The 132,151-nt window shown below is 36.8% G+C and overlaps 4 protein-coding genes, 2 long non-coding RNA genes and 1 pseudogene across 8 annotated transcripts; 3 read left to right on the top strand and 4 right to left on the bottom strand.

Moving 5' to 3' along the window:
• The first annotated feature begins 31,948 nt into the window (after positions 1-31,948).
• On the top strand, positions 31,949-42,488 carry LOC132268596 (uncharacterized). The gene is made up of 3 exons (XR_009469311.1): positions 31,949-32,429; positions 32,591-32,655; positions 42,191-42,488. It is a non-coding gene; the product is annotated as an uncharacterized LOC132268596 (long non-coding RNA).
• A 1,041-nt stretch (positions 42,489-43,529) lies between these two features.
• Positions 43,530-50,692, bottom strand: LOC132271297 (cellulose synthase-like protein B4). 2 transcript variants are annotated; one of them, XM_059772635.1, is made up of 9 exons: positions 50,106-50,692; positions 49,487-49,817; positions 49,278-49,403; positions 48,015-48,131; positions 47,642-47,854; positions 47,381-47,492; positions 47,102-47,289; positions 45,527-45,877; positions 43,530-44,498 (listed from the first exon to the last, which is right to left on the bottom strand). In XM_059772635.1, exons 1-9 carry the CDS (start codon positions 50,363-50,365, stop codon positions 43,938-43,940), a joined length of 2,259 nt encoding a protein of 752 aa, XP_059628618.1. In that variant the 5' UTR covers positions 50,366-50,692; the 3' UTR covers positions 43,530-43,937. The 2 variants fall into 2 exon arrangements, with proteins under 2 accessions (XP_059628618.1, XP_059628619.1); XM_059772636.1 differs by lacking the exon at positions 47,642-47,854 and having other exon boundaries at positions 50,106-50,690.
• A 3,923-nt stretch (positions 50,693-54,615) lies between these two features.
• LOC132270050 (cellulose synthase-like protein H2) lies at positions 54,616-58,025 on the bottom strand (annotated as a pseudogene).
• Positions 58,026-62,723: 4,698 nt separating this feature from the next.
• LOC132271296 (acyl carrier protein 2, mitochondrial-like) lies at positions 62,724-69,475 on the bottom strand. Its single transcript, XM_059772634.1, has 2 exons — positions 69,138-69,475; positions 62,724-63,175 (listed from the first exon to the last, which is right to left on the bottom strand). The coding sequence occupies exons 1-2, from the start codon at positions 69,342-69,344 to the stop codon at positions 62,999-63,001; spliced, it is 384 nt and encodes a 127-aa protein (XP_059628617.1). The 5' UTR covers positions 69,345-69,475; the 3' UTR covers positions 62,724-62,998.
• Positions 69,476-70,888: 1,413 nt separating this feature from the next.
• Positions 70,889-82,757, bottom strand: LOC132271295 (peptide chain release factor PrfB1, chloroplastic). Of its 2 annotated transcripts, none has more exons than XM_059772633.1 (7): positions 82,406-82,757; positions 81,539-81,610; positions 80,083-80,303; positions 75,316-75,519; positions 74,872-75,087; positions 72,677-72,863; positions 70,889-71,434 (listed from the first exon to the last, which is right to left on the bottom strand). In XM_059772633.1, the coding sequence occupies exons 1-7, from the start codon at positions 82,635-82,637 to the stop codon at positions 71,130-71,132; spliced, it is 1,437 nt and encodes a 478-aa protein (XP_059628616.1). In that variant the 5' UTR covers positions 82,638-82,757; the 3' UTR covers positions 70,889-71,129. The 2 variants fall into 2 exon arrangements, with proteins under 2 accessions (XP_059628616.1, XP_059628615.1); XM_059772632.1 differs by having other exon boundaries at positions 81,539-81,619; positions 82,406-82,756.
• A 2,645-nt stretch (positions 82,758-85,402) lies between these two features.
• Positions 85,403-86,185, top strand: LOC132271294 (uncharacterized). The gene is made up of 2 exons (XR_009469692.1): positions 85,403-85,776; positions 85,857-86,185. It is a non-coding gene; the product is annotated as an uncharacterized LOC132271294 (long non-coding RNA).
• An 11,836-nt stretch (positions 86,186-98,021) lies between these two features.
• LOC132271293 (phospholipase A(1) LCAT3) lies at positions 98,022-115,038 on the top strand. The gene is made up of 11 exons (XM_059772631.1): positions 98,022-98,334; positions 99,874-99,965; positions 101,326-101,453; positions 101,640-101,775; positions 101,897-101,948; positions 108,045-108,145; positions 108,439-108,618; positions 111,214-111,371; positions 112,760-112,814; positions 113,154-113,207; positions 114,671-115,038. Exons 1-11 carry the CDS (start codon positions 98,124-98,126, stop codon positions 114,845-114,847), a joined length of 1,344 nt encoding a protein of 447 aa, XP_059628614.1. The 5' UTR covers positions 98,022-98,123; the 3' UTR covers positions 114,848-115,038.
• The last annotated feature ends 17,113 nt before the right edge of the window (positions 115,039-132,151 follow it).

Below are 132,151 nucleotides of genomic sequence, written 5' to 3'. Positions count from 1 at the left end.
TATCAGACTTCTTCCCCCTCATCCTTAGTTGCTGGTTTATCTAATTAAGGATGTGTTTGCTAGGGTTGATTTGGAGACACGGGTTGAGAAAAATAAAAGAAAGGATATGGTGGGAGTATGTTTAGGTGGATTAAGTAGAGAGAATAAGGAAGGACCATTTGGTTTCTCTCCCAAGTTGAGAAGATAGGAAGAGAAATGATAGTAGAGTAAGTGATTAATTAGTAATACCAAAAGTACCCTCCAACAATTCATATATAGAAAAGTTATTTCATTTATGTCCCAAATAAGAATAACTATCATTTCTTTTCTGAAAGGTTAGGACAGTAATTTAGTCACTATTATTTCTATTCTTTTTTCTCCTCTATCTTATCTAAACAAAAATAATTATTATTTCTTTTCTTTTTTCCCCTATCTATCTAAACACAAATAGAAATTATTATTATCCATTTTTTTCTTTTCTCTCTTAACTAATACTATCCATTCTTTTCTTTTCTCCTCCTATCTATCCAAACACACCCTAGCTGAGAGTATCTCAACAGTTAGGAATGGGAAGCGGCGGGTCGAGTTGGCTAAATTTTATTTCACTCTTTTAAAAAATTTGTCACGTGTAAAATTATCATTCCTATCAATAGTGCGTTAAAAGATTAAGGGCAGAGTGGGGTGGAAACCCGCCAAGTTGGAGGAAATTTTCATCCCTATCAACAGTGTGTTAAAAGATTATTTATTTATTTATTTATAAAATATGCAAAATATGTAAAAAATATTTTTTATCTTCATCAATATGTTAAGATACATTGTCACATCACCAGTATGTAAAATTGTTATGTATTTTGCACAGCCCTTTTACACATCCACATTAGTATATTTTCTCTCTCCTCCCTCTTTCTCATTCCATTAACGAATTAATCCTATGTTAAGTAAGTTTGTAAAAGTTATATAGTTCTTGAGCATGACACGTGATTACTTATTATTAACAGATATATTTTTACACAAAATTTATAAAACAATGGCTATAGCTAAAAATAATTAGTTCAATTTTTTTTGTATAAATCTATTACGACACATTAGATTTCTAAAAATATATATATATAGACAACCATTGGAGATGCTATCTACCTATTGTCAAACTTTCAATGTGATAATTAGAGAGATTTAAGTGAGTACATTGTCGTCCAACTTAAATTCACTTTATATATATATAGAGAGAAATGATAGGTCTTCTGATTTCAATTGTTAACTCATCCTCCGAATATAACGTGGTTGAATCACGTTAGAACACTTAAAATAAAATCCCGTAAACATCTCTTTCTTTTTGACTCATTCCCAACCACGTTATATTCGAAAAATGAGTTGGCAATTGAGATCGCAAGACCAATCACTACTCATATATATATATATATATATATATATATATATATATATTTATATATTTCTCCATTAATTGCTGCCTGGTTCACTATTTCAAAACATTTAGTTTAAAATTTTTATTACGATTTATAATAAAATTCATCTATGTAAATTTAAAATATAAAATAATATTGTTTCAACAATTGAGTAAGGTGATATGTTATGCACAGTGAAATTCCAGACTTTGAGGTTTGAAAGGTAGTTTCAATAGTGGGCAGCAACAAAAGAGAGTGATTAATTTGAAAGGTTGTTTCAACGTTACCTTTGACGGGCAACAATGGTATACTTCATGACATTTATTGATAGAATACCTGACGTTCATATTAAATTTAAAATGGATATAATAAAATTCATCTATGTAAATTTAAAATATAAAATAATATTGTTTCAACAATTGAGTAAGGTGATATGTTATGCACAATAAAATTCCAGACTTTGAGGTTTGAAAGGTAGTTTCAATAGTGGGCAGCAACAAAAGAGAGTGATTAATTTGAAAGGTTGTTTCAACATTACCTTTGACGGGCAACAATGGTATACTTCATGACATTTATTGATAGAATACCTGACGTTCATATTAAATTTTAAATGGATTGAATTAGACTAATACTGGATTCGATTATGACCGGCCTAATATTTTTTGAAATCCTAACCAAATATGAGATTTAAAATTTTAAGAAGTCACGTAAATACAAATTTTAAAGCTGAATTGAAGAGCCTAGACGACTATCTAGGCGGCCCTGCACAAATATCTTAACTAGCTTTTAGAAAGTTCTAAAATAACCAACAGGCCTGCTGCCTAGTGGTACAAGGCTCCTACATTTTAAAGGGAAGTTAGAGGTTCGAACCTTAGTGGAGGCAGTGTAACGCCCCAAAAGGATACCAAAATAATAATTAAAAATAAAATAAAATTTCGGCATGACCTCCGTAGAAAAAGTTCCTCTACAACTTGTTGAAATACAAAAATAAATGCAATGGCCTCACCGGGCCTTAAATTTAACCTATCATGTCCCAACGCACAATATGATATTATATTACATTCCCAAAATGATTTTAAAAGTCCATAGCTTATAACATTATACTAATTAAACTAAAGTTTCACAAGATAGTTAATATTACATTTACAAATAGTAGAGTCTAATACAAAAGATAACAAAATAGAATGTCTCTTCAAGCTCGTCTAAACCTGTGGTGGACCGTCGTCCGCCACCTCTTTTCCATATCCTGAAAAATGTTAAAAAAATAAGGGGGTGAGCATAAACTCAGTAGGAAGTGTCTAAGACACACTTCTTATATCCCCGTGAATCCATACAATGAATAGATAAAAAGTGAACGGGATCATGCCATCGGGAAACACACATTCTCAACCACAATAACAAGTATATAACAAATATCAACCAATCACAAATTTACCACGATGTCATGAAGTACAATGTTATACAAATGTCACTCCCCATTTCCGAAACAATTCTGTTTCAACAACCAAACCATTAGTGTAGTCCGACCCAAGGCACCTCCATGGCGTCACGAAAGGAAGGTTGGTTAACTATCCACGACCACAAGGCACCTCCAAGGCGTCGCATCCGGCCTAGTTAACTCAACTACATTCCCTTCTAGACTACACCAACATCACGGACCACTAGGCACCTCCTAGGCGTCCGGTTTTCGCAACACTTTTAGAAAATATTTTCCCCCAAACAATTTTATTTGTTCTAACAAATATTTTTCCCCCTTTTTCTTTCCCAATGAATGCATGAATGCTTCATACTTCAAATCATCAATTTAACTATATGATTTCACACATTTTTATTTATATCATCATCACAATTTAATGAAAATTTCTAAACATTCATTTACTTTATTTATTTATAACAATATCACCCATTTTTTTTTTTCAAGATAATAAATAAATAAATAAATAATCATGAAACATACAACACATCAAACACTAAGCATGCTTATTTACCATAATGAAAATAGATATGTATATGAACTCAAATAACACGTGAAACACAATTATCATTTTAATTACACATAACTACAACAACAACAAGCTAAGTAATTAAAATTTAGCATGCTTAGGATAACAATTAAAGGGGAAAAATTCACCAAAGGCCAAGAAATTATAGATTAGAACACCCTTACCTCAAATTGATGAAAACCCCCAATTTGAGCCCAAGAACCCTAGAATTTTGAACTCCCTAGAGTGCACCAAATGATGATTGGCTCTTATCAAATTGATGGCCTCGACGAGCTCAACAACTTTGCTTCACAATGTTCTACCAAATTCCCAAAGGAAAAAGCTAGATCAAGGTTTGAAGTTGCAAAAAGAAAAAAAAATTGGAAACCGCCGAGAGCAGACTGGTTGCAGCAAGAGAGAGTGAGAATAGTGGATTCGTGTAATGGCCTTATGGCCTTTTGTGTGTTTATAACATGGGTGGGGCCCACTTGCTTTATTTCTTTTAACATTATATATATATATATATCTCGCAAACATTACATTCTCTCTAACTTTAAAAGATTTCGTCCCCGAAATCAAGCCATACCTGAGGAAGAAAACAACTCTGGATACTTGGAGCGTACCTCCTGTTCGAGCTCCCAAGTAGCCTCCTCAACTCCATGATGCCTCCAAAGAATCTTTACCAACGGTATCGTCTTTTTCCTCAACACCTTCTGTTATGTGTCAAGGATCTGAATTGATCCCTCCTCGTAGGAAACATCTTCATCAATGTCCACATCAACCCAACTCAAAATGTGAGACGGATCCGGCTCGTACTTTCGTATCATCGATATGTGGAAAACATTATGGACCCTGTCCATCTGCGGTGGTAATGCTAGTCTGTAGGCAACCTCTCCTACATGGTCCAAGATCTCAAAAGATCTAATGAATCATGGCGACAACTTGCCACTCTTCTCGAACCACAACAACCTTTTCCGTGGAAAAACCCGAAGAAAAACATGGTCTCCCACCTCAAAGGATAGCGGTTGTCTCCCCCTATCTGCATAACTTTTCTGTCGGCTCTGAGCTGTAAGCAATCTCTGCCTGATCAGCTTAATCTTTTCGGTAGTCTCGAGTACAATGTCGGGTCCTAAGGCGGCTGTCTCACCCACCTCAGTCCAACAGACAGGTGACCTATAAGGTCTACCACACAACGCCTCAAATGAAGCCATCTGAATACTTGCCTAATAACTGTTGTTGTAAGCAAACTCAATAAGTGGAAGGTGATCCTCCTAACTACCACCCAAGTCAAGTACACAGGCCCAAAGCATATCCTCCAAGATCTGGATGGTACGCTCCGACTGGCCATCTGTCTGCGGATAGAATGTCGTAAGGTGCAACGATGAACCAAACGCTGCTTAAAGTCCTTCCCAGAACTTCGAAGTGAACTTGGCATCCCTATCTGAAATAATAGCCACTGGAACTCCGTGCAATCTTACAATCTCTTTCGCATAAAGCACACAAACCGCCTCTGCATCATCTGTTGCCTTAATGGGCAAGAAGTGAGCTGTCTTGGTCAATCTATCAATAATGACCCATACGGCTTCATTTCCCCTCCGTGACCTAGGAAGACCTGTCACAAAATCCATTGCAATCTCCTCCCATTTCCACTGCGCTACCGGCAATGGCTACAATAAACCAGCTAGTCTCTGGTGTTCGGCCTTCACCTGCTGACAGGTAAGGCACTTAGCTACAAACTGTGCAACATCCTTCTTCATTCCATTCCACCAATACTGACGTCTCAGATTGTGATGCATTTTGGTACCACCCGGATGAACTGCAAAGCGAGAAGTGTGAAACTCCCGTAAGACGTCCTCACGACAAATTGTGGGAACAACCAATAAACCCCTGAACCGTAGACCTCCATCTGCATGTAAGGTCCAATCCTTCAAGGTCTCGCCACTGGAGATCAAAGTGTAAATGGCATCCAAATCTGAATCCTGTCTCTGTGACTCAATCACCCGTCTAACAAGAGTGGGTTGAGTCACGAGACTAAACAAGAATGCTGACTCACTGCCATCATCATCATCATCAAAGCAATACAATCCCATTTCAGCCAAATCTTCAAGCATCTTCCATTTCTGAATGGCTAAACTAGCCAAAGTCCCACAAGATTTCCGGCTTAAAGTATTAGCTACCACATTTGCCTTGCCAGGATGATACTGCAAATAAAAGTTGTAGTCTTCTAAGAATTCAACCCATCGCATCTGTCTATTGTTCAAGTCCTTTTAGGAGAAAAGGTACTTAAGACTCTTGTGGTCCGAGAACAGCTCAAATCTCTCACCATACAAATAATGTCTCCAATACTTCAAGGCAAAAATGACTACCGCTAGCTCCAAGTCATGAGTAGGGTAATTAAGCTCGTGAGTCTTAAACTGTCGAGACCCATAAGCCACTACTCTACCATCCTGCAACAGTACACAACCCAAACCATCACGTGAGGCGTCACAATAGATCACATAACCCAAGCCACGCTCAGGTATCACCAACACTGGAGCTGTAATCAACCTTGTTTTCAACTCTTGAAAGGATGACTCACATGCCTCATTCCATGTAAACTTGATCCCTTTCCGGGTCAATCTGGTCATAGGAGCTGCCAAACGGGAAAAATCTTTCACAAATCTCCGATAATAACCCGCTAGGCCAAGGAAACTCTGAATCTCAAAGACATTCTTGGGTTACTCCCAACTCAAAACTACCTCTATCTTTGAAGGATCAACTGAAACCCCACCTTGCGAGACAACATGTCCCAAAAATTTCACCGCTTGTAGCCAAAACTCACACTTTTCATACTTGGCGTACAAACAATGCTCCCGTAGAATCTGCAACACTATACTCATATGGACCTCGTGCTCCTCCCGAGTCCGTGAATACACAAGAATATCATCCACGAAAACTACCATAAACTGATCAAAGTAATCGTGGAAGACACGGTTTATGAAATCCATAAATGCCGCCGGCACATTAGTTAAACCAAAAGGCATAACAAGAAACTCATAGTGTCCATACTGCATACGGAAGGTAGTCTTTGGAATATCCTTCTCTCTAACCCGCAACTGATAATAACCTGACCTCAAGTCAATCTTCGAAAAACAATTGGCTCCCCTCAACTGATCAAATAAATCATCTATCATTGGCAAAGGATACTTGTTCTTGATAGTGACATGATTCAACTTCCGGTAATTAATGCACAACCTCAAAGAACCATCTTTCTTCTTAGCGAACAAGACCGGTGCAACCTACGGTGACACACTCGGTCGTATGAAGCCTTTTACTCTCAAATCGTCAAGTTGCTTCTTCAATTCTTCTAATTCAATTGGTGCCATACGATACCGTGCCATAGAGATTGGCGTAGTACCAGGCATCAAATTAGTAGTAAATTCTAACTTCTCGGTGTGGAGGCAACTCAGTCAAGTCCTCCGGAAACACATCCAACAATCGCTGGATAATCAACCCCATAAAACTCAACGTCATCATAGGCGAAAAGGCTAGCTAAGAAGAACGTTTGCCGATCCCGACTCCTAACACCATAGAATGAATGAGTGAGAGGATCACACCGATCTTCCACAAAACAGAAACAATCCCCATCTAGGGTACACACTGAAACTCTGCCCCTAAAGCAATCAATGACAGATCTGAAGGACGACAACCAGTCCATCCCAAGAATGACATTAAATCTTGTCATCTCGAGAAGGATGAGATCGAACTCAAGAACACGTCCGGCAATCGTGATGGAACAACTCCTACAAACTCTACTAAGAGCAACTAAACCCCCGATAGACGTGTCAACACAAAGCGGTCTGTCTAACTGACTGACCTTCAACCCCAATGCCTGTGCAAATGATGAAGCAACGAATGAATAGGAAGCACCAGAATCAAACAATACACGAGCCCAAGAATGGGACACAAGAAACATACCCCAGACAACTGAAAGACTGGATGGTGACTCGGCTGGAGTGAGTGCAAACACGCTGTGATACCCCTTGATTCTAGAGCCACGGGTGATCAAGTCCGGGCACAGATCCGAAGGATACCAGACAATCAATACATAAACAAGCAGGAATAAAACTGAATTCAGAATAAAATAATGATATGCTGAAAAGAATTCTAATTGTAAAACCTCCTCCAAAAATAAAAGTTTTAATATAAACTAACTTTCCAATCCGTACAACTCGGGAATCCAACTAGTGGACCCCTAATAATCTCAACTGATAAAACTTTACAGAACAAAATCCAAAACTAAAACCAGAAAGAAAAATCCTATTTAGTCGGAAGAGTGAGTGACTGTATCTGCATCACCTCGATCAAACCCTAAGCCTGGTACTCACGAACACCTGAAAAATAAAGGTGGGTCAGGCCCACATGCAAGTTCCATCCTACTACAATCCGTACATAAACCCGATACGCAAATACATCCTAGATAGCTCAACAATAGCTACAATAGGATGCTCACTAGCCTATAACATAGATATATAAATACACATAGATATACACACTATAACATAGCCTATAACATAGCTACATAGATATATAAATACACATTATAGGATGCTGACTAGCCTATAACATAGTTCAGCCTGGGTAGAAGGCGACCTATAAAACACGCTTTTCAGCGGCCAAGTACCTAGACCTACCAGGGAACATTTGCTATATCTAGCTACTCAACCTTTGCGATATACGCACCCTAACCGTGATCAGGAGACTCAAGCTCATATCACAGTACCATAAATATATATATAAATTCCTTCCTAATGCCGAAAGATAAAACAAGCATCCATTATGTCGTTCAACTGTTTTAGTTGACAGGACATGTATCCATGTAGGAGTTAACTATTTTAGTTAATCCATTCCGTATGTAAGAAGGGGTAGGACTTAGCTTTTTGATCTAATCCATCCCTGATATGTCACCGTCCCATACCGATACATATAATGCAAATGATCCATAAACGATGCACATTCATTAGAACATCAAATAAATTCAGAAACTAGCATAATAGAGAACCGATATTATTAAGATCCTATTATGCATCCAGTATATGATTATAATCATAGATCCTCCTTTTAAATTGTTAAAGTACTGATAAACAATTTAAGCCATCTATTTTCATATAATTGACAGAACAGAAATTATGACAGTTCAGCAATTATCATCCATAACATAATATAATGAAAAACAGAATTATAAACTGCACATTATACTAGAATTCCCAACCAATACATCCATACTAGTTCATTTACATTATTAAAACGAAGACTAGCATATAAATCCTCCTCAATCCTTGTCGGCATGTAAATTAATATTTAATTCTCATGGCGACTATTTAATCCCCAACTATAAGTCCGAACCATGATTTAATGATACTCAGATATAAAAACTGAACACATTTTATTTGAATGCCAAAACCACCTCCATGCTAGTCCATTTAGTTTTCTAAAGCAAGACCAGCAATTACAACTTCCACTGCTCCTGACAGCATATAATTTAGTATCTAAATTTCATGATGTCTATAACTGTAGTAGAAACCAACATTCCTGGGACCCATACATTATATATTTCATTTATATAACCTCACAAAAACAACTTTTATTTTAGTCCGTTTAATTTACTAGTACCACGCTAGAAATTAACCCTTCCACCCTCCTTAACTGCATGCTTAATTAATAATTAAAAGTCATGACATCCACTCCCATAGCCTCAACCAATAATTCTAGGTCTTTTAATAAATTAAATACATCATTTTAAAATCTCTCCATTAAATTTGCTTAAACATCACGACAAGCAATTTAATTTCTTCCAAGCCGTAAACCGCATGTGAATTTAATTTTAAATCCCAAGTTGATCAAGTTCCTAACATGAATTAATTATTCATGGGTAGAATTAATCATTCTTGGGTATAATCCTATTTAATTACATCATTCAAATCCATTAAACCAAGTTTAAACACACACTGGAGCCCTGAAATCACAAAATTCACGTACTGGGCACTTTATAAAATTGGAGCCCCCTCCAATTTTAAGTTGAGCCGGCTCCAATTTTAAGTTGAGCCGGCTCCAATTTTAAGTTGAGCCGCCTCAACTCTTTGTGGAGCCGGCTCCACTTCAATGGAGCCGCCTCCACTTCCCCAGCCTCCGTTTTTCCTTCTCTGCTTCCTCTGTGTTGCCTTCTTCGTGTCCGGCAAAGCCTCCGCCCTCTGTCCCACCTTTTGTTAAAGATTTCTAAGGTTCAGATTAAGTCCTAACAAGCCTAGAAACTTCTTTAATTCCAGCATGAATTACCTAGCAAAAGCTTAAACCATGAACGCAACAGTTTATGTTTTCTCCGTTTATCTTCTTCGCGTTCGGCGAAGTTCAACCCTCCGTTCTAGAATTTTTCTTATATTCCTAGGGTTCAATTCAAGTTCATTAAATCCTAGAGACTCCTCAAATTCTCTTGTGAAATTAATGACAAAAATTTAAAACAAAAACACAACAGTTCGTAGTTTCAAAAGCGAACAGGGGTTTAAAATTGTACAGAGATTCTATCACGCATAAACATCCGTTTTAATAATTAAATTAGATTCCTGGAGACTATAGAGAATGCACAGAACACAAGTTTATAGGAAGGAGATAGAATGAAACTTGCCTTTAGGTTTCGGTTCGAAACCTTTCAACGCCGTTGCTAAATTCTCCAAGACTGTTCCCTCCTCTCATCACTGTTCTCTACCTTTGTTATGTCTTGGTTCAACCCACGCACAATCCCCTTAATTCACCTCTCAAGACCCTTACTGTGTATCTCTCTTCACATTCCAGAGCCTCTGTTTTTTTCCTTTTCAAGATATTACAAGAATAGGGTTGCAGACATAAAAGAATATATATATATATATATATATTGCCGTCCCCAATCCTAAGTCTGCTTATAACTTTATATATATATAGCCTTCTATGAAGCCCTAATCCTAGATCCAGCCTAATGATATGTCGGCTACTATATGAAATAAAACCCTAACCCTAAACTATAAATACAACACACATAATTTTATAAGCTACTCAAAATTAAATTAAAACAATAATCAAATATTTAAATTAACCAAAAATTAAATTAAAACAATTACAATCAATTTAAACAAACACAATTACCAATTAAGCAAATAAAACAATTAAGCTAAACAAATAACAAATAAGTCCAATTATTAAAATAAAAAAAAATGAAATACAAATCAAAATAGAAAATTAAATTCCCATTCCCATTTTATCATTTTGAAAACTAGGGGTATTACATTCTCCCCCCCTAACAAAAGGAATTCCGTCCTCGGAATTCACAAAAATCTGAATTAATGACTTTGCAAAATTCATTTTCGTTTTCGTGTGGCACAGCCCCTTTAGATGAGCGCCACCCAAATTCCAACACATCCAACCATATACAAGATTCCTATGTTTAAGAAATAGCATAAATGTGCAACTCCTAGATTGTATCTAACAACAATCCAATCTTACCCAATATTTAATGAAGTGTAACCATCCCTCGTCCTTCCAATTCCATAAAACTAACACATAAAAGTCCTATGCATCCAGCTCTTAACAAGTTGGTAACGCTAAACAATAGGCTACTGCCGAAACCAATAACCAAAACCCGTGAAGAGTCAGTGCGATACAGAAAACTGACTTTCCTTCAAAACACATTGCTTCTGATATGGAAAACCGCTCAAACAACCCTTCCCTGATAGAAAACTCCCATGTACGAGTTTAACTAGCTACAAAATCCCACTGTCGCCTCCAAACCGTGAGCACTCAGTACCAAAAGAGAGCATGGTTCTCCAATGTATCCTTACATAAAGTCAAGGTCTTATCAGATAACCTCGCTTCCATGTCGGACCAACCATTAAGAGATCGACACAACCCGACTATCTAAAATCCCAAACATTGTCGCACGAACCTCCGTGTGCCAACAATAACACAGATAATATCTGAAATGGTAAGTAACACTTTCAATTACCCATGCCAACCTAGGATACATATCCTAAGCATATTTGCCATGATTAAATAGAATATCGCGGTCCAATTTCCGGTCTAGAGATGCAAAGCATAGTTGTTGCTCCAATACCTTCAGAAAGCTCATTTGACATAGCACCAGTTATCTTCCATATTGAATAACCACATGCTATACCTCCATTATCAGCGTAATGTACAACTGATAAAAAAAGCCAAATATTCTAAGTTGACCACTTCCATTTCCCTGGTAACAGCAGGTGTTATAATTTCCACATGTTAAACCACAACGGTTTGCGCAATAACCACCGAAGGTTCAATTGCCATACCGATTAATAAGATCATCCTCTGCCCTATCACTTCCACCAGACATTGCTTAAAGCAAAGTGTGAATCACCACATCTATCCATCTAAGCCATCTCGTGATCCGCACTATTCGTAGGAACTGATATCTTACTAGTTCCCAAAATAGACAAAATGAAACTGATTTAAGTTTATTAGTCAACGATCTCCCAACCAGAATCCTGACCCTTGTGTAGAATCAGTAATCTCTCATCTAAATCCGTGGAAACTACGCTGTCAATCCCGCTCTAGCATGAGAAGTGGCCGCAAGGATCTAATGATCTCTGACGGTCCATCTAGATTATGTACCAGATATCAGACTTTGAGACGGATATTAGATGTTTGGTCTCATCCTCAAGTCTTTGACATCTTACCTTTCTAACATAAATAAGTGGCTATTAGACATCCCGTCTAACTGCAACTGCATATGGAAATCTTTTCATCCTTCAAATAGTCAAAAATTCCCGAGCAACAACTACTTGTTGCGAACGGTAACCTAAAAAAAAATTTCCATATTATTTGTGCAAATGAGTGACTCTGCCTCCTCCTTGATATGCATCGCCAGCACCTCCTCCTAACGACACCCCCCTGATGAGAAAAATTCTTGATTAAGAATTTACTGATGACTAGTAAATTCGTCTACTAACCTCAGTCGGTGTCATTCCAACAAGTACTTAAACCAGTACCTAAATCCTCTTACTGACTTAGGAACACCTGTTTAAAATTTTCCTAGAAGATATTCAGCCAAGTCAGTTCCTTCGATAAACCAGCATGACGTTACAGCTTATCCACTGAATCTATATCATTTGACTCAAAACTGCTGGTTTTTTCCTTATCCCATCCTGAACACATACTACAACTACGCATGTCTAGGTTCATTTGATTGACTAAAGTTAGATATACTAACCAAATCCTATGATCACATGCCTACAATCCTAGCATAATTAACGTTATTCCTCCAAAACGGTAATTAACTGATACTTGACGAAAAAGAAACACATAAAGCACACACAATAAAACACAATAAACTCCTACGTAAAACATCGTTCCTCCTAGCAAAGAAAATTTCTTTTAGAAATCAACTTTACCCGATTAGTTCACAATCTCCTTTCTACAATTTCGGAGGTAATCACCCAACCTCGAAACATAGCTCAACTCATAGCTTATAACAACATCCATTTGCTTCAGCAAATTCCAAAGGCTTAACCTTCATCCTCCTTATATACGAAATGCAACAATCTAATGTAGCTTTAAGAAAACAGCTTAGACCATTACAACCTAATTCTCACACTTCCCGGAACGTGATATAAAATCATTGCCTCGTTCTGAGAAGAACTCCATCCGATTCCTGAACCCCTGAAGAGTTCCTTTATCTACCTCCTTTAAAGGTAACCCAAAAGGTTAACTATCCACACCAACCCTATAAGTATCGTTCACTATTTTATTAGCGAACAACATCACCCTCTCGCGATCCTTTATTGACAAGATTCAATACCCTCTTTCTGGGGTATGTTACAATTTTCTCCACTAGAATCCTCTTGGGACTCCTATTCCCCGTTTGTCTCCTTTATGAGAACAACTGCAATCGTGTTGGTCCCTTCATGCGGTGACCTCAACACACTCCTAAATTCTTCCTTGGCCTATACCTCTAAAAGTAATGCCAACCTAAACTAAACCTTTGATCCCGAGTTCTGCTTCTGATAAAGAACTTGATAACATACTCCTTTACTCCTTTGGGTCTGAATCGCTGTTGCTGCGGACCCCATCCTCCTTCTAGTGTCAACCATTCTATACTTATAGAATATAATTGACATCAGCTGCTCCTCCTAACGAACCGTAAAAGAGTACAATGAATCCTAAAATAGCTCTAAGTTTTAAGAGACGCAACACGGAAGACTTCTAACGAAAGACACTCCTAAGGACACTAGAACCTGGAGTGCTCTGATACCAACTGTGATACCCCTTGATTCTAGAGCCACGGGTGATCAAGTCCGGGCACAGATCCGAAGGATACCAAACAATCAATACATAAACAAGCAGGAATAAAACTGAATTCAGAATAAAATAATGATATGCTGAAAAGAATTCTAATTGTAAAACCTCCTCCAAAAATAAAAGTTTTAATATAAACTAACTTTCCAATCCGTACAACTCGGGAATCCAACTAGTGGACCCCTAATAATCTCAACTGATAAAACTTTACAGAACAAAATCCAAAACTAAAACCAGAAAGAAAAATCCTATTTAGTCGGAAGAGTGAGTGACTGTATCTGCATCACCTCGATCAAACCCTAAGCCTGGTACTCACGAACACCTGAAAAATAAAGGTGGGTCAGGCCCACATGCAAGTTCCATCCTACTACAATCTGTACATAAACCCGATACGCAAATACATCCTAGATAGCTCAACAATAGCTACAATAGTGCATAGATATATAAATACACACTATAGGATGCTCACTAGCCTATAACATAGTTCAGCCTGGGTAGAAAGTGACCTATAAAACACGCTTTTCAGCGGCCAAGTACCTAGACCTACCAGGGAACATTTGCTATATCTAGCTACTCAACCTTTGCGATATACGCACCCTAACCGTGATCAGGAGACTCAAGCTCGTATCACAGTACCATAAATATATATATAAATTCCTTCCTAATGCCGAAAGATAAAACAAGCATCCATTATGTCGTTCAACTGTTTTAGTTGACAGGACATGTATCCATGTAGGAGTTAACTATTTTAGTTAATCCATTCCATATGTAAGAAGGGGTAGGACTTAGCTTTTTGATCTAATCCATCCCTGATATGTCACCGTCCCATACCGATACATATAATGCAAATAATCCATAAACGATGCACATTCATTAGAACATCAAATAAATTCAGAAACTAGCATAATAGAGAACCGATATTATTAAGATCCTATTATGCATCCAGTATATGATTATAAGCATAGATCCTCCTTTTAAATTGTTAAAGTACTGATAAACAATTTAAGCCATCTATTTTCATATAATTGACAGAACAGAAATTATGACAGTTCAGCAATTATCATCCATAACATAATATAATGAAAAACAGAATTATAAACTGCACATTATACTAGAATTCCCAACCAATACATCCATACTAGTTCATTTACATTATTAAAACGAAGACTAGCATATAAATCCTCCTCAATCCTTGTCGGCATGTAAATTAATATTTAATTCTCATGGCGACTATTTAATCCCCAACTATAAGTCCGAACCATGATCTAATGATACTCAGATATAAAAACTGAACACATTTTATTTGAATGCCAAAACCACCTCCATGCTAGTCCATTTAGTTTTCTAAAGCAAGACCAGCAATTACAACTTCCACTGCTCCTGACAGCATATAATTTAGTATCTAAATTTCATGATGTCTATAACTGTAGTAGAAACCAACATTCCTGGGACCCATACATTATATATTTCATTTATATAACCTCACAAAAACAACTTTTATTTTAGTCCGTTTAATTTACTAGTACCACGCTAGAAATTAACCCTTCCACCCTCCTTAACTGCATGCTTAATTAATAATTAAAAGTCATGACATCCACTCCCATAGCCTCAACCAATAATTCTAGGTCTTCTAATAAATTAAATACATCATTTTAAAACCTCTCCATTAAATTTGCTTAAACATCACGACAAGCAATTTAATTTCTTCCAAGCCGTAAACCGCATGTGAATTTAATTTTAAATCCCAAGTTGATCAAGTTCCTAACATGAATTAATTATTCATGGGTAGAATTAATCATTCTTAGGTATAATCCTATTTAATTACATCATTCAAATCCATTAAACCAAGTTTAAACACACACTGGAGCCCTAAAATCACAAAATTCACGTACTGGGCACTTTATAAAATTGGAGCCCCCTCCAATTTTAAGTTGAGCCGGCTCCAATTTTAAGTTGAGACGCCTCAACTCTTTATGGAGCCGGCTCCACTTAAATGGAGCCGCCTCCACTTCCCCAGCCTCCGTTTTTCCTTCTCTGCTTTCTCTGTGTTGCCTTCTTCGTGTCCGGCAAAGCCTCCGCCCTCTGTCCCACCTTTTGTTAAAGATTTCTAAGGTTCAGATTAAGTCCTAACAAGCCTAGAAACTTCTTTAATTCCAGCATGAATTACCTAGCAAAAGCTTAAACCATGAACGCAACAGTTTATGTTTTCTCCGTTTATCTTCTTCGCGTTCGGCGAAGTTCAACCCTCCGTTCTAGAATTTTTCTTATATTCCTAGGGTTCAATTCAAGTTCATTAAATCCTAGAAACTCCTCAAATTCTCTTGTGAAATTAATGACAAAAATTTAAAACAAAAACACAACAGTTCGTAGTTTCAAAAGCGAACAGGGGTTTAAAATTGTACAGAGACTCTATCACGCATAAACATCCGTTTTAATAATTAAATTAGATTCCTGGAGACTATAGAGAATGCACAGAACACAAGTTTATAGGAAGGAGATAGAATGAAACTTGCCTTTAGGTTTCGATTCGAAACCTTTCAACGCCGTTGCTAAATTCTCCAAGACTGTTCCCTCCTCTCATCACTGTTCTCTACCTTTGTTATGTCTTGGTTCAACCCACGCACAATCCCCTTAATTCACCTCTCAAGACCCTTACTGTGTATCTCTCTTCACATTCCAGAGCCTCTGTTTTTTTCCTTTTCAAGATATTACAAGAATAGGGTTGCAGACATAAAAGAATATATATATATATATATATATATATATATATATATATATATATATATTGTTGTCCCCAATCCTAAGTCTGCTTATAACTTTATATATATATAGCCTTCTATGAAGCCCTAATCCTAGATCCAGCCTAATGATATGTCGGCTACTATATGAAATAAAACCCTAACCCTAAACTATAAATACAACACACATAATTTTATAAGCTACCCAAAATTAAATTAAAACAATAATCAAATATTTAAATTAACCAAAAATTAAATTAAAACAATTACAATCAATTTAAACAAACACAATTACCAATTAATCAAATAAAACAATTAAGCTAAACAAATAACAAATAAGTCCAATTATTAAAATAAAAAAAAATGAAATACAAATCAAAATTGAAAATTAAATTCCCATTCCCATTTTATCCTTTTGAAAACTAGGGGTATTACACATGCGACCCTGGGTCCTCTGCCCCTGAGAACTGCCTGCCTGATAGCTAGACTGCTGAGTGGGTGCACTCGAATAAGCTCTCCTACCAGGTCGAGAACTCTGGGCTGACACAGCTGGCTGAGACGGCTGAGGTGGTGGTGGCGGTCGAAACCCTGACTGAACTGTGGCAGACTGCATTTGCCTCTGCTGTGAACCTCCACCTCTGCCCAGACCACTGTCCCGATGTGGAAAATCTTTCACCCTATGGCCCTGCTGGCCACACCCGAAACATCCACAAGACGCCACCTGAATCTGAGTACACTGGGACTTGTGATTCCCTAGCTGCCCACACTTGAAACAAATCACCTGAGTTACCTGAGTCTGAGTGCATTGGGACTTATAATGTCCCAATTGCCCACATCTGAAACAAATAACATTCGGTCTAGAAGACCCCATGGACACTGAAGCTGTGGGTGCGGATCTGACTGGCTGTTATCCCCTAAACCCTGACTGCTCATATTTCTGCTTCTTACTTGATTGACCCTCGGAGAAAGTACTCATTCCCTGTTGTACTTGTAGAACTCCCTGATAACCTTGTTGTCATTGCTCTTAGCCTCAACCACTAAAGCCTTTCACACTGCTTTTGCATACTCTGTCGGTTCTGAAACAGCTACAATTGGCCTAATGGTGAGATCAAGGCCATCAATAAATTTCCCTATCTTTCCTTCTTCATCATTAGCAATCCCCGGTGCAAACCTCAAAAGCGATGTAAACTTGTTCTCATACTCTGTAACTGTCATGTTTCCTTACTTCAACCAATCAAACTCCTTCTTTAGTTCCCTTTGCTTAGGCGCCGGAAAGTACTTCTCATAGTACAATTTCTTAAAAGTATCATATGTCATTGTATCCAGATTATGGGTGCGAGAAACGGTCTTCCACCAAATCTCAGCATCACCCACAAAATTGTAAGTAGCCAATGTAATCTTCAACTTGTCCGTTGCCAAATTCATGGCATTAATATGCTTCTCCACCCTATCCATGAAACTATCCTTAACAAGCGAATCTGGACCGCCCTCGAACAAAGTTGGCATCAATTTCACAAACTTTGCAATGTGATAAAGAGTATCATCTAACTCATTTTTCTTTGGAGGTGGTGATGGTGGCGGCGGTGCCGGTGGTGGCACAAACTGTAACGATGACGCACCTGCCGGTCGAAATGCTTTGAAAAGAGCTGCCTCAACAGCCAACTACAACTGTTCCTCATTTATTTGAAAAGGTAGATCAACGGTCCCCCTCGCTTGTCCCCCTCTTGGTGGGACCAAATCACGCAACAAGATATCCTCCTCAACTTGCTCCTGATCCCTTTCCACGGGATTAGAGCTAGAACTTTCCTCGGGATCCCTTTGTGGTGGTATGATGCTATAAGAAAAAGGAAACAGATCAAAAATGATGGTACTAAACACGTTCGAAACTGAGTCCTCACATGAATGACTTGACAAGAATGGAAACACAAAAACACCTTCCATACTCCCAGAATACCCAACTAATGATAAACATAATCATAATAATATACAACAACATTAACCACTTAACACGTAATGATATAAGCATTTAAACAATTAAGCATGCCTTTCAAATAATTAAACACCTTAACACATAAACATATAAGCATGCAATCACGAAAGCAATTAAGCAAGTAAATAAATAACTCAACTCCCCATGCAATCCTAGGTAGGCCTCTACCCGTCGTCCTAATGTTATTCGAACCATCGCTCTGATACCAAATTTGTAATGCCTCAAAAGTATACCAAAATAATAATTAAAAAATAAATAAAATAAAATTCGGCATGATCTCCGCAGAAAAAGTCATTCTACAACCTGTTTAAATACAAAAACAAATGCAATGGCCTCACCGAGCCTTAAATTTAACCTATCATGTCCCAACGCACAATATAAATATTATATTACATTCCCAAAATGGCTACATACATACAGAAGTCCCGTTCCTTCATCTTATCCAAACAAAGGATACACTTTAGTTACATCAATTTACAGCCCAAAATGTAGTAAGAATTTAAAAGTCCATAGCTTATAACATTATACTAATTAAACTAAAGTTTCACAAAGTAGTTAATATTACATTTACAAAATACTAGAGTCTAATAGAAAAGATAACAAAATAGAATGGCTCTTCAAGCTCGTCTAAACCTGTGGTGGACCGTCGTCCGCCACCTATTTTCCATATCCTGAAAAATGTTAAAAAATAAGGGGATGAGCATAATGTCACGGACTTGAACCTTTCCAAGCTCTCGTGCGGCTTTAGACACTTTCAAGCCCCCTTGAAGCGCTAAGTCAGCCTACCTGAGTGTGCTAGCTTAGTGAAGACTAAGGCTAGACAAGTGTTTTGCTGACTTGGGTGTGTAGGAAGAGGTTAGGCAAGTGAGCAAGAGAGTTTGGAAATGTATAGAACTTGTATTGCTTGAGAGGAGAGATTACAACTTGGTTGTTTGGTGAGAAGCAAATGAACTCCCACCACCTATTTATAGGCCTTTGGCCTTACAAGAACATTCTAGATGTGTACAAATGTGTGGCCTAGATTTAGTGTCTAGAATCCTCCAAAGAAATATCTACACAATTCTAGAACTATGTACAATGTACAAGACAAGTCTAGAGAATTCTATACAACTCTAGACAAGTTTAGAAAAGGCTAGACAACTCCACACTAATCTAGAGAATTCTGAAAAGTTCCATACTTATGTAGAGAAGTCTAGAAAGGTCCGGTCCATGCAGGCTCCATGTCATCGTCTGCTGGGCGTTTGCATGGCGCCTGCGTGGCGTAGCCTCTTGGTTGCGGGGCGTGACATTCTCCCCCACCTAAGCTCGCAACGCCCTCGTCGCGTCTTCTTGCTTGAACCGCTGGATATGCTCCACGAACTGCCAAAGTGTATCCTCGTGCTCCCAGCTCGCTTTGCTATCTGGCAGGTTCTTCCATTTTACTAAGTACTTTGTATACTTGGGCACACCTCTCCTGCTCATCACACGATCCGCAATGATGCAATCAACTTCCTTATCAAAGGATGTGACAATGGCCGTGGGTGCCCTATGCGATATGCCCCGAGTAAGGTCTTCCGTGTCTTTATGATAAGGCTTGAGCATGCTGACATGGAAAACTGGATGTATCTTCAGCTTCGGTGGAAGCTCCACCATGTAGGAGACCTTGCCCAGCCGCTTGACAATGGGGAACGGGCCCTCGTACCTCCTTACTAGCCCCTTATGCACGCTCCGGAAGGACTTAAACTGTTGGGGTAGTAGCTTAACCATCACTTGGTCTCCCACTATGTACTCCACCCGCCTTCCCTTGGTGTTGGCCCACTTCTTCATCTTCTTTGCCGCCTTGTCAAGGTATACCCTAGCCAAGTCGGACTGCTCATGCCACCTCTTGGCAAATTTGTAAGCCGCCGGACTCTTACAGTCACAAGTCGAAGCAATGGCATTGGGTGTCATAGGCTGCCATCCGGTAACAACCTCAAATGGACTGTGATTGGTAGCCTCACTCCGCTGCAAGTTGTAAGAAAATTGTGCCACCCCAAGGAGTTTGGCCCAATCTCGCTGGTTGGCACTCATATAGTGCCTTAAATAAAGCTCCAGGAGAGCGTTGATGCGCTCCGTCTGCCCATCTGATTGGGGGTGGAAACTCGTAGAGAAGTTGAGATCCGTCCCCATCTTCTTAAAGAGCCCCGTCCAAAATCTACCCGTAAAGCGCGGGTCTCTGTCACTGACAATGTTTTGCGGAACTCCCCAAAACTTGACCACATGGTCAACAAACAACTTCGCTGCCCTCGCTACTGTGCAGTCTGCTGGTGTGGGTATGAAGGTGGCATACTTGCTGAACCGATCTACCACCACTATAATGCTCCCGCAACCCTCTGACTTGGGCAAGCAAGTGATGAAATCCATAGAGACACTCTCCCATGGTCTCTCTGGAATAGGCAGTGGCTCTAGTAGGCTTGCAGGATGCTGTTACTCAATCTTATCTTGTTGGCACACAAGACAAGTCCTCACATATGTCTCCACGTCATCACACATCTGAGGCCAATAGTAAGAATTTTCTAGGAGTGCTAGTGTGCGCCGCATACCTGGGTAACCAGCCCATTTGGTGTCATAGCACTCCCGTATTAGCTCCTTTCGCAAGTTGCCCCATCTGGGCATAAATAGTCGGTCCCCTGTAGTGAGAAGTAAATCATCCCTTAGCCAAAAGCGCCAAGTCTTCCTTTCCTTAGCTAGCTGAATAAGGCTTTTGGCTAAAAGGTCATGCTGTAACCCCTCTTAAATCCGCTCCACAAGAGAGTGCTGGGGCCGACTGATAGCTGCGAGCTCGGCCTTATGACTAAGCGCATCTGTCACAACATTGGCCTTGCCCGGCTTGTATTCAAAACGATAAGTGAACTCCGCTAGGAAATCCTGCCAACGAGCTTGCTTGGGGCTGAGCTTCTTCTGGGTCTAGAAGTAGCTGGTGGTAACATTATCCGTCTTGATCACAAATTGTGCCCTGAGCAAGTAGTGCCTCCAAGTACGTAGGCAATGGATAACAGCCGTCATCTCTTTCTCTTGCACCTTATAGCGTTGCTCGGTGTCATTAAGCTTGCGGCTCTCGTAAGCTATGGGGTGTCCTTCCTGCATCAACACGCCCCTAATAGCAAAGTCTGATGCATCCGTGTGCACCTCATATGGCTTTGAGTGGTCGGGCAAGCTAAGTACCGACTCCTCTGTAACTGCCCTCTTCAAGTCATCAAATGCCCCCTGGCATGACTCTGTCCAACTCCAAGCACGCGCCTTTTTGAGAAGGTTTGTTAATGGGGCTGCTCTCGCCGAGTAACCCTTAATAAAGCGGCGGCAGTAATTAACAAGCCCAAGAAATAAGCGTAGCTCTGTCACCTTAGTGGGCGGCTCCCACTCTTGAATTGCCCTCACCTTTGCCTCATCCATCATCAGCTTGCCATCCCGTATCTTATGCCCTAGGAACAACACTTCCTCTTGGGCAAAGGAGCATTTCTTAGTCTTCACATATAGGTCGTTCTCCCGTAGGACTTGGAAGACCGCCCTCAAGTGTTGCACGTGCTCCTCTAGAGTGGTGCTATACACAACAATATCATCCAAGTACACCGCCACAAAGCGATCCAAGTAGGAATGGAAGAGCTTGTTCATCAAAGTACAGAAAGTAGCAGGTGCATTAGTGAGGCCAAACGGCATAATAAGAAACTTATAAGAGCCATACCTCGTCACACATGTAGTCTTAGGCTCATCCCCGTCCGCTATCCGCACCTGATAGTATCCCGAGCGTAAGTCTAGCTTAATGAAGTAGCGTGCTCCACCAAGCTGATCAAAAAGATCGGTAATAAGAGGAATGGGGTACTTGTTTTTAATAGTCACCTTATTGAGCGCCCGGTAGTCGATACACATGCGCAGGGACCCATCCTTCTTCCTCTGAAACAACACCGGTGCGCCATATGGGGACTTCGAGGGTCGAATGTAGCCCGCATCTAATAGCTCCTTGAGTTGCCTCTGCAACTCCTCTAACGCTGGGGGTGCCATCCGGTAAGGCACCAAAGCAGGGGGTTTGGAACCCAGTTCCAGCTCGATCTTATGATCCACCTCCCTCTTAGGTGGAAGCTTCTTAGGCAGCTCCTTAGGCATCACGTCCATGTATTCGTCTAGAACGGCTCGTATCTCATTAGGCACCTCTTCTTGTGGGGAAATGACTAGCTCATCATCGGGCGTCTCCAGTAACGTAGCAAGGTCGCTAGTCTCTCTCTTCTTGAAGCCCTTCTTGAACTGCATAGCTGACAAAGCTTGGGCTTCCAACTTGGCGCCTCATTCCACCGGCACCATGCATGTTGTGTTGTCTTCCATAATACATATAGTGTTAGCAAAAAGAATGGGGAAGGCTCTCACCTTGTCTAAGAACTCCAACCCAAGGACTAGTTTGAAGTTGTCCATAGGTACCACCGATAGGTCTATGTGGCTACCCCACTCGTCAATGCATGCTCTGACGCCGTGTGCCATGCTATGTATAGCCTTTGCCGCTGAGTTAACTGCCTTCATGGAGCCCCCTTCTTTGTTATACTTGAGGCCCAACCTCTTGGCCTCATCAAGGCTCACAAAGTTGTGGGATGCACCCGTGTCTACCAAAGCATATGCGGGTGTCCCATTGATGCTCGCCTCCACGAACATTAGCCCCTTAGCCGCTGCCTTAGGGACTTTAGTTTTAGCCTTGATGGCATTAAGGATTTGCAGTGAACCCATCTGCACCTCCTCCTGTTGTTGTTCTTCGTAGCGGCTCGTTATGGCATTGAGGGTCTTCCGCTTTGGGCAATCTCTTACCCAATGGGGTCCATCACATATGAAGCAAGAACCCTTAGGCTTGGGTGCTCCTTCCTTGTTCTCCCTTCCCTCTTTGCCTCCATGGCCACCACCTGGCTTACTGGACCAATCCTTGTGGGGTGCAACGCCCTTGTCTCCCCCACCTTTGCCGGCATACCTCCCTTTGTCCTTTTCTTTGTCTTTTGGCTTGGAAGAGGGTTCCTTCTTGGAGCTGAAATCAATGAAGGACTCTGCTTCTGCAATAGCCGTGGCAAAGTCTTGCACGTTGCACCGCCTCAACTCCGTCTTGGCCCACAACTATAAACCATCCATGAAGAAGAAAAAAGAGTCCTTGTCGGATAGATCCGGGATCTCAAGAGTCAAGTTAGTGAATTCTTTCACATAGTCCCGAATCAACCCAACTTGTTTTAGCCTTCGGAGTCTGTCCCTCGCTTCATCCTCGGCATTCTCAGGATAGAAATGTTTCTTAATTTCTTTTGTGAAATCAGCCCAAGTATCAATAGAGACCGTACATTTGCCCATGTCACCATACTTCTTCCTCCACCATAATATAGCATGGTCTGTGAGGTAATGAGTCGCCGTGCGTATCTTGATGGTCTCATCTGTCATGCCTGTAGCCTCAAAGTATTGCTCCATGCTAAAGAGGAAGTTCTCCAACTCCCTCGCTACCCAGTTCCCACCATAACACTTAAGCTTAGGAATATCAACACGGGGTGCTACTACCCTCGTAGTAGCTGTGCCGGACGCCACCGCCCATTTACACAATGCCCAATCCGCTCGCATTTCCTCCATTTGCTCACGGAAAGTGCCAAGCTCCTAATCAACATAGCCACGTAGGGTGGCAAACTCGCCTAACATAAGTTCTCGAAGTGCTTGGAGCTCCTGCCGAAAGTCACCACTTAGGGCACTGAGTGACCCTTTGACAGCATTCTGGACCTCAGCGTCCTCCGACTCCAGCCCATCCATGCGCTGGTGAGCATCCTCAAGCTGTTCCAACACGTTGGCCATGTGTGATACCCCTCGATTCTAGGACCACGGGTGATCAAGTCCAGGCACAGATCCGAGAGATACCAAACAATCAATATATAAACAAGCAGGAATAAAACTGAATTAAGAATAAAATAATGATATGCTGAAAAGAATTCTAATTGTAAAACCTCAAAAAATAAAAGTTTTAATATAAATTAACTTTCCAATCCGTACAACTCGGGAATCCATCTAGTGGACCCCTAATATTTCTAACTGGTAAAACATTTACAGAATTAAAATCCAAAACCAAAATAAGAAAGAAAATCCTATGTAGTTGGAAGAGTAAGTGACTGTATCTGCATCACCACGATCAAACCCTAAGCCTGGTACTCACGAACACCTGAAAAATAAAGGTGGGTCAGGCCCACATGCAAGTTCCATCCTACTACAATCCGTACATAAACCCGATACGCAGATACATCCTAGATAGCTCGGCAATATCTACAATAGTCCATAGATATATAAATACACACTATAGGATGCTCACTAGCCTATAACATAGTTCAGCCTGGGTAGAAGGTGACATATAAAACACGTTTTTCAACGGCCAAGTACCTAGACCTACTAGGGAACATTAGCTATATCTAGCTACTCAACCTTTGCAATATACGCACCCTAACCGTGATCAGGAGACTCAAGTTCGTATCACGGTACCATAAATATATATATAAATTATTTCCTAATGCAGAAAAATAAAACAAACATCCGTTATATCGTTCAACTGTTTTAGTTGACAGGACATGCATCCATGTAGGATTTAACTATTTTAGTTAATCCATTATGTATGTATGAAAGGGGTAGGACTTAGCTTTTTGATCTAATCCATCCCTGATATGTCACCGTCTCATATCGGTACATATAATGCATATGATCCACACATGATGCACACTCAAAATGAACATCAAGTATATCCAGAACCAACATAATAGAAATCAGATATAGATAAACTCCTATCATGCATCCAGTATATGATTATATTCATAGAACCTCATTTTAAATTGTTAAAATAAGAATAAACAATTTAAACCATCTATTTCCATGTAATTGACAGAACAGAAATTAAGACAGTTCAGCAATTATCCTTTATAACATAATATAATGAATATCAAAATTTTAAACTGCACATTATACTAGAATTCCAAAACAACACATCCATACTAGTTCGTTTAAAATGTTAAAATGATGACTAGCATTTAAATCCTCCCATATCCTTTACGGCATGCAAATTTATAATTAAATCTCATGGCATCTATGTAATTCCCCATTATAAATTCTGTGTTGGATATGATGATACTCCAAAGTTTAAGTACATCATATGAAACTTCAAAAAGTATTTTATATGAGTTCCGTTTAATTTGCTAACACAAAACTAGCAACTAATCTTCCACTACTCCCGACAATATGCAGCTTATTAGATAAGGGTACATGACGTCATAACCAACATTCCTGGAACTGAACTATGCTAAATATATCATTGATATAAATTCTAACAATAATTACAATGTCAGTCCAAATTAAGTTGTCAAAACAACTTAGCAAAACAAGCATTCCTCATTCCTTGACAGTAGGCCTATTATAAGCTTATGTTTTATGACATGTATTTAGGTTTAGCACCTTAGCATAAACCAACTATTTGAAGGCTTTAACAAGTTAATTTTAATCATTTAAAACCCCCCATCACTTTCCAGTAATTACCTTTAAGCCCCTGAACTTCAAAAAAATTGCAGAAAACACCCATAGGGGTTTTTTTCCCATGGGAGCCGGCTCCCCTTTATTGGAGCCGGCTCCGAGGCTTCTAGAGCAGGCTCTCCCTCATGGAGAGCTGGCTCTCTCTTCATAGGAGCCGGCTCCCACCATTTAGGAGCGGGCTCTCACCCCTGAGAGCCCCTCTCTGCTTTGTCGTTGCTTCCGGCAGAAGTTCCAACTGTCTGTCCTAAGTTTCTTAAGGATTTTAAGAGTTCAATTTAAGCCCTAATACTCCTAGAAACTCCTTTGATTTCCCTAAGAACAGTTTGGCAAAAATCTAATTTGAAGACAAAAACAGTTTATGCAAACAACCAATTCAGTTCTTCTTCGCTTCCGGCGAAGTCCAGTGTCATATCCCAAACTTTTGTAGCATTCTTTGGATTCTATTTAAGTTCTTATAGTCCTAGAACCTCTCATACTCCAGTGTAAATCAAACGACAGAAATTAAACTCACAACAGAATAGTTTAAGCAACAACGGGTTTAAACTTTAAAAACACAGAACAGATTTCAGAAATCATCTAGCAATGCATAAAATCTGTTTTTAATAGTTTAATTAAGTTCTTGGAGTCTATATAAGATGCACAGAACACAAGTTTATAGGGAAAGAGATAGTCTGAAACTTGCCTTTAGGTTTCGGTCTGAAACCTTTCAACGCCGTTGCTAAATTCTCCGACGAACTGTAGACTACCGGCAACTCTCCTACTGCTCCAGTTCTATCTCAGCATCAACCTCTTCCTTCCTCTATGGTACACCTTTAGTCCATAGCTGAAAGCTCTGATACCAACTGTCACGAACTTGAACCTTTCCAAGCTCCCGTGCGGCCTTAGATACTTTCAAGCCCCCTTGAAGCGCTAAGTCAGCCTACCCGAGTGTGCTAGCTTAGTGAAGACTAAAGCTAGACAAATGTTTTGCTTACTTGGGTGTGTAAGAAAAGGTTAGGCAAGTGAGCAAGAAAGTTTGGGAATGTATAGAACTTGTATTGCTTGAGAGGAGAGATTACAACTTGGTTGCTTGGTGAGGAGCAAATGAACTCCCACCTCCTATTTATAGGCTTTTGGCCTTACAAGAACATTCTAGATGTGTACAAATGTATGGCCTATATTTTGTGTCAAGAATCCTCCAAAGAAATATCTACACAATTCTAGAACTATGTACAATGTACAAAACAAGTCTAGAGAATTCTAGAGAATTCTATACAACTCTAGACAAATCTAGAAAAGGCTAGACAACTCCACACTAATCTAAAGAATTCTGGAAAGTTCCATACTTGTGTAGAGAAGTCTAGAAAGTTCCGGTCCATGCAGGCTCCATGTCATCGTCTGCTGGGCATCTGCGTGGCGTAGCCTCTTGGTTGCGGGGCGTGACAATAAGCTCAGGAGGAAGTGTCTAAGACACACTTCTTATGTCCCTATGAATCCATACAATGAATAGATAAAAAGTGAACGGGATCATGCCATCGGGAAACACACATTATCAACTACAATAAGAAGTATATAACAAATATCAACCAATCATAAATTTACCACGATGTCATGAAATGCAATGTTATGCAAATGTCACTCCCCATTTCCGAAACAATTCCGTTTCAACAACCAAACCGTTAGTGTAGTCCGACCCAAGGCACCTCCATGGCGTCCCGAAAGGAAGGTTGGTTACTATCCACGACCACAAGGCACCTCCAAGGCGTCGCATCCGGCCTAGTTAACTCAACTACATTCCCTTCTAGACTACACCAACATCACGGACCACTAGGCGCCTCCTAGGCGTCTGGTTTTCGCAACACTTTTAGAGAATATTTTCCCCAAAACAATTTTATTTGTTCTAACAAATATTTTTCCCCCTTTCTCTTTCCCAATGGATGCATGAATGCTTCATGCTTCAAATCATCAATTAACTATATGATTTCACACATTTCCATTTACATTATCATCACAATTTAATGAAAATTTCTAAACATTCATTTACTCTATTTATTTATTTATTTATAACTATAGCACCCATTTTTTTTTTCTTCAAGATAATAAATAAATAAATAAATAATCATGGAGCATACAACACATCAAACACTAAGCATGCTTATTTACCGTAATGAAAATAGATATGTATATGAACTCAAATAATACATGGAACACAATTATCATTTTAATTACACATAACTACAACAATAACAAGCTAAGTAATTAAAATTTAGCATGCTTAAGATCAAATTTAAGGGAAAAAATTCACCAAAGGCCAAGAAATTGTAGATTAGAACACCCCTACCTCAAATTGATGAAAACCTCCAATTTGAGCCCCAGAACCCTAGAATTTTGAACTCCCTAGAGTGCACCAAATGATAATTGGCTCTTATCAAATTGACGACCTCGACGAGCTCAACAACTTTGCTTCACAATGTTCTACCAAATTCCCAAAGGAAAAAGTTAGATCAAGGTTTGAAGTTGCAAAAAGAAAAAAAAAAATTGGAAACTGCCAAGAGCAGACTGGTTGCAGCAAGAGAGAGAGAGAGAGAGAGAATAGTGGATTCGTGTAATGGCCTTATGGCCTTTTGTGTGTTTATAACATGGGTGGGGCCCACTTGCTTTATTTCTTTCAATATTATATATATATATATATATATATATATATATATATATATATCTCACAAACGTCACAGGCAGTGTGTGTGAGTCCCAATTAGAAAAAAATAAATAAATAAAATAAAATAAAAATAAAAGTTCTAAAATACTCCTATTATTATTATTATTATTATTACAACAATATTCTAAATTTATAAAATGTTGGAAATTATCCCATTTGGCAGCCAAACATTGAAAATTTAATTTTACGTGACATATGAACAGAATATTTTGATAAAAATATCATTATACATACAACAAACACCCCTTTAACTTTCTAATTATAAAATTAGATAAATAAATATATGTAAGGATATTTTGTCAAACCATCAACCCACATATCTATGTGTGCCCAAACTCCGTCACAGGATAATTGTTAACTTTTGATTAGTTAAATGTATTTGTTAAAAAACCTTTAAAATATAGGGGGAAAAATAAAATAGATGTTAATTCTCTCCTATATTCTAAATTCATAATGAACGCATGTTATTCTATTGTTTGTGCTACATCAATGTTGAGAAGACAAGGTTCATTATCATTTATATAGACAACATCTTCATGAATCGACAACTAAAATGCATAACAATTATTAATTAAAAATCTACTCTATGGAATTTTCCATCTAACTATCAAATATTTACATTCTCTACAAATCTCTCTACTTTTTAGAATATTATATAATTTACAAATTCATGCACTCTCTTTAATATTCTAGAATCCACCACTCTAGAACATTCCACAATTCTTTACACAAATGTGATCGATTATATATCCATTTTTCTCTTATATCGCATAGACCCCACAACGCCCGTGTGTTGCCTGCCAACCTCCTTGCATATTGACTGAACATGATATTATGAAATTAAAGGTTTAGTATTGCTTAATGGGATTCAAAGAATTCCAATTTTGTTAATGGTGAATTTCGGTACTCAATTTATTTTATTTATTTATTTTGTTTATGAAAAAATAATGCATTTCTAATTTAAATTTTTTTAAAATAAATATTACATAAATGAATCTATACCTAAATGAACAGTGATACACTCTCAAAGTTGCTGCCAAATTGGTTAAATTAAAGGATTCTCTTGAAGTTCTTATATCCCAAGTCCTAAGAACCTAACCCATTGAAGTCCATTTGCAGAATTGCACAAACAATAAAGCCAAGCCAACGCTCCTGACTTATATACGGTGGATGAGGGAATCCCAAATTTTCTTTTCCCAAACAGCCCCTTAAGAAATGGCCAGAAGCAGAGCACCATACACAGGCTACCTGTGAACTCAGCTAATGCCATCAAGTGCACCAACAAAACAATGGTGCCCGGGATGAAAATCGGGGACTCATCGAATGTATACCTTCCAACATTGGCATTGACATTGTCATCACCATCGCCACTACTTGTTTGCTCTTTTTGTGTAACCTGAAACACCGTCTCTGATAGACCTAAGATCTTCAGTATAACACTTAACATTCCAAACAACCATATACCGACATCGCGGTCACTCTCCACATTCTCTGGTTGTTCCACTATGCGCGGATTGACAGGCCAATTTGAAGGTACTCTGATAGGGTGTAAAGGTTGTAGATAACGAATATTGAAACCGGTATCAATAAGGCCGGTTCTTGAACTTGCACGAACAAATCAAACTTATTGTGTTGTTCAAATTTTAAATTTTAAATGTATTTTATTGTCTAAAGGTCGGGTTGTAATCTAGTGGTTCTTTCTACTTTTATTATATAAAATGTCCAGAATTTAAGTCCATGACAGAAAATGAGCATGTGTCTACACAAAAGAAAAACAAAAACTTATTTACCAAATAAATAAATAAAAAACATCACTAATAATTCAAAAAGTGTGAGTTGGTGAGGATAAAAAACGCGGACAGGTCCAATAAATAATTTCTCCAAATGAATAATGATTAGGGATGGAGGGTTGTGGTTGGTGCTTACCAAAATTAGAATTGTGGATAAATGGCCTACTGAAAGATGCATGCCCATGAGAATGATACGTGATGTTGATGAATCTAGGCACAGGCCGATTCCTTATGGTTCAACTTTTATAAGGCAGTCTTCAATTTGTCAACACAATAAACAACAATAGGGCAACTATTAATCATGAATCTGCACTTATTGGGGTTCACATATAGTTTATTGGGCTTCACGGTCTCTAGAACTTGCCTCAAGTCTGATGCATGACTTATCAACACCATAGACACCAATACGATTAAACTATTAATCCTGAAAGTGCACTTATTGAGGTTGACATATAGTTTATTGGTAAGGCCTATAGATGAGGATATCATTAAAGTTGACGAGCTTCAACTTTACAATTAATGGTTGAATGGTTTGATTCATCACATAGGTAGAACTGCGTGGTTCCCTGTTTTAACCAAATGACATGATTAACCACTCATACAGACCTTCATGCATCCTTAAGGTACTTGTCTATTTTGTGGTTCACAGAGCCATAGTTCCGCTAATTGGCACAATTTGAGTAAAGGGGCTCACGAGACAATGAAACTCGAGTGCAGTGGTAAGAGGGAGAAACGGTCTACTCTCTTTTCCTTGTCTGGAATTTGGTCAAGTTTGCCAGGTAGGTAGATGAGTTCATGGAGAGATGAGGGGTGGCTCTGTTAGCCAGAGCATGAGAGGTTTTGGCAGGCTGCTATTTTGTGCCTTCAGTACTCGGTAGTGCATTTTGTAAGGAATGTAACATGCCCTTAGAAGGGGCAGAACTGTCTATGTTGAATTTAAAGCATTTGTTGCTGAGTTTCGGGTAAAATTATCTTTTTCCTGTGATATTTTTGGGAGACAAGGTTTTGTTTTAAAAGAAGAAGTTTTGGGTTTGCCTAGTTCAAACCGAGAGCCAAGAGTTATATTTATATACAAGAATAGGGTACAAAGAAAGAAAACTAAATCAAAGAAAAACAGAAAATATGTCAAAATTTATGTGATTTCATGATTACGAAAATTTTATCTATGTGATCGCATGATAATAGGGATTTTACATAAAACACCTAATAAAAAGACCGAAAACAGCTAATAAAAATAAAAAGATAATAATAATAAAGATATTTCAACCGATTTGTTATAGTTTTCTTCCCTTACATGGATTTTATTTCTTTAAGCTTTAATGTATTGCTTTATCTATGAAACTGGAGACGTTAAATTTTCTGAAAATTCTTTATTGAACAAAAATTCCTTTTTGTATTCTTCTTTTGTACAAAGCAGACCATTGGAGAAGTTTCTGAAAACTTCACGCAATTTGGATGGACAAAAAGCATGGAAGCTTTTTCGTCAAATCATGGAAGGCCTGGCTAAAGTCCATGTGGCTGGTGTTGCACGCCTGGATCTATCTTCATCTAATGTTTTATTAGATGCAGAGGATAATATACGCATATCTGATTTTGGCTTTGGGTAGGTGTCAACTCAAGTCAACAAAGCCTTTTCCTAATTTTTTATTTTATTTTTTCTATTTATGTATCTTTTTAATTTTTTATTCAGTAAATAAGTGCGGTAAATTTGTACAATGCAGCTCGACTATATGACCACCAAACGAAAGTTGACACCGTGGATGATATATTCAGCCTTGGTCTCATTTTTGCTGAGATTTATAAACATTTGCTCACAGAGCATGAGAGGTCTGAGCTTTTACAAAATCTGGGGGAGAAGAGAGATTTTCCAGAAATCTGGATTAATGAAGAACACAAGCAGTTAATGCAAAAAGTATCATCTCTTCTTGCTGGTTAGAGCTCATCTCCAAGTGGAATGCGGCAGCAACAGCAACAGGTTTCTTCTAGTTCAGTAAGCGCACTGCTTGTGATTGGTTGAATTTATAATTTGATTGCTTCAAATTTTTATAAATTCATCATTAAAGTCGAGCAAGATTCTCTGGATCTTGTAAGATCCAACCCTTTCTCATCTTTCAAAAATTATATTTTGCTAATTTATTAACTATTTGACAGGATAAACAAGAAATACAAACTCTTGGTGACAGTGAGGGTAAAGAGCCTGATGTGAAGAAAATGAGGTAATGTACATTTACTGTTCTAAAGTTCAATAGGTTGATTCATACATGGTTTTAATTAATGGCATGTATTGTGTTGATTAAGTGAAAAGTAGCGCAAAGTTGTTGTTCAAGTCACTTTAAGAGAATCCAAAACGGTCCTAACTTGCTTCTAGTTGTACTATTTGGTATTGTGAGAAATAGCTTTGCATAAGCAGCTTGGGATTTTTCATTTCTTTTACTGGTTTTCCATAGTTACTAATGCATGCTGATTGCTGCAATAACTTCCAAATAAGGTATTAATGACTTGGAATTTTGAGAATGATTTAGGATAACATTAGGAGCACCCAGTTTAACTTATAATATCAACTATATACGGTTGCAAGTTGCAACATGCTTCCAATGCCTTCCATTATCATCTGGCTCTATTGATTGACTGGGTTTAGGTTGATGGTAGTTTATTGTTCAGATCTAGTTGGTGATTTCATACCCATCTGAGCGATAACGGTTTCGATTTGGGGTCTCTGTTATTATAGGTACTCACTTGGGCCGTAACAGGCTAGTGGTTTTTATGCATTAAGAATAACAAATAAGTTAAAAAGAGAAAAATTGTAGAATAGTTATTATGCATTAAGAATAACAAATAAGTTAAAAGAGAAAAGTTGTAGAATAGTTATTGTGTTGAATGAGTTTTTCCTGAATATTTTCTTTATTTCCTTTGTTCAAACTTATTGGCAACTACTAAAGTGTTCTTTTGATTTGAAAAAGAAAACAGCATTCCTCAATGGTAATCTTATGTAATAGTGTGTTTGGAGAAGATTAGAGATAGAGCTAACTTTTAATATTAATTTACCAAGTGGCTACTCACAATGAGTGTCCTTACAGCTGTTTAGCCCGAACATTTCATCATCGCACCAAGCAATGGCCCCTCACCATGATTTCACTAATTCATGATACTTTTATTATATTACAATTATATTTTCTCTGAATTTGTGGGGACATAGGTTTTCATAGCATTACTTTAGATGGCAAAGTTCTTTATTGAAGAATAAAATTGGTAAATTATTTTATTTAGTGTTAAGTGGTCATTAGATATGCTAAATATAAATTCTATATATTATTTTTAGTATTTTTTATAAAAAAAATTGGAATTAGGATCTCTGATTGCAATTGAATTAGTGTAGCATGTTTTATGGCAGGAACAAGTATTGCCTTATCTTTTCTAAATAATAGTATTTTTTGTGATATTGTTGTATATTACAATATAAATATAAAAGAGAAGGTGGATTGATCTAAATTGGGAATCCTCATCATCTTACCTTTATTTCATATAAACAGAGTCTGCCACATTAATTCTCTTTTTCTATTAAATTTTAAACTAGTTTCTAATTACTTAAATCTTGTGTTAATTTTGGTTAGTCATTTTTTTTTTTCACTATTATGCCCCACTATTTTTGTCATTTTGATATATATACTTATGAAATATTACCATCGCCCTCCTGAAATTATTTAAAAAAATCCCCCCCACATGAGTTTCTAGGTTCGTCCCTATTAAATGTCATCCTTAATTTCTCCCTTATGCATTGGTTATCAACTCTATATCTTCTAGTAGCTCCTATTATTCATTTCAACATTCTCATCTAAGTTCCATGAATGTATGCTGGTTATTTTAATGCCTAGCACTCAGTTCCATAAAATGGTTATTTTGAGTAATCTTTGGTCCTTGGATCATTACCAATGTATTGTAATCCTATCTGAATTTATTAAATTAATATTCCATATAATCTTTTTTAGTTAAACAAGTTTTTAAGCATTTTCCCTCTAAGTTATTTTTTAATGTTTTTAATTTTCTAAAGTTCTTCCATAGACTTGCCGATGCCCATAGAAGGGGTAATCATATTGGGGGGATTCGGGTGGAAGGGGAGACGTTGTGTAAGGTGGAGGAGTTTTGCAGGGTAATTACTGATTTCTATAAGAAGTTGTTCATAGAAACCTCTAGTTGGAGATCTTTTCTTGGGGGGCTTCTATTTGACTCAATTTCTGGTGATGAGTGCTCTTGTTTGGAGGAGCCTTTTTTGAAGAGGAAGTTTTGAAAACTGTAGAAACTAAAGAGAGAGAGAGAGAGAGAGAAAACAATGGAGGCGTAGTCCCTCTTTTTCCTTCTATTGTCAATCTCATAAGCCCTAATACATAAGGGGCTTATATACAAGAGGAAGTGTTACCTATTTACACACTAATCTCACATATTATAGAGAATTACATAATACCCCCAACTATATATATAATTACATTCTAACACTAAGAGAATATATATCATATAATCCTAGCTTGGTACAAATGATCTTCAATATGTGATGACCTAGAGCTTTAGAAAACACATCAGCTAGTTGGTCTTCAGACTTCACAAATGGAGTAATGATATTCCCAGTCAGTATCTTCTCTCGAATGAAGTGACAATCAACTTCAATATGTTTGGTCCTCTCATAGAACACATGATTGGATGCAATGTGAATGGCTGCTTGGTTATCACGAACAATGGAATAGCAGATTTGATTGTCAACCCAAGTTCCTCCAGGAAATTTTGTATTCATGTCAACTCACTAGTGGTATGAGCCATTGCCCTGTACTCAGCTTTAGCACTAGACCGAGCTACCATTGTTTGTTTCTTACATCTCCATGTAACAAGATTCCCTCCTACAAATGTGTAAAAACTTGTAGTAGACCTCCTATCTGAGGGGGATCCAGCCCAGTCAGCGTCTGTAAAACCTTCGACACTGAGACGACCATTCGATTTGTATAGCAACCCAAATCCTGGAGCTTGCTTGAGGTATCGAATAATTCGTAGGACAACGTTCCAATGTGGTACTTTAGGAGCTCCCATGAATTGACTTACGACACTAACTGCATATGAAATGTCGGGTCAGGTGATAGTGAGATAAATTAATTTCCCTACTAAACGTCGATATCTAACATGCTCGTCAAATATATCACCCTCATCAAACAAGAGTTTTGTATTTGGATCCATAGGAGTATCAGCGGGACGACCACCCAACATACTTGTTTCTTCTAATAAGTCCAACACATATTTTCTTTGAGACAAACTTATACCTTTCTTGGATCTAACAACTTCAATACCAAAGAAATATCTAAGTTTACCCAAGTCCTTAGTGTGAAACCGATTTTGCAGAAACAATTTCAACTTAACATTGCCTTTAGAATCATTGCCTGTAATCACAATATCGTCCACATACACCATAAGAAGAATGAAGCCAGCATTGGTGTGTTGGTGAAATACCGAGTGATCTATCTGGCATCTGTTAAGACCAAATGCTAATGCAACCTCAGAGAATTTTCTGAACTAAGCCCTTGGAGATTGTTTCAATCCATATAGGGCCTTCCTAGGATGACAAATAGTATGACGATACTCCTCCTGAGCAACAAACCCAGGTGGTTGCTCCATATAAACTTCTTCAGTTAAGTCACCATGTAAAAAGGCATTTTTCACATCTAATTGAAATAACGACTAGTTACAATTGACAGCAATAGAGATGAGGACTCGGATAGAAGAAATCTTAGCAACAGGAGAAAATGTCTCATCATAATCAATACCACAGGTCTGAGTGTACCCTTTTGCCACAAGACGAGCCTTACCCATCATGATGGTATTTGACAGTGTAGACCCACTTACAACCAACAGTTTTGGAGCTCGGAGGTAAGGAAACAAGATCCCATGTCCGATTACGGTGAAGGGCATCCATTTCATCTACTATAGCTTGGCGCCATTCGGAATTAGAGAGAGCAGTTTGCAAAGTCTTGGGAGCAAAAGTAGCTGACACTTTGGATAAAAAAAACATAAGAAAGAGGATGAAACATTACTGTAAGAGACAAAGTTAGAAATGGGATGTGCTGTAACACATAACCGGGGAGCCTTACAGAGAGCAATAGGCAAATCATCAGGTATAGTAGGTGGTGTCGGATCCAATGACTCCGAAAAACATGGAAGGAGCGAAGTAGGTAGTCGGGGGTGCCGAGTATAAACTTGCAATGGGACAACAGAGTGTGAAGGGTCGGGAGTAGGGAAAATGTGGCAAAGGTGGCTCAGGAGTAATAGCAAGAGGATGACAAGAATCAGAAAAATATAGGGTAGACTCAGAAAAAGTGACATCTGCACTAGTGAAATATTGGTGAAAATGAGAACTGTAGCAACGATAACCCTTATGAGTGAGAGAATACCCAAGAAAAACACATTTAGTAGCACGAAAGTCGAGTTTGTCAAGACCGGGTCTAACGTTGTGGACATAACAAACACACTCAAAGACCTGAGGAGGAAGATTAAACGATGCTAAATCGGGAAATAAGACAGAATAAAGAGATTTCCCTTGTAACACCAACGAGGGCATCCGATTAATAAGATGACAAGTCGTAACAACAGCATCACTCCAAAATCGTTTGGGAACATGATATGGAATAAAAGGGCACGACACACTTCCAAGAGATGATGATTTTTACGTTCAGTGACTTCGTTTTGTTGAGGAGTATAAGTGCAAGATGATTGATGAATGATGCCTTTAGCTTGAAAATAAGTCGTAAAAGGGTCCAAGAAATATTCTTTGGCCTTGTCAGAACGTAAAACTTTAATGGAACATCCAATTTGAGTTCTTATTTCTCTCTGAAATATTTAAAAAATAGAGAATAACTCAGAACAATTTTTCATTAAAAACAATGAAGTCATACGAGAATTATCATCCACAAATGTCACAAAATAACAAAATCCATTAATAGAAATATGATTGATTGGTCCCCATACATCTGAATGAACCAATTGAAAAGGAATAGCAACACGATTATGAACTCTAGGTTTGAAGGACACACGACAATGCTTACTAAGCTGACATGCTTCACAAGACAATGACTCAACACGACTAAGACCGGGGACTTGCTACTGCAAAACGGATAATGATGGGTGACCAAGACGACAGTGCCACTGGAAAGAAGACAATGATGACTGAAGAGCCGTGGGAGATGGGTCAAAATCAAGGTAATACAAGCCACCAACTTCATGTCCCGTACTAATCTTCTTCTTCGTCGTGAGATCCTGAAAAATACAACATGTGGGATAAAATGTAACGAAACAATGAAGAGATTTAGTAATTTTACTAATAAACATCAAATTAAAAGGAAATTGAGGAACATATAAAGACAGAGAAGAGAGACAAAGAAGTTGTGAGATGAGTGGTTCCTAAACCCAAAATTTTATTAGACGAGCCATTAGTAAGAGTAACATTTTGAGATGAAGGAGCAGAATGAAAATCAGATAAGAGATGATAGCTACCAGTCATGTGATTAGATGCTCCAGAGTGAAGAATCCAGGGATTCGAACGAGAGGACAAGAGATAGGTAGGCGCACTACCGAATTGGGCAAATAAAACCATGGAAGATGGGGTAGAAGTCTGTTGTTGAGACATAAGCTGAGCATACGCATCGCGGGGAATCGTGACCATGGAAGGCTCAACAGCCAAGTGTGAAGCAGTTGGTGTCGCAGAGAAAGAAGAATCCCCTTCAGTAGAGGTCACTTGATGTGCAAAGGTAGAAGGTGACGGTTTCCCATGAAGAGCCCAACAATAATTAGCGGTGTGATTAGTAAGACCACAGTGAGTTCAGATTCTAGAGTCTTTACCTTTGCCACGACCACAGCCATGGCCACAACTACGGGTAAAACGACCACCACCTCCATGAAAAGATTGAAAGCCACTCTCAGAGACAACCAAAGCAGAACGTTCATTGCTAGGAGGAGCAGAATCGCTTGAAGTACCCCCTGAAGCTCCACTAGATAAAGTAGCACGCTGAAGTCTGGAAAACATACTAAGAAGAGAGGGAAGTGTAGAACTACCCAAAATCTGTGCCCAAAGGGGTTCATACTCTTGTGACAGCCCTGTGAGAACACGGACAACATTAAAATGCTCACGTTGTTATTGCACACTCTTTACATCAGAGATGATGGGCTGATACAAACTAAAGAGAAAGAGATTAAGAGAGAGAGAAAAAAATGGAGGCGTAATCCCTCTTTTTCCTTCAATTGTCAATCTCATAAGCCCTAATACATAAGGGGCTTATATACAAGAGGAAGTGTTACTTATTTACACACTAACCTCACATATTATAGAGAATTACATAACACCCCCAACTATATATATAATTACATTCTAATAAAAACATAGCCCCAGGTTTCAGTGGCTTCTCCATGAGATTCCTTTTGAGAGTTGGGAGGTGGTTAAGGGGGAGGTGATGGGTACCTTTCACGCATTTCATGCTCATAGTTGTTTTGAGAAGAGTTTGAATGCTACTTTTATTGTTTTTATTCCAAAGAAGGGGGAGGGGGGCATTGGATGTTCGGGATTTTTGACCTATCAGTTTGGTGGGAAGCATTTACAAGTTAATTGCCAAAGTCCTTGCTTTTAAATTAAGGAGAGTCTTGGACGGGGTCATTTCCGACTCTCAAAATCCCTTTGTTGAGGCTGTCAGATTTTGGATTCAGCCCTTATCGCTAGTAAATGTGTGGGTTCCAGATTGTGTAGTGGGGTTTCTAGTGTTCTTTGCAAATTGGACATTGAGAAGGTGTATAATCACGTGAGTTGGAGCTTGAGAGGATGGGGTTTGGTGAAAGATGGAGGAGATGGATACAGTTTTTCATTTCTAGTGCTCATTTTTCCGTTATAGTGAATGGAGCTCCGAGACAGGGGGATCCGCTCTTTCCTTTTTTGATACTTATTGTGATGGAGGCCCTTGTAGATTGATGAGGAGGGCTGTTGACTTGGGTTTTTTGAGAGGCTTTAAGGTGGCTAGGGATTCAACTAGTCAGTTGGAGATCTCTCACTTGATGTCTGCGGATGACACTTTAGTGTTTTATGAGAGGTTTTATGGTGGAGATCGCGACATTAGCATATATTCTTAGGTACAACATTGGTTTGTTTCCCATCTTTTATTTGGGTTTACCCCCTGGGTCATCCTCGAGGAATATGGGTAACTGGGATCCTGTGGTAGAGAGATTTAAGAGGAGCTTGGCGGGATGGAAATCTTTCTAAGGGTGGAAGGGTCACTCTGATGAAGAGCACCCTTTCAAGCCTCCTTACATATTTCCTGTCTTTGTTTCAAATTCCCTTTTTCGTGGCTGAGACGATTAAGAGGTTGCGGTGGAATTTTCTTTGGGGGGCTTGGGAGAGGAGTTCAAGTTCCATTTGGTTCATTGGGAACATATATGTAGTCCGATTTGGGTCAGAGGCTTGGGAATTAGAAGATTGGCGTCTTTCAATAAGACTCTCCTTGGGAAGTGGCTTTGGAGATTTTGGTTGAAAGGCATGGGCTATGGAGGATAGTGGTTGCGAGTAGATTTGGGGAGGGGATAAGAGGTTGGAGCTCCCTTGAGGTGCGTATTCTAGGGGGTGCTGGGGCTTGAAAGTCCATTCGGAAAGGAAGGGATGATTTTTCTTAACACATCATTTTTCGGCTCAGGGATGGTAGGAGGATCCGTTTCTGGGAGGACGTTTGGTGTGGTGATCACTCTTTCACTCTCTCCTTCCCTCGCCTCTTTAGGATTGCCATGGATAGGCAAACTATGGTGGTTGACTATTTTCAGCTTTATAGCGGGAGATCATCTTGGGATGTTCGTTTCACGAGGCACTTTTAGGATTGGGAAATTGAAGATGCCATTAGTTTTTTGGAGTTACTATATTGCCATGAGATCATGGGTGGAGTTTCTGATGGCTGGGTGTGGGTCCCTGCTTCTCAAGGTCATTTTGATGTTCGGTCCTTCTATAGATGTCTCATAGAGGGGTCTGGGTTCCTTTCCTGTGGAAGGCTGTTTGGCTCTCCAAAGCCTCCCTCAAGGTGGTTTTCTTCACTTGGACATCTGTTTTGGGGAAGATCTTAACCCAGGATAATTTGAAGAGAAAGAATCAGGTTGTGGTCAATCGTTGTTACATGTGCCTTCGAGATGAGGAGATGGTGGATCGCCTTTGGCATTGCACCATAGCTAGGGAGGGATTTGATGCTTGATTTGTTTGGGTTTCAATGGGTCATGCCCAAGTCCTCCATGAGGCTTGAAAAGGTTGTATAGTGGGGGGTCGAGTCCGGGATGTTTAGAGGGTTACGCCTTTGTGTGTCTGGTGGTGTCTTTGGCTCGAAAGAAACGGGAGATTCTTTGAAGGGAAGGAGAATCCTATTTCCATACTTAAGTTCTATTATTACCACTCTTTTTTGTTGGGAGTTAGGGAGGAATTATAGATCTTTAGAGGAGATTGTAGATTTTTTGGACACTTTGAAAGCTTAAGTTCCCTATTTGGCCTTGTGTAGTTCCCTTAGGATGCGCTCCGCTTTTGAACTCTTTTTATAAACTTCTAAAACAAATTAAAAAATTATTGCTGGGGATTTCTTAGCAACCCCATTGTAGGGAGGATCTTCATTCTAGGTTCTAATAGATCAATGCTAAATCCCTACTAAAACTGAATGGGGTGAATAGATCCTGTGAAAACCTAACTAGCATGAAATGATTTTAAAATTTTGATAATATGTAATTAAATAAACCTAGTAAACACATATTTGTGGAATAAAAATAGAACAGAATACAAAATAGAGATCATTCACACCTAAGACCAAAATTATGGGGAAAAAACCATGCCCCAAGCTAGGCAGATCAAAGTGTACCATGGATAAAGGTATTACAATCCTAGATATCAGACTATAGGTCCCATGGAACCACCTAAATAACCTCAGATTCATACTTAGATTGAATGTTCTACCCCAAATTCCATTTCTCTCGATCTATGGATTTGTTCACCGAAGCAATTTGCTTTTCTTACTACATGATTGAGCTCTACATCTAGCAAATTAACTATCTTGTTTATGTTTATGTTTATGTTGAATTCTCTGATATTGTTCACAGCGATAGATTCAATACTTTGAATAGCCCACTCACCATCCAATGCAGAATGATTTATGATAAAAAGAAATTTGAATGCTCTCCATATGTATCTTTGTGATGAAAAGAAAAATATGTGCTCTTGATATGTATCTTTGCTTACATAGAGTTTCTGTCTAAAAGATTGCCGAGTTCAATCCATCAAACTCTAATAGCGAACAAAGATACTTATCGAGAGCATGTATTAAACCATCAAGAAGTCTTTCTTCCATCCCCTATGATATGTTTAATGTGGTTCCTAGCAGTGTATCTCAATCTCATGATCTTTCTCCAATACCAAGACCATTCACTATTGATTTTGAATTTCCTAATGTTCTTTCTTTCAAAATATAGGTCTGCACTCGCTATATCCATAGAGAAGGGTTCTTACCATCTGTTATAAGCATTTTTTGTTTTTTCTCTCTTAATTATCTGTTATAAGCATTTTCTTAGTTTAGTTTCATTTTTTTTTTTTAATTTTCTTAGTTCAGTTTCATTTACCATATTCAGTTTAGTTTCATTTACCATATTCTTAGTTCCATTTTATAAATTTTCAGTGGCAAAAAAAAGTCTGACTGTAGTTTATATTTGGTTTTTGTTTTGCAGGTTATAGTGTTATAGCAAGTGTACTGTGTAAATAACAGGGGGACTATTCTTGGTTGAGCTTAAGATCCTCCTTTAGAATAGAATTTGTTTGAAACTGTTTTTGACTGTATATGACAATGCAATTGTATATAGAATAAGGTTGGAGGACTGCTCAAAATATTACCCTTAGTCAAAGAGATGAATTTGTGAAGATATTCTTAGTTACCATACCCAATAATGACCATAAAGTTGGAAAAAGATAAAAGCTTCTATCTTCTATTTCTGTTCACTTCTTTGGAGCTTTGGCTGCTTCCAGATTCTATTATATTTTACTAATGGCTCAGTTTATTGTTAAAAGTGTTTTTTTTTTTGGGTTTTTAGGCTGTGGCTCAGTGGCTGTAGTGTTGCTCGTTTTCTTTCCTTCGTATTTAGTTGGCCTTGCCCAGGCCTTGATGTTTCTTCTAATAAATTTATAATTTACCAGGAAAAAATGTAATTAACATTAATTCATAGTCTATCTAAAGAAATGTAATTAACATTAATTCATAGTCCATCTCAATCACCCTAGCTCTTTAGCAAGTTATTTGCATCCGGATCCGGATCCTGAAGAGGATTGACGTTTTGAAGGATAATTGGCAGTCACTTAAAACTAGTTTAGGTATCATTTCTTTTAAATATTCTGTTTTGTTTTTAAAATATTAATTTCATTCCCTTTCTCGGCAAGCACCACAGCCACCGAGCACCATCCCTCGAACTAAACCAACGTGATGACAATTAATTGAAAAAATTTAGAAGGACTTTAAACAGATCGCTTCTTAAACTATCTTATTTTGTTTCAGCATACCTCCAATGACTTACTATATTTCATTAAATGATCATAATGTCCCTTTTTATTGAATTACATTTAATATATTTTTCTTATCTAAATAAATTATGAAAAAATTTATACTAATTTGATGATATATTTTTCATTAAATTTGAATAAATTTGCGTTTAATTTTTTTAATGAATTATTTAAATAAAATTTTTTAGTAGATTTTTTTTAATTAATTATTTTTTTAATTTTTAATGAATATATTACATGAAAAGAAGGTATTTTTTTAGAAAGTATTTTATTATTTTTTCATCAATCTATTGTACGAAAAAGATCGTATTTTTTTACGATAAAAATGTTTAAATTGGTTATAATATTTTTAAGTATAAATAATAAAGTTTTAATAATAAGTTAATCAATTTAGAAAATGGTAGTTACAAATCTATTTATATATATATTTTTTCATTTCTATGATAAATTGATGCTAAAAATAAAATTAAGGTAAATAGTATAATTAATATTTACGTAAGAGAAAATATAATAAAAATAATTTAATAATATATAAAAATTTTAATGAGAAAGGGTAAAATAGTCTTTTGTGATGAATTTGTCCTTAATTGCAACAAATCAATAGTTCAGGGGGTTATTTGCAAAAGGGCAATAATTTAGAGTTTTTTTTTTTTTTTTTTTTTTTTTTTTTTTTTTTTTTTTTTTGTACGTATCCCTTAATTAAACTACTCGATCAACAACTTTTAATATGTGATCCAATTTTGTTCCATGACATCTAATATTCAATCAACGAGCTAGAGAAGTCTAACAAGGATATAATTTCTTGCTCCAAAAAAATAAAGTTATTCCATTTCTTTTCTAAAATCAAATTTCATATTATTTCAAAACTAAATTCTTATCAAAACACAATAACAAATTTTATAGTTTTATATATACCCCAAAGTCCTAACCCATTGAAGTCCATTTGCAAAACTGCACAAACAATAAAGCCAATGCCCCGGACTTATATATGGTGGATAAGGGAATCCCATATTTTCCTTTCCCAAACAGCCCCTTAAGATATGGCCAGAAACAGAGCACCACATACATGCTACCTATGAACTCCCCTATCCCACACCCATTCCCATCATTATGAACTCGTCGAAACCCTAATAGTCCAGTGGCTAATGCCATCAAGTGCACCAACAAAACAGTGGTGCCCGGGATGAAAATCCAAGACTCATTGAATGTGTACCTTCCAGCATTGGCATCGACATTGTCATCATCATCTCCACTACTTGTTTGCTCTTTTTGTGTAACCTCAAACACCGTCTCTGATAAACCTAAGTGCTTCAGCATAACACTTAACATTCCAAATAACCATGCAGTCATCGCGATCACTGTCCACATTCTTTGGTTATTCCACCATGCGCGAATTGACAGGCCAATTCGAAGATACTCTGATAGGGTGTAAAGGTTGAAGATGACAAATATCGAAACCGGTATCAATATGGCCGATTCTTGAACCTACAGGAACCAATCAAACTTATTGTGTTATTTGAATTTTATACGTATTTTATGTCTAAAGGGTTTGTAGTATAGTGGTACTTTTTACCTGTCCAAAATTTAAGTTCATAAGACAAAGTGAGTGTATGTCTCAACAAAGAAAAAAAAAAGAAAAAGAAAAACAAACTTGACAAAAAGACATATTATGTTACCTTCAGTTTTGTGAAAATAGTTGAGAAAATTGAGAAGAAAATAATCTCTTTTTTTTTTCAAATAATTAAAATACAGTTTTTGAAACCAAATTTATTTTTTTGTTTTAATTGAATTTTAGAAAACAGTATTTACAAACTATTGACCAAATAAATTTTTATGCAATTTTCTAATCTGGTTTTTTGATAAATAAAAAGTTATTCTAAGAAAACTAAACCAAAGAAACCTCATTTTGTTGTAGCATTAGTTAAACTCTATATGCTCGCATGGACGGAGCTATTCATAGTCATTGCCCCCACTGATTTTTTTTTTATAAATATTATTCCCTTGTAAATTTTTTATTTTGAAACATATAACTATGAAAATTAACATTTGCCCCCACTAATTTTAACATATACATATGAAAATTAACATTTGCCCCCACTAATTTTAACATATACATATAAAAATTAACATTTGCCCCCACTAATTTTTTTAAAAAAATTTGCACTATTGCCCCCACACATCCACAATGTTGGGAATCTTTAAAGAGAATTTATTTATTTTTTCTAAGGTTGCCCCCTCGCATAAATTTCTGAATCCGTCCCAATATGCTTGGATAATAAATTGATCTAGTGGACAGATCCAATGAATAATTTATCTATGTTTGGCTTTATTGAATAGAAACCTTAGAATTGGAATTGATAAAATTAAAGAAAAATTTAGTTCAAAGTAAAAATAAAATTAAATTAAATTAAACTAATTTTTTTTTTTTTTCTAATTCTAATCCCAATGCTCCAACTCCGAATATAGCCTAAATAAATATCGATTAGGGATGAATGGCTGTGGTTGGTTCTTACCTTGGGCAAGAAGCGTGAGTTGGTGAGGATAGAAAACGCGGGCAAAGCAGCATAACACAGCTCTGGAATTGAACGCAGGGCCCAAACTTGAATACACATGTATGCTATGCATTGCTTCAACTGGAGCTTACCAGTGAGCGTAGCAATCAATGGGCTTCTTGGGCTGATTAGGATTTCTAGAAGCCCAGTGGCCCATCTCTTCTGCTGGATCATAGACGTAGGCCCAGTCGAAGGTACACACCCTAAAAATGCATCTGGGTCAGGATTACAGTAGGCGGATCTCCAACCCTTCCTATGAATGGCAAGTCCAGTAAGCATGTCTTCTGCTGTAGATCCATATAGCCAACCAACCTGAAATGTTGTCATCAAATCACCACTCATAACAACTATCATATGCAGTGACGGACTCAGGAATTTTTTTGAAGGGAGCGCGAATAAAAAATATTGAAGATAATTTTTTTAAAAATAAAATAATAAATATAAGAATTTGATTTTTTGTGGCTTGTCCGACTCAGATTGTTTGATATTTTAGTTGTGTCCGTACTTCCTAAATTACCATGGATGCGGTGAAGAAAGAAAGCCGATTGATTTTACTTTCTTTTTGATCTAAAAATATTAGTGAGTATTTTTAAAAATTAACTTGGAATATCAAAATGTGTGAGAGAGAATCATGAATGTGGCGGGGCAGTAGAGAGTGAAAAAGAGATGATTATCTTTTGGATAAAAAAAAAAAAAAAAAAAAAACAGAATGGGGGCAAGAATTTGAAGTGGGTAGTTTTACAAATTGAGAGGGTGGCATTTTTTAAATTTTAACAAAAAAATATAAGTAATAATGCAAATAGAAAAAAATCCAATGGGCACTGGTCCTAACCAGGTCCATGCCTGATTCATATGTTAACACATGCCCCATTGGGTATCTACTCTCATTTTAAAGTGAAAGGCAGAGAGGATTAGTGTTGCAGTGGGAAACTCGGCTCACATCAAATCCGGATAGCAAGTGAAATGGCTATAAAAGCGTTAGAAATGGGTTAGATATTAACCATACATAATAGTTTAATCGTTTGAGTTGGATCCAATTGCGTATCTAGGGGAGGGACCTCCAAAAAAAAAAAAAAAAATTATTACTATGGGTAATTTTTAACCCAGCCAAAATATATATATATATATATATATATATATATATATATATATAGTATTAGCCCACCCAAGCCCAAGTCAGTTAAGGCACAATATTAAAATAAAAACCAAGCCAAACAAGCCCAAGCCAAACAAGCCCTAATAAAAAAGTTTGCTTAAGAAATTGTGTTATTAAATTTATGTTTAATTTTAGTTCACCTCATTGATAATTTCTGAATCCACCCTTGATTGGATCGCGAAGCACTCAACTCGTTAAGGTTGTATTGTAAGAGTTCTTTGTCAGGTAATTTTTTTAGTAATAAACTAAGCAAGCACTTTTTTAATTTCTTCTTTTTCACTCTTGATTGAGCATGATATAAACTTAGTTTTTAGAGCATTAATTTGCAGTTATGTATATACTAATTAATATAACAAACCACACAATATGTAGTCTCTCACCTGTGTACCCCAACTGGTGCCATGTTCATAGACACAACTTGCGACCTTGCAGGCTGCCTCCATTGAAGTTGAAAGATCCAGTTGACTATAAGATTTCCCATTCCACCCTAACAAAATCTGAGCAGCTGCTTTGTTGAATATCTTCAAATTTCCAAATCTTTTCCCCAAGTACTCATCGCTCAATTTACCTAATAATATCTTGTAATTCATTTAGTATTATATAATATATATAATATATATATGTATATAACAAGAAGAACTAGTAGTTAATTCATGTACCGTTAATTTGTTTCTCATCGGGTGATAAGCCATAAATAACTTTTCTTCTATGAAAACATCCAGTTCCACAGTAAAATGGTCCTTGAATCCCGGATGCTCCACTCACAATGTACTATTTTAGACGTTAAAGAATAATTTAGATTGATCTTATAAATTTATTCAAAAGTTTTCTTATACTATATTAACCAAAAAAAAAAACAGAGTAGTAATAATAGATAGATTGTACTAGTATTAAAATGACAAGTTTAATTAATGACGCACTTCTTGCAAAACCACCAATTGATTTCCAAATGGATCATCCTTTGGTCCATCATAGAAGCATTGGGGGGACTGAACGAATGCGCAGTCCCTTTTGTTTTCGACACCAAGGAGCAGACACATTGCATGAAGAGCGATTTGTGAATTGTTGACGTACATGTCACAATCTACGTTTAGAATGAAAGGAGCATTCGTCATCACTCCGGAGACTCTGGTCTGTTCACGATATTGATCATGTTAACTTTGATAAATTAACGATATTAAAATGAATAATTAAGAATATATAATATGAGATATGGAAATGTATGTGTATAGTACAGACAAAGATTGCATATACAAGTTAGAACTTCCTTGTCGGTGCTGAAAAATTTCTTACTAAGACATTCATTGCGCCAGCTTTGAAATGGTGTGGATGCTTTGGACGCTTCTCTCTTGAAATATAGACAAGATGTGGCAATCCATTTGGACCAACATCCTCGTTCTCCCAGATTACCTATAAAGGGACAAAACACTTTCAGATGACTTGTTCTACTCTGTAAATACTACTATTGATCATTTTCACAATGAATTATAGAGAAATACTAGTTTCTCATGCTTCCTGCACTTTTCTGCGAAACAAAAAAGTAACTTACATCACAATTCACAGATTATTATTATTTTTTTCTCTCACTCATTATTGTCCAAATGGAGATGAATGGAATCTTCAACCTTCTAGAGCTGGATACCACTTGGTTAACCTCCATCTTATCCATTTCATCTTATTGTCTAATACAGACTCACAAATATATTTTGGGACTAATATATTTTAGGATGGATTAGTACTATTAATTTTTTATTTTATTTTTTTGAACTAGACTAAAATTACCTATAATAAAATAAAAATTAAAATTAAGGGGGTTCAAGGCCCCTTGGATCCGCCCAGTCCAAATGGAGACAAATCGGATCTTCAACCTTCTGGAGCTACATACCACTGGGTTAACCTCCATCTTATACATTTCATAATTAAAATTTTCAAAACAAATCAATACAAGAGCTACAGCATATATATAATGATACCCTAATTAATGTGTGTCAATAACTAGTCATATATCATGGGTCATAATTTTACTTTGTTGAGAGTTGAGATGAAATAGAAAATAAAATGATGTTTAATAATTCATTTTATTTTTAATATTTTAAAAGCAAAAAATTAGAAAGTAAGTTTAATAATTATAATTATAATTTTATTTTCTAAAATCATCCCCAATTTACCATCTCTCTCAATCATATGCCGCCATGGCCGCACCACCCTGCAAGAACAACAGCGACAGCACTGCCACCACCACAGTCCCCACCTCCTCAACCACCACCACACCACCATCACCATCATTATGATTCCGGAGAACAAACCACCACCAACACCACGACAATCATTCACAGCCCCACCACCACTATAGTCATGGTGGTTGCCTAAATTCCCGACTCAAGAGTCACCATCTGACAAAGTAATGGCTGTGAACAGTGTAGGAAGTAGAGAAAGTAACAAATCTTCGCTTTCTCTTTAATAAACATAATTTTTATTTTTACTTTACATTTTAGGAATTGACAGAAAAAAAAAACAGAAATTATTCGTGTTAGTGAAGAGGCCTTGTATGTATACCTTAATTATTGTTTGATGGTTTGTGCGTTCAATATTTGAGAACACTGCAAATTCGCCAGTTAGGTCACACGGAAAGGACCTTCGAGCAGCATCTTCAATTTTTTGACTAAGCTGTTCATATGCACCCTACAAACAAAGAAAGACGAAGCACATTTGTAAAATATCAATGCCAGTACTTATCTACATGTAACGACTTCTATTTTAATTACCTTCATCTTCTTCCATTCTTGCTGGAACTCCAAGGAAGTATCAACGCCTAATGACGACTCGGTCTTTCTAGGAAAGTATCGAAATGGAGCTCTAATCTGAACTTTGTACTTCTTACAGAAAGGAACCCACAGCTTTGCAAACTTGGAAGCTTCTATTAGGGCATAAAAAGTGAGAGGGGAAGCGCCGTCGTCGGAAACATAGCAAGCCAACTTGTCAGCTGGGTAATCTAATGCTAACAAGGATAGAACAGTGTTCACTGTGATGATAGGTGGTTCTACTGCAGCGTCTGCTGTTGTAACAAACATGTCCACTGGAGGGAGTTCAGAAGCCCTATTGAAAAGAAAATATATTAAAATTAAACATACATATAAACTTAATTCGTCAACTAAGATACCAGGCCTCGAACCTGCTCAAAGGGGTGAAGTAAAAATGGACTCCAAACCGAAACATGCATGCTTGCAAGGATGGGTAACATACATATAATCTTAACCAAGTTATATGTAAACAACCACTCTAATTTTGTACATGTTATACCATTGCAAAACATGTTCATATATATATGTGTGTGTGCGCGTGAGCACGCGTAGAATAATTTGTAGTTTGTATATTTAATTATACCATTGCAAGAGTCTTTCAGGGTGTGTTATGAAATCCACTTGATTCCATTTAGTGGTGACAGTAAGAATCCACACGAAAGTGAAGAATAGCTCGCAAAAGAAGGCCATGAGCCAAGAGACGCCATGGTTTTCACGGTTAAGAAGACGATAGATAAGGAGGGAGATGAGAAGGAAGAGGATAATGAGTTCCACAGCTCGTGGTTTCGTGTTTTTACGACAAATTCGTTCATATAGTGGGAGAGAGGAGACTGAGCTGGCCATTGAAGAAGCTAAGAGTACTGTGAGTCTGTGATAAACTAGCTAGAGTTCTGGTATATATATATGTATATGTAAGTAGTAGTGTATATAAATATGGATGTCACAAAAAATTTTGCTATTAGGATTAGGCGAACAAGATGCTAAATCTCAAGACTGAATAATTGTCACTTCCCACATCACAAGGGTAACCGGCACTTACATATATTTGAGATACCTTGTAATTGTGTTGAGCAATTTTCAAAATTGCTAACAATAATAATTATATTACTTCAATTTTTGGTTTACAAATCTAATCTTTTCATCTTTTTCATGTGCTAATGACCTCTTAACCCAATGCTATGCAAATGTAGAGATAGCAATTTCTTCCGACTCGTTGGGTTTTCGCCCTGCTCCGCTCCTAATGGAACAAATTTGGTAGCTCCATAAATGGGTTTGGGATGGATATAGTAAAAGAATTGAAAACTCGAAGCGGGTTTGGAACGGGAGCGAATTTAGTGATACCCTCAACCCACCCCCGATTATATATATATATAGAGAGAGAGAGAGTATATATTTAAGTTAAATGTCCATTAATATATTTTGACTAAATAGTCACTAGAATCACTACTTACTAAAATTTTACAATTGTGCATATGATTCAATCTTTAAGAATCAATCAAGGATTCGAGATCTTAATATTCTATCCCAAGTTTAGAAATTAATTCAACAGTTTAAATTTTATTGCAATTAAACAGAGTATGCAGGGCGGAATTGGTATTTTGTCTATTAAAATTGGGACAAAAATGGTATACCAATTATAAACCCATCTCAAAGTTAAAACGAAATTGGTATGACTAATTTTTTAACGAGAGCAAATAAAATGTAGTCAATTTCATCCCAACTCTACCACGTTACGATCCTTATGCAAATGGCCTGAGACATGTCAATTAAAAGGTATTAAATAGTTCAACGACCGACCAACCACAACAACTAAGCGATCAAATATATTAATTTATAATTGCACGTGGCTTGTTCTGATTGATGGAACCCCAACTACGTAACAATTAATTTCCCCACTTCAAAGACATACAAGCATATCATCTTTTTCACACACGTGCTTTCTTCTCCCAGGACAGTTGGTATGAAAAGTACTCGGACAGTTGTTCTGATTGATGGAACCCCAACTACGTAACAATTAATTTCCCCACTTCAAAGACATACAAGCATATCATCTTTTTCACACACGTGCTTTGTTCTCCCAGGACAGTTGGTATGAAAAGTACTCGGAACAAAAAAAAAAGAATATATGAAAAGTATCAAACAGACTTCTTCCACCTCATCCTTAGTTGTTGGTTTATATCAAGGATGTGTTTGGTAGGGTTGATTTGGAGAGAGGGTGAAAAAAAAAAAAAAATAAAGAAAAAAAGGGTAGGATAGGAATGTGTTTGGGTAGATTAAGAAGAGAGAAAATAAAGAATAGGGAGGGATCATTTGGTTTCTTTCCCAATTTGAGAAGATATGGAGAGAAATAATAGTGAAGTAATTAATTAGTAATACCAAAAATACCCTCTAACAATCCATATACAGAAAAATTATTCCATTTATATCCCAAACAAAAATAATTATTATTCCTTTCCTGAAAGGGTAGGACAGTAATTTAGTCACTATTATTTCTTTTCTTTTCTCTCTTCTATCTTATTCAAATAAGAATAACTATCATTTCTTTTCTTTTCTCCCATATCAATCCAAACACGAATAAAAATTATTACTATCCATTCTTTTCTTTTCTTTTCTCTCCTAATTAATATTATTCATTCTTTTCTTTTCTCTCATATCTATCCAAACACACCATAGCTAAGAGCATCTCAACAATTAGGGATGGGAAGCAGCGGATCAAGTTGGCTAAATTTTATTTCACTCTCTTAAAAAAATTGTCACGTGTAAAATTATCATTCCTATCAATAGTGTGTTAAAAGATTAGGGGTGGAGTGGAGTAGAAACCCGCCAGGTCGGAGGAAATTGTCACTCCTACCAACAGTGCGTTAAAAGATTTTTTTATTATTTATAAAATATGCAAAATATGTAAAAAAAATAATAATAATAATAAATAAATAAAAAATCTATTTTTTATCTTCATTAATATGTTAAGATACATTGTTACATCACCAATGTGTAAAATTGTTATATATTTTGCACAGCCCTTTTACACATCCACATTAGTATTTTTCTCTCTCCTCCCTCTTTCGCATTCCATTAACAAATCAATCCTATATTAAGTAAGTTTGTAAAAATTATGTAGATCTTGGGCATGACACGTGATTACTTATTATTGACAGATATATTTTTACACAAAATGTATAAAACAATGGCTATAGCTAAATATAATTAGTTCAATTTTTTTATATAAATCTATTCCGACACATCAAATTCCGAAAAATATATATATATATAGACAACCATTGGAGATGCTCTCTACCTATTGTCAAACTTTCAATGTGATAACTGGAGATTTAATTGAGTACATTGTCGTCCAACTTAAATTCGCTTTAATATATATATATATATATATATATACACATACATTTCTCCATTAATATACATTTCTCTATTAATTGCTGCCTAGTTCACTCTTTCAAAACATCTAATTTAAATTTTTATTACGATTTATAATAAAATTCATCTATGTTAATTTAAAATATGAAATAATATTGTTTCAGCAATTGAGTAAGGTGATATGTTATGCACAGTTAAATACCAAACTTTGCCGTTTGAAAGGTAGTTTCAATAGTGGGCAGCAACTAAAGATAGTGATTAATTTGAAAGGTTGTTTCAACACTACCTTTGAGAGGCAGCAGTGGTATACTTCATGACATTTATTGATATAATACCTGACGTTCATATTAAATTTAAAATGGATTGAATTAGACTAATATAGGATTCGATTCTGAGAGGCTTACACTTTGTTTGGAATGCTAGATTTGATAAGATTTGAATTTGAAAATAGGAAATATTTTTTGAAACCCTAACCGAATATGAGATCTAAAATTTTAAAAAGTCACAAAAATACAAATTTTTGAACTGAATTGGAGGGCCTAGGTGACTATCTGGTGCGCCCTGCACTAATATCTTAACTATTAGAAAGTTCTAAAATACTCCTATTATTATTATTATTGCAACAAATATTCCAAATTTATAAAATGTTGGAAATTATCCCATTTGGCAGCCAAACATTGAAAATTTAATTTTATGTGACATATGAACAGTATATTTTGATAAAAATATCATTATACGTGCAACAAACACTCTTTAACTTGCTACTTATAAAATTAGATAAATAAATATATGTAAGGATATTTTGTCAAACCATCAACCCACATATCAAATGTGTGCCCAAATTTCAACGTCTTTTTAACTTGCTACTTATAAAATTAGATAAATAAATATATGTAAGGATATTTTGTCAAACCATCAACCCACATATCATATGTGTGCCAAAATTTCAACGTCACTTTACAGAGGGATAATTGTTAACTTTTGATTAGTTAAATGTATTTGTTAAAAAACCTTTAAAATATAGGGGGAAAAATAAAATAGATGTTAATTCTCTCCCATATGCTAAATTCATAATGAACACATGTTATTTTATTGTTTGTGCTACATCAATGTTGAGAAGACAAGGTTCATTATTATTTATATAGACAACATCTTCATTAATGGACAACTAAAATGCATAACAATTATTAATTAAAAATCTACTCTATGGAATTTTCCATCTAACTATCAAATATTTACAATCTCTACAAATCTCTCTATTTTTAAGAATATAATATAATTTACAAATTCATGCACTCTCTTTAATATTCTAGAATCCTACGGTCCACCACTCTAGAACATTCCACAATTCTATACACAAATGTAATCGATTATATATCCATTTTTCTCTTATATCGTATAGACCCCACAACACCCGTGTGCCGCCTGCCAACCTCCCTGCATATTGGCCGAACATGACATTATGAAATTAAAGGTTTAATATTGCTTAAGGGATTCAAAGAATTCCAATTTTGTTAGTGGTGAATTTCGGTACTTAATTTATTTTATTTATTTATTTTGTTTATGAAAAAATCATGCATTTATAATTTAAATTTAAAAAAAATAAATATTACATAAATGAATATATACCTAAATGAACATTGATACACTCTCAACGTTGCTGCCAAATTGGTTAAATTAAAGGATTCTCTTGAAGTCCTTATATCCCAAGTCCTAAGGACCTAACCCATTGAAGTCCATTTGCAGAATTGCACAAACAATAAAGCTAACGCTCCGGACTTATATACGGTGGATGAGGGAATCCCATATTTTCCTTTCCCAAATAGCCCCTTAAGAAATGGCCAGAAGCAGAGCACTACACACAAGCTAGTTGTGAACTTCCCTATCCCACACCCATTCCCATCATTGTGAACTCATCAAAACCCTAACATTCCGGTGGCTAATGCCATCAAGTGCACCAACAAAACAGTGGTGCCCAGGATGAAAATCGGGGACTCATTGAACGTATACCTTCCAGCATTGGCATTGACATTGTCATCATCATTACCATTACTTGTTTACTCTTTTTGTGTAACCTCAAACACCGTCTCTGATAGACCTAACAGCTTCAGTATAACATTTAACATTCCAAATAACCATGCTGACGTTGCGGTCACTCTCCACATTCTCTGGTTGTTCCACCATGCGCGGATTGACAGGCCAATTTGAAGGTACTCTGATAGGGTGTAAAGGTTGTAGATGACAAATATTGAAACCGGTATCAATATGGCCGGTTCTTGAACCTGCACAAACAAATCAAACTTATTGTATTGTTCAAATTTTAAATTTTAAATGTATTTTATTATCTAAAGGCCGGGTTGTAATTTAGTGGTTATTTCTACTTTTATTATATAAAATGTCCAGAATTTAAGTCCACGACAAAAAATGAGCATGTGTCTACACAAAAGAAAAACAAGAACTTATTTACCAACAAAAAAAAAATTAAACATAACAAACAACACTAATAATTCAAGAAGTGTGAGTTGGTGAGGATAGAAAACGCGAACAGGTCCAATGAATAATTTCTCTAAATGAATAATGGTTAGGGATGGAGGGTTGTGGTTGGTGCTTACCTTGGGCAAGAAGTGCGAGTTGGTGAGGATAGAAAACGCAGGTAAAGCAGCATAACACGGCTCTAGAATTGAACGTAAGGGCCAACCTAGAAGAGTCGGAGACACATGTATGCCATGCATTACGTTACCAGTGACCATAGCAATCAATGGGTTTTTTGGGCTGATTAGGATTTCTAAGAGCCCAGTGGCCCATATCTACTGTTGGATCATAGACCCAGGTCCACTCGATGGTGCGTACCCTAAAAAATGCATCTGACTCAGGATTACATAAGGCCGATCTCCAACCCTTCCCATGAATGGCAAGTCCAGTGAGAATGTCTTCTGTTGTAGATCCATATATCCAACCAACCTAAAACGTAGTTATCATCAAATCACACTCCATTTAGAATTTTCATATATATATATATATACACACACACACACATACACATATGCATTTTCTCTTCTATTTTAAAATTATCATATGTACTTGCTGATCAATATATCTAGTTTAGTGGCATAAAAAATATTCTATGCAACTTGTGGAGAACACTATATAGATTATAAGTTAATATTGTCAGCATTTGGCTCTCCCAAATCAGAAACTTTCAAGAAGTTACACATATCCTGATACTATTTCAGGTTAAGCAAGCTCAACTCTGGAGTTCTGGTAGGTTCAGGGTCATCACAACTTTAAAATGTGTTGTGTCATAAAAGGATGTAGAACTTATATATATATAACACTTCACCATTCCCATGCAATATGGGATCATGACACCCTATAGTCTGTCAGTGCATTGCACCCGCCCACATAAGTCGCTACACGTGTGCACTGAGAACCGACTGATAGAGATTACTTCACATTACCAAAGGCTTTGGCAACGGATTGGATAAAATTTGAAATATGTTTGTGGACATGACCCCTAAGGAAATATTTATCCCTAGAAAAAATCGATCCTCAGATAAATTAGACTTAGGACTTGATTTTTCATCAGACATCAATGCCAAAGTCTTTTCCATTAACTAGGCTAACTCTTTTCCAACTAGCTTTTAGAGCATTAACTTGCTATTATAATCTATGCCTCCATTAATGAAGTTGAATAACCAACCATACAATATGAAGCCTCTCACCTGTGTACCCCAACTGGTACCATTTTCATAGACACAAGACCTTGCAGGCTGCCTCCATTAATGAAGTTGAATAATCGATTTGAGTATAAGATTTCCCATTCAACCCTAACAAAATCTGAGCAGCTGATTTGTTTAACGCCTTTGAATTTCCAAATATTTTCTCCAACTATTCATCACTTAATTTACCTAATAAAGCAAAGTAATATTACAGAAAGTGTAGCTCATTTAATATTATAATTTTAAAAAATAAGTAGAAAGAAGAACTATACTTGAGAATTTATAGTTAATGAACTATACTTGAGAATTTATAGTTAATTCAAGTACCTTAATTTCTTTCTCATCCAGTGATAAACCATAAATAACTTTTCTTTTATGAAAACATCCAGTTCCATTGTAAAATGATCCTTGAATCCCGGATATTCCATGCGCAATATACTATTTTAGACATTAAAAAATAATTTAGATTTATTTTCTAAATCTATTAATTCACAAGTTTTTCTTATATTAACAAAATAATAATAATACTTTTTTGATGGATTTTTGTAATTAATATGGTAACTTTAATTAATTACTTACTTCATATATAACGGCCAACCGATATGATTTCCAAATGGATCATCCTTTGGCCCATCATAGAAGTGTTGGGGACACTGAACGAATGCGCAGTCCCTTTCATTTTGCACACCAAGGAGCAAACACATTGCATGAAGAACGATTTGTGGATTGTTAGCAAACATGTCACAATCTACGTTCAGTATGGATTGTTCAGCATTTGTCATCACTCTAGAAACTCCCCGTCTATTCATAATGTTGATCATATTAATTTTGATCGGAAAACTAATTAGTAACACATTAAAATGAATTATTAAGAATAATATATGGAACTCTGTGTGTATATATATTTTCAACAATATTTGTGGTGAGAGTATGCCTCATAATTCATCACCGGATAGATGTTGTCACCTATCCTACATGCATGCAGCACGAAATTATTGAAAAAGTTTAAGAGATTCGAAATCCCTACCTCGATCCTGAGGTAAGAGCATCAATTGGATGTCCCCAATATGTGTGTGTATATATATATATAAATATAATACGGACAAAGATTACGTAAATAATTCCTTGTTGGTGTTGAAAAAACTCTTACCGGGACATTCATTGCGCCAGATTTGACATGACGTGGATTCTTTAGACGCTTCTCTCTTGAAATGTAGACCAGATGTGACAATCCATTGGAACCATCATCCTGGTTCTCCCATATAACCTATATTGAGATGAGACAATTCTATTTTTGTAAATACTATTGACCATTTTTACAATGAATTACTGAGAAAATATTACTTTCTGGTGGCTCCTGCACTTTGTCGCAATACAAACAATATCATTTAAATGAATTTAAAAACAGTCATTATTGTCCCAGATGTCTTCAATCATTATTTCACTTCCAGCAAAGTTGGTGGATTAATATGAGCATTAAAGAATTAGTCAAGTATGAGGAAAAAATCATTTCACGGATGGGTCTATCAACTCTTAATTAAAAATTAATTAATTATTTTATTTCTAAAGAGATTGAGTTTAATACATGTGATTTTTTAAGGTGACAAATCCACAAAAATTAGGCAAGTATGTCATATTTTCAATTAGAGGCACCAGGAATATACGAGAGATTGAGAAATATTCTTTACGTTGTCACCAACATTTTCAGGCACAATCGGTCAAAGGAGATATCCTCATTTACAAATGTTTTCTCTTTGAAATGGCTGGTACCTTATCGTTTGGATATTTATGAATTTAAAAAGGAGATGTGGCTAAAATTGATGAGCAGAGTCACAGAGTTTATAAAACGTATTGTATGGACATGTTTTAGGACGTGTGATTGAATATGTGACTGCTTCTTTTTAATTTTGTTTCTTTAGTTTTTCTATTTGAATTATTCCTCACTACAAGATAGAAAGATATAAAATTTTATTATGCAGCCCGTAGTCTATTTATAGCCTAAATCTATCTTTTAAATTCTCTAAATTATAGATTTTTTTCACATTTTCTAGACCCTTTTTAGATAATTTTACACACATTTTGCCCATGTTAAATTTTTCTTTAAAAATCTATCTATATTTTTACTAATTTTTAGATAATATCTCTAAGTTTTATTCTTCTGGAATTTGTAAGTAAGTACGTGCATCAATTATCCAACAAGACCTTGTCATCATTATTCATTTTGTTTTTGCAATAATTTTTATCATTAAACTAATCTCTTTCATCCTCTGGTAAACTTCTCTCTTTTACCGGCTGGTGAGATGAAGTTATAGGAAAGTTCCTTAAGTTTTCTGGAATAGTTATCAGGGCTCAGTTTATTTCGAAGTAAAATATTTTTTCAATGTATATATATATATATATATATATATATATATATATATATATATATTTAAGTAAAATATTTTTTTATTTTTATTTTTATTTTTCAATGTTTGGTAAAAGGTTTAGGTCGAGTCTATAAGGTGGATTATGTAAAACAGCTTGTCGAAAATTGATTAATAAGTTATTTTTGTAAAGTTTTAATATTTTTTTTCTTTGTAAATATTTTACAACAACCAAACAACAAAAAATACAAACAAAAAAAAATTCTGAAAAATATTTTACACTCAAACAAATGTAGCCTAACCGAGAGACTTTGTCATCCAATTGACACGTTACATTTAGTTTTTGCAATTGTTTCCTTCATGGAGTTGACAGTAAATTTTTTTTATTGTAGTCAGAGAAAGATAATAACATCAAATTCCGTTCTAAATCATGCAAGATTAGCAAAGATGAGCTACATGAAAGGACAAAACACGCGATTAAACTCCACTAATCTTTTAACTAAAATATATTTCTTAATGCATATTTCATTAATTCTAAAATAAAAAATAAAAAATTTGTAAAAATAAAACAAGTACAATAGGGTAATATTGTAATTTTGAGGAGTGACAAGAATATGTGCGGGGTTGCTTAAGAAATAACAAGCCAAAAAATTAATATTAAACGAGCTCAAAATTTAAGATTTACTTTAATTTAATTTATTTGCTTATGAAATAATTTCGAGTCAAATTCAAATAGTTTATGAACAACTTAATTCATTTGCAACTTTAAGTAAAGAAATCATTTGAATCTTAAAATCTTTACGGGGAAGGACCAAATCACAATAGGGTAATATTGTAATTTTGAGGAGTGACAAGAATTTGTCACATCTTTAAAAACTCTCAACAGTTGCAACATTAATTCATTAGCACAGAAACACGCTGAGATGTCTAGGTTTTGCAAATATAGCACATACACACTTTCAAGTTTCAACAATCACAAGTTGCTGTGTGTATTTTCTGTAGACCAATTTACCCCTTTGCCTAAAAGATACGTACTTCACCAAATCATGGTACATTTTCATTGTTTTAGCAATCAACATCACCACGACATTTTTGTACACTATTTGATTGTTCAATGTAGAGAGAGAACAATTTGACGCTTTTGAGACCAAATATCATGGAAGCAACCAGCATTTTTTCCAATAGATCATAGCCCACTGAATCATAGTAGTTTCCAAATGGAATTATGCCCAAACAAGAAGTTCTTATTTGTTCACTTTTTTATATTATAGGGTAATTTTTGAACGCGATTGATGTTATTTGCACACTCCTCTCCTGAAATTACGAGTGAGTTTTTTGCACTTTACAAAATTAAGAAGTGACCTTATACTTTTGAAAGTGGAGGGAAAGCAAATAGTGAAAGAGACACCTTTGAAGATTTAGGCCCTACGTTTTTTTACCAAATTTTCAAATGTTTTCAAAAATCTTCCAGATGTGTTCGGTTGCATGGATTAGAGTTTTGAAATTAGGATTGATCAAATTTGAAAAAAAAAAAAATAGCTAAGAAAATTGAACAAAATTTTTTAAAAATTTTACCAATTTTAATTTCAATACTTCAATTTTATGCCGCCAAATACACCCTCAATTCATTTGGTTGTGTTATAGAAGTTGAATTTTCACGTAGTTAAGGAATGCCAAACTCATCTTATGTGAAGTGTTTAATTTTCATTCTTGCTTGAGAGATGGATATTTCATTGGTTAATAAATAAATAAATAAATGTATATCAAAATGTATATCAAAAATAAAAATCGCACGTCTTATGTACTTATATATAAAATAAATAAATAAAATTTGTTGTTTTTAAAAGGAAGCTATCCGTTTCTAATTCTTATTTGTGGACCACAAACATAAGAGCAATTCTATATTTTCTAAAAATAATTTTACATACGCAGACTTAAAATAAATAATTATACACTAAATCCTGGCGAATTTAGAATCACTTAGATTTTGATTTTTATCATCCTCACAAATTTAAAAGCAGCCAAATTCTACGCATTTCCATTTGTAATGCCCACACCTAATCATTAGAAATATATCTTTAATGTGTCATTTGAAAATATCCTCAATCATTATTTTACTTCTGAGACAACAAAGTTCGGTTGATAGAGCATATGAAAGTGTCTAAAAAGAGAATCGCCTTTTGTCACTAAAAAACGGCGGATCAATATGAGGATTAAAGAATTAGCCTGAAGCAAGGCTCTAAGAAAAAAAAATCATTTCTTCTGTCAATTCTTAATTACTTTATAAAAGAAAGAAGAAAAAAAAAAATTATTTTATTTCAGAAGGGGTTGAACTAAATACATGTGATTTTTGAAGATGACGAATGCACGAAAATTAGGCGACTTTAGATAAGGCACCTCGGATATAATTATAAAACTCATTTGAAGGTGCTGATACGTCATCGTTGGGGTTTTAACTGACTTGAGGAAGAGGGATGGCTCAAATGGCTGAATAGGGTCACATAATTTATAAGGGGTTTGATGAAAATAGAGCTTCACATGCGTAGTGTTACACTATAATTGAATTGTATGAACATGTGATTGAATATGTGATTGCTTCTTTTTAATTTTATTCTTTTAGTTTTTCTAATTGAATTATTGCTCACTACAAGATAGAAAGATACACAACTTTCTTGTTCCAGTTTTTTTTTGTCATCTTGGAAAAGATATGGTCACTCCCTGGTCTATTTATAGCCTAAATCTATCCTTTAGTTTCTATAAATTAGATATATTTTCACATTTTCGAGTCGTTTTAGATAATTTTAAACACATTTTGCCCATGTTAATTTTCTTTAAAACTAACTTTTAAATAAAATCTCAAGTTTTTTTCTTCTGGAATTTTTAAGAAAGTACATGCATAAGTATCCAACATTCAACATACCTTGTCATCCAAGAAATCTTGACGAGTTACATTTTGTTTTTGCAATAATTTTTGTCATTTAACTAAGAGACTTTGTCATCCAATTGACCGGTTACATTTTGTTTTTGCAATTTTTTATTCGTATAGTTGTCAGTAAAAAATTTTATTGTTGTCAGAGAAAGATAATAACATAAAATTCGGTTCTAAACTATGCAAGATTAGCAAAGATGAGCTACATGAAAGCACAAAACACGCAATTAAACTCCATTAATTATTTAACTCATTAAAAATTAAGATTAAACGAGCTCAAAATTTAAGATTAAACTTTATTTGCTTAAGAAATAATTTCGAGCCAAATTCAAATAATTCATGAAAAATTTAATTCATTTGCAACTTTAATTAAAGAACAAATCGATTCATTTACAGTATTAAAATCTTTATGAAAAATGAGTGAGGAAGGACCCAACTACAATAGGGTAATGTTGTAAGGGCCCAACGTACAGTGGTTGTCATATCTTTAAAAATTCTCAACAGCTGCAACATTAATAATTCATTCACACACAAACAAACCGAGATCTAGGTTTAGCAAATTTAGCACACAGAAACTTTCAAGTTTCAACATCACAAGTTGGTGTATGTATTTTCTATAAACCAATTTACCCCTTTGCCTAAAAGATACATATTTCACCAAATCCACGTCCGATCGCACGTCGGACCAAACCAACTTCAAGTTGGCCGGAGATCAGTTGCTACCTGCAATAACCAGATGGACAATCTCAAGATACATTTTCATCATTTTAGCAATCAACATGACCATGATATTTCCGTACACTATTGATCGTTCAATGTAGAGAGAAAAAGAAAACAATTCAACGCTTTTGAGACAAAATATCATCTAAGCAACCAGCATTTTTTCAAAAGATCATAGCCCACTTAATCGTATAGTAGTTTCCATCTGGAATTATGCACGAAACTACAAGTCAGCAAATGCCCAAGATAAACTCCCAACTTTCCACAGAGAAGGAACTCAAACAAATAATTTATATCCAAGGTAGGAAAAGAGAAACTACTCTCTTGCTGCAGCTAATTCCTCACAAGAAAGGGGAAAACAAATCAGTCCCCCCTATTTTGCTTGAGGGTGAGATGCAATGAAGTCAACGGCAAGATTGATGGAGTGAATCTTGTCTGCTTCATTATCAGGAATCTCAAACCCAAACTCTTCTTCAAATGCCATCACAATCTCCACAGTGTCTAAACTATCTAGCCCGAGATCATTCTGGAAATGAGCACTTGGTGTAACCTGCACAACGTAAACATATAATTTAAAAGTATGCAATTATACCATGCCAGAGAATCATCCCACAAAACAAAGCCGGCACTGAGAGTGTTTTCTTATTAATGCAACTTTAACCTAATTGTTTTTTCAATACAAGTAGAGAGGAGGGGCATTTTCAACATTTCTCACTCTTGCACTTCCACTAGAGGACCCTATCCATTAAAAGTGCTTAAAGCACTTCAAAATGCTCCCTTAACAAACAAATTAGGGGAGAGAGAGAGGGGTTGAAGAAAAAGCCAGGGAACCTCCCATGCAGTAAAAACCCTATACTAAAATAAATTCATATCAAAAAGCAAATACTAGTTTTCGTCATAATTGAAGTCAAGTCCAAAACAAATTCAGAAATATATATGACATAAGGAAGCACTCGGCTCAGGGGGATAATACCTTGAATGTTTTCTTAAAGTGGGGAAAAGTGCGGAGACCTTCAGAGAATGGGGTACATCTTAACTTTATGAACAAAGATAATTAGATGTATACATGAATCTTATCAAAAACACGTTTTCTCCCTTGAGCAGTATCTTTGCCACCTCCAAGGGAGAGGAAGGGCCCAAGGTTCAAGTCCAAAGGGTAAAAAGAAAAAAAAATGGAAAAGGAAATCTAGCAAGAACCGATTTCACCAAAAGCACATTTACACATATACCAAGTCCGAAAACAACCTCATGACAACAAATGAGTTGGACAACAACAGCCTGACCTGCATTTACAAAAATCCAAGCTGACCAACATATTCAAAGTCCATTTGAAGCTTAAAAAAATGACCAACCTATTTGTAACTTCCCGGAGTTTCACCCATTTATATACTATTTTGAAGGTCCTAACAGAATTCTTCTAGCATGAAATGTCCAGCTCTTACAACTTTCTTACACAACCAGAAACATTGCTTCTCAAGAAGATCATCCAGTCTTGAACATATGTGTCGCTAACCCTTCCCCACGCAACAATGTGAAAACCTCACTTACCTCAGGGCTAGTCACGTTGAATCTGTAGAGCAACTACAATAATGCGCATATCCTAATCCAAATCACAACCACCCAATTATGGTCTAAAAAATTATCAAGCAGATCCAAACCTAATTTAACTATTATTGACTCTCTAGACACTTTTTTTTTTTTTTTTTGGTAAGTAATGGACTCTCTAGACACTTAGAAAGCTACTAACCAAAGAATCAAATGATAAGGGGAAAAAAAAGGTTGCAAACAATTATACATTTGTCTGATCACTTTTTTGGTCTAATTTTTCATATCTACAATCACGTTTGCAACCGGAACTATTTGAGAAACAATATGGTTTATGAAAACAAGAAATATCCCTATCAACTACTCCCTCCGTCCACAAAAAGTGTCCCTTTTTGGGAACCTTACTTTTTAAGAGTATAGATTTTAATGTTTTTTGTTATAGTGGTAGGGAATGAATTTCCAAATATACCCTTCTATGGTGGGTCCACATGAGGTCTTATTTCAAACTTTAATTGCTTTTATAACTTCAAGGCAAGGAGGGTAAATTAGGAATATTAAAAAAATAGTAAATTGAATTTTGAATTGGGACAATTATTTTGGAACCGTCAAAAATAGAAAGGCGGACACTTTTTGTGGGACAGAGGGAGTAACTTACAAAACTAGATAAAGCCTTTCTCAACTAATTGGAGTAAACCACTAAAATCCTTTTTACTTATCCCACTTTATCAAACCCCAAATTTCTGTTCGAGCAGGCTAGTTATAGGCATTATGTGTTCCTTTCATGAGGTAGCAGAATTGTTAGCAGCCTACTTCAGGTAGACTGCAGAAGCATGATTTTTAACTGGCGCACAACAATAATATTATGTTGCGAAAGAACAAAATATTGAAGAATTGTCCATCATACTTATCGATATGGGCCATTTTCACAAAAAAAAAAAATAGCAGCGTTTAATGCCAATAGAAGCAGAAGTGATGAGGATTATTAACGAATTGAAATCGAACAGTGAGGGGCAGTGCTTTGAGGTGGCTTCAGAATGTATTAAGACTACAAGGGACTTTCTTCAGGTTGGGATCTTGAACCAAATTGCAAGTTGGCTGCTAGGACCTGAGATGTATCCATTTAAGAAGCGAGTCACCTTGTTTCGCACACATGTTGAACAGTGACCCTTCTCAGACACTTCCAAACATGTGTCCAACACATTTTTGGGCGTGTCTATAATTAAATTATCCTCTTAAATTTCATTGACGTCAACATGTGACTAATGAACCTTGTACATTAAATACAAGTTTCTTTTAGTGAAAAAGGTTTAAATGCAAGAAATATTCAAATTACAAGTTTATTTTATAAAAGGAGTGAACAACATAGTAGCAAAATATACAGCAATCATCAAAATTTTGTACAGTTTATAGGTTATAAAATGTCATCTAGTCATTAATTTTTAGAAGTCGTTATCAAGTAAAGTTTGCCAAATATAAGATAATTTTTATATATAAAAATACTCCCTCGGTTCAAAAAATAGCATCCCTTTTCTCCTTTGAGATGCCCTTAGATCAAGTGTTCCTTTTTTAAAAAGTCAATCTATAAAACGAGGACCATCCAGATATGCCCAGTTCAGCAGGTAATATAAACGAGAAAAATCAGCCCAACCCAACCAAGATTGTTTGCTACTTCGATCAAGCCCGGGAAGAGCTTCAAATGACTGGATTAAAGCAGCTGGGGGAGGGAATCCTACAGAGGCGGTGGTTTTTGGGCCAGGAACACAGACGAAGACCAGGATACCATGCAGCATCTCAATCAAGTAGGAAGGGCAGTCAAGATACTGATGGCTGAGGTGTCTTCCATACTTTCGGGGTTGCACAAGCCTTCTGAGATGGAAGTCGGGAATAGGGCTCGGACTGCCTAGGAGCAAGTGTACTGCTGCAGAATTGAAATTGGTGTTTGTGGGACTGTCCAGGAACATGGAGAAAGAAGGCCGAGGGTGGCAGAGTGTTTACAGAACAGTGGACAAGGATGACAATTGAGAATCTTCAAGCCCTTCCCAATTGAGTTTTATCTACAGTTCCTGAGGTCCCTGGGTTTAATCCATGCAAAGAATGGTCACGATTCTGAAGGTTTTTGCTTTTAGATGTGGAGAATTATTCCAGGCAGAGGAGGAGAGTTTGGATACAAGTATCCCTGCTGAGGAAAGATTATGGGTGAAGAGACTGAAGTTTATACCATTCTTGACAATGGATTATCTCTGACCGCAGCATCCGATCAATGCAACTTGATTTGGTTATGGACCATAGACAGCCATTTAGGGACATAGGGGCAGGTGACGTGGGAAGATGCTGGGCTATGCTGAGGAGTGGAGGAGGAACTATGGGTCTACCGCCAGTAGAGTGCATGCCACCAACTATGGTGATCCTTTCTAAAAGACACCCAGACAGAAATTGGGATGGGAAGGAAGATCTGTGAGCTCGGAAGGCGGCGGAATGATTCATGGCAAATCTGAAGGAGCAAGTAAACATGTGGGCTCCCTGTGAAGGCCCCAAAGAAAGAGCGGTACAACTTGTTGAAGCTATACATTGGAGTTGGTAGAAAAATAAAGCGGAAGACAGGAGAAGGGGGAGGGGCCACATCGAAAGGGGCAAAGGGAGTTGAAAATTTTAGTTTCAACCATAAACCAAGAAGTGAAAGTAGCAGGTAAGGGAGCAAAACTCATTGTTAGAAATGATCTGTATTCTATTTTGGATGCATTGGGTTTAAGAAAGGTATAAATGCTTGAAATTCTTTTCTAAATATAGATTTTAGGTTTTGTAATGGTGCAAAAGGAGGGGCAAGGCCTGGAGTGTTAACTAGGCAAGGAAGAACAAAGTTAGAGGGCCTCTTCTGGTGGTTGTAAGCAGTTCCAGTAAGCTGTAAATCCACTTAATTTCAAATTCTTTTTTGTGCTATGGTTGAGTGATTGATGTAGGTACGAAGTGGGCTTTATCCAATAAGGTTTTACGAGTAGAACGAAGGTCCAAAAAAGATTTGATCAAGGGCTTAACAACAATACTAGACATGAAAGATGAGAATAAGGAAGAATAAACTCTAGAAAACATTCCGAGATTCCTTTAGGCATCACAACTTCGGTAGGAATTGCTCCGCACAATCCGCAATGAGCACTATTTCTAGTACATTTCTCTGGAGCTTGTTCTCTATTGAACTCTAGTACAACTAGAATATATTATTTAACAAAGAGATTTTGGATAATCCGTATAAACTTACTAGAATCCACACACACAGACTTGATATATGACGATCCAAAATGCAACACACGAACCCCATGCTACAGCCCACGTAGGATGAATCTAGAGTTACCAGAAATAGTCTTGACTCCTAAAGTATAAGAAAACCTACAGAATTGACCAGCAACATACTAACCTACAAGTAAACATAATAAAATGCTTTAGAAATACTAAACCTCAACCAGCCAAGGTCCTAACTAGGTCCTGCTTTAAAATCAAGTCCATTTCTGAAGTTATTCTCTTAATCAATATGCTATTCTTGAAAATATTATGGATTGCGTCAAAAACACTATTAATCAAAAGGAAAAGTTTTCAAACACTGCAAATAGCTACAGGACAATAAGATGAAACCTTCTTGATGAAAGGCAAAGTAATGAATGGACAATGCAAAGTTAACCAGCACTTAACAAAAGTCACTAGTTCTAAGGGGCAAATTTATTAGCAGAGAAAATAAACTGTGGCAGTTAAACCAGAGACAGTGAGATACCTGATCCTATAAAGAAAGGGATAAACAAAAGGATAAAAGCAAGACTGATCATAGATCAACACGTCGTTAGGCTACCATAGTGATGCAGTATAGAACCCACATATGAAACATGCAAAGCTAAATGGAAGAAAACCTCAAGAAACCTTTTCATAAACATATCCTTGTTATTTCTCTACTATTAACACTATGACGCTGATAGTTTGATGATTCAAGAAAACCCCAAAGCCTAACAACCTAAATATGTAAAAGAAGATATTAGGTCCTCAACAAACATGAACAGTCTCAAAATCATATTAATCAATATTGTCTTGCAATCTGATAATCATTATCATTAGTGCTATGATCAAAGCACACATTTGAGTAGTAAATAAGTAACCAACAATGTGCTTGAAATCGTAAAGTCATGACACTTTTATCACTTCAAATGTCAATAAGAAATTTCTTGAGAGATATAACTTTACATTGAAAATATCTCAATATTGCTCTAGAAACAGCAATGAAACAGTTAAAAGACAAATATTAGACAAATGGAAAGACACATTGAGATAATAAACTCATAATACAGAGAGAGAAAGGGACATATTGACAGGCAGAGTGTTCTTTCTTAATAGGCCCAATAACATTGTCTACTGTCCAGAAATGCCATAACGAACTGAACGAAGAATGTAACGACTCCATGTATCGAAAGACATGATTAATACCTCCTAAAACAAAAGAATCAGCCTAAAGTTCCACTGAACCGGCTTCTGACCATATAACCAATGTAATGCTCAGTGAACATTTGGGGATCTCTTTTTCCTTTAGTTTATTATTGTTCTCATAATATAACAAAAGGGCACATTTATAGCATTTTTATATGCAAACTTCAAAACAAAAAGAAGGCACAAGACAACATGTATTTGCCAAATATGTTTCATTATTTGAAAAAAATAAAAACATGCTTCATTTGTTTTGCTTCCAGAGAATAATAACTGATCAAATAACCAAGCACAAAGTAAAAATAATCACTGTTGCATACAATAATGCATCCAATAATTATTGGACAATACCCATAATAAAGAACAATATTAGACTAGGTTGTTGATCTCCCAGGTCCCAATTATTATTAAAAAAAAAAAAAAATTGGGTATGAAATACCTTCCACTTGAAACCCTACAATCAAACCGGGCATAATAATAAATAAAAACCCTAATTTATTCATGTTTACCTTGGAAGGGTCAACTTTCTGGAAGTTCTTGACAACAGAGACGACTCGGTCTGCGACCTCGGACTTGTCGAGGAATGAACCCCTGACCTCCTCCGAGAAGTTGCGTCGGAGCAGATGGACGAAGGAGAGAGAAACTGAGCTAGGGTTTGGAGGCACGGGTCGAGCGTTCACCCTCAGGTGCTTGAGAAGTGCATTTCTCGCCGCCATTGAAGAAGTCCTTTTACCGGAGAGCTATTACCTATCTTGAACTTCTCACTCTGCTGATTTGTTGATCAAACCTCAAATGACCAAAACCCCCTTGCCATTGAGAACTGAGAGAAGCATTTTTAGGGCTGCAACTCGGGTGGGATTAAGGTATAACAGTATAACATGAGCCCAACCCTAACCTTAGCCTCAGCCTAGTTACTCAACCCAACCCCAATTCTTCCTTCTACTTTTAAATTCGAGTTTGCAATTCAAATTTAGATTCCAGGTAAAAATTTCAAGTTAATTCAGGTTACTTACATGGCTAATCTTTACACCGAAAATTTAATATGATCTTGAATTAGTTTTAAATTAAATTACTCTTAAACAAGAAAAAATTTAAAGACTTTTTGTAGATTTTTAATAAATTACAAACAAATTTTTAGAAAATTAATTCTCCTAAATAGTAATATACAATAAGTTAATATTTAACAAAAGAAGTTAAAAAGAAAAAAAGAAAAAAGTAATCATTGTTTTTTTTATTATATATAATGTATTTAGAACTAAAAATATATATATATATATATAATATTAAAATTCGGGTTCGGGTTGACTCGAGTTGCTAGCACTTTAACCCAATCCCAACCTTAATCAAATTTGGGTTGAGATTTTTCAACCCAAACCCAACCCTAATTATAAAAATGATTGCCCAAGTCCTTGAAAAATCAAGCTGGGCTAGGGTTGGATTCGGGTTACCCAACCCAAGTTACACTGCGTATGCTGCGTAATTTTCAAATTTTCTTAATTTTTTATTTTTTAAAAATTACAAGGAAAGAAAAACCTGAAATGAAACTCATTCTTACAGAAAACCTAAATTTTTAAAAATTATATTAAGAGACATTTTTGTTATTATAATATCACTTTAATATTGCATAATTTTCTAAATTTTTATTTTTAAAAATTATAAAGAAAAAAAAATTAAAATAAAAATTATTTTAATGAAAACGTAAATTTTTACTAAGGGCTAATTGTACTGTGCCAAAATTTGAAAGTGAAAGGGATTTTATGCAATTTTCCCTAGCCATTTTCCTCGACATTTTGTATTTCATGTCAAAGCCAAAATCAAGTCTTCGATCAACCAGGCCTTTTAGCAATCTAATGGAAGTTGGATCAATTCCATTGAGGATTTTTGGTTGTTCAACTAAATCAAGGTCTTTTACCAGCCTCATGAAAGTTACATTAATTGGTAAAATTGAAAAAGAAAAAAAAAAATTATTCAATTTTCTTAATTATTTTTTTCCAATTCCGCGCCTGCCAAACATAAAATTTCTAATCATTTACGAATACTGAATTGGCAACTTGATATTTTTCTTTTATGCTTACATAACAATTCATTGGAAGGCCATAACAGTACAAATTATGTACAATATTCATGCATGACGATGCATTGAACTTTGCCAAATTGATTATCACATGCATGATGCCTAGTGCTTCTAATATAAATATGCAAATTATTCATTAATAATATAATATCATTCCAAAATACATATGTCTAATTTGTAATCATAATTCATTAATTGGCTTTGTATTACTAATGATCACTACTTATAAAACAGTTCATCATGTAAGTTTCATAAGTGCTACCATTACCATTGACAGTCATGAGTCAGGAGATTAGAAGCCTAACAACTGAGCAAGTTTAGAAGCCTAAAAATGATCAACAAAATAATTTATTAAACAAAAAAGACCAAAAAAATCAAAGAGCTGATATAAATGTGCAACCCTGAAAGTGAAAATCTGGATTAATTGTTATTCTAATCCACTAGAGGACATGGATGCACTGTATTTGTATTTGAGGTAGGCTTTAATGAAGGGATCCAATTCACCATCCATAACAGAAGTGATGTCCGAGGTCTCGTACGCTGTTCTTACGTCTTTCACAAGCTTGTATGGATGGAATACGTAGTTTCGTATTTGCTGGCCCCACTCGGCCTTCACGACATCTCCTCTAATTTGCTTGATTTCAGATGCTCGTTGCTCCACCGCGATGACCATCAGTTTAGCTTTCAACCGGCTCAAGGCCTTGATCTTGTTTGCCAGTTGGGACCTCTCTTCTGCATTACAGACGAGAACAAACTTCCATTAATGAGCTGGGAGAAAAAACAATACACTGGCAGTAAATAATTTGAAATAGAGAATGCAATACCTTAAAAAAATCATGTTATTGAATTGTCATATCAAGATCATTAAATCCCACTTGGTTGATATGTACAAAATTTTCATTTCTCCTCCTCTAAGAACTCAAAGGAGTTCACTCGGGGCTCGGGAAAATCAACACGTTCCTCGATTAGCACTCAATACCAAAAAACATGAAAGGAAATCAAGGACATCCTACTTTGCAATATATTAAAGGAACCAATTTGAAGGTGTGGTATATAGATATCCCCCGGAAATTGAATTCCCCCATTGATAATTTATATGGAAAAAATTTCAGTTAGATACAGTCATCTTCAATGGTGCCATTAGGAAAAAGGACATCTATTTCATGAATGATGTTTGAATTTGTTGAATTTCTATCATTTCAAGGAAACATGGGAAAAATCACAAACAATAAATGACATATGATAAAGTATCCTAATTCCAGTGGGCCCAGTATAGACAATTTAACTTTTACTTCAATCACCAATTCACCATAGAAAATGAAATAGGCCCATTCAAATTCAAAGGGGAAATCAGAATGCAGCCTCGGTCAGTTCAAATGCTCTCCTAGATTTATCTTTGGTTTAACCAATACTCTAAGCAAATCTCTTCCAAATGCTCACTTGTTTTGATGATCAGTTTGTTTCAGTTCGTTGCCCATTTGGACAAGCTAGCCCCAGTGGCATCTAAAGCTTATTGCGACCTAAATTTTTTTTTTTTTTCCTAATTGGTACTCACACACACATGCCTCCAATGAGGCTCGAACCCTTGACCTCTCTTTGAGAAATAGGGGCTTCATACCGCTAGGCCACTGGCCTGTTGGTTATTGCGACCTAAATGTTTTCACTAAAGGTCACAAATTTGCTTTAAAATAAATGAAGTAGCTTCCATCACTACGTTTAGGGTGAAAAGAAGAAAATGTACCAGTTACTCTGTGAAGGGACTGTTGCATTACCTATTCTTTCCCAGGGAGATGATTTCAGTGCAATAATATGAGCCAATATTTATTCTATCTATGGAATCCACAATAAAAGTAACAAATAAAAATAAAGTACGAGCTTCAAATGCAACTTCACACAAATTCCAGGAGCCAAAATTCTCTCGGCAAGATAGAGAACCTCAAAAAGAAAGAAACAAGAGTCATGCGGAAAGAATACCTGTGCAGCGAACAGTGATGCCAGTGGGGATATGGGTAATCCGGACAGCAGTTTCAACCTTATTCACATTCTGACCTCCTTTCCCACCTGCCCTTGAAAAACTGAATTCTAGGTCTTCCTCAGGCATTTCAACATCCAGCGACTCTTCAGGAAGAAGAGGTATGCATTCAACACCAGAAAAGCTCGTCTGTGTACAATTTAATGTCAAAACACACAGAATAAGTTCGTCTCCTAGGAATGAGAGAGAAAGAGACAGATTATCATTCAACACAAAGCTTCTGGCACTAGAGTTAGACTGTCAACACTCCCATGCTATATCTCCAAGGTTTACATACAGTTTCCCACATTCTTGTCATTTTAATTGTGTTTCTTTAAACTTCAACAAGTTAATTTTTTTAGCAATATACCTGCTTCGTACATCATATAAAGCACAAGAATATACACGTTAGATTTTTCAACATTTCCTGATGTTACCATTTGCTAGCACAGTGACATGTGACCATTGGGTATGAAATATCTACATTTAAAATCAGTTAATCAAATGGTAAAAATTGGCATGGAAGATGGTAGAAAATGCCAAACACAGGAAACATCAACCAGGACTAGGGCTGCAAGTTGGGCTGGCCCAACCCAGCCCAGCCCCAACCCAACCTTAACCCGAATCGGGTTGGGTTGGGCTAACCCGAATTGTACTTAACATGGGTTGAGATCATAACCCGGACCGAATATTTTCGGGCGGGTTGGGTCGGGTTGACGGGTTGAAATTTTTTTATTTTTTTTAAATTAAATTTTATATATATATAATTTTTTTTTTGAATTTATATATATATATATATATATATATATGTATATTATATATATTTGATTATATTATTATTAAAAATATATATTTTTTTAGGGCAACCATTTCTGCCTCCCCAATCGCCTCAATCTCCCCTCGTTCTCTACTCTGAAATTGCCCCCCCTCTCTCTCTATGCAACTGCAAGCTACAAAATCAACCAAGAATCACAAGTTCAAAACCCATATATTTCTGTTTATCCATCTTTCTGCAAGAATCAAAAGTTCAAAACCTATGGACTTTCTCTCTCTCTGCAACTGCTAACTTGTATGTATGAGTTTTGTTTTAATTTATTTTTGGAAGTCACGGCGGCAGTGGATCAGTGGCTGAGGTGAGGGACGCCGGCGGTGGATCAGTGGCTGACGCGAGGGACGCCGGCGGCAACGGCAGAGGAACGCCGGCGGCGACAGAAAGAGAAAGAAAAAGAAGAGAGAGAAAAAGAAAGAAGAGAGAGGAGAGAGAAAAGCGAAAAAAAAAAAAATTAAGCCCCCCTCTCAACTCTCAGGTTTCGTCCATGGACGGCGGCAGAGACAGAGAGAGGAGAGAGAAGGAGAAAAAAAAAAAAAAAAAAAAATTGGGTTTTGGGTTGGGTTCGGGTTGAGCCCGAGCCCAACCCGAATATGTCTGGGTTTTGATAAAACCCAACCCGAACATGAACCCGATTTGTGAATATAAGCCCCAATTTCAAATTTTCTAGGTTGGGCTACGTTAACCCGCCCAAGTTGCAGCCCTAACCAGGACTAAGGTGCAAACCAGATCTCTAACATAAATGCCACTAGCTCTAAACAATACTTGTGCACTATATCTCCAGGATACAATAAATGAAGTCTCAATATCAATTTTAAATCTTTTAAATGTTAATGAAAGATAGATCTTATTTATCAAAAAAGAAGTTGATGAAAGAAACAAATTACCAAGAAAGAATATTAAATGAACCAAAGTTCTTCCACATGACCACTGAAGTGGTAAAAGAAATGGAACATCTTTTACCAATTTATGGAGTTATCTAACATGGACAAGTTCCAAAAATAGTAAAGTGGGTCTCCTTTCCTCAGTGATAAAAAGGGTTAGCCAAGTGCACGAGGCTCCCGTCATTGCAGCGTCTGGGGAGAGTCATAAACCGAAGGACCTCCATTGCGACCTGGTGGTCACAGGTTCGAAACCGGAAACAACAAGTAAAGCTGCGTACATCTGACCCTCCCAAGACCCCACAATGGCGGGAGCCTCATGCACTAGGCTAGCCCTTTCCTCAATGATAATATTTGCAAAATTAATCCACAATTATTATTAACCAGTGTTGCTTTGATCCATTTTTTCAAGAAGATGGAAAATAGAACAATAACATGATAAAGTTACCTGGCGAAGGCCCTTAGAATTGAAAGGAGACTGTCGTACAATGCGATGTGTACCCTTTTCCCCCGACAAATACCCATAGGCATAACGACCTTCAATTTCAATTGTGGCTGACTTAATCCCAGCTTCTTCTCCCAAGGACTTTTCAACCACTCTTGTTTTGTATCTTTGTTTCTCTCCCCATCTCACATACATCCTGAGAAGCATGTCAGCCCAATCCTGCACTGGAAATTATCAAAGAAATTTACAAAAATCATGCAGAAAAAAGTGAATAATTTTGCAGTTCATTGTACAGATCTAACACAAAGAATAGGTGAGGATGGCGGCCAGAGGTTATACTTTTGCTGAGGATGGTGGATTACTGCTCTCATCTAAGTGCATGCCAAGAATAGGTGGTCAAATTCCATCTAACTTATTGATATCTTTGTTTGTAGGTAAAACAATTACCTGTGCATCAGTACCCCCAGCACCGGCCGTGATTGAAATAACAGCACCTTCTTTGTCATAGGGACCAGAAAGTAGCTGAGTCAATTCAAACCGATCCAATGCCTTGTTTAGTTCTTTAATAATATTGACAGCCTCTTCAAGAAGCCCAGAATCAATAGAATCCATCTCCTCAGTAAGCTTAACAATTGTTTCGGCATCTTCAACCTGAATGAAATCGTATAGAACACATTATATACCCCAGTTGTAAACAAAAGAAGATTCCAATTTCCAACATTCTAAAGCACAATATATAAAAGCAAAAAGAAACTAGAAGATCATAAAGATCCACCAACATAAACTAGATCCGGAAACTAAGCGACAATCCTAAATTGTGAGGTTCACGTGTCAAAAGCAATACACACAGATAAAGAGGAAAGGTAACAATGTTAAATAAAAACATTTCACGTGATCAAAAGAAGATTACCATACCGAAGATTAATGACTAAGAACACCCGTGTGTGGATTGAATTAGGTGATCATAGTTAATGAAAAAGTCATCATTTTTTCCTCCATTGTTCGAAGATGTGATGGAGCAAATTGTTAAATGATAAGAAATTTTCCCATCTAAACTCTAAAGGGCTAGCCTAGTGCACGAGGCTCCCGCCAATCCGGGGTCTGGGGAGGGTCAAATGAACGCAGCCTTACTCCCGCATTTGGAGAGGCTCCTTCCCATCTGGCACCCAAAATATTCCCAAATGCAGTCAACGAGGTAACCACTGCATATCATACTAATGTCACATAAGCAGGGGATTTTTTGTGCATGTATAATTCTGATTCCGATTTGAACACGTGTTGCCATATTTAAACTGCAAGCTCATACCATATTGATCTTCCAATTTATGACTTTTCCAGACTTAGAAACTCCATCTTGTCAATGCCACATCCACAGATATAATTGCAAGAATTTTCAAACCAACACACACTATCAACTTAAAGGTGGACATGAACGGGGGGAGGGGGTTAAGAAAACGAAGAGAAAAGCTTACCTTCAGTCTACTGTTATATAAATGAATGAGTTTAGACTTTATATGCATGGAGTTGGACTTGGATCCAGAAATTGAAATTGACAAAATAGTAGAGTGGATCATGAATTTATGAGCCTGAACTAAATATAGTCCAAACAATGCCCAAAAAAGTATATTATGTTGTATTTTAAAACTAAAAGTATATTTTAGACTGCAATGTGTATGATCACCGTGGTCTGAACTATATCTTAAGTTACATTCTAGTTGTCAAATTCTTTCCTAGGCATAGAAGCAACTTATTAAGCTTTGCAACTGGAAGGCAGCACTACACCAAGTCACCAAGTGGTGTTTGATAACTCATTTCAGCGCTTAATTCTGAACAGATTAATCGCTTATCCAATTAAGTGTGTCTAATAACACAATTTGAATATCACTGAAAACAGTAAGTGCCACTTAAAATGGGGTAAAATTTTGAGTGACAGGGACATCACTTATCACTGAATGTTGAACGCTGAAAATTCAAAAATATATCAAAAATATTTATTTTTAATTACCACTTAAAAACTTCGGCGCTTAAAATTAAGCTCTTAAATTTTTCAGTTTTATCAAACAGTGCCTTAACTCTCTCTCTCACTATTTTAGGCACATACCTAAGTTTACTATTACTAAGAAACCACCCAGCTAATAGTATATTACTATGAATATCATAATATTTTGTCCTTAATAACATATGAGTTTACAAAAAAAGGAGAAACAAAGGGGAAAAAGAAAAAAGAAAACTTTCCAACAAATTCAACTTACAATATATCATCATTAGATTCTTATTGATATTGCTAGCCTATGTTACCTGGACTCGGTTACGGGTGTCGGACACGGCTATGTGTCTTGAGGTCGGATCCACCAATCTATTCAATTATAAGCTATGTTACACGGACTCGGGTACGGGTGTCGGACACGGGTATGTATTCATCCGTCGGACGTGTCAAATCTCCAAACACGGGCACGGCTAAATATTCATTTTATTAATTATTTTATTTTATTATCTAGAGTAAAGTAATTTTTTTATATAATATAATGTTCAATATAGGCATTTAACTTATTTTAAAGTAATAATATTATGTAATTGGATGATTAGATATGTTTTTTAAGTACATGTCTAACCAAAAGTGTCAGACACATATCCCATATCCATGTCCGAGGGATACGTGTCCGACACGAGTACTTCACTACTTTTGAAGAGTCCATGTAACAGAGATTATAAGACAAGGGGAAACGGAATAAAAGTGTCCAAAATTCGGACACGGGTACTTAATTACGGCATATAACAGAGCTTGAAGCTGTGGTTCAACACGTGGTTTACAAAAATTGTCTTATACTGTAGATATATATATATATATAATATTCTGTTATGATGGGTTGAAGGCCATCTTTTTACTGTATCTCTTTTTAAAAAAAAAAAAAAAAATCACCGATCATTAGTTCTAGAATTTATTATTTATTTAGACCCATACTCATACTGGACACATTTTAATTATTATACAATAATAAAAGTATAACCTATTTATTTAAGTCTCGCAAGTATAGACATTATGTCCTACTCTCTCTCTACAAAAAAAAAGAAAAAGAAAAAAAAGAGAGATATCCTTGTCATTTATCTTTTAGTTGGTAAGGTAGATGGTTTTTTACAAGAAAAGTAGTGTAAATGTAAAAGTAAAAAGTAACTGCACAAGGCTCTATATATATTGTTTTTTAATACTACTAAGAAAAGTAAGTAAGTCTCCTAAGAGTAAAAAAGATACGAAGCAAATGTAAAAGTAAGAAAAGTCAAAAAGTGAATGCACTGGGTCCAATAAAAAAAGTAACTGCACTGAGCCCAATGTGATAAAGGAACGCAGAAACAAAGAAAACGTGGCAGTAAAAGTGACCACTCATCTGCCACACGTCAGATTATCAAATAGAGAGATGAGTGGCGTGAATTCACTTTCGCATAAAATTAAAAATCGTGTAACAGCCGCGTGTTGAAAACGACCATCTTCAACCTTAAAAAAGCCCTAATTTCTAACTAGCAAACGCGAGCATGTCTTCTTCAGTCATTGATCAACCATGTCCGATGGAAGCAAGGGGTGTCCGACCCATATTTCGTGTCGGCGTCCGTGTCGTGTCGTGTTAACATGGACACCCTGACCTAAACTGACGAGTCCAGGTAACACAGGTATTAGCTTGAAGGTATAAGACAATTTTTGTAAACCACGTGTTGAACCACAGCTGTGTACTTATGTAAATAAGTGGTTCAAGCTCTGTTATATGCCGTGTCTAAGTACCCGTGTCCGATTTTTGGACACTTTTATGCCTTGTCCCCGTGTCCTATAATTGAATAGATTGGTGGATCCGACCTCTAGACACGTACCCGTACCCGAGTCCGGGTAACATAGGTTAATACTGATTTAAATCTCTTGTCACTTGTCAATTATCGTATCTCTCACCGTTTTAGCTTTCTCTTTTGAAGACTTCACCTCAGGTGCCACTGCCTTAGCAGACAGTCTTCACTACATTTTTTGAACCATCAAAACCATTGTTCTGTTTTACATTCATTTATATAGAATTTTCCCTTGGTTCCCATTCAATTATCTCAACGACCTTATTTTTATCAAAAGTATTTAAGCTTGATCAATTGATCCACCAACATCTGCCTCCATACAACATTTACAAGCATATTTCTGCCAAGAATCTTCTCATTATTAAATTGAGCTACATGAGTTTCATGGGACCCTTAAAAACAAGCTTCCGTCCCAAATAAAAAAATTAAAAAAAACAACGACCATGAGCTCTAGATGCTGTCAATTTCTGCATCTTTTGGATAACTGAGACAAGGTAACAACTAACAAAGGTATCACCTAGCTAATAAAATAGATCTTCACCCTACCTTAAAATAAAGTCATCTGAGTTGCAATAATGTATTTAGGCTTTTTCTATACTCACTTTCAAGTTCAAACAAAATATACTACAAAAGGCCCATCAAGTTTCTTATTCTTGAACTGAGAATATGGCCATGACTCAAGAAGCATTTGGACAATTATGGTGGCTAGGTTGATACCATCTTGTCCAGGTGGTCAGTTATCATAGATGTCATTCACAGACTCGTCGGGTCAAGTCTCTCAAGGAGCTAGAATACTATCTTCATTATATTGGCCAAGTATTAAGGCAATCCAATGTAATTAAATAAATTCTAGACATATAGTGAGTAAGGACATCAAGGTGGTTGATACTTTATGTGAAATTACTTAGGACAGAACCTCCTAAACAGTGGGTCCTTCCCCAACGCCTCTTTAAATTTGCATCAAGCACCAGACAAAGACAAAACCAAAGCCTTTTCAAAAGAAAATCATCTAAATTTGAGTAATTTTTTGAAGAATTCGTAAAATTTTGACAAATGGCCCGCATCATGTATTAATAACTTTTTTTAACAATAATTCATACAAAGAAGTAAGATATTATGAAGGGGAAAAAAATGACACAAAATGTAGACTTGAGCTTTTCCGACGATTTGGATGTTGGAGAAGAAATTTGAAAATGATGAAAAAAGGAGAACAAAAAGTAAGGTGTTAAAAATAAATGAGATGATAATATTTAATTTTTAGACTTATCAAAAAAGATAAGTTCAATTTTATGAATGCATGGTGCTTCATTTTTCACTCCTATAATTTTGAAAGAAACTAAAACACAAAAAAAAAAAGTGTAAATTACAGAAGAAATAAGTTTGGACCTGGGTTTTGAACTCAGTTAGAAGCCTTATTTTGTCTTTGACATCAGTCAAGGCCAGAAGGGTTTGCTGAGCTTTAGCACGATCATCCCAGAAAGTGCTGTCCGAAGCATTCATTTCCAAAGCTGCAACATCTTCTTCTAATTGCTTCATGCCAGCAGAGGCCGTAATCTCCTCAACACGGCCTGAGGTAGTTTCGACATCCCTTCTCAAGGTATAAAAATCTGTCAATAAAATCAAAGCTATTAAGACATGTAAATGCATGATTCATAGGGTCTATCCATTAGAACAACAATTCATGTGCAACACATTCATGGGACTGCAATTACAAAGACAAGTCACCTAAATGCTTACCAGCTCTTACTAGGTTTTAACAGATACAACTATTGGTCACAGTCTAGTAGGGGGTTTCAAAAGAGCAAGACATTTATTTTCATATAGAAAATGGATGGACAGAACACTATATTAGTTTGCCTACATAATAACTCCAGGCTCATAGGGATATGTTTGAGCTCTCAAATTTGACCGCCATATAATATTATTTGCACTTGCTGATTCGAATACAATTAACCTACCTTGAAAGAACAGTTTCACTTTTAAGAGCTTGAATGTGATGAAAAAAAATTGAAATTAAATAAAACCATGAACCAAAATACCAAGTCTTTTTTTCTAAATAAGACATGATCCTTGAACAAGTAAAGATAACTACTCAGAATAGGAAAAAAATTGACAAGTTAAAAGATTCAATGGCAACTGATGAAAAGTCCTGAGTGAAAATTGAAAGAAAAACTCATCAATTCAAGTTTGTCGGTCATATTTAAGGCAAAAATGTCACCTCTGATTTGTGTAGGCACACTAATTAAGTGGCCTTCTAGGTCCATGATTTTCCAGCAGAACTGTTCAAGATAGAGTTTAGATGAATCCCTAAATGTTAGGTAATAATGACCGCATAATCGCCAAAGAGGTTAATTGGCTTGTGTACTGATGTTATAAAGTTCTGTTCAAATTTAACAATAGCATTTTATGTGAGGCCTTAGAGATGTAATAATGACCTCAACATTTGTTGGGAAGTGAGGTATTAGCAACCACTTTGTAGAACTTGGCACAATCTTTCCATAATCGAAATCCTCTTTCTTTTTCTTTCTATTTTATTCTGCAAACAAATTCAGTTTACTATCTATCAAGAAAATAAACCATTCCAAAAAAAACAACATAATCTCCTTTACAGAATTTACATCTCCAAAAAACATTTCAAATAAGACTTTGAACTAAACATAATGAACACAGTGTATAATCGTAAAATTGAAGTATCTATCAATATGCATCATCAATGTAATGGTATTATTTGAAACTTTTGGTGCACACACAATTATCCTACCAAACAAGTTTAACACAAGGTGGTCATCAAATCATTTCTAAACTACTTGACAAAAATATTTCGAAATTCAAAAACAAGTACCTTGCAGTGCCCACTCGCTTGATTCAGTGCTGACTCCTACACTCAATTGACTCTCCGGTGTTGCAAGTAAAACTGAGTCAACTTCAAAATTCAAAAAAGTATATGAGTACATCAATAAAAAAGTAAAAATACAGTATTGAAATTCAATGCTTTAGGACATTCATTTTCAATTATAACGAACCATAAGTGGCAGGGTAAGCATATTAACGTACAAAATGGATCACAACTTGTGATAGAGAGCACGGATTTTGAACCATGAAATAACTTTAGCAAACTGAATTTTTTTACAATACGAACAACTAAAGTAAAATTGTGCAAATTGGAGGTATCTAAATGAACTAAGGAAAAGACAAGCACTACCAAAAGTATACATTAATCGAGCAATCTTAGGGAAATTTCTATTAAAGAAACCCATAAATTTGTTTTTCACTTCAAATTTTTTGGTATACATTAATGATTTTGCAGGCGCATTTAGTTTCTAGATAATTCATGCAAAAAAAAAAGCTTTTCTGGTTAAGCCTAAAAAGTAGTGAAAATGCCAATAAACTGCATTAAAAATAATTATAAAAAAAAAAATCAAAAAATATGTGGAAAACCATGTTCAAACTATACACCAATTGAGTTAAACCGACAAATTTTCTACAGAAATTCCAATAAATCATGCCCAAATGTAACATCTAGAACAAACCCATTATAAATTTCTACAGATATTCCAATAAAATCACACTCAAATATATAACATCTAGAACAAACCCATTACAATTCCAGATTAAGTAAATAAAACCCACAAAGCTGTTGCAGAAACATACAGAAATTGGGATTCCATTTTACAACACAAAAGCATGTAAAAATTTGAAATTCACGTACAAGTTGAGGCGAAACGAGAAGGGGGATAAAAAGTGGTGGAAAAACCGAAGGCCGAATGTGAAGAAGAAAGAGGATGATGATGAAGAGAGAGAGTGAAGGTGTAGGGAGAGAGTAGTAGTTTTCGTGGTGTAGCTGATGCTATGACTCTTGTAGTTGTTGTCGTTGTTGAGCAATAGGATTGTCGTGGGTGGTGATTTGGAGGCGTTACGAGGGTTTGGACAAGACCCTCCATGGTTTCTGTACGTATAAACTGCTTTATGTTATAGAGAGAGGGAGAGAGGATGATGGGGAGAATCCATTGCAACCCATCAAAAAGATAAAGCAAGCAACGAATGCCAAGGATACACCAGTCTTGTTACCAAATAAATTTAAAAATAAAAAATTAATTCATATGACTTGTCACCAAATATCTAATATATATTTTTAGGTTAAATTACACCGACCTAAATTACACACCATTTGTCCTTTAATACTTGAACTTCCTGGGATTTGGCATACATACTCTAACACAACCCACTTCTGATTTTAAAAATGACTAAATTGTCATATCGTGGTAATAAAAAGACTTCAATTACCTTAATTTTCTGTTTGGTAAGAAGGAAAGAAAAAGGGTAGATGAAAAATAAGAAAGAATAAACAAAATTCTTCTGTTCGATCAAGAAATGGTAAGAAGATAAGAGAAAAGATGATGAATGAGTCATCCTTCTTCCATCACAAATTTTGATCGTTTCAAGTTTGGGTGGAAGACACAAAGGAAGAAAGGCAATATTATTATAAATATTTTTAAATTATAAAACGTTCCTTATAGTTAGCACTTTCTTTTCCTTTTAACCAAACAAAAAGAGAAGATGACACCATTTTTTCTTTGGACATGTTTCATTTATCTTTTTTTTTTTTTTTTTTCCTAGTTAATACTCACACACTTTTATCTCTTCCGAGACTTGAACCCCTGACCTCCCTTTGAGAAGTATGAGATTGATATCGCTAGGTCACCGGCCCATTAGTGTTTCATTTATCTCTTCTTTTGTCTCTTCCATCATACTAAACGGAGCATAAAATTTGACATAAAATAGCAAAAATATCAAGAAATGTCATTGAAATACAAAGTATTTATTTTCATACCAATTTTATATTATTAAATTTTACAAATAAATAAATAAAATTAAATTAATAATAATAATAAGCGTAAAGTACAACGACACCCCCTGAGATTTGTCATAAGGACAAATATATACAAGTTGGCTGTTTTTCAAACAATGACACCTCCTGAAATTTGAAAAAAATATTAGAAACACCCCCGTAGCCACCTGTCACATAAAACACATGGATAATTGACAACCAACTTGTCATTTGACTGTTTAGTGGGCCTTTTTAACTTTACAACTTAATAAATTAAACCAATCCACTCATCATTAACATTTGATGCAAAAAAAAATAGAGAAGATAAATCTGCACAACAGTGAATAAAAAAATTATAGAAAATTCATTTGAAATCGAAACAGAGCAAACAAAAATGTTTTGGAAAATAGACTCGCGGAAGTATACAATTGAATATTTTGGTGATGATCGATGTCTAGAAGGCTATCAAATAAATAAATTAAAAACTTAATTTCAAAGAGTGAAAAATTCTAGACAACAACTATTGTCGAATTTTTATAAAAATATCTATTTGGCCAAAAATTATGAAATTTTTCAAAGCAACCAGACATGCAGAGGAACCTTTGATAAAAGTTTCATATAAATCAGACTATTACAATACCTTAGAGAAAATCATGAATTTCAGCACAATAAATTGACGCCATTTTGTGACTCATATTTACTCAAGGGTAATTTTGACATTTCAACATGTCGGATATTTTACAATAAAATTGATTTTATTATTAAGGGGTAATTTCATCTTTTTGAACCACTTAAAGCCTTGTTTGGAAGATAATTCTGACAGTGGTGTCATTATCCAAAAAATAATCAAATTGTATATATATGTCCTTATGGCAAACTTCAGGGGTGTCATTGTAATTTATTTATAATAATAATTAGTCGTTTAATATAGTGTTTACAAGATGGAAAAAATAAAGGAGGGTAATAGAGAATTTTGTTTTGACAGATTTTTTGTTATTAAACTATTATTAAATTAGTTAAGGGTATTAAAGAATTTCACATTTTAGGGGAGGTCAAAGTAATAAATATCAAACACTCTATATTCATGTGTAATTCACTAATTTGCCCAAACCTCATGGGAGGTTAGTATAATTTACCCTATTTTTCACATAGAAATTTTTATAACAGTTTGTCAATAAAAATATAATTTTTTTTCATTCTAACAAATACCAAGGACTTGATTTTTTTTTTTTTGACAGAAGGATTTGATTTTAATAATCTTTACAACCATACTCTTTTTCATAATTTTTTTTTCTCGTAGTTTTGTTTCTAATTAAAGATTACGCTACGAAGGAAATTTGCAAGGAACGAACATTACAAAGTGAAACTAAAAATTATTAAAGGCTGTGTTTGTCGTTCGATACTAAGTCACATAATTCTTCTAAACGGGTGTTGCTCTCACGCGTGCTCCTGTGCACGTGCTCTGCACACGCTCTTGCTTCCAATCCCACTATGTGTGACAAATTTTGTCGATTTCGCGCTCCCACTCTCTCACCCACTTTATGTGATTTAGGTTTAATGTTTAGTTAATACTATGATACGGTGCATTTTCATTGAATGAGCATTATAAGTTAGTATTGCTGGCTCACCCCATATCTCATTCTTGACTTCCTTAGAGTTGTTCGAATTTTAGATTTTAATTTTACTCAAACTCAGCTATTTTGTGATTTATAATTCTGTCATCGAGACTTTTAGGATGGAATAATATCATGTCTCACTGATTGGTATTTTTGGCTAGTCGTAAACATATCAATAGGCCTGACAATATCAGATCCCTACTCTCAACAAAGAGGTAAAAAGTTCAAGCTTTAGTGGACACAGGTCACCTGTGTAAGCACTAACTAAGAACAAAAAAAACAAACAACAACTTACCACGTGTCAATTTTTCTATTACATTAACTCTCTCATACTAAGTACTCCCTATGAGATACTTTTTTGAGAGCTCTATGTGAACCATACATTTTTCTCTTTTCTTGGATAAGGTAAGCAATACATTCTTTATACATATATGTGTGTGTGTGTCATGCTTAAACACATAGCATACTAGTATAACTTCCTCTGTTCTAGAGCCACATGATCGAAAAAACAAATAAAAATGACAAGCAAAGCTTCTTCGATCTCTTCTTCTATCATCATATGCTGCTTGTTCATGATTTGGATCATCATGGTTTCACCTGTACTCTCAGCGCGAAAATTATCCACCACTCCCATCAGTAAGTACTATGAACCCTCGTTCTGTCTCATATATATATATATATATATATTCATTGATTTTGTTGTATGAGTTTTGCAGACGAACAAAGTAAAAGTAGTACAGCAGGAAGAGGTCCAATCATTTGGATAACACCTTCGCCTCCCTGTCCCAAGGTTTGCAGCTCCCCAATCGTTGGAAAACCATAGGAGAATGTGCGTGTAATATATTTGCTAGTCACTAAAACTAGCATATTAGTGGTGAGAGAATACGAGTGATTTGTAAAAAATCTAAGATGCTTTTATTGAGACGTGAGAGTGTGCGTGTAATATATTTGCTTGATTTTGTTTTATATTTAGCCAAATTAATAATGTGTCTAATTTATGCGACTATGTTATTCAACCCAATTTGAATTTTCCTTTTACCCCTTATATAGAGAGTTGTGATAATAAATTAGTAGTAAATAATTCATCTGAAGAGTTTGAGTTGCTTTCTTAATTAATTAATTGACTCAAATTAAGTAAATGTCTTTACATTGATTCTTGACTTTTTTTTTTTTTGCCATGCACCCATGAGAAAGTATAAAAAATTTGGTTTTTATTAAGATAGGTATTACGTGTCAAAATATAGAGTATGTACTCTCTCATGCTTTCACATGCAAGAACTTAAACTTTTAACCTTCAACCTTAAAACGTGAATAAGTAGGACTAGAATACACATCCTTGTTATTGATTTTGATTTTACTACTATTTTTTTTTTTTTCTTAACCTTTTAGCTTTCCTTTTCATCAATCAAGACTTTGCTCCTGGATTTGTTTTCCCTTCAAAGTTTAAGCAAATAAATACGCATTCATAATATTGTCTCTAACAAGACTCGAACACTCAATCTCCCTTTTAAGAAAGAGATATCATACCATTTGAGTTCAATCTCATTTGTTATTCTGTGAAATTCTTTACTTTGAGACTTCATGAAACTGACTTTTTATAATTTGATCACACTTTAAAAGAAAGTAGATGTATAATATAATTTCGTATTCGTAAGTAACATTATTTCTAACATATTTTTTAAAAAATAATAAAAAATAAAAATTTTGATGACTTATGTCTTGCTTCTTCCGTCCCAAATTAAAATTTCTTTTCCAGGATTCTAACTTTTTAAGAAAGGGAAATGCAATTAATTCATCTCTCTTTTTGAAATTTAAATATTTTACCCCAAGAATATAAATATTTACATTGTAAATTCCAAGACTAATTTAGAAAAGTAGTATTTTTTTTTCACATTGATTATCCAAAAGGGACCTTTACTTTGGGAATTCCAAAAAAAGGGCCATTTATTTTGCAACCGGGGGAATATATATGTCATCTCCACTTCTACTATTTTTTTTTCATCTCCACTTATGTTTCATTTGGTAGAAATGAAGTAAAATGGACTGATGAAAGACAAAAAGAAATAAATCAGACATTCTAAAAAAATATATTATGTCATTCTCTATTTTGATTTGGTTGGATAACTGAACCTGTATAATTTTTCTTCAAAATATTTATGTCTAATTTTTATATTAGGACCACTTTTAACATGATGATGTGACTCATACATTATTTTTTATTGTGAAAATGTGTTAATTTAGAGCATGAGAGATTGATGTACTACTAGAGATTATGAAAGCATAAGAGACGAGAAATTTGATATATGGAGGCAATACTACTTACAACAGTTGAGACACATTCACATCCATTGCTATTGAGAAAAAACAGAGGACACTTTCACTTCTGTTTTATATCCCTTAAATGACCCCCAATCGTGCTGTACAAATTTTATTTTATTTTATTGATGTCTCAAATTCGACCTCCTAATTGTCAAAGTAGGTTGAGAGATCTCTGACAGCCCTCTCTGCATCCATGAAGGCATGGGTTCCCTATCTTTCTGGTTTATTTATGCATCTTATCTATCATCATACCCAAGTAATTTGATGCATTATATATCACGAACCTATTCAAGCCCTCCTCCATCAGATCAGAAAGAAAACACTGGAATATATGGATAAAATTCCAAAGTTAACTATTCCAGAACCTGAAATCTTTAACCCATTTGAACTTGTTAAAGATATGATCAGAAAACAACAACCATTAATTACCGAAGCTGATTTAATGGTTAAATGCATGGATTTTATGAGGACTAAGTTTGTTAAATCTTTTGAATCCTCTACCCCTACAGTAAGAGATGATGCATCCATGGTATCAGTCTCTAGCCAAGACGGTAATCAATTTTCCTGTCTGGCCGGTTATGCACAAGATCCCAATGAAGATCTTATCTCCGAAGATGAGCCTACAGATGAGCCTACAGTGGCAGACTATTGGGACTCTCTCACTGAGCACTTAAAGGACAAGATGAATCCACCCAAAAAGTAAAGATTCCTCTTATCCTGCCGACAGAAGAAGACAAAGAACTTTTCCACAAAGTCTTTGATTCAACAGTATTTCCTTTATCAGATGTCTACTTTCCATCAGATAAGGAGACAGCACTTAGTGGTGGGCCGACCGACTGCATTATTCTAGCACACGATCCCATGCACTATGCGGACTTCAAAATGTTCATTTTAAGTCCATTTTAGGTATAAATAGAAGGCAATGTTTCCCTTCAATGTATCTTTCAATTTTCTTTTCTCTCCACTGTAATATTTCTCTGTACAAGCTTGAAGTATAATAAAGAAAGTTTTCTGTAAGTTTTAAACACTTGTGTAATTTTGTTTCATATAAACTGCTTATCGATCCTAAGATATATCGTCTTTTATATATCTGTGAATTTGGTATCAGAGCCATGTTGGCTTAATTTGTTATTGTTAATACTTTTTTGGTTCTGGTAGCATGATTATTATCGTAATTATGTACTGAACAATATGACTATTATTCTGTCCAAATTCTGTTTATCCCAGATTCAATTATGGGTCGTCCAAAAGTCGCGTTGAAATGTTTAACCCGTTTTTGCATTAAATTGCTCCACATGGTATTGTTTCCAGTAAATCGTTGACAGACGAGTAATAGAATCTCTCTTAAGCAGAACGACGACAGAATAGTAACTTACTGTTCACTATATAATATTATAATAATTACACTATGCAGACTTCAAAGTATTAACAATAATTAACAGCCATGTTACAACCATATTCGTCCTCCTCTTCAGGACTACAGGACAACCAGGATTCAGAACTGGTCAAAAATACTGAAGTAGTGGAATGGACCAATGTTTAAAATCAATTGAACAAATGGACTATCCCTCCAGTAAGTGCAAAGAGCATTTACAAAATCGGAATGCTTAATTTAGCTGATTTATGGACTATTAAGACCATGGAACAGACCATGCAATTAAGCACTAAGGATACAATAATTAAATTATTGTCTTCCCGTGACCTTCAGAGGCACATGCATAAATATAAGTACATCCATATAGGTTTAATTCAAATTGCTTTTAAACCTTTAACCTTGTTAGGTATGGATGCTTGTATTCAAGCAACCCTTAGGGATGCTCGGTGTCTGAAATTTCACCCTTCTTTGATGGGTGCACTGGAAACCAGTCTATGTCATGGACCGGTTTATTTTGATGTCTATCCTAGTCTGAATTTATCTTTAACAGATAAAAATATCCATGAGGCAGTTAGTCTTAGGGTACAGACTTATGGATATGATTACTTACCTGGATCGGAAGTGATAAGTGTGATTTATCGCATCCATTACAAAGTACTTGATACTATGTGTCCCAAGGCCATACGCAAAGACTCTAAAGGAGTAACAGCGTTATGGGATACTAACATGTACACCTCAAATGTTGCCACAAAAAGGATGATTCCTTGGAGTGAGATAACATTTCCTGAACACTGGACGATTTCTAATGCCGTCCCAGCACAGCCAATTGCTAATCATAGCTTAGACTGTGTTATTCAGGATCAAGATGGTGATGTTTTTCTGAACTTCAGAAAATCGATAGATCTATCCAGATCTGCATCATCTAAAGGAAGCCATCTTCCTTATCGTGTTTCTTGCCCTCCTTCTCGACATTCGATCTCATCAGATTACCGAAAGGAAGGACTTCCTGAAGCAATTGATTCCAAGCTCAAGCTGAAAGGAATACAACAATCTCCGAATCAAATTCCAAGAGGAGTATACGAGAAAGCACCAATAGGTATGTCTCGTCGCCAATTTGGGATTGAATTCAGCCCAACTCCATCTGAAATGGGAATCGGAAATGAATCTGTCAAGGATCAGTTTGAAGATCCCACAGATATCAATGACCCTCATGAATATTAGTTTTAATGGATTTTGTCCCTGATAGAATTGCCATTAATGCTGAATTTCAACAGGATCAATATAAAGAATTCAGAAATTGGTATTTCAAAAGTTTTGACCAAAATCAATTACAACTTTTCAAAACCCAATTTTATGACTTTCTACAAGAACGCAAAATGGTTATACCTTTTGTTTCTTGGTTCTACATGACCAATCATTCTCTTGTTAATATCAACATATTGGATGATTTTCTCAAACCATGGACCACATCTGAAGACAAGGTTTTCCACTCTGTCCATCCTCCCCCTGAACATTTAATTCTGAAAAGAATTGACCCTGACAGTGGTTCTAAAGTGGAAACCAAGGCTTATAGCCAACCGAAAGTAATTGATCCAACTAGTACTGCTACTAGAAAGGACATTACTCACGTTTACAAGCAGAACAATTATACCAATGTTTGCTTACAAACGATAGGGTCCCAGCTTGGGAGAATTGAAACAGGAATAGACACGGTATTAAATACGATTAATACTAAGTGTATTTCTGAGAAACCTTCTCCTCCAGAAGCTTCCTTATCCAAAGCATTGGTGAAACCTGCAATTGAAGTTCAAGGCTTCAATCTGACACATCCTAAGAAGAATGAAGAATTTCTTACTCTTCTTACTCAGAAAATTCAAGGACTTAAAATTCAGACTTTATCCCATGATGAATCTGAAATTGGTTCTGATTCTGAGAATGTGTTACCTCATATTGAGGAAGTTCTCAAGGATCTTGCTCAGTTACCTGAGTTCAACAGAATTGTCTATGATAAGAATATCCACTCGAATACAGCCCCTGCTCCGAGTCGATATTATTATCCCAGACCCACACCTCAAGATATCTTGTATGAAGAAGATTACTTTCATACACAGAAATCTTTTCATGGCAAGACCATTTATGAATGGAACATAGATGGCAAATCTGATTATCAGATTTACGAGGTTATTCATCAAATCCTGATGTATAGCTAAGTTTGTAAAATCAACAACAATACTGACCCAACCATTGCTAAATTTGTCGTTGCTGGTTTTACAGGAATTCTTAAAGGATGGTGGGACAATGTTCTCACTGACATTCAGAAAGCTGAAATCTTTTCTGCCACCAAGATTGTTAAAGATGAAGCTACTCAACAATCAGGCCCTGCTCCTGATGCGGTTTATACACTCATTACCACTATTATCCAACATTTTGTTGGCCCTGAAGGTGCTAATAGTGAAAGGAGTCGTGAACTTCTACAAAATCTAAGATGTCCATCTTTAACTCATTTCCGGTGGTATAAAGATGTATTCTTGGCAAAGGTTCTCCAATTCAATGATGCAAATCATGAGCACTGGAAAGCCAAATTTGTAGATGGTTTACCAACCTTCTTTGCTGAAAGAATCAGAAAAAAGCTTAGAGATATGAATAATGGTATCTCTATCCCTTACAGAAACTATACCTATGGTGGATTAGTCAACATTGTAATCCAGGAAGGTCTAGCTCTCTGTAATGATCTGAAGTTACAATCCCAGTTAAAATCCCAAAGATTAACTGGTCGAAAGGAAGTAGGTGAATTTTGTGATCAATTTGCCTACCAGACTCCCTTATCTTATCCTAAACCAAGGAAAAGGAATAAGGTTGAAAAACCTTATAAAAGGAAGTATTCCAAACAAAAGAATTATTCAAAGGAAAAGGATAATTCTAGACAGTATACTAAGCCTAAAAGGAAATATATTCCTAAAGCAAAGGGTAAAGGAAAGCCCAAGGCTGAGGCTAAATGTTTCAAATGTGGACGTATTGGCCACTATGCGAACAAATGCAGAACTAAGGAAAAGCTCAGTAGTCTTCACATAGAAGAGGAACTGAGACTTCAATTAAGTAAATTGTTACTTAATACTAGTTCTTCTGAACCAGAATCATCAAGTGATTACGGCGATGTTGTCATGGAATTACAATCTTCTTCTTCCTCTGAAGCAGAGATTGAAAACCCTAGATGTTCCTGTAATCCTGCACATGATGATTATTATAAGGCAATTGTTGAGATGAATGGGTTAAGCTTAAATGTTTTAACTTCAACACAACAATCCTTATTAGATCTTATAGATCATATCCAAGATCCTCAAATCAAGATGAAAGTCTTTGAAATAGGTTCTGCTCTGGCACGATCTAATGAGGATACGGATAATCCAGATTTTCTGAGAGCAGAAAATCATTACAGTATGAAAGAAGTTCTACGCAGATTAGAACACCAAGGACAAAATTCTCGTCCTGCTAATCTCCCTGATCTTAAAATGGAGATTAATCTTTTAAAAGAAGAAATTCGTCAATTAAAGTCTCGACAGACTACGATGGATTTGGAGATTACTCTTTTAAAAGCAAAATCTGCAATCCCATCTTCATCATCCAATGATGAAGTTCCTCAATCCGAAGGTCCCAATTATCTCCAACTCTTGAATCAAGTTACTTACCAAAAATGGTATATAACTATCAATTTGGTAATTAATCAGGAGTACACAATCACTAATGCAATTGCCTTAGTTGATAGTGGTGCAGATATGAACTGCATACAGGAAGGATTGGTTCCCACTCAATATTTTGAGAAAACCACTCAAGGCCTTACCAGTGCAAGTGGCGGTAAGATGCAGATTAAGTATAAACTTAATCATGTTTTCATCTGTAAAGAAGGTATTTGTCTCCCATCTACTTTCTTGCTCATCAGAAACATGGCACAACAAGTTATTTTGGGCACTCCCTTTTTAGCTTTGATTATGCCAATTGAGAAAATTGATTCTCATGGAATATGCTCTACTTTACATGGTCAGTCAATCACTTTCCAGTTCTTGACCCCACCAGTAAATAAGCATATCAATGCTCTTAGAGATAACATTATCTTTAAGGAAAAGCAACTGAATTATTTGCAAAAGGAGGTATCCACCTTAGCAATTAATCAACGATTGGTACAGCCCACTGAGCAACAGAAAATTAAGTCACTCAGATAACACTTTCTAAAAGAAATCTGTAGTGAGATTCCTAATGCTTTTTGGGCCAGAAAGAAGCATATTGTTTCTTTACCCTATGTAAAGGGATTTACCGATAGCATGATTCCTTCTAAAGCTAGTCCCAGCCATATGAAGGCTGACTACTTGGAATTATGTAAGACTGAAATCAGCTCTTTAATGGCTAAAAAGCTTGTCACTACTAGCTACTCCCCCTGGAGTTGCAGAGCTTTTTATGTCAATAAAAATGCTGAAAAAGAACGAGGAATTCCTCGATTGGTTATTGATTATCGACCACTTAATCTTACTTTAAGTTGGATCAGATACCCAATTCCCAACATCAAAGATCTTTTAGATAGGTTACAATCTGCTGTGATCTTTTCTAAATTTGATCTTAAATCTGGATATTACCAGGTACAAATCACTGAAGAAGACAGGTACAAGATAGCCTTCTGCGTACCTTTCGGACAGTATGAATGGACCGTAATGCCATTTGGATTAAAAAATGCCCCTTCAGAATTTCAACATATTTTGAATGACATATTTAATCCTTTCACTGAATTTTCTATTGTTTATATTGATGATATTCTCATATTCTCAAAATCAATTGATCAACATTATAAACACTTGAAAATTTTCAAAGATGTCATTTACCGAAGTGGTTTAGTAGTTTCTGCTCCTAAACTAAAATTGTTTTTAACAAAGGTCAGATTCCTTGGTCATGAAATTTGTGATGGGAAAATTAGACCTATTGATCGCAGTATTGAGTTTGCTTCTAAATTTCCAGATGAAATCAAGGATAAAACTCAACTTCAAAGATTTCTGGGTAGCTTGAATTATATTCGAAGTCACTACAAAAATCTTGCACAGGACACAGCAATTTTGTACACCAGGTTAAGGAAATCTCCTTCCCCTTGGACTTTGGATCACACCAAGGCAGTCCAGAAGATTAAACTCAGAGCCAAACAAATTCCTTGCTTAGCTCTAGCCAATTCTTCATGGTTCAAAATTGTGGAAACAGATGCCTCCAATATTGGATACGGTGGCATTCTTAAACAGAAAAATCCAACTACAGGAACAGAGGAGCTTGTTCGCTTCACTTCAGGAACTTGGAAAAATGCACAATTAAATTATTCCACCATAAAAAAGGAAATTCTTTCTTTGGTTAAATGCATTTATAAATTCCAAGATGATCTAATCAATCAGAAATTCTTGTTACGCATTGATTGTAGTGCTGCTAAACAAGTACTGGAAAAAGATGTAAAAAATTTAGTTTCCAAACAGATATTTGCTGGTTGGCAAGCTGATTTATCTGCTTTTGATTTTTCTATTGAATATATTAAAGGCAGTTCTAATTCTTTACCTGATTTTCTAACTCGTGAATTTTTGCAGGGTTCATGAATCAGCCCCCCCATGGGCAGGGCCGGGGTAATACTCCAAAGGCTCGTGGCAAAAACAAGGCTAAGGCCAAAGTGGTTATACCACTCACTGATGATCAGTTTCCATATCTGGAGCATGTTGCTGATCTACTCAAAACTCCTTCTAAAGGAAGCAGCAGTACCCAGCAACAAAAACAGAAACCAACCATGAAAGAGGTTCTTGAACAAGAAACTCCATGGATACCTAATCAAAGGTATATTCAGACAGTATTGGTACTGGATTCTCAAGATGAGCAATGGATGCCAGACCCTTGGGAAGTCAAATCCAGATATTTCCAAACTCAACAATATGCTGCACCGGATGGTCGCCATAGATATATCTATGAAGCCATTCTTACTGAAACTTCCTCTGTGGAGATTAACCACACGAAGCAATTTCCGAATTCCAAAGATAGTCCTCTTACTTATAGTAAAGCTATCTTTAAGAGGCTTATACGGCCTAGTGACTGGGGATTAAATCCCAATTTGCCAAGGAAAATATCCTATGGTCACAGTTACAATTATTGGGATTATATCTCAGCTTGGACATATTCGTTCTTTTATCAAAATCCGAAGCATCGGCATTCTTGGTTCTTCAAGATATGCCCTCAATCAGTTAAGACTGATTTCCCCAACTGGGTTATACCCTGGTGGGCTATATTTGGCCCTGATCTGGATATGTTGCCCGAATCTATCAGTCAATTATATTTGCCATGGCAACAATTTCATCCTCAATTACGAGGACAGGATAATATTCCTGTAGGGAAATCCACCCTATTGTTCTTTACTGAATTTGGAATCCCTTGGATTTGGAAATGGGATTTCCAATGTGGTTATACCACTGATAAGTTACCAGTCCTCCAGAGGATATTTTATTACAGATGGTGGTCAGGCATGCACATACATCGTTCACACACTCAATTTGTTTATTTGGAGATTTGAACTCTCTCCATTTACTTTGAAAGGTAAATAAGATACCATTAGATTACGAAACCCACCATTCACTTCGAAAGGTAAATGAGATACACTAGACTACGAGGTGATAATGCATTATATAATAACCTAAGCATTTTTCTTGGTTGGATGTACTGTTTATTTTGTTCTTCTCTCCTTCCTTATCATGGGAAGTATTATTTGTAGGAGTAATTGTATCGCAAAATTTAAAATAAAAAAATAATTAAAAGTTGGTGAAGAGGTTTTAATTTTTTTTCCCGCAAGAGTGTTAATACATAAAAATAAAAATAAAAATAAAAATTATATCATCGATTAAGTTTAACAACATTTTTTTACCTTTCAAAATATAAAAAGTCGAGATTTCAACTCTCAATAAAAATAAGTATGTTAGTCACATGATAAAAATAAAAAAACAAAATCATTCACTCTTAGAGTTTGAGCCGTTAAGCCACACACATCATTGGAGTTTCAAATAAATGACAGTACCCACTCAATTAAGTATGAGCACTGAATTAATGAAGCAATTACCTAATAGGTGTTTTTGATGACGCAATTTTGTAAAATAAGATTCATTTAAAAGGCATAAAATTTGAAGAAATGTAAATTTAACTTTTCAGTTAACACTAAAATCCAAACAAGTATCAAAGTACAACCAAAAACAAAATTTTATAGTATTTTATTTTTGCTTAATTTTTAATTTTATCAAGCAATATTTTAGTCCTAGCATTATAATGAAAAATATTTTAAATATTTTGATTTTTAATAAAATAAATGCACACGTATTGTCTTCGTTCGAAGTTGGAACTTCTACCTCTCATATAAAGAGATGAAGTGCATATCACTCAAGAAATGACTTTGATAGCATGCTTAATAAAGTTTTTAAAAATTCTTAACAAACTAACGCATTGTGTTTCTTTTTTTCAATAGTAATTTCTTTTGTCATCTTAAAACGAATATGACACTCGCAAAATGTTTATTGCTACTCCCACTTACTTATACTCCATAATTATTTCAAAACTTGACATTTTGTCATAGTCATATTTTTAAGAACTTATATTCTTATACTACATAATTAATAAATCATTAACTTTAATTTTAATTTAGAAACACATATATGGTTCAAATTAGAACTACAAGTACTTATCATTTCATTATTATTGTTTTTAATTTAAAATTTTATTTTATAGCTATAATGTGTCTTGCTGGAGTGTGGGTTTTCCATGTGTAGCTTTCAGAGGGTGACACTATGATTTGGGGTCTTTCTAGAAATAGTACACAATATTATAATAGTGGAATAAAATAGTATATCCTTTTAGATGCTTTATCAATTTATATAAAGTGACAATGATTTGACTTTTAAATCTTTGACCTTTTTAATGATAGGTTGGTAGTTAGTATCTGGTACGCTACAGTCTACTATAATCAATTTGTACCTAACCATTGCCTTAGAGACACGGCATGCTTTTGCGTAATTTTATCAAAAGATAGGGGTAATTTATGAATTAGGATACCGCTTGTGTTTTTTTTGTTGGGATGTGGAAATTATTAAGAGGTGGATTGTCAAATGTTGACAGTTGCAACGACTTCGAAAGGAGCGGGTCGTAGAAGATAATGATTTTCCATACGTAATGGAAAGAAAGTTGGTTCCCCAACCGATAACTTAACGAAAAAGAATAGTAGGTGGAATGGGGATGGGGGTCAACGACGTCGTATTATAATATGCAACTGTTCATTCATTTTTTCACTTAAGTACCTCCATTTCACCCTAATTTGTTATCTTCCCCCTCTCTCACTTAATATCTCTATTTGGTAGAAATGGTACAGGTTTTTCTTTTTTATTTTCTTTTTTCTTTATTTTAAAAAATGAAGAAGTGAGAAATGGAAGTATAGACCTCATAAGTTAAATATTGAGCATTAGATAAAATTCACAAAGTGATTAATTTTTTGGTATAGAATCAGCCTAGTATCAAAGCCAACCATATATACTACAATGTAATTCTGAAAATTATTGTGCAAGTCCCGTGTGAGGTGTGAGCCCCTTGTAAGAGCCTCAAAGTTTGGTAAGGGAGCCTCTCACGGTTAGAAAGATGATTTTTCTTGTATGAACATACATATATATACATATAGAGAGATATAATATATCAACTATGCAAATTAAAAATTATGGGATAATGCACTTTTTAATAGTTAATAGTTAATAGTTAAACCAAGTAGCTTTAGGTTTAGTAACATTTGTCTCCTCTAAAAATTAAAGAATATTAGGTATTTAATTTAAATGATATATTTGTGTTGTTAAAGTTGTATGCTTCAAATCTACTCCATACATATAGGGCTCTTAAAAAAATATATATATATAATGAGATAAGTTAATTCTTAATTTTCTTACTTCAATTTACAATGGACACACTTAGAAAAAAAAAAACAAAGAAAGAAAGAAAGAGAAAACCAAAGGACATTGACTAAATTGATCCAAAAGTCATGGGTACTTTTGAGGAAAAATAGAAACATAATATGAACAAAGAGAAAAAAGCAAAACATAGAAGGGCATATTGCAAAATTTGCAGTGTACTCCCGTACTCTTCTGAAAAAACTACTACTTCTTCACTGCCACTCTTGGGAAAAAAAACTCAGCAGACCCAATCGGTGTAATCGCCGGCGAACCACAACTATCTCCGCCGTCTCTGGCGTAAGCCTCACCATATCATGATCGGAGACTGTTGTTGCTTTCGTGGCCGGAGTTCCGGCGACGACGACCCCGACCGGGACCCGGTTCTGCTGGTTTCCGGCATTGGGGGGTCCATTCTGCATTCAAAGAAGAAGAAGCGCGGGTTTGAGACTCGGGTATGGGTCCGGATCCTCCTGGCTGATTTGGAATTCAGGAAGAAGATATGGTCTCTCTATAATCGCAAAACTGGTACCTCTCTATGAGCTTAATGTGGGTTTTGAATTTGTAAAGTTTGTTTACTGCTAAATCTCTTGGTTTTTGAGAAGAAGTGAAAGGAAAAAAAAAATTAAAAAAAAAAAATTTGAGTGTTTATTTGTTTTTATGCTGTTTTTGTTTTGAAATAAGCATAAACAAAATTAATGAGTATTTTTTTTCTTCTTGGTTCCTAAATACCCAAAATTTTGGTTTTCCTAAATTTTCTCAATAACTAAGCACAACTGTTGTTGTTTTTCAGCTAGAGTGTAAAGCCAGACCTGATGTTGATTTCTTTATGCATTGGTTTGATTTACTTCCATTTGCCAGTTGAGAAAGAAAAAAAAAAAAAATCTTGAATGTTTTTTAGTTCCTCATCATTTTTCCTGATTGTCAATCAAGGGAATATATAGTCTAAATTTAGTGATTTAGTGCTTTCTCAGTCTTTGTATTTTTATTATTTTAAAATTATTCTTAAAAGCTTTTCATACATTTTCCCAAATAATTCAATAATTCTATTATGTTTAATTTAAGACTCTAATTCAATGCTAGATAGTTTCTAAATAAATGATTTTTTCACTAATTGTTTGGAGGCAAGTTCTCTTCTTGAATATATCATGAGTTGTTAAACTTTGTTTGTGTGTGTGTGTGGTAGAAGGGGATCTCTCATTCAGTGTCCATGGGAAGCCATAAGATAGCTGAAATTTCATTTTAAGATTCTAAATTAATGAAATTTCTATGTAGCAAAGATTTGCGAATATTGGGGTTCTCGTTTGTATCATGTGTAGAGGAGAGAAAGAGATGGTGAGCCGCCTGTTGTTGCATCGTGATGTGGCAAGGGATTTAAGATCCCTTTTCGATATCCTCTTTTGGTGTTCGGTGATGATGAGCTCTATAGTTGATGCGCTAGGGAGTTGGATGAACAGTTATGTGAACATATGAAAAATGGTGGTTTGAAGAGGCACCTTTATGTCTTTTCTGCAATGTGTGGAAGAAGAGCAAAAGGTGTTAATTTGTTGGGTTTGAGCTGCTTTACAACAGATGTTATTGAATTATTCTTTCCTTAATTTATGTTTTTCTTTTTATTGGTTTTGGGGAGGATTTCTCAGTCTAAAGTCTTTTATGGATCACTAGGAGATTTTTTCTTTAAATTAGCTGCTCTTTTGTATATTCCATGTGTTCTTTCTCCTCCGGTTTCTTGTTAATACAAATTCAAAATTTCCACATTATTATTATTTATTTATTTATTTTTGGTCTTTATAACATGTAATTGGTCTCTGTTGGACACTCCTTTGGTTGAACGATCTAAATTGTGCATTGACAAGCATTGGGCTTGAACTCTGTCGCAGTCGTAGAAACCTTGGTTTTAGTATGCTATGCTTCAATTTCAACTATTTGGGAAATGATAGTTGTTATGTTTACATATTGTAGGTTTGTTATGTTTATTAATGTATTTCATTTAACTATTGGTTTGTGTGCGAGACCTCTGTTGTGGTTATTCTAGCATTCTTGAAGTTGTGTATTTGCTTTTTTCAGGTTATACAGAATCATTGGATGATAGCACTGAAATTGTGGTCCCTGAAGATGATTATGGACTGTATGCAATTGATATTTTAGATCCCTCAGTGGTAAGTTATAAATTCTATCCAAGCCATTCTCTTGAGTCCATGAACAAGTGATCCATACTGCTTTAGGACCTTTTATTATTTTTCCACTCCGTTTCTTCCATAAGAAATGCAATGACAATAGAATAGACCCTGACATAGAAAAAAGAACATTCAGTGTAAACAACAGTCATTAGACCAAACATTTCTGCATTCTTGGATGGCTTAAAGACTGAATAGTGGACATAGGATCAAAGAATTCTTACACATCCACTTCTGGATTGAAGGCAAGTGACCTGCATTTTCTTCTTAAATTTTTTTTTAAAAAATATGTCATAGATATACTGCAATGGTGTTAGACTGCAAGGATACACATCTCTTTCTTTGGTGGTGTGTGTGGAAGTGGAGTAGGGGAACACCTGAAGACAGAGAAATGAGAATTATAAGTTAGAGCTTGTGATAAATTGCTCTTTGCTTATGTGGTGCACTTCCTGAGCTTGCTGTTGGCCTTTTTGGTTTTCTGCTCTTATATACTTTCGGAGCTGTACTGGTAAATTGCAACATATAAGATGTAACCAACACATAGGGTTGAATCGAGAGGAGTGAAAAACATGATCGGTTTGTGGTTATTGTGTCAAATTGATTCTGAAACAATAGAAGTCAAGGCACTAAATTTGTGTTTGCATTTATTATTTACAGTGAGGTTTTGATATGTATTTGGGTCAGAAGAAGCTCTGAAATTATGTGCGAGAAGTCATGGGGTTTTCATTATTGGAAGCTTAATTTAAAATATTGAAAAATGCTCGTTCCTTCCTTTGGTGGTGTGTTTGGAAGTGGTGTAGTAGGAGAACATTTGAAGACAAAGAAAAGTGAATTCATAATTTAGAGCTTGTGATATTTTGCTTTGTTTTTGTGGTTCTTGAAAGGGCTTCCTGGGCTTAATAATACATATACTCACAACAATATTTACTTCATAGACGATATATAACTTATCTCTCTTAACTTATAAAAATGCTCTTAATTTTAAATTGAATTAGATGTTGGTGAAATAGGTAATTACCTGGTGTATTTGATTGTTTTAAGAGTTTTGTAAGTCAAAATATGACATGTTAGAAAAAATAAATAAATAAAAAAAAATAACATTTGTTTTATGACATTGTTTACATTGTAATGCAATCAATAATATAATACGTTCTCTGGAGAAGATTTATCATTAAGCAAAGAAGTATTAATTATATGCTGTGTCAAGTTGTTTCCTAAAATAAATACGGAGTATCACTTATTAGAATTATAAAATAATTCAAGAGGGTCAACTGTATTTTCATTTTGTTATCTACGTCTGAGAAAATATACTCTCTTATATAGATTTTTCTTGATGTTCCAGTGGGTAAAATGTGTACATTTGACCGGGGTATACCATTTTCATGACATGATTGATATGCTTGTTGGATGTGGGTACAAGAAAGGGACTACATTGTTTGGATATGGTTATGACTTCCGGCAAAGCAATAGGTAGTTCCTTTTTGGCTGCTGAAATATTGGTACCAAAAATTGATTAGTAACTTATGATCTTTAGAAAATACATCATGACCAAAGCCTAAGTCAACTGTTAAGATGATTTGATGTTCATATTTCCCTGCTTGTTTCCAGTGAAACTGTCGTACCATCTGAGCAACATGTATATCTTATTGTTGACAGAATTGACAAGGCAATGGAGGGCTTTAAAGCAAAGTTGGATACTGCGTACCAAGCTTCTGGGGGAAGAAAAGTTAATATAATTTCACATTCAATGGGTGGATTGTTAGTGTTGTGTTTCATGTCACTCCATAATGATGTGAGCATATTTTCTCATGGTGACTTGTTGAATTTTGAATTACATGGAAAATTTGCCGAAAGTAGAAACTCCTTATGTGCCATGAGAGGCATGACCAGTGATTTCAATTATTCATTGTCAGGTATTTTCCAAGTATGTGAGTAAGTGGATTTCCATCGCATGCCCTTTCCAAGGTAATTCTTTCGTCACCCTATTTTTACATGCTAGGTAAGAATGTTTATTTGAATTCTTTATGTTAGCTACTTGAGAAATGCAGTTGAGAATAGCCTGGAAACTATGGCTTACATTACAACTGAACATGACAAAGAAGGTGGTTTTAGTCACTTTATTTTCCCGGTAGATGAGGTGGTTTTGGTAATCGATTGTCATAATCAGTCCATCAATTGTGCAAAAGAGGTTCTACCGAGTGTCACAAACAATTTAGCTTCTTTTTTTTTTTTTTTTGGCCCCACCAGCCCAAAGACTGGAAGTCTAGTTGAACGCAGTTATACTGGAATGGGAAAATGAATGTAAAAAAAAAAAAAAATCACTTATTGTTAGTAGCGTAATATAACAATTTTGGCTGAAGATAAAAGTTATAAGAATTGTGAGCTCACATTTCCTGCTATATTATTTAACATTGTTTTAATCATTTCTTCGTAGAAAATATATTTAGAAAACAGTTCCAAATGGCTTTTTTTTTTTTTTTTTTTGATAAGTAAAAATTTTATAAAAAAACGCTTAGAAGGGGAGCGAAACCCATGCAAATACAAAAGACCACAAAGGCCTCAACCCTTCAAAGAGGCTAAAAAATCAACTACTTCCTCCAAAGAACAATGATCTCTTCCTGAAACCCAACAAAAAAGAGTAGAAATAATCGAGAATTTAAGCACCGAAATCGACAAAGCCTTTCCTTCAAAGAATCTCCTATTCCTTTCAAGCCATAAACACTACCACACACAAAGCGGCGTAGCCCTCCACGCATCCTGACTGAGAGCCCCCACAGGGCAACCTCTCCACGCCTCAATCAACCCTCTAACAGATCCAGGCATAACCCAAGAAACACCAAATAAGCCAAGCATCAAAACCCAACACTCTCTAGCCAAAGGGCAATGAATAAGAAGGTGATTCACAGACTCCTCATCACTAAGACACATAGAGCAACGGTTGACCACCACCTGGCTTCTCCTTCTCAGATTATCCTGGGTTAAAATCCTACCCAGGACCGAAGTCCACACAAAGAAAGCCACCTTAAGAGGAGCCTTGGATCGCCAAACAGACTTCCAAGGGAAACGAACTCCAGGAACAAAAGAGAGGCACTTGAAGAAAGACCTCACCTCAAAGCGCCCCTGAGAGTTTGCAATCCAAGACCGACAATCTAAATCCTCCTCCACAATCCTCTGGCGATATAACAACTCCAAGAAACGAATGACCTCCTCGATCTCCCAATCCTGAAAGGAACGCCTAAATTGAACATCCCAAACCAGTCTTCCATTATCAAGATGATAACAGTTAACCACTATGGCCTGCTTATCCATAGCAATCCTGTAAAGCTGAGGAAAGGCGAGGGCAAGAGGCACATCTCCACACCACACATCCTCCCAGAAGCGAATCCTCCTCCCATCTCTGAGACGAAACCGAATGTGCTTGGAAAAATCATCCCAACCCTTCCGAATAAATTTCCAAACCCCCACCCCCCGAGGATCTCTAACTTCCAAAGAACTCCACCCTCCTCTCATTTCCCCTAAACGACATGCCACAACCCTCCTCCAAAGCCGATGTCTCTCCACCCCGAACCTCCACAACCATTTCCCAAGGAGGGCCTTATTAAAGGGCACCAATTTACGGAGACCTAACCCACCATTGCGAATTGGCTTGCAAACTTGGTCCCATCTCACCAAATGAAACTTAAACTCTTCACCTCCACCCCCCCACAGAAAATTACGCTGCAACCTCTCTATCCTTTCCGCAACTGAAGAGGGAATCTGGAAAAGAGAGATAAAATACGTGGAAGACAAGAGAGGGTGCTCTTAATCAGCGTGACTCTACCGCCCTTGGAGAGATACTGCTTCTTCCAACCCGCCAACCTTCTCTTAAATCTGTCCACCACTGGATCCCAAATCCCCACACACCTCGAAGGAGCTCCCAGAGGCAATCCTAAGTAAGAAATGGGAAATGAACCAGTACGACAGCCAAGAATATCAGCAAAAGTCTCAATCTCAAGGACCTCCCCAACCGACACCAAAACACTTTTTCCCACATTCACTTTAAGGCCGGAAACAACTTGGAACCAAATCAAAACACATCTCAAATATCTAATCTGAGAAACGTTCGCATCACAAAGAACTAAAGTGTCATCAGCAAACATCAAATGAGAGATTTCCAACTGAGAATCTGCCTCCCTGCCCACCCGAAAGCCTCTCAAAAGACCCAACTCGGTAGCCCTTCTTATCAATCTACTAAAGGCCTCCATCACAAACAAGAACAAGAAGGGGGAAAGGGGATCTCCCTGTCTTAAGCCCCTTGAACTAGAGAAAAAACCAGTAGGAGCACCATTAACAAGGATCGAAAAGCGAGCACTGGAAATACAAAAATGAATCCATCTCCTCCATCTATCGCCGAACCCCATCCTCCCCATCAGGTACAGAAGAAAGCTCCAACTTACATGGTCATACTCCTTCTCAATGTCCAACTTACAAAGAACACCCAGGGTTCCACTACGCAATCTGGAGTCCACACACTCACTTGCAATAAGGACTGAATCCAAAATTTGACGGCCTCCTACAAAAGCGTTTTGAGAGTCCGAAATGATGCCATCCAACACTTTCCTCAACCTTGAAGCAAGCACCTTGGCAATCAGCTTGTAGATGCAACCCACCAGGCTAATAGGGCGAAAATCAAAGCACCTCCCTTTTTTGGAATGAGAGCAATGAACGTGGCATTCAAGCTTTTCTCAAAAGATTCCCGAGAATGGAAAACATGGAAAGTGCCCATCACTTCTCCTTTAACCACTTCCCAACATTCAAGAAGAAATCTCATAGTAAAACCATCTGGACCTGGGGCCTTATCCCCATTGCAACTCTTTAAAGCAAACAGAACTTCCTTCTCAGAAAAAGGCAACTCCAAGCCCAAACACTCCTCCTCAGAAATGGAGTCAAACTGCAACCCTTCGAGCAAAGGTCTCCACTCAACAGACTCGTTGAACAAATTCTCAAAAAATTCTGAGAATCCTTTGCGAATCTCCTCCTCCTTACAAAAAATAACCCCCTCGACTCGAATCCTCCCTATATGATTGCCTCTTCTATGAGCATTAGCCAATCTGTGGAAAAATTTAGTGTTTCGATCCCCCTCCTTAAGCCACAAAGCTCGAGATTTTTGCCTCCACGAGATCTCCTCCAAGACAGCAATCTCAGTAAACTCCGCCTTGCACTCCGCCCTCCTAGCCTTCAAAGAATCCACCAAATCCCCTTGACCCTCCATCTGATCAATAGCCGCTATTTCAGCTAGAACCCAATTTTTCCTCCATTCAAGGTTCCCAAAAACCTCTTTATTCCAAGTCTTAAGATTATCCTTTAAAAGACGCAATCTGCCTGCTAGCACATGACTAGGGGTGCCAACCACACCATACCTTTCTCACCAGAGACGGACCCTCTCCAGAAAGCCCTCAGCCCGCAACCACATGTTCTCGAATCTGAAAGGAGAGCTCCTACTGCACAAACCGCCACAATCCAACATCAACGGAACATGGTCAGAGATAGGACGAGCCAATGTAGCCTGAACAACATCAGAGAACCTCTCCTCCCACTCCCCGGACACAAGGAATCTGTCAATCCGAGAAAGGGTAGGAGGAGATCGGCCACTGGACCAAGTAAATGGCCCTCCAACCAAAGGCAAATCAATCAATCCAAACTCATCAATAAACTCCGAGAAAGCCTCCATATCAGATGTCCACTTACTTCCCATTGACCTCTCAAACGGAGAACGAACAGCATTAAAGTCCCCACCAATACACCAAGGCAAACACCAACGACTTCTAATCTCTCCCAACTCCTCCCAAAGTAAATGGTGCAAACCGTCCTCTGAAGGACCGTAGACACCCGAAAAAACCCAATGAACCCCATCCTCAGCCAAAGCAAGAACACATGAAACAGAGAAACTCCCAACCTGAGCATCCACTTTAGACACCCATCTGTTATCCCACATAATTAAGATGCCCCCCCCGAGGAACCAACAGCATCCAAAGCAATCCACTCCACAAATCTCCCATCCCAAAGACTCCTCACAATCCTGTCAGACATCGAAGCAAGCTTAGTCTCTTGGAGGCACACCACATGACCCCCACCTTTACGAATAACCGACTTCACTACTTTCCTCCTAACCGGGTCATTGAGACCCCAAACATTCCATGAAAGAATTTGTAGCTTCATTGGGAAACACTTGGAATAACCAACCCTCCTTCCCTTCCTCCACCTTTCCCACCTGATCTGGACCCCCGATTTCTCCTCTCATACGTGATAAGGTCATTTGGACTTTGCATCACTGTCTCCCCTTTCTCCTCCTGCAACCCCACCTTATCGCCCTCCTTTTTCTGAAAATGAGATTTAAGAACATCATTAAACAGACACATCGTCTCATCCACCCTGCCCTCAAAAGAAACACCCAGCAGAGGGCCCACTTCCAGACCCTTCTCCCTCACCCACTCCTCCTCAGTGTCATTCACCCCAACATTTGTCGAGGCACTGGTCCAATTCCCTCCGGGGGGGACAACAGCCAAAGGCACAGCCAAATTCACTGCTTGTTCCAAGTCTTCCCATGGAATCATGCCTGAATCCCCATCAAAAGAAGAACCTGCAGCTTCCTCCCAATCATCAAGAACAGAAGAAGAATGCGAACAAAACTGCGAAACAGGCTCCTCCTCAGTCAAAACTCCTCCTGAATCACAGAAAAAACCTTTCGAAGCCAAATGGTTTCGTAACTCCTTCAGCAGAATTGAGGCCGTATCATCATCAAGTTTCAACTTTACATCCCGACCTACACAAACTGTAACCCCCTCACACAAGCCATCACATCTCCGAGAAAAGCCAAGTCGATTCCCAGCAACACCATCCGGCTTGTCGGTCAAAACAGATTCCCTCTCACCCACCGAAGCTAAAGAGTAAGAAACATAAGTAGAACCACCCAACTCCAGTCCCAAAGAAGTGGTCAACCCCCCCAAGAAAGGAGAACACATCTTAGGAGAGGGAGAACCTGAAGGAACTGAAAACATACCGGAGTCAAAACCCATCTGCGAAGACGCCACCCATTTTTGCTTTTCCTTTCGAGACCACTTTTTGCGAAGAGCAGGAAGGATAACCTTTTTCTTAGGCAAACGACGTCTTAGCACCTGCTCCTTCACTCTCCGATCTCCCTTGATTCTCGCTCTCATTGAACCAGTTGCACAAGGAGCCAAGGCATCTCCTGAGACATCTCCTAATGAAGACAAGGGCTTGAAACTGTTAGACCCCAACCCAGATCCACAGTTCTGTCCAACCTTAACCCCCAAATGCTCATCAACATAAGTTTCTTTAGAATAGTGGACGCTTGGCCCACTAACAGAAAAAACTTTAGGAGAATGGACGCTCGGCCCACCAACAGTAGCTTCTTTAGAAGATTGGGTACACTGTCCACCAAATGACTTTTAATGAACTATAAAACCAGGTGAACTGTTAGCTCAATATAGAATGCCCTGATTGAAGCTTTATGGTCCTTACTAAAAGGCCTTATATCGTAACTTGAAAAATTCAAGACTTAATTCATTTATAGGTGTCAGTTTTACATACTATGCAATGGAGCCTGTGGGACATCCTATTCAGAGCACAAATGCACAAACTATAAGAGTGAATATATAGAAGCCCCACTGCTTTCTCTCTGATTTTTAATTAGAGCAGATTTAGTACATAATATTTGTTGCTTAATTTAAAATTTTTTTGATCATTATGAGCAAAGTACACAAATAATTCATAATGAATTTATTTTTTGATTAAAGAAATGATTTCCAAATCTTCGAATTTCCTTAGATGACCTGGAAAATTTCCTTAGAATTATTTACACGTTTTAAGCAGTTTTGTTTTATCATTGTTTTTATTAATGTGTCCGTAAGGAATTCTTGACTGAGGTAATGGCCTTAGAGCAGAATGGCAAAACAGGAATCATGCCGCCAACCCAAATAGTTAAGAAAAGGCTTTATTGAGTAGAATTAAGTTGTATTTGGAAGCAATGCTTGATTGTCAATTCTAATATATGCCTAACAGGTGCACCAGGATGCATCAATGATTCTCTCTTAACTGGGTTGCAGTTTGTTGAAGGTTTTGAAAGTTTCTTTTTTGTGTCAAGGTGGACAATGCATCAACTGGTAATTTCTCTATTCTAAGAAAGTTTTTCTGCATGAAACTAAAAGACATAATAGGCTGTCATATAGGATGATATCTAGAAGCAGCGTTCCAACTTGTATACACTGGAACTTTCATCAGTTTGTTACTTCAATAACTAAGAAAGTTGTGCTATATTCTTTCACTCGAGACCACCTTTGCCTGCTATGAGGAAACATTTTGTCTATTTATTCTATACTGTTTACATTAAACGGTCCTCAGTATTTGTTATTTCATTTATGTTGCCTAAAGTGAGTAAAATTTCTTCCATGTGTAGTTGGTTGAGTGCCCATCAATATATGAGATGTTGCCAAATCCAGAGTTCATGTGGAAAAAGCAACCTGAAATTCAGGTGTGGCGAAAACAACCAAAGGAAGAGGAAACTTCAGTTAAATTGGAATCCTATGGGCCAACTGAAAGTGTTACTTTGTTCGATGAAGCATTGAGGAATAATGAGGTACTACCTTTTAATCTTATTTAGCTGCAAAACAGTCTGATTTATGACATTGGATGTGTGGTTTTCCTTCTGTTCCATTTATTTTACCTGAGCTTTCTTAATTTAGCATATTGAATTTAAAAAAAAAAAAAAAATTGAAGTTGAAGTTAACTCTGAAGAAAAGAAAAAAATCTTATTCATTATGAATTTTGTTACACAGAACCATGTTACCATATCTAGTTGATACATATGTGTGCGTATATATATATATGATAATTATAATCAGGCAGCGTAGAAAGTTGTGAACAGAATAAAGGAGGGAGATAACCATCTGAAGAATATGTGACAAAAGATTGTACAGTGTGGTTGATCCCCTTGGTGGTAATTTAAGATCTGGATCATAATGAATAATGATGTTTATGAATGTTGCGAGTTCTAGCTTTTGTTTCTTGAATTCTTGTTATTCTTACCTTGCGATGTGGTTACTTCATGTGCTACATGCCTTGAGGATTATGTGTAATAGGTGCAACCCTATCTATTGATAAAGTGGGCCCCTTTTAAGCTATTTGCGACATCTAAACAAGGATTTTTATCAAACCTAAATAATTATTTGCTCTATCCAAGCCTTTAAGAATTATTAGTTTTCACTGGACAAATCACAAAAATTGTATGATGTAACTCCACATCCTATCACTGTTCCCCCATTTATTGAAACATTTGCATGTTTGTCAAGGATACCATGCATTATGTATCCCAAGAGAGTAGTTCGAATTTTTTTGAAGAAATAATCACAAGAAAAGTAGAATTTGACAGTGACTCTGGTTTAACTGTTCATGGTAATGATCCTTGTAGAGACATACATTGTGTATGATCTCTCTCTCTCTCTCTCTCGCTTTTCCTTGTGTGGGATCCCACTATACACCAATTCAATGACCTAACGTATCAGATTTTTTGTGGAAAAAATGCTTTGCATCTAGTTCTCGATTATTATTTTTTAAAATATTTTCTTCTTGTTGTTGACTAGAGAGGTGTCCCCACCCGTTGGGTCAGGAAAAATTCTTGTGAGGCTGGCCTCAAGGGAGGGGAATCCAATTCAAGACCTCCACCTTATAATTCTAAGTGATCGGAAACTCGAAGTGATTGGACAGACATATATGTTTAGAAGTTAAAACTATGCTGGCATTCAGCAGCAACTACAAGCAAAATTTCTATTGCTATTAAATCCATCTCTTTGATGAAAACTTGCTAGTGAGCTCCTTAAATGATCTTATCGATTAATTAGTCTCTCATAAGAACTTGCAACCAAATTTCTAAATAGTTGTTTAAATCTGCTTTCATAGATTGTGGTGTAGTAATCTCTAATTTACTGAATGGGTTTGGCATGGCATCTCCTTATTTTCTTGTTGATTCAACCTCTGGTTGAGAATCAGCACCTTGCTTTTACTTACTCATTAAAGAAAATTATATGTTCTTTGAAAGGAAGCCATATTTCACCAATAGGCCAGTGGCCTAGCGGTATCAGACTCCTACTTCCCAAAGGGAGGTCAGGAGTTCAAGCCTTGGTGGACGCATGTGTGTGTGAGTACCAACTAAGAAGGAAAAAAAAGCCATATTTCAACAGTAGCAACCTTAGAACTAGGGTTCCTCATCCCCCTCCCTTTTCTCTTGGTGTCATAATTACCAAATCTGGATATTAATTGAGCCAGTTTGGCTCTTATATGTTATAGGATGGTTACATAAACTGAATTAAGTGTTGAGGAGACGATGCTTAGGATAATAGGCATAACAGGATAGACTGAATTATAAAACTGAAATATGAAAAAACAAAAGCAAACCCCCACTAAGATATATATATATATATATATATATATATATATATATATATATAAAATTGAAATTTAAGCTATGTTATAGATACTTGGGGGTGTTACTATGAAATATTAGGATTGTGAGCTTCATAACTCAAAAAAGAAACAAAAAAGAAAGAAACAGAGACATGTTTATATTTTGAAATATGTTGCCTGAAGATCCTAGAAAATGAAATAGGGCAAACTAAACAAAGTAAATTAATAAAATATAGTGAAAAATAAAACCAAAAATTAATTAATCAATACTTCTCAAAAACTAAAAAGCCTGAAAAAGAATCTGGAGAGGCATGTAATCATGTAGCACACATCTCAAAAGTATTGAAACAAGGATTGTTATTTTTATAATATTTGACCTATCCAAACAAGGAATTTGAATTGCTGCATCGTGAATTTAATCTTTTACATGAAGAAGAAAGAATACATTTCAAAATAGCAAACGTCGTAGAAGGTGATCATAACTTCTTTTTATTACTTGTGCTTGTAAATCAAATAGACTCACTGCCACACTGACAGCCATGTGCCCAAATTGAACTTTTGAATTTTGTTCTGAAAGTTATATTCCATCTGCAGATGATTCATAAGTTATTACCAATTTACTACTAAATTATTCTGTAAATAATATTTTTCTCGCATGATGATACACTCTTGTTGTTACCTTAGTATTTGCAGTAACATGACTACTTCATAACATCATTTATTTAAACAATATTGCATTATTGTCACACCTTATTTATTTCAATTATTGCAGCTGAATTATGACGGGAAAACCGTAGCTCTACCCTTCAACTTCTCTATTCTCAAATGGGCTGCTGCCACTCGCCAAATTGTCAATAACGCTCAACTACCAAAAGGGGTTTCTTTCTATAACATCTTTGGAACATCATTTGACACACCTTTTGATGTTTGGTATGTAACTGAACCAGTTATCTTATTGAGAAGGCCTATTAGGTCAAGGTTTTGAAAGGGAATGGCTCTATGTCTGTATTAAAATACTGCCTATAAAATAAATTATTTACATGGAAATGCAGCTTTGTTAAAATTGTGTAAAAGTGGCCACATGTTTGTTTAAACGTAAGTCAATCTCCTACTTCTCAAAAAGTAAAAAAAAAATGGAAAAAGAAAAAGAAAGAAAGAAATGTATGTCAATCTCCTGGTGAATATCAAAAAGTGCGTCTTGAATAGCTGAACCATCACATTTGTTTTATGGTGAGAAATAATGTGTTTATAGTCGATATAAGTTCACTGATTTAAAGTTATGAATGTTTTGACTAAACATATCAATCACTCAGTGTACTGATTCTGTCATGTCTTGTGCAAATGACTGTTCTGGTTTCTAGTGGCGAAGAGTGAACTTTACAGCAGTTAACAGAGAAGTATTTATCCCAATCCCTTTTGAAAACCAGATCCATATCTAAAGTTTTGCTTTTTTGCAAGTGGCAAATGTATCCCACTAAGGGCTATAGCCTAGTGGTACCTCCTCTACCTCCCAAAGTGGAAGGTGAGAGGTCAAGTCCCATAGGGGCAAATGGGTACGTGAGTTTCTAGCCAAGAAAAAAACAAAATATATCCCTTAAGATCTAATCTTAAAAGAACAATAAGAATTGCAGAAAAGATTATTGAACGAATCTAACCATATAAGATGTACAAACAATCCAACTGCTGTTTCAGAATATGAAGCCTATAGCTTGTACGATTCCTTTTTTATTTTTCCAATCATTAATAGCCTCTAATCTAAAATTATTCTCACTCTTAATAGCTGCATCAGTGTTAAATTCTCTTTGCATAATTATATCTTTTGCAACCTGGCTTCTAGTTCAATAATTTTCCCAAACCTCTCTCATAGGCTTCATATCAATATGGTTATCTAGACATGACAGGTTCTTTACTATGCAAAATAGATTCTGAAGTTGTGTGTGTGTGAGAGAGAGAGAGAGAGAGAGATCCCAGTTTTTCTGATTTCTATCAAGTCTTTCTTGCTCCAATGTCTCAAAATCTTGCTCTGCGAGCTTCGCATTTAATCAAAGAACTTGTCAGCATTAATTAGCTCTTACCATGCTTATGAAAAGTAACATATTAATACCATTCAGGATGATCATCACCTCATTTTAGTTCTATACAGTTTAGCTTATTTTATAATAATGAATGGGTAAACATATTAATACCATTCAGGATGATGATCATGTCATTTTAGTTCTATAGAGTTTAGCTTATATATAATTACAAATAAGTGAACCATTCTGTTGCACAAATGTTCTGAACTGTAAGCACATCTAACCTACACAAATCTTTCGCAGCTATGGTTCAGAAACTTCTCCAATTGAAGAGCTGTCCCAACTATGCCACACGATGGTAAGTAATTTGATATTCACTGCTGAAACTTAATAAGTTGCTACGAGGCAACTTAAGATGGTATTTTCTAGGTTCCAAATTTTTAAGTCATGTGACCTCTGATTTCTGAACCTTCACATGATTGTCACCTAAGTTTGATGATTAACTCTATATGATCATGTTCCAGTTCACTGAATTTTACATCCATGAATCACTCCATTACTCCCGAGTCCCAATTGTGCATTGATGAACACACTTCATTGAATTTTATCCTTATGTGTCATGAAATCTAAGGCAGTATATCTTGATATTTATTTTCATCTGTGTGTACTTAAATATCTTTTATTTTTGGTCTTACAGCCCCAGTACTCTTATGTGGATGGAGATGGAACTGTTCCTGCAGAATCTGCAAAGGTGCTATTCCTGATATTTCATTTATGTTCAATCTCCAGGATAATCTTGGGTTTATCTATACATATCTTGTGTAAAAAGTAAAAAGCATGGGTTAGCAAGCCAATTCCAGCTTGATACTATCCTTGAATCATAAGAGCTTTGCATTTAAAAATTATTCAAATTAGACTAATTGTGTAGCATGAAAATGGAAATCAAAGTTTGACACGATATGAACGTGTCAACCAGGAAAATAAGTGAAAAAAGGTTTGATAAATACCTAGATTCCACTATTAATACTTGTATGCTTGTGGACTGCACGTGTCGTGTGTGTGCGTGCGCGGGCACATACGTCACACCTGTGCAAAGACTATGGTACATGTAGGAGCCAACTAGAGACCACTTATTCGATGAGCAATTGTCTGAGACTAAAGGAATTCTTATACCTTTCCCAGACTGATTCCAGGTGAAGAATATTACAAATTGTGAAAAGATATCAATTCATTGTCAATCCGTGCAAACACCAAAAATAATGCTTTATATTACCAAATTTATGAAATATTGGTGATAACTATATTGGTGGGCCTTCATAAACAAATTTTTTTGCTGAAAATTTGAAGTAAGGGTGGGAACATGCATTCCCCATCATTACTTGTTCATTTATTGGTTGGTAAGCAAAATTATCATAAAAAATGTTGCGGAATGGCAAGTAAGCTCAACCCCAGGGGTGGAGAGAAACACCAGGCATCATTTAGGGAGGGGCAGAAAGCAAATGGAACATGTAGCAGATCAAAACCATATTAGCAGCCTGCAGCCCATCTAGATATCTATACTTCCTAAGCTTAGTGCCTCAATTCCACTGTAGTTCTCTGGTCAATCAAAGTGCTTCCCTCCATGTTGAGTTTCAATAAAATTCTTTCACTGTTAATATTTTTATTTTTATTTTATTTTTTCCCTCTCTTTCCATCTCTGGTTTCCCTAGTAAGGTAATTTGTTATTAACATAATGGTGCCTATAGATAGGCCTCAAAATACAAAAGCTTGTTTTGGTCCTTTAATTCAAATTACCTTTGGCAAGCTTTTCTGCTCCCTTCTTTTCATGTGTTTGTACGCCAATCGGTACTGGCACAGAGTCTTCCTTACATTAGACTCATTCTTGGAACTCCTCCAACACCAGTTGGCCCCCTCTGTGGGCATGCTAACTAGTTTCAGTTACAAAATAGAAATGCCAATGAAGTAGAGCTCCATTTTTACATGGTCCCAACCAACCTGGAATGATATGTGCTTAAAGAAGCAAATCAACCTAGGATTCCCATGAGAATGAACTTGTGTGTGTTTGTTTTGCTCGTAAAAATATGCTATTCTTTGCATTATTATTGTAAATAATAACTGTCGTGCAAGAGTTGAAGATTCGTAATGCTCTTGTAATATTTTTTTCCCCTACCATATGATTATTTTTACTGAACTTTTCTTTTACACATCCTACAGGCGGATGGATTCGCAGCGGCGGAGAGGGTAGGAGTTGCTGCTACTCACCGGCAACTATTATGTGATAAAACAGTATTTCAGCTTATCCAGAAGTGGTTAGAAGTTAGCCCGAAGGTCAGCAAGCACTCAAAAACCTCCAAAACTTCTAGTAGAGTAATGAATGTCTATTCAGATTGAGGTTTTTTTGTGTGTGTGTGTTGTGTGTGTGTGTAAAGATCATTCCAAATTGTCTTCGTTTGTTCAAGTATTTACTTATTTTCTTGGTAACAACATATTATCAACAAGTTCATATTAATGGCTTCGTGATGTATAAAACTATAAATTTGGTTTTCCTACCAATCTATGTGAGATGCACTCCTTTAGTTTGATGTCCAGTTCGAAATTTGTAGTAGAGTCGTCGTTCATTCAGCAAATTGCTCTGTTTGGTCCGTGGAGAGCTTATAATTCGTTTTATATGTCAGGAGTAGCTCAGTGTTGTTGATCCATAACAATGCTATAGTAGATCAAGGGATCAAAAGGATACAAAAAAAACTGCATGATTTAATGGAAAATTTCCTCATCTCAAGCTTTTCGGACCTAGTGTTGCTATAATGGTTCCTCAAGTATAGATGAACAAGTATCTGACTAGTTATATAGTACTGCTCTTATATATTAATGCGAGATCTTAAGTGGTCCCAATTCTCTGTTAAGTTTAATTATAATACATGTAATGTGAAAAATTGGAATTATCCTCAGAAAAGCACCTTTACTAAAAAAAAAAATAAAAAGGTTGGAGTTCTAGCAGGCTGAAGCCATCACGGGATCTGTGTTCCATCATATTTATTGTACCATTGGGGTAAGGTTCTGATGAAAGAATGGGCCTCCTGCTTGTCTTGCCATTTTCTTCCTTACAGCAATCAACTAATCAATCAATGGCACTGTGTCCTGATTTTTGCTGGTAGTGATATTTATATGTTAGAAGTTTTAGTAATGGGCTAAAAGTCCAAATTTCAGTGCTATTAAGGCTCAACTGAGGCACAAAATCAGTCCATTGAAAAAGACATATTATCGGAAAGGTTACTTCGAGGGCTTGGGTGGCCCACCCTCTTGACCCCTCAATAATATAAATGTATTTACTAATTCAATACAATAATTACAACAATGCAAATGTTTTTTAGTGTCAATCATATACAATTTATTTTGTCTTGTGGGCATAGTAGGCATTGGCAGAGATCCGGAAGATAAGTGCTTGAGTTTGAGTTTTCGAATCGAATCATACTTTTGACTTGAATGATGCGTGTGTTGTGTGTTGTGGGGCCGATACACGCGTTTTAAGAAAAAACAAATATATATATATATATATATATATATAATTTATTTATTATTATTTTTATTTTGAGTAATAGAGCTACTCATGAGCTATCTCATGATTAATTTGACTAAAATTTATTTTTACGGTAAAACAGAGAGAACTTATGACAAAATTTTTTTTTTTTCAAAATAAGTAATAATAAAAATTTAAAAAAAAAAAATTTAGTACACAGTTGATCGTCTAAACAGTAACACCTATCAGCCCCTTAACCTAAAGAAAACAACTCATGGTGGCAATAACTTACCTTAATTTGTTAATTCTGCTATTGAGTAAATAAATAATCATTTTCAAAACTAAACCAATTTGTGAGGGGACTAGAGTTTTCTCCACTGGTGCGATTACTATTGTTGTGGTGGCAGGGAAGCACTCACGTCATCTTCTAACCTATACACTCACCCTAGGACCTGTTGGCTACCAATGAGCTACTAAATAGGTATTCTTCTCCCCAGTGAATGGCTAGAATGCATTATTATCAACGGCTAAGATTCACTTTCTAAAATCTCTTTTATATATTTACAAATGTATATAACTCTGTGTCTCTGGAATATTCTCTACTTTACACAACATTCAATAATCCTCCAACACTCCAAACAATTACTAAAGACTTTAGAATCTAATCCCCTACACTTGCGAAACAGATGCCGCAACCTCCTTTAACAGGGCTTGACACAGTGCTGAAAATGATTTTGGGCTGCATTGCTCCAGTCATCCTCAATGACTATGAGATGTTAGTGCAATCTTTTCTGATGAGGGGCACTGTATTTTTATGAAAAAGCTCTAAATAGATTCTATTAATGTTTTGTTAAGTTTTATTATAATGCATGTAATATGAAAAATTGGAATTAAGCATCCTCAGAAAGTAATTAATAGTCACTAATTATTAGAGGGTATTTTAAGGAGCCTTTCCTTAGTGATGTGATATAAGCATGGTAAAAATGTTGGAGTTCTAGCAGCTTGAAGCCATCATGGGATCTATGCATCCTGATTTTTATTGTTAAGTCCGAATTTCAGCACTATTAAAGGTCCAATTGAGTCCCAAATCCTAAATTGAGACCCAATGGCACACCTCTCCAGTGGGCTGGGCTTGAGCTGGTCAAAAATTTACCTGCCTTGGGAGAAATATTACAATCATACAATGTAGCAGTTATACCACATTTTAAACAGACATGGGTATCACTAATCAATTAAATCTTTTTGGTTGGTCACCATGTCGGTAAAATGATATGGTATTATTGTTATATTATACTCGATTTTTTTCCCAAGTTAGCCTTTAAATATTATAATAAAAAATTTTGATCTAACAATTGAGAATGCAAGTTTATAGGCCTATCGCTTTAATGGCAGGTTTGCTCTTTTTGAGAAATGTGTATTAATGATTGAAAGTGGGTACATTATTTGGATGTTTAAGCCAGTGTTTGAATAACTTACCGATTTTCTTAGTTAAATTGGAACCTTTAATTTTTCTTTTTAAAAGAAGAGATCATATCATGTCGACTAATGCTCTATTAATTTGTCCAAACAAGATTGCCTCAAGTTCACTTATCCAAATTACAGATAGTTTAACATGCAGTTTTTTCAGTTACTTTTGTTCGTCAAAATGTTACTGTATTAATTATTATCCATCTGAAATGAATTTTTGGCTCGGCCACTGCTAACATGAATCATATCATATACTATATTTTTGTAGGATGAAGTGCAAAAAAACCCCTTATAGTTTGAAAAGTGTACAAATAACCCCCTCATGTTCAAATCTCACCTATGTAGTATGAAAAGTGAACAAACAATGACTTATTGTTAGTTAAATAAAGTGAGATAGGCAAAAGTATGAAAATGCCCCTCAAGATTCTCTTTGCAAAAATAATAAAAAATGAGTAGAAGTTGAAATTACTTAAAAGGGCTTACACAAAATTAGAGAGTAAAATTAAATGAAATATAATGTAAAAAAACAATATATATATATATATATTATTTCATTTGATTTTTCAAATAAAGATAACATTAAAAATTATTTATCTGATTTAAAGATATATATTAAATAATTTTTAATGTTATCTTTATTTGAAAAATCAAATGAAATAATATATATATATATATATATATATATATATATATATATATATATATATAAAGTCAAGTGCCAAATTATATTCTTATGAATAATTAATGAATAGTAATATAAATAAATATAAAATTACTATATATTTTTCGTATAGAATAAACTATTTTATTTTATACAAATGACAAATCATTAATGCTTGACCAAAGATTTCATTCTTAAAAAAGTATATAATAGGTATAGACATTTAGGTGTATATATATTCATCTTATTGATTTTTAATTATATTCTCTCTCTTTTTGGCAAATTAATATTTATTTATTTGATCGATCATCTGAATATGGAAAAATAAACTTCTAACATAATATGTAAATCACTTTTATGTTTAAAAAAATATTATTATTTCTATAAAACAAATATTATTATATATACACATGACACAACATCTCACACATGGACATGCAGAGAACCTCTTATACACATTAGGATATAAGTAGAATTTTTGAAGAAAGATAAATTTAATTTATTTATCATTTATTATTATTAGTATTAAAGAAATAGATTTATATGCGTGGGAGAAAGCCATTAGAGAGAGACAGAGAACGAGAAGAAAAATATATATACAAACATAAATTATAGAGAAAGAAGAAATAAAATATAAATAGAGGGACATAATGAAATTGGGGTATTATATATATAAATGAGGGAGAAATGAATGAGTGATAGTTTGGGAAGTTCAAAAGGGTAGTATTGGTATTTGAGGAGGCCCAGAACGACATGAGCCGGATCTGACTTGCAAGCGCGACATCCGGTCCGTACAGCTGGGTCGGCCCATAAAAAGACACTGCCATATGGGCCGAACGCAAATAAGCCCATCAAAGGCGACCAGGACTTATGGAGGAACAGGCCCAGATCCAGCAATCCGTCAATATTTGTAAATATCTTGTAAATATCTATAAATAAGGAAAGGAATGAAAAGAAGAGGATCTTTTTGGGTTGAAGTGTAAGAATTCTAGAGAGAGAAAGAGGGAATGAATTTCTTGCATCTTCAATTGGCGCCGTCTGTGGGAATCGTATGGAGGTTTGGATGATCAATGAGGAATATCGAGTGGATTCAGACCAATTCGGTTGATCGAGACTCGATCTTTGGGATTTGGATCCAGATCTGAGCGATTGTGACCTACTCTGGAGGAATTACAATTCTTGAAGCTTTGGCAGAAGTGGCTTCAGATCTACGCAACAACGAGTTGTTCGATTGTGGCAGGATCTGACGGATTTAGAGTTCAGACAATTCAGATCTCGTAAACAGTGAGCATAATTCGGAGAATTCGAAGCCAGATCTGAAAAATTCCCACTCACGAAGCTCGGATCTACTCGCGAACTTGAGATTAATGCCTTTACTCCGTTCAGGAATAATGATAGGTGAAAGCTCCAATCCGATGGAGGCTGTCCAGCAAACAAAGCTTGAGGAGTTGATGAACTTGATTGAAGCTCTCAAAAAAGAGAATGCAGAATTGAAAGCTGGAATGCAACATCGGCAAATACCTGCGGTTTCGCATCCACTTCCGGTCGGTGAAGGAGGTGTTCAATCTAATATCGCGCGTCAAGGCGAGCACGACGAGAACAATCAGTCAGCTCACCATCGTGATGAAAGGATGATGGACAATTTGCCGCCAAATGTTCGTCGAATTGAGGATCACGAAGGATCGACTCACGTTGATCCGCGACATGAGCAGATTAGACGGAATGAAGCCATAACCTTCGATCCGCATCGGGAAAGGTTCGACCGAGAGGAAGTGATAGAGGTTGATCGCCGTCGAGTAGCGTCGCCTTGGCAAAGAGAGGTCGTAGAGGAACGGTCGTTCGATCCGTCTTACCGGCCCTCCATGGCTACTATCACTCATCGCGGTTCGGAGGGCAGAACCGTAACTCACAGAGCTACCGCTGGACTCCAGAGAGAGAATGAAGCTCTCCGATCCGCAGCTCGGACTGTTGATTCACCATTCACCGACGAGATCTTGAATGCCCCGCATCCAAGGAAGTTTGCTATGCCAGTCTTTATTCTGTTTGACGGAACAACCGATCCGATCGATCATGTGTACCATATCCAGTTGAAAATGGCCCTGAATACGGAAAACGACTCTTTAATGTGCAAATGTTTCCCTACAAGCCTAGCCGGACCGGCGCTCAGCTGGTTCAAAAACTTGCCTAGGAGCTCCATTGGTAGCTTCAGAAACCTGTGCGATCGGTTCATAAGCCAGTACTATGGGAACAAGCGCCCGCCGAAGGACATCTCGAGCCTATTCACAATGAGGCAGCACAAGGATGAACGTCTCCAGGCTTTTCTTACCAGGTTTAATCTCACTAAGAGTATGGTGATCGAATGCCACCCTTCTACGGCAGTTCAAGCCTTCAAGTTAGCCATGACACGCGGAACTCCGTTTCACACCAGTCTGGTAGTGAACACGCCGACTACTATGGATGAACTCAATGAAAGAGCCGATGGCTTTGTGCGTCTAGAAGAAGAGGAGGCAGCTAATGCTCGGACAACGTCGCTCGTGTCGACCGAGGAAAAGTCCAAGGCAAAGATCAGGCAGAAGCAGGCTCAACCGCAACGTCAGACCTCTTGGAAGGCAGAAAAAAGGTCCAGGGAGGAAGAGCTGATTACTCCGCTGAAGGTCACTCTGGCGAGGCTGTATCAGGAGAACAAAGATAAGTTTCATCCACCACTGCCAATTAGGCAACCCCTCGAACAGAGGGATCAAACTAAACATTGTGCTTTTCATTCTGATTTCGGTCATCAGACTAACGAATGCAGGAACCTGAGGAGGCAAGTGGAGATGTTGATAGCTAGAGGGGAGTTCGCGAGTTATGTTCAAGGTTCGGCGATAGAGCAGAATCGACCGGTGGAACAAATAAAAAGGAGTCATAAACAAAGCTCCCACAATTCATAACCAGTTCGTATAATCAATGCTATCCATGGTCGACCCGAGCCTAGTGAAGAGTCAGATGAGCTGCTCCGGGCACGCCTGCGGCAGGCGCAGATGAAGAAAAGGGTCGGCAGTGTGAATACTCTACACCAGCAGAGCCCGTCGATGCAGATAAAGTTCGACTGGACAGACCTGCAGCGTGTTCAACTGCCTCATGAAGACCCGTTGGTAGTCAGTTTGACAGTGGCAGACTGCTTGGTGCGCAGAGTTCTGATCGATCCTGGGAGCAGTGCGAATGTCATGCAGAGGGACACATTTGACAGGCTCGAGATTAAACCAGAGAGGCTCAAGCCCACTGGAAATCCCTTGTTAGGGTTCGATGGGAAGAGGGTGGAGCCCGTCGGGATGGTGGAAGTGGAAGTTCAAGCTGCAGAACGAGCTCTTATGGAAACTTTTGTGGTTGTGGAAATTCACCCCTCGTATAATCTCCTGATGGGAAGAGGATGGATTCACAGAGTCCAAGGTGTACCCTCAACTCTGCATCAGGTCATGAGGTGCCTCGGACCCGATGGAGATAAAGTGATAGACATTCGGGGGGATCAGGTTGCAGCCAAAGAGTGTTATTCCGTCACACTAAAGCATGCTGGGAAAGGAAAGGCGCCCGTCCGTTCGGCAAGCCCCAGATAGCAATTACAGGAACCTCCGCCCGAGCAGAACAGGGTGGAGGAGTCAGTCGACTTGACCGAGGAGCCCCTTCTGGATGTGCAGATCGATCAGTCCAGGCCAGAACGAACTACCAGAGTAGGTATAAGACTGACCAGAGAAGAGCAGCAAGAGCTAGTGGATTTCTTGTCCCACAATGCCGACGTATTTGCATGGAGTCACCTAGACATGCCTGGAATTAGTCCCTCCGTATCCTGTCATTCCCTGAATGTCAATCCCAATTTCAAACCAGTGAAACAGAAGCAGCGAAGATTTGCTCCAGAACGTAATCAGATCATAGCGGAAGAAGTCGATAGGCTGCTTGATGCGGGATTTATCAGAGAAGTGCACTACCCTGATTGGTTGTCCAACGTCGTTGTTGTGCAGAAGAAGAATGGGAAATGGCGAGTATGCATTGATTTCACCAATTTGAACAAAGCCTGTCCGAAGGACAGCTTCCCGCTGCCTAAGATTGATCAAATGGTGGATGCCACCACCGGGTATGAGCGTTTAACCTTTTTGGACGATTACTCAGGTTATAATCAGATCCCTATGGACCCCGCAGATGAAGAAAAAACTTCTTTTGTCACCGAGCGAGGAACATACTGCTACAAAGTTGTGCCTTTCGGACTAAAGAATGCGGGAGCAACTTATCAAAGACTTGTTAGCAAAATTTTTAAGAATCAAATGGGAAAGATTGTGGAAGCCTATATTGATGATATGGTGGTAAAGAGTAGGAAGAAGGATGATCATCTGAAGCATCTGCAAGATGTATTTGATGTACTGAAGCGATATGGGATGAGGCTCAATCCAACCAAGTGCTCGTTCGGTGTGAGTTCCGGACAATTTCTGGGACATGTGGTCAACCGCAGAGGCATCGAGGTTAGCCCCGCTCAAGCAGAGGCTTTGATTAAGAATGCCGAGCCAAAGACGATCAGAGAGGTGCAAGCCCTCACAGGACGAATAGCTGCATTAAGTCGATTTATTTCGAAATTGTCTGATCATTGCAAGCCGTTCTTTGACACGATTCGGAGCCATGGAAGGCAGGTCTGGGGGGATGAGCAACGACAAGCATTGACTCATTTGAAGGAATATATGCAGAATCCACCAGTCCTGTCAGCCCCAGATCCGGAAGAAAAGTTATTTCTATATCTTGGAGTATCTGGTGTCGCGACAAGTGCCGTTCTGATTCGTTGCAAGGAGGGGGTGCAATACCCGGTATTTTATGTAAGCAAAACAATGACAGAGGCAGAACAAAGATACTCAAAGGCCGAACGAGTGGTACTTGCACTTGTAAATGCAAAAAGAAAGTTGAGGCATTATTTCGAATCCCACCCCATAGCTGTTCTAACAACTTTTCCAATCAGAGCGCTTATGCACAAGCCAGAGCTCTCGGGCAGAATGACAAAGTGGGCCATAGAGTTGAGTTCATTTGACATAACGTATGAGCCGAGAACAGCTGTTAAGGGGCAAGCGGTGGCCGATTTCCCGCTAGAATGTGATGCCGAGGATACGGAAGAAGACCTTAGATGCGGCTCTTGGAAAATTTTTGTGGATGGCTCCTCCAACCAGATGGAGGCTGGAATTGGGATCAAACTGCAAACCCCAGAGGGTACTTCCTTGAGTCAAGCACTCAGACTTGAGTTCCGAGCCACCAATAATGAAGCGGAATACGAGGCGTTGCTAAATGGATTAAAGTTGGCCAGAGAGTTGCAGATCAAAAGTTTGACTGTGTATAGTGACTCGCAGTTGATTGTTCGGCAGGTAAATGGTGAGTACGCGACCAAGGATGACACGATGGGGGCATATCGTTCTGCCGTTCTGCATAAAGCCAAGGACTTTGCCAAGATTGAATTTATACAGTTACCGAGGGAACAGAATGAAGATGCGGACCGGTTAGCATGTAGTGCTTCGAGTTCCGGTGAAACATTGGCGAGGGTGATTCCAGTAGGAATACTGACCCAGCCATCTATTCTCGAAGAACCCTTGGACTCTGACCCTTGGCAAGTCAACGTCATACCGTATGAACCGAGTTGGATTGACCCCATCATTACCTATATTCGAGATGGTGTTCTGCCTATGCAGAGGGATGAAGCTAGGAGACTCAAAAAGAATGCTGCAAAGTACGCCATCGTGCGTAACCAGTTGTACAGAAGGTCCTACTCTGGCCCATACTTGAAGTGTGTCACCCCCGCGGAGTCGCAGCAGGTATTGCGAGCTATTCATGAGGGTGTGTGTGGCAATCATTCTGGGGGGCGTTCGTTAGCACATAAAGCAATGACACAAGGGTATTTCTGGCCAAACATGTCAAGAGATGCGGAGGAGTTCTCTCGAAGGTGCGATAAATGCCAACGATATGGACCATTGATCCACCAACCACCTGAGGAATTGCACGTAATGGCCTCGCCATGGCCTTTCGCGCAATGGGGGATGGATGTGGTCGGTCCTCTGCCAACTGCAAGAGCTCAGAACAAGTATGTGTTATTGGCCACAGATTATTTCACTAAATGGGTGGAAGCAGAACCATATCCTAGCGTGACTCAGACTCATGTGAGACGATTTATTTGGAACAATATTATCTGCCGTTTCGGCGTTCCCAGATCAATAGTCATGGACAATGGCACAAACCTCGACAGCAGGCAAGTAAGAGAGCTGCTGGAGGAGTATGGAATCAACCAGAAGTTGGCTGCAGTAAGTCATCCTCAGGCCAACGGACAAGCAGAAATCACAAACAGAACCATTTTCGCCTGCATTAAGAAGAAGCTGGAGGATCATAAAGGGAAGTGGTTGGATGAACTCCCGAACGTTCTATGGGCTTACAGAACCACCCCAAGGCGGCCGACTGGGGAGAGCCCGTTTGCAATGGCGTATGGTACCGAGGCAGTTATACCGGTTGAGCATTTGGTCCCCACTATCAGAAGCTTAGCATGGAGTCGAGATCAGAACGACAAGATGTTAAGATTGAACCTCGATATGATAGACGAAAGGAGGGACGCAGCGGCTATAAGGTTAGCATCGTATCAGCAAGTATTGGCGAATAGTCAAAACAAAAGAGTAAAACACAGGAATTTTGCCCCTGGCGATCTGGTTCTGAAAAGAAAGGTGGGGATGGTCAAAAAAATGATGCCACCCTGGGAAGGCCCATACAGAATTGCAGAAGTCATAGGCAAGGGGGCATATACGTTGGAAACCATGGCGGGAAGGTTGGTCAGCAAGCCCTGGAACGCCACGTCTCTGAAGAGGTACTACCAATAAAAGCTAAGTTTCGGCTTTAATTGGATGTTGTTTGTTGTCAATCAAATACGTATGAATGAACAAGTTACTGAAATTTACAAAAAAAATATAACTTTCTTTTCCAACGGCCTGCTAAAAATTTAAAGCCAAGTGGCAAGTGGCATTCTAGCCGAGCGCCAGGCACTTAAGCAAGATAAGTGGCAGCTGGCACTATAAGCCGAACGCCAGACACTTGCTAAAAATTTAAAGCCAAGTGGCAAGTGGCATTCTAGCCGAGCGCCAGGCACTTAAGCAAGATAAGTGGCAGCTGGCACTATAAGCCGAAAGCCAGACACTTGCTAAAAATTTAAAGCCAAGTTGCAAGTGGCATTCTAGCCGAGCGCCAGGCACTTAAGCAAGATAAGTGGCAGCTGGCACTATAAGCCGAACGCCAGACACTTGCTAAAAATTTAAAGCCAAGTGGCAAGTGGCATTCTAGCCGAGCGCCAGGCACTTAAGCAAGATAAGTGGCAGCTGGCACTATAAGCCGAACGCCAGACACTTGCTAAAAATTTAAAGCCAAGTGGCAAGTGGCATTCTAGCCGAGCGCCAGGCACTTAAGCAAGATAAGTGGCAGCTGGCACTATAAGCCGAAAGCCAGACACTTGCTAAAAATTTAAAGCCAAGTGGCAAGTGGCATTCTAGCCGAGCGCCAGGCACTTAAGCAAGATAAGTGGCAGCTGGCACTATAAGCCGAACGCCAGACACTTGCTAAAAATTTAAAGCCAAGTGGCAAGTGGCATTCTAGCCGAGTGCCAGGCACTTAAGCAAGATAAGTGGCAGCTGGCACCATAAGCCGAACGCCAGACACTTGCTAAAAATTTAAAGCCAAGTGGCAAGTGGCATTCTAGCCGAGCGCCAGGCACTTAAGCAAGATAAGTGGCAGCTGGCACCATAAGCCGAACGCCAGACACTTGCTAAAAATTTAAAGCCAAGTGGCAAGTGGCATTCTAGCCGAGCGCCAGGCACTTGCCATAAACAAACACACGGCAAAGCTAATATAAAAGAAAAAGAGAGAAAAGATATGTATGTATTGAAAATAAGTTGAATAAGAGCACAACACATAGGGAAAAAGAGTTCTGTCGTTTCATTGATATTGAGCATTGAGTTTACAAAAGAGAGATGTCCATTATTACAAAGAGATATGGAATGGAAGAGTCCAAAGGAGCCCTAGCTAGACGCCTCAGTACCAACAGCATCCTGGTCGTGCCGACTCGCCTCCTCGGCCCCATCAGCCGTCTCACCTTCACGAGGTGGGGAATCAAGATGAATGACTGAATCGTTCGGCTGGGGCTCAGCGTCAGCAGTGGCTATGGAAGGTACCACGGTTGACGATTTAGGAGCGGTCAGAGGCAGAGCGGTAGGAGGAGCTGTGATGATCCTTGAGGAAGCAATGTCCTGGCACTCATCGAATATGCGCTCCGCTTCGGTGGGTTCTGGGTCGACATAGACCCCCAGAGGTTCGATCCCCAGATCCTTGTCGACCTCATCCGGAGTGGAGCTGGTCTGTCCCTCATCCGGAACCCGGTCGGCGAAACCTTCCCGGAATCCTTGAGCATACCTAAGAGCACCGACCCTTGAGAACCGAGCGTGAAGAGCCAGCATCCCACCACTCACTCTGCTGATCGCATCGATCAGAGCGGTACGCTCGTCCAGAGCTCTTTTTTCAAAAGCCATCCGAGCAGACTGTTCATCAGCCAGAAGGCGCTGGAGTTCTGCCTTTTCTTCTCTAATTGAGTCACGCTCAGTCTGCCAGACGCTCTTTTCAAGCTGGAGGGCGTCCTTCTCATCCTGAAGGGAGTCATTCTCCTTCTTTAGGACATCTCTCTCTTGTTCAACTTTGTCAAGCCGAGCCAGTACCTCGGTATTCTTCATGGCGAGGAGGTCGTTTTCTTTATTAGCCACCTCCAGGCTATCAGAAAACTTACGAGCCCTGGCGTTCCCCATCTCCACCTGCTTCTGCATGGCCATCATTCCGAACAATGTCTGCATAGGTGCACATTAAAAACGGTTAAGCCAATAGTCAGGTCAGGCGAAGACAAGACCAAATAATATGAGAGAATTCATGAGTTGGAAAATAAAAGTCACCTCCATAGCAGATTGGGGAAAGCGGCTAAACACATCCTTCTGGGATAGGCCCTTTGCCGCCTCGAGGTCTTTCGGAGTCCACATGCTCCTATAGTATGCCATGGCGGTCTGGCCATCCTTCAGCATGGTCTCGTTCGGTTTCACGAACGTCCCATCCGTTCGGGTGTACCGAGGGGCCCATGGCGGTAGGGTGGGGATAGAAGGGGGGCCTGAAGCAGAAGCGGAGCCACCAGCTGCAGTGGGCCCAGAGGGAGCAGGAGCTCTGATCGCACGGTGCAAGAGAGCACCCGGCCCGGAGACCCGGGTCCTTCTTATGAGAGGCTCCTCCTCAGGATCGACTTCACTGTCAGGATGAGGCCTTTTGCCTCGTTCTTTGTCCCGAACGCCCCCCGCAGCAGCAGGAGCTGTGGTAGTCTGGGGAGACGCGCTCTGGTTGGCAGCAGGGGTGCTGACAACAGAGTTAATAGCCACTGTGCTCGGGACAGTGTCAGAGATGGTGGCTGAGGAAGAGGCAGACGCTGGAGAGGAGGTCGCCCCAGCAGCAGGTGTGGCTGGGGGAGTATTTTTCTTCCTGCCAAAAGAAGGAATCTGAAGCCTGCTCATGTTGTAGCCGAGTGATGAGAGCGCTAAGAGGTTGTCTGAAGTGAGGAGGTCTGAGCAGGAAGGAATATCGTTCAGAACGTATTTCTTCAAGTAATTACTCCTATCCCTGCAAACACTGTAGCTCAAGTCATCACAAGGTATTCCTAAGGAACGGCATAAGAAAGTACAAAAACGGGGAACGCATGTTTCGCAGGGGCAATCATGTTTATGGGATTTGAATTTCTTATAGGAGGAGACGGAACAGACACCAAAGGCGCTCGGGATTGGGTAACCCTCTGCAGCCGGCGAAGACCAAGCCCCACTAATGCCCACGATGCTATCCCTCCAACCCTTTTCAGATTTTATTGTGTCCGTACATATGGACATCTTCTCGAACGGGTAGAGGTGGTAGAAGGGCTCGTTAGTACGGATCTTACTGACCTTATAGCACAGAAGAAGGTCTATGAGGTCAAGGTCCAGATTTCTGTCACGCATCAACTGGAGCATAACGGATATGATTCTAAAGAAGTTGGGGTTGACCTGCAGGGGGGATATCCCCAATCTATTGAAGACATAACTAAAGAAAGGGTGCAGAGGGAACCTAACAACATTCAATTGAAGGTTCGTGAATAAGACTTCGCCGGGCAGGAGGCCGGCACCGGTCATAATGTTAACGTCCTGGGGGCAAACCCTAACCTCGATGTTGTCAGGAAGTCTAAGTCTCATACGAAGAACATCCAGATCTACAACCATGGTGGAAGTGCTTGAAGGATCTAAAAGGGGGTAAATAGAAGCCTGCCGAAAGTAAAAAGGAACGAAACTAACCTCAGAGGACTGCAAGATCGCTGGAAGAATGACTCTTGAAGGATTTCACCAGAAAAAGCTTAGCACTGTTCTAGAAAGAGAGAGATTTGACTGATGATGGAGACGGTAAAGGGACGTGAAGTGGTGTTCTAGAGCCTTATAAAGGCGAGGGGGGCCCGAGGGCCGAAGCGTCGGGAATGCGAGAAATTCCTCGAGCCCCGGAACATTGATTCTGGATCTGACCGTCCGTTCCCCCACGTGGTTTTCTCGAGCCGTCAACGTCATGATGAGACGCCATCAATAATTACCCCTTATTAAATAAGGAGCAATTATGGGGGCAGTTGAGGAGGCCCAGAACGACATGAGCCGGATCTGACTTGCAAGCGCGACATCCGGTCCGTACAGCTGGGTCGGCCCATAAAAAGACACTGCCATATGGGCCGAACGCAAATAAGCCCATCAAAGGCGACCAGGACTTATGGAGGAACAGGCCCAGATCCAGCAATCCGTCAATATTTGTAAATATCTTGTAAATATCTATAAATAAGGAAAGGAATGAAAAGAAGGGGATCTTTTTGGGTTGAAGTGTAAGAATTCTAGAGAGAGAAAGAGGGAATGAATTTCTTGCATCTTCAGTATTAAAGAGTCTTCTTTGGTCACATGACTCACATATATCACTTTTTTGAGGTCAAAAGCCCGTATTTGCTTATTTTTCATATTATAAGGGTGTAATTTGAACATAAAATGTGTTACATGCACACTAGGAGAGCCTTTTTTTTTCTTTTTTTTTTTTTTTTTCATTTCACCCTAAAGTTTATGCTTGCGAGCACAGAGAAAGAGCACATATGGACAAGGATGCTCTCCATTTGCACACTAGTCCATTTCCTCTATTTTTGTGAGTAAAAGTGTATCCCAACATTTTCGTACTGTGCATCCCAATATTTTCCTACTTGCATCCCAAACATGGGTGATGTGGCCATTTCTGGACTACTCATTTCAGAATAAAGGAAATGACACATTGTTTCACTAGAGGTCTCGAGCACAAATATATATATATGCAAGGGGGGATCAAGTTAGAACATGGGTTCCAATTATAACATCCATATATATATATATATATATATATATATATATATATATATAATATGTAATACTATATGACTTACAAGTTTAAGAAAGAGGTTAGGAGTATTTAATTTTTTTTCTTTGTTTCTTCTTTAATTATTCTTCAACGCAAATGGGATGAAGCTAAGTCACACAATTCTTCGCAACGGGTGTCGCTCTCACGCTCCAAGCGCGCTCCCGCTTTCACGCTCTGCGCGCATTCTCGCTCAAATTCTCACTATTTGTGATTTAATTTTGCCATTTTCGCACTTTTGCTCTTGAATTCGCTCTCGCTCTCTCTTTATGTGACTTACGGATGGACTTTGAGGTTTGAAGGGTCCAAGTCAAAAGAGTTTGAATCCCAAACACTGTTTCCACCTCCCCATCTAGGATTTGATTTGATCAAAACCCCTCAAAAAGAGAGAGAAGTAAATGAGCATTCTAAGGTTTTGAGGCCCAAACCTCAATCCAATTAGGTATAATTGAGACCCAATAGGACACATCTCCATTGGGCTGGGCTTGAGCTAGTCAAGATTTTATCCGCTTTAGGAGAAATATTAGAGTGTATCAGCGATACCATATATACTATCAAGCAGACATGATATCACCAATTAAGTAAATTTTTTTATATATTAGGATGGCTGGCCTTGGTGCAGTAATATTGCTCCATTGTGATTTTGAGGTCATATTTTGTCGTTCAAAAATAAGGATTCTCTCATGTCCTTTTAGTGTTGTAGTGTTGCAACACAAATTGATAAGGGATTCCCTTGTGTCTTTTAGTGTTATAGTGTTGCAACACAAATCATAACGCAACAACTCTAAATAGTTAATTCAATAACTTTAAATTTTGTTAAAGAATAATAATAATAATAACTAGAACAAAGAATGCATAATTTTATTTTTTTATTTTTAAAATAAAATATATTATCACATGTATACACTCATACACAGGGGCGGAGCTAAGGGGGCAGCAGGGGCCATGGCCCCCCCAAAATTTTTCCAATTTCTTCTTATACCCTTATAAAAATTATTATTTTATATAAATATTCTTACTTGGACCCCTAAATTTTATATTAAATTTTAATTGGCGCCCCCAAAAATTTTCAAAACACTAAATTATTGTCCATATAAATATGAATTCAGAATAAATATAGCCTGCATCACCTCAAAACTCACATTAAAATTTTAGTTGGACCATCTATTTTTGAAAGCTCAAATCTTATAAAATAAAAATTTAAGTTAATTGTTGGTAGATTTTACAACAATACATCATTGTTTTATTTAAATGAATATATACACAAGTATAATATCTTTTATATGAATTCAAGAAAGAGAATAAAAAATTACTCAAATGTTTCCTCATATGAAATAAAAACACATGAACCTTCTTTGTGAATCAATTCGTGAGAAGTAGTAAAAACTAAAATATTGTGACAAGAATATAACAATAATATTATCATATGAGATAATATTTTTAATTGTCATTGGAAGACAAATTCTATAGTTACTCTTATATAAATTATTAAAGCACCAGTGACGAACCCAAATTTTTTTTTTTTTTTGGGGGGGGGGGGGTTGGCGTAGGTCCATTTTTGTAATTTCAATAAAGTTTTCTTAATAAATTTTCAAAAATTAAAGTATAAAATGCAAAAAGAAAAATTCAGTGGAGACAAATTGTAATTTCAATAAAGTTTTCTTAATAAATTTTCAAAAATTAAAGTATAAAATGCAAAAGAAAAATTCAGTGGAGACAAATTGTAATTTTAGTGGAGGCATCTTTATAAATTCTCAAAAAGTTGAAGTATAAAATAAAAAAGAATTATGTGGGGGCGAATTGCAACTTTAGTGGGGGCGCCCCCACTGAATTTTTAGTATTTTTATTTTATACCTTCAATGTTTTAGAATTTATGAAGATGCCTATGTTGGGTTCGTACGTGCCTGAAAGCACCTCTCTATTTTGTTCCTGCTAATTGTATTTTATTAAAGTTAAAATGTTATATTTTTCTCTTAATGATATGTATTTTTCTCAAAGTCGAATCAAAGTAATCAAATTTTTATTTTTTAATTGAAACATTTGTTGAATAAAATTTAATTCTTGAACAGTTTTTTTTTTTTTTCTTCTTTATTTACAACTTTTTCTTTTACTTCGGAAGAGGAGAGGATCATACCTCAACTTTCTAGAAGCCTTTATACGTGCAAACGTCCTTGAAAGTGAAATCCCAAGGGTCCTAGTCTTTTGCCACACTATTACTTGTGGTAGGTATTTTAGTGCTAAGAAGACCGCACTCAAGGTTCTTCAAAGTGGTCTCTTTTGGCATGAAGCATCACAATAGATCACTAACTTATCGCTTTCTCTTCTTTATTTTTTTTTTTCTTTTACATATCGATCAATTTTCATAACTACTTATTTAGGTTCATTTTCCTCATTTTTTGAATTATATTTTTTCAATATAAATACTAGTAAGAAATTAAGCATAGCATAGTAATAATTTTTTTATTACAATTGATTGATAAACTTTAAATTATATAGTATTAATTCGACCCCAATTGAGGGGAGTCTCATGTAGTGGATTGAATCTTTTATTTATTAT

Source organism: Cornus florida, unplaced genomic scaffold (genome assembly GCF_030987335.1).
Source record: "Cornus florida cultivar Cherokee Brave unplaced genomic scaffold, ASM3098733v1 CherokeeBrave_3.0.0_Hap2_Chr08, whole genome shotgun sequence".
Lineage (NCBI taxonomy): Eukaryota > Viridiplantae > Streptophyta > Magnoliopsida > Cornales > Cornaceae > Cornus > Cornus florida.
This window is presented reverse-complemented; position numbering and strand designations above follow the sequence as displayed.

What these genes read in the sequence shown, in the direction of transcription:
- LOC132271293 (XM_059772631.1), top strand. Translation starts at nt 98,124, where the DNA reads ATGATCGGAGACTGTTGTTGCTTTCGTGGCCGGAGTTCCGGCGACGAC. An exon ending in GACTTCCGGCAAAGCAATAG is followed by an intron (nt 101,454 to 101,639) that starts GTAGTTCCTTTT and finishes TATTGTTGACAG; the next exon opens with AATTGACAAGGCAATGGAGG. An exon ending in GGTGGACAATGCATCAACTG is followed by an intron (nt 108,146 to 108,438) that starts GTAATTTCTCTA and finishes TTCCATGTGTAG; the next exon opens with TTGGTTGAGTGCCCATCAAT.
- LOC132271295 (XM_059772632.1), bottom strand. Translation starts at nt 82,637, where the DNA reads ATGGAGGGTCTTGTCCAAACCCTCGTAACGCCTCCAAATCACCACCCA. An exon ending in AAGCGAGTGGGCACTGCAAG is followed by an intron (nt 80,304 to 81,538) that starts GTACTTGTTTTT and finishes TTTTATTGACAG; the next exon opens with ATTTTTATACCTTGAGAAGG. An exon ending in ATTCTAAGGGCCTTCGCCAG is followed by an intron (nt 72,864 to 74,871) that starts GTAACTTTATCA and finishes AATTGTACACAG; the next exon opens with ACGAGCTTTTCTGGTGTTGA.
- LOC132271297 (XM_059772635.1), bottom strand. Translation starts at nt 50,365, where the DNA reads ATGGCCAGCTCAGTCTCCTCTCTCCCACTATATGAACGAATTTGTCGT. An exon ending in CTGGCGCAATGAATGTCTTA is followed by an intron (nt 47,855 to 48,014) that starts GTAAGAAATTTT and finishes TATCGTGAACAG; the next exon opens with ACCAGAGTCTCCGGAGTGAT. An exon ending in AATTGGTGGTTTTGCAAGAA is followed by an intron (nt 47,493 to 47,641) that starts GTGCGTCATTAA and finishes CGTCTAAAATAG; the next exon opens with TACATTGTGAGTGGAGCATC.
- LOC132271296 (XM_059772634.1), bottom strand. Translation starts at nt 69,344, where the DNA reads ATGGCGGCGAGAAATGCACTTCTCAAGCACCTGAGGGTGAACGCTCGA. An exon ending in AGAAAGTTGACCCTTCCAAG is followed by an intron (nt 63,176 to 69,137) that starts GTAAACATGAAT and finishes TACGTTGTGCAG; the next exon opens with GTTACACCAAGTGCTCATTT.